This window comes from Lontra canadensis, unplaced genomic scaffold, assembly GCF_010015895.1.
Source record: "Lontra canadensis isolate GAN:19392208 unplaced genomic scaffold, GSC_riverotter_1.0 scaffold61, whole genome shotgun sequence".
Taxonomy (NCBI): domain Eukaryota; kingdom Metazoa; phylum Chordata; class Mammalia; order Carnivora; family Mustelidae; genus Lontra; species Lontra canadensis.
Window position 1 is genome coordinate 10234116 of NW_022631055.1, and position 141231 is coordinate 10375346.

General features: G+C 46.2%; 3 protein-coding genes across 19 annotated transcripts in view; 2 read left to right on the top strand and 1 right to left on the bottom strand.

Annotated features, from left to right (window-relative positions):
* The first annotated feature begins 15780 nt into the window (after positions 1 to 15780).
* LMAN2L (lectin, mannose binding 2 like) lies at positions 15781 to 40545 on the top strand. 5 transcript variants are annotated; one of them, XM_032877918.1, is made up of 9 exons: positions 15781 to 16009; positions 17212 to 17330; positions 20354 to 20471; positions 21272 to 21354; positions 35081 to 35113; positions 36184 to 36345; positions 36435 to 36549; positions 39000 to 39119; positions 39935 to 40545. In XM_032877918.1, the coding sequence occupies exons 1-9, from the start codon at positions 15799 to 15801 to the stop codon at positions 40108 to 40110; spliced, it is 1137 nt and encodes a 378-aa protein (XP_032733809.1). In that variant the 5' UTR covers positions 15781 to 15798; the 3' UTR covers positions 40111 to 40545. The 5 variants fall into 5 exon arrangements, with proteins under 5 accessions (XP_032733809.1, XP_032733811.1, XP_032733813.1 ...); XM_032877919.1 differs by having other exon boundaries at positions 15784 to 16009; positions 39420 to 40049; XM_032877920.1 differs by lacking the exon at positions 35081 to 35113 and having other exon boundaries at positions 15782 to 16009.
* A 1541-nt stretch (positions 40546 to 42086) lies between these two features.
* FER1L5 (fer-1 like family member 5) lies at positions 42087 to 95957 on the bottom strand. The gene is made up of 53 exons (XM_032877941.1): positions 95789 to 95957; positions 93841 to 93893; positions 93342 to 93433; positions 92493 to 92601; positions 90899 to 90953; positions 90354 to 90463; positions 87793 to 87921; positions 86679 to 86741; positions 85888 to 85938; positions 81811 to 81841; positions 81091 to 81206; positions 80736 to 80859; positions 80028 to 80080; positions 78673 to 78741; positions 75637 to 75680; positions 75463 to 75545; positions 75292 to 75386; positions 74204 to 74332; positions 72225 to 72402; positions 61274 to 61398; positions 60347 to 60447; positions 59639 to 59816; positions 59406 to 59561; positions 58085 to 58213; positions 56767 to 56930; positions 56336 to 56450; positions 54626 to 54728; positions 53892 to 54055; positions 53636 to 53809; positions 53250 to 53394; positions 53051 to 53128; positions 51933 to 52114; positions 51564 to 51725; positions 51184 to 51285; positions 49983 to 50129; positions 49735 to 49897; positions 49560 to 49585; positions 48868 to 48918; positions 48632 to 48733; positions 48155 to 48274; positions 47485 to 47646; positions 47154 to 47245; positions 46584 to 46754; positions 46224 to 46372; positions 45886 to 46025; positions 44660 to 44748; positions 44369 to 44458; positions 44023 to 44164; positions 43718 to 43817; positions 43451 to 43644; positions 43117 to 43226; positions 42660 to 42804; positions 42087 to 42548 (listed from the first exon to the last, which is right to left on the bottom strand). Exons 1-53 carry the CDS (start codon positions 95871 to 95873, stop codon positions 42321 to 42323), a joined length of 6168 nt encoding a protein of 2055 aa, XP_032733832.1. The 5' UTR covers positions 95874 to 95957; the 3' UTR covers positions 42087 to 42320.
* A 10602-nt stretch (positions 95958 to 106559) lies between these two features.
* Positions 106560 to 141231, top strand: part of KANSL3 (KAT8 regulatory NSL complex subunit 3) — a 43809-nt gene continuing 9137 nt past the window's right edge. For 2 of the 13 annotated variants that reach the window (XR_004385052.1, XM_032877923.1), the window contains exons 1-21: positions 106560 to 106639; positions 107674 to 107938; positions 110864 to 111034; positions 121019 to 121109; positions 121252 to 121437; positions 128358 to 128489; positions 128734 to 128850; positions 129095 to 129196; positions 129299 to 129370; positions 130842 to 130916; positions 131095 to 131252; positions 133319 to 133382; positions 133791 to 133991; positions 134214 to 134370; positions 135899 to 135976; positions 137387 to 137578; positions 138156 to 138240; positions 138644 to 138771; positions 139639 to 139748; positions 140167 to 140389; positions 140723 to 140856. Coding sequence is in view for 12 of the 13 variants with exons in the window: in XM_032877923.1 (XP_032733814.1) it covers positions 107724 to 107938; positions 110864 to 111034; positions 121019 to 121109; positions 121252 to 121437; positions 128358 to 128489; positions 128734 to 128850; positions 129095 to 129196; positions 129299 to 129370; positions 130842 to 130916; positions 131095 to 131252; positions 133319 to 133382; positions 133791 to 133991; positions 134214 to 134370; positions 135899 to 135976; positions 137387 to 137578; positions 138156 to 138240; positions 138644 to 138771; positions 139639 to 139748; positions 140167 to 140389; positions 140723 to 140856 (2691 nt within the window). In the remaining variant the exon portion in view is untranslated. Of the gene's footprint in view, positions 106640 to 107673; positions 107939 to 108283; positions 108303 to 110549; positions 110554 to 110795; positions 111035 to 111195; positions 111283 to 113781; positions 113844 to 121018; positions 121110 to 121251; positions 121438 to 121696; positions 121723 to 124314; positions 124400 to 128357; positions 128490 to 128733; positions 128851 to 129094; positions 129197 to 129298; positions 129371 to 130841; positions 130917 to 131094; positions 131253 to 133318; positions 133383 to 133790; positions 133992 to 134213; positions 134371 to 135898; positions 135977 to 137386; positions 137579 to 138155; positions 138241 to 138643; positions 138772 to 139638; positions 139749 to 140166; positions 140390 to 140722; positions 140857 to 141231 lie in introns of those variants that run through there. The other 11 variants (XM_032877927.1, XM_032877926.1, XM_032877925.1 and 8 more) reach the window with 11 other exon arrangements.

A 141231-nucleotide genomic window follows, 5' to 3' on the forward strand; every position in this document is an offset into this window, starting at 1 on the left:
CCAGCCAGGGCAGATGCCTGTGAAAATGAGCTGAGAGGTGTGGCGCCAGGCCTAGCCCTGAAATGACTGCTTCCTGGAAGGCCCCATGTTGGTGTCAGTTAGCAACTATGAATTGAGCCCCAAGCACTCAGGAGGTGTGGGGAAGACCGCAGCCACCTTGCCCTCAGGAGGAAGGAGACAGACAGACAAGACAAACGTCCTTACAATAATTGCAGGGGTGCCCTGAGGGGAGAATCAGGTACCCGGTTGACCACTGGGTCTCAGAGCAAGTTTTCTGCCAGCCCTGGAGACACAGAATCCATTTTACTCTCCCTGCACAAGCACTTGTGCTTTATTTTTATCGTGGTGTGTTGTTTGCCAATAAAAGCAACGATCAATACCAGCCAGAAAGAGCCTAAGCAGAGAGGAACAATTACGTACAGTGTCATGGGGGGAGATGTGAAGGTAAAGAGGCCTGGTTTAGCTGAGCACTGTTAGCAGGGGTGGAGGTTCTGCCTACTAGGCCAGACTGAAGCAATCCCTTGCAGGTAGGTGCCTCACTCCCTCTTGCACAGCAGTATCTAGCCAGCCAATTTGGTAAGGAATGGGAGCCTTGGGATGGGCGCTGGCTAAGACAGAACAAAAGCAGAAAGCAGAACCTTTGACTGTCTGTTCCCTCCCATCCCCCACCAGGAGCAGTCTCCTGCATCACCTCAGAGCAAGCCAAGCTCTCAGAGAGGTTTCTGCCCACCCCATATCATCTCTTCCCAGCCAGCTTTAAGACTAATGCCCTCCCCTGTGGTACTTAGAGACTTTACCGTTCTATTATCGACCAATCGGCTATTCTTATTTTGCTCTTTTCAAACTGTCTGTGCTCAGAAGCTCTCTCTCTATGCACTGAGTCCAGTGACAGAAGCCAACAAAGGGGAGGAAGAAGCTTTTGAGATACTTGGATTAAAGTGGGAAGGGTGGTGAGGGTCTGGTAGGAAGAATTAGTCTCTGCTAAAATTCATTTAATTCCACCCATCCACCATTGCATTCACATCCACACTTAGGGAATAGAACAGATTCAAGGGGAGCGCCTGGCTGGCTCAGTAGGTTAAGCGTCTGCATTCAGCTCAGGTCATGATCCCAGGGTCCTGGGGTCCAGCCTCACATTGGGCTCCCTGCTCAGGGGGGAACCTGCTTTTCCCTCTCCCTCTGCTCCTCCCCACTGCTTGTGCTGTCTCTCTCTGTCAAATAAATAAAATCTTGTTTAAAAAAAAAAGAAAGGGGCACCTGGGTGGCTCAGTGGGTTAAAGCCTCTGCCTTCGGCTCAGGTCATGATCCCAGGGTCCTGGGATGGAGCCCTGGATCCGGCTCTCCGCTCAGCAGGGAGCCTGCTTCCTCCTCTCTCTCTGCCTGCCTCTGCCTACTTGTGATCTCTGTCAAATAAATAAATAAAATATTTAAAAAAAGAAAAAAGAAAGAAAGAAGGGAAGAAAGAAAGAAGGAGAACAGACTCAACGAAGTGAAGAAATGAAATCCTTTATTGCCCACCCAGAACCTTTAATCCAGCAGAGGGGACAAAGAATCTTTCCACCAAAGTTAAAAGCACTGTAACTTGGAAAATGTCTGAGGAGGTATTTGAGGTCCAGACTAGTGTCCAGGTTCTTTCTCTGCTGGGCTTTTATCCCTGAGGAGGGCATTTAACCTTTCCTCATCTGCAGAGTTGAAAAACCCTTTTCCAAACATGGAGATGGAAGTCTATGTGTGTGAAGAGCCGGGAAGCCTGAACAAGTGTGTGGCTTCCATGAAACAGGTGATGAGAACAGTAGAAAGTGATGTGCAAATGAGAAGTCTGTCTCCTTTGGGGGTCAGACCTGTTTCTCTGCCTCTGGGTGGAAGCTGTTTACTAACCTGAGTTGGCTCCATTTGCAAGGAAGGACTTTGGTGAAGGTCATTCTCAGTGGCGTCTGATACCTGACTCCTGAGAAGCTCAAAGCACTCCTTTCATGACTTTGGGACCTGACAGTGTCTTCCTGGGGTTTATGGCAGCCTGTACACACTCCACAGGGTTGAGCCCACTCCTTTTGGGTCCTGTGCAGGGAGACAACCTTAAAAGTCTGTTGCCCCTTCTTTTGCACCTGGCGTGGTGTGATGCAGAGATTCCCATGGTGCATGAAGTCCTGAATTAGTAACCTGGGATTTCCAGTGCCCTCCCCAGGCTGTGATCCTCCCAGGCTGCTTTCTTAGTCCTCTTCAATCTCTGGGTGTCCAAGAAGGGGAGCTGCTGCTGGAGAGGTTGCCCTTCTGTTCGCCTGTGGCCACCATGGCCCCACAAGTCTTTCAGAGGCTGCCCAGGTCCTGGGGTTCAAGAGCCTGGTTGGGAGCAATGCAGTGGCCTATTCCCCAATGGTAAGTCTGCAGTAACACTGAGCATTTGCAGGTTATATCTGTGCTATTACGTTGTCTTGGGAGAGGAGGGGCCATCATCCCTCCACAGAGGGACAGCACTTTTAAGCATGGGATTAGCTGAGATGGTACCTTGGCTCAAATCCCAACTCAGGTCACCCCAACAGGTGGGGCATGAAGACCTGGTGTCATTTTCTACATGAGACAGGGGAGACACTTCTTTAGAGAGTGTCATCAGATCAGGGGATCCAAGACCATCCAAGCATGTGCCTGTGACAGGAAGTGGAATGCCAGAGTAGGAAAGGGGAGGAAGCATTTGTATTAATTGGGTAGGCTCTATCAACTGGGAAGGCTCCATGGCCAGAGGACAAATTGTTCTCCTTTGGAACAGGACCATAGGAGGCAGGATGCTCCACCGTGGGGGTTCAGGCACAGCCAGGGAGGCTCCCTGTGCGGCCAGCTTGGCCAAGGATTGCCTGTGTGACCTGTGACCTGGGATGCTGGGACATTCTGGAATGCTAAATGAGATGATGCCTAGCTCATGGTGAGAGCTCAATCAACATGATCAGTAACCATGATGGTGATGGACATGACACGGCTCCGATTTTTAGAGGACACTCAGATTTCTTTAGTTCTACTGTGTCTCCAACCAGCTTGAGCCACTGTCTTCTTGTTCTTTCCCTTTCCTTGGCTGCAGAGAGACAAAATCTGTAGAGGATTGTAGGGAAGGAGAGACCAAACAAGACCATATCCTGGACTCTTTGGGCTTCTGTGCTGAGGGAAGCAAGAAGGTACAGGTAGAATGGCTGGAGGTAAGACGGGGTTGTCACAGTGCCTGTGGGCTCTGGGGGCTCAGGCTGCAAAGGCTGGAGTTGGAGAGAGGGAAGCTGGCTCAGATCTAAGAGACCTGATGACCCACGAGGCAAGGGCTGCTGGGAAATCCCCACTTGCAGCAGGGTCCCCGTTGAGGAGGGCCAGGCAGCACCGGCACTGTGCTGGGAGAGGCCCGGTGGGCCCAGGACTCTGCCTGCCTGTTTCTCTTTCTGCTTCCCTCCACCTCTCTTGCACCGGAGCCCCGCCACCCCCACCCCTTTGGCCACCCTCCCCCTTTCCCTGGACTGGCTACTCCAGCAAGCTTTTCCTTCACCTCCCAAAACACAAAGACCCTTTTTTATGTTAAGAGATTAACTGTTAACCACTGAAGAAAAAATAAGGAAGAACAAGATAACAGACACCTGAGTATTTACAAAAGCTTAAGAATAAAGTTCTTGGGAGTCATTGTCCCTAGTTTCTGACCCTTTTTCTTAGTTGGCATATGGAAACAGACTGTAGCAGAAATGCTCCGGGCTCTGTCCCTTACCAGCTGGTGAATTGGGGCAAAGTGCTTCACCTCTTAGGGTCTCGATATCTCCCATTTTTAAGATGGGGATCAAGGAACCCTGCTGTGTACTAAAAGGACAAAATGAGCCCAAGTTTGGTGGCACTGCTCCTAAATTCCTTCCCCCAGGCCAGGACTTTCACATTACATTTCATTCATTTATTCATTACTGTATCTTTATCTTTTTTTTTTTTTTTAAAGATTTTATATATTGACTTGACAGACAGAGATCACAAGTAGGCAGAGAGGCAGGCGCAGGGTGGGGGGGGTTGCGGAGAAGCAGGCTCACCGCTGAGCAGGGATCCTGATGCAGGGCTCGATCCCAGACCCTGGGGATCATGACCTGAGCCAAAGCCAGAGGTTTTAACCCACTGAGCCACCCAGGCGCCCCTGTATCTTTATTTTTTAACTGGGCTTTTAAAATGACCAAAACGATACATGTTCATTGCAACAAATTCAAAATACAGAATAGAAAACTCAAGTTCCCCCTCCTCCCCTATGCCACTGCCCAGAGATTGTTTTTCTGTAATCTGTCACCCTCTGCCTCTTCATTTTCTCCTTGTCTCCACTATGCCCTGGAGGCTATTTCCCACTGGGTTGAGAATCTCTCAAGGACAAAAACTGTGTCATAGTCTTCTCTGTATCCGGCATGCTTGGCATTCCATATGCGTTTGTGGAATGAATTGGATTTCCCTTAAAAAGGGGATAGGAATAATACTGTTGGGGGCCAGGAATGGGAAGTGGGGAGGAAACATTGAGCCAGTAGCTTTAAATATAAAATTGCGACTGAGTAAACTGTCTCATGAAATTACATTTACCCCATTCTAGCCTATGTCTTAAAAAAAAAAAAAAAAAAAGTCTGCTTTTCACCCAACTGGACTGATTTCTTGACTGATCTTCAATTTGAAAAAATACTCTCAGGCACAGCTCACGGGCATCCACTGGAATTCTCTTTGGAGGAACCTTAGGAGGGCTGCGGGGAGTTAGAATGTTCTCTGGGTAAATGACCCCCATGCCCATAGTGCCTGGCATAATCCGCATGAGGCAATAAATCTCCCCAGGCAGATCAGTGAGTCAAGTTCCTGATTACTGAATCTTATTGTCTTCCAACCCTACCCAGAAAGGAAGAGAGCCTCTGAGATTTTCATTCCCGGGTGTCCAAATTTCTCCAGGTTTGTCCAAAACAATTGCCGAGACACCAAATACCTGTAGAGCCTTTAGCAACTGGCTCATGCCACTGGGCCTTTATCTCCAACATGAGGGGACTCAGTCACATAATCAGGTTCTATTTTCATTTATGTTCTCTGATGTATTCATTTTCCTAGGCAACCAAGAGAGGAAGGTAAAGGTGAAATCAACAAGATCAGTTGTAGGGGGCATCTGTTGCTCTGAGCTGTCCAGCTTCCTGTCCCCTTTCAGGGAATATTACCTCCCTATTCTCTGGACACCTGTCCCACCTCCATTCATATGGGTTTTAGTGGAGACAGACAATGGACCAAGCCGGGACAAAAGTACCTCAGGCCATAACAGTTGACTGGGGGTGGACAGGACACCAAGAAGGGCCAATCAGGAGTCTGGTGTGGGCTTTTATATGGGGAGAGGGCCCCTAACGAGATCACAGAGGCTTGAGCAGTCTGCTGCTATGTCTCCTTTCCCTGTTAACTGCAGTTTTTCTTAGCTTCACCATAGCCCTGTGAGAGGGGGTACCATTGCTCTTCTTCAGAGATCAGGAAAGAGAGATTTGGAAGCTTAAGAAACCTGTTCAGGATCACACAAAAATGGATTTCGATACTGTTCAAACCTGTCTTGACTCCAAACCTTCTTAACCCATCCATTGTGCTGCCCCTCTAAGAACTTGGGTTAGAGGAATAGAATTGTAGTCGGTTGATTGAGAAATCTCCACTCAGCGGGGCCTTAACATGACAATCTTGTACCAACTTCTATCAGATTTCCCTTTTCCCTTCCATCTTAAGACCCTAGATGAATCTCATAGCTTTAGTGAGACTTTTTGTATTAGAAGTCCACTCAGGGGGCACCTGGGTGTCTCAGTGGGTTGAGCCTCTGCCTTTGGCTCAGGTCATGATCTCAGGGTACTGGGATCAAGCCCCACATGGGGCTCTCTGCTCATCGAGGAGCCTGCTTCCCCGCCCACCCCCCACCCCCCCCACCCCCCCACCTCTGCCTGCCTAGTTGTGATCTCTGTCTCTCTCTCCATGTCAAATTAATAAATAAAATCTTTAAAAAAAAAAATAAAAGAAGAAGAAGTCCACTCTGGCTCATTAAGAACTCCCATCTCATTTCTGGTTTACATCACTTACACCCCTTTCCTATCATCCAGGCTTGGGATTCAGTTTCTGCTCTGGGGATTTGGAGGGGGGAAGGGCCTCAATCACCCTTCAATCCTCCAATCACTGCAGCCAGTTTCAGGGTGGGGAGGTGTTTGTGTGTGTGTGGATGTGTCTGGTGTCCAGGGAAGGGAGTCATGTGTTGGGTCTAGGAGACTTCCCTCTTCCTTTTCAAGGTCAAACTTCTCTAGTATTCGGGCGTGGTAGGGCAAGAGGGGAATAAGGGTAATTGGTCTTTACTGAATATCCTATGGTTTGAACCCCTCTTTGTGGTTGTTGACACTTGACTGAGTGTGGTTTGTGTCCAGTTACTGGTTTCTGATAGTAGGAAGTTCAGCTCAGCCCTTGTTGGAACTCCTTGCCTCCAGCTATTGGGGTACACTTTGCCTGTCAGGCAGCCCCTCCTGAAAAAGTCTTCCCAATGGTTGCAGTATAGACTGCCCATGGCAGAACAGTGAGACTACTTATTGCCTGAACAGAGGTTAATTGTGGAATAAGACGCCTGTCTCTTTTCTCTCAGGGCCCTCCAAATTTTCTTAGAGCATCTGCTTCACTTGACTTTGAGAAGTATGTTAGTTACTTACTGCTGCATAACAAATTACCCTAGAACTTAGTGGCTTAAAATAATAAACCTTTATTACATCATAGTTTCTGTGGGCCAGGAATTAGGAAGCAGTTTAGCTGGGTGGTTCTGGTTCAGAGTTTCTTACAAACAGAAGTCAAGATGTTGGCTGGAGCTGAAGTCATCTGAAGGTCTGGTTGGAGCTGGAAGACCCACTTCCAAGCTCACTCACGTGGATATTTGCAGAAGGACTCAGTTCTTTGTCCCATGGACCTTTCATGGGGCTACTTACAACATGGTAGCGTGCTTTGCCTATAATAAGTGATCCAAGATGGAAACCAGAATGTCTTTTATGACCTAGTCTTAGAGATGATATACCACCATGTCTTCCATATTCTGTTGGTCATATGGACCAAAACTGATGCACTGTGGGAGGGGACTATTCAGGATCCCATGATAGAGGTCAGTGCGAGCCATTTGGAGTCTGGCTATCACAGCAGCTAAGGGAAAATCCTCTCTACTGAACGCTACTCAATTGATAAACTTCCTCCAACCCTGACCCCCAACTGCTTTTCTTAAATATTGGGAATTTGGTCTTACTGGGATGCTGGTAGGGGTAATAGGGTCTGTTCTCTGCTTAGATGTCTGATAGACACATAAACCTGGTATCACTAAGAATAAAATATTGATCTTTCCTCCAAAACATGTATCTCCCACAGTTTCACTTCTATCAGTATATGGCAACTCCATCTTTCCAGTTGCTGTGGCCAGAAAATCTTGGAGTCCTCCTTTATTCCTCTGTTTCTCTTCTACCTCTGTCAGATCCATCAGCAAATCCTGTTAATTGCACCTTGAAAATATATGTAAATTCCAGCTGCCTCTCCCTACTTCTACTACCACCAATCAGGCCCCAGGCACCTTCCTTTATTACTTGGGTTACCAATATGCTTGGTCTCCTTGCTTCTACACTTTCCTCCCTCCGGTTTTCTTCTTTTCTTTTTTTAAAAGATTTTATTTATTTATTTGAGAGAGAATGAGAGAGAGCACATGAGAGGGGGGAGGGTCAGAGCAAAAAGCAGATTTCCTGCTGAGCAGGGAGCCGTTATGGGACTCATTCCGGGGACTCCAGAATCATGGCCTGAGTCGAAGGCAGCCACTTAACTGACTGAGCCACCCATGCGCCCCAGTCTAGTTGTTTAAAGAAATACCAAGTGGAATATGATTTAAAGAAAAACAATCAGGGGTACTTGGGTGGCTCATTGGGCTAAAGCCTCTGCCTTTGTGCTCAGGTCATGATCTCAAGGTCCTGGGATAGAGCCCCCATCAGGCTTCCCCGCCCCCCACCCCACCCCACCCCACACCTGCCTCTCTGCCTACTTGTGATCTCTATCAAATAAAAAAATAAAATCTTAATAAAAAAAAAAGAAAGAAAAACAATCATATTTTTACAATTGGGCTCCTTATGCATTAATCTTCAGTTTTTATTCATCAGCATTTAGTCTAATCTCGACTTCTTGGCTTCCCCACCAGAGCCAGAGCCAATAACCTTCAGTCAGACTTTTGGAAGTAGCCATGATCAGGTTGGCTCAGGACTTCAGGCCAGGTTAACTGCCAAAACTGCAGGATGACTTCCCTCATCCCCATGGCCTCTGCTCGAACAGAAGAGCCTGACATTTCTTAGACCCTGCTGCACAGCATGGAAATTTCCAGCCTCATTCACCCCCTCCCTTGGCTTCTATCATAGCTATAGCTCAGCTATCCCCATCCACTTCTTCCCTCATCCAGCATCTGGAGAGCTCAGGGCTCCTCCATCTATTCATCCCCATAAGCAGGAGGTGAATGAGGAATATTATACCCACGAAGCCTTTTTTTTAAGTTGCTTGACCTTCCAAGATAGGGCTTATCCTATTTCTAATTATAAACCCCAGTGATAGGATTTGCACATTCTACACTTCTACTCTGCACCCCAGGTCCCTGAGCAATATTCTCAAATCAGTCAGTGGTTTCTATTCCATTTATAAACCAACTTCCAACACATGTACTTTCTCCTAAAGGGACCAAATCCACTTTCCCAGAATACATTTCAGAACACAAGAAGACAAACCATAACAAAGCTTTACAAACAATGGTAATTTGGGTACTTTCAGAACTCTTGAGTCTACAATGTGCCTAAGCATCCTTTATACATTATTTTGTTTAATGCTGTCAATAATTCAGTGTGGTAGGTTTCATTACCCTACAGATGGAGAATTTGAGGCTCAGAGAGGTTACTTAATTTGCCCCAGGTCAGGAGGTAGAGGTGGATCTCAAAAGAGCCCATGTTCTCATTCCACCTCCAAATGCCGGAGTGCTCCTCCCTCCTTCCCAACTTCATCCTGCAATTCTTAGTGAACCTTATGTCTGTCCCAATTTCCCTATGATAAGCAGGCCTCTGGAGGCTTAGAGGTGGGCCCTAATTTCTTGGTGCCTTCACAGAGCCACCACAGATCTGAGAGCTGGTCCTCAGGGTACTGATTTTTATCAATTCACTGATGGATAAACACATTGGGAAGCATAAGTCACACAATAATGAAGTGATAAAGCCAAATACTAATTTCTTAATTAACATACAAATACACTCATACTAGCAATATGATAGTATACTAATACCTCAATATACTCAGAAATTAAATATTAATACACAGAAATTTTTTAAAGATTGCATTTATTTTATTTTTTTAAAAGATTTCATTTATTTATTTGATAGAGATCACAAGTAGGCAGAGAGGCAGGCAGAGAGAAGGGGAAGCAGGCTCCCCACTGAGCAGAGAGCACGATGCAGGGCTTGATCCCAGAACCCTGAGATCATAATCTGAGCTGAAGGCAGAGGCTTTAACCCACTGAGCCACCCAGTTGCCTCTCATTTATTTTTTTGACAAGAGATCACAAGTAGGCAGAGAGGCCGGCAGAGAGAGAGGGGGAAGCAGGCTCCCTGCTGAGGAGAGAGGCCAGTGTTGGCCTGGATCCTAGGACCTGGAGATCATGACCTGAGTCAAAGGCAGAGGCTTAACTCACTGAGCCACCCAGGCAGCCCTGCACTGAGAAATTCTAAGAGAGCTAGAATGTTAAGTGGGAAGTCATAATGAATATGTTAGGAGAGCAAGCTTAACTTAATAACCAACACAGGATACTTAGAAATACTGTCTTGGGTGCGGGTGGCTCAGTCCTTAAGTGTCTACCTTTGGCTCAGGTCATGATCCCAGAGTCCTGGGATTGATTCCCAGATCAGGCTCCCTGCTCAGTGGGAAGCCTGCTTCTACCTCTCCTAATCCCTCTGCTTGTGTTCCCTCTCGCTGTGTCTCACTCTGTCAAATAAATAAAATCTTACAAAAAAAAAAAAAAAAGAAAGAAAGAAAGAAAGAAAGAAAGAAAGAAAGAAAGAAAGACATATTGTCCCTCTGGACAGAACTGATACACTCGGACATGTTTTCTTTCTTTCTTTTTTGAAAAATTTTATTTATTTATTTAAGAGAGAGAGCATGGGGGGAGGGGCAGAGGGAGAAGGAGAAGCAGACTCCCCCTGAGCACCGAACCAGATGTGGGGCTCAATCCCAAGACCCTGAGATCATGACCTGAGCCAGAGGCAGACGCTTAACCAACTGAGCCACCCAGGCGCCCCAACTTGGACATATTTTCATCTGTTGACTGTTCTTGTTCTAGACTGCAGACTCCTCTCTTTTTAGTTATGACTTTATATTGGATGGGTCACAATGAACTTTACAGATTACAGTTAATTACAGTTTTCGTTCCCTGGAGGAAATTTAGAAAACACCACAAATGCATACCCGGCACATTTCGTAACGATCTCCAAGGGAGATTTTAAAAAAGTTTTTTATTATGGCAACTCTCAAACACATAAACCTAGAGGGAATCCCTATATCCCCATAATCATGGGGCTTCATCATTTTATCAAGGTCTTGCTGCCTTTCTTTCTTTCTTTTTTTCTTTTTTCTCATTTATCCTACTCTCTCCCTAACACACATGATTTTCCTCCTTAGCATTCCCCCCTCTTTTTATAAGGAATCCCTAAGGCCAACATGGGGCTCATACTCATATCACAGAAGTCAAGAGTCACAGGTTCTACCAGCTGAGCCAGCCAGACACCCCTCCTCCAGAGTATTTTAAAACAAATCTCGAAATCTTACCTCTAAATTCAGGTGCGATACACTGTTTGAAATTTACTCTATGAACTGAATACAGATGTCCTAATGTTCAACTGTGGTCATGCCTCCTCTGCCCACCACACTGGGTCCATGTGAGGTCAAAATAAGATGCTGGATATGAAAGCATGTGGTTCTGGAAGTTGGCTGCATATCCCATTCTCTGGGGAGAGATTTTCAAAACCAAATCCCTGGGCGCTGCCCCAGACTTATCAATCAGGTGTTTGCGCATGGAAGCCAGGCATATGTGGGCCCCAAGCCTTCCAGACTATTCAACTGCGGCTCGTTGGGAGGCCAGAATCTGTAAGTTGCCACTGGAAAGTAGTTGGCTACTTAGTGTTAGAGCTCCCGTCCCCTTCTGTGCTCTAGGGTCTGCTTGGAGAACTGGGGTGCAGGGGAGTCGTGGGGTGGGGAGCGTGTTGGGAAGGAATGGGGCAGGGGCTGGGGTAGGGCTGGCTTAACTGCCACTCTAAGGCTGGTGCTGGATTAATCCCAAGTCCTAACCCAGACCTCTGAGGAGGGACAAATGGTCTACTTGGCTTTAGCAGGGCTGATGTTAGGCCTTGCTTTGGGGTGGTTTTATTTTTTTTATTTTTTTTATTTTTTTAAGATTTTATTTATTTATTTGACAGACAGAGATCACAAGTAGGCAGAGAAGCAGGCAGAGAGAGGAAGGGAAGCAGGCTCCCTGCTGAGCAGAGAGCCCGATGTGGGACTCGATCCCAGGATCCTGGGATCATGACCCGAGCCGAAGGCAGAGGCTTTAACCCACTGAGCCACCCAGGCACCCGCTTTGGGGTGGTTTTAAATGGAATGGCAAGGTTTAGTAGAGAAGGGCAGGAGACGGAGGAAAGGATGGGGCCGAGAGGCTGACCTGGAGCCTCTGGCATCGGGTGGGGTAGAGGCATCAGGCTTCAAGTTGCTCCTAGGTGGAGGCACCTGCTTGGCTTTGAAGATAAAAACCAGAGGAATCATTTGGAACTGCTGGAATGCACAACTCACATTGTCTATCCATCCTCCCACCCTGGGGGTGTATAGCCATAGATCATGGGAGATGATTCTCTGGAGAAAAAGAGAATATTAAGCAGCTGAAAGATGGTGGGTCAAGACCTGCCCCAACTATCAGAAGATGCTTCTACGTGTGTGTAGGGTGGTGTGGGAAGAGGACATGGCTCCTTTTTCTCTTTCCTTGAACACCCTCAAGACCTAACTGTGTCGAACTGTATATGAACCCTGTACTTCTGGAAAGCAGCTACAGTCAAGAAATCCCCTCACCATTTTGTGTCCCCTCTCACCCCATTTTGAGTTCAGAGAAATGGCTAACTTCAAAAGACTATCCTGCTCTAGAATATTCTGAGATAAGACCCACTTTTGCCCTTCCTCAGTGACTCAGATAAAACCATCTCCATCCTTCTTCATGATGACTCCCTTGTTTACCTGTCTATGTAACTAACCTGGCCCCCTTCCTTTTTTTTTTCTTCTCTTTTTTAAATTTAAGATTTTATTTATTTATTTGAGAAAGAGAGAGAACATGGGGGAAGGGCAAAGAGAGAGAGAGAAGCAGGCTCCCTGCTAAGCAGGAAGTCCGATGTGAGGCTCAATCCCAGGACCCTGAGATCATGACTTGAGCTGAAGGCAGATGCTTAACCCACTGAGCCACCCTGGTGCCCCCCTACTTCCTTCTCTTTGATATGTTCCTCACTAATTAGCATTCTCCCTATTGCAATAATCTGAACAAAATCATCTGCTTTATTGTCCTGTGTATTTTGTCACACCTTCTCCTTTATTCCCCTTTTCTTCATCACAGTGAATTTTACAATGAGGTCTGCTAAGACACTCTATCCAAAATCCAGTAACACAGCAAACTGAATGTATTTAATGCCTCTGAACTGTCTACTTAAAAATGGTTAAAAAGGTAAGTTTGATTTTTTTTTTTGGTAAGTTTGATTTTATGTATATCATACCACAATGAAACAATTCCAGCTGACAGGGAAACATAATGAAGATAATTTTATTCAAAACAATTGGAACTCCTACTATGTGCTGGGTGATGGGTTAGGGAATGGGGAAGTGGGTGAGGCCTGGGATAGGAAATGAGTAAGATCTGCTTCCTGTGGTCCAGGAGCTTCCAACCTTGCCAGGGAAACAAACACATAATCTGTTAATTGAGCTACATAATTCAGGTTGACACACATTGTAATAGACATGTGTACAGCTGATTTGAGTCAGGTTGAAGGGCTTTGAATGCTAAACTAAGACGTTTGGATTTTACCTTATGGTAATTGGGATCCACGAATTGTTTTAAAGCTACGGTATGATATGAATAGATTCATTGCAATTTCTTTCTTTCTTTTTTTTTTTTTAAAAGATTTTATTTATTTATTTGACAGAGATCACAAGTAGGCAGATAGGCAGGCAGGGGATGGGGGGAAGCAGGCATCCTGCTGAGCAGAGAGCCAGACTCGGGGCTCTATCCCAGGACCCTGAGACCACGACCCGAACTGAAGGCAGAGGCTTAACCCACTGAGCCACCCAGGTGCCTGATTCATTGCAATTTCTTATGTCATATCACTAAACATCTACTTTATGCAGAGTGTGTAAATTGATAGGTGGTTGTGACAATTAATTAGTAAATTAATTAATTAATTTAAACTGTATTTTTTTTAGATTTTATTTATTTGTTTGACAGAGAGAGACACAGCTTGAGAGGGAGCACAAGCAAGGGGAGTGGGAGAGAGAGAGGGAGAAGCAGGCTTCCTGCTGAGCAGGGAGCCCCATGTGGGGCTTGATCCCAGGATCCTGGGATCATGACCCAAGCTAAAGGCAGAGGCTTAAGGACTGAGCCACCCAGGCACCCCAAACTGTATTTTTAAGTAACCTCTACATCCAATGTGGGGGGCTTGAACTCAGAACCCTGATATCAAGAGTCACATACTCCCTCCCACTGAGCCAGGTGCCTGGATGGTTGTGAGAGTTTTCATTTCCTAGTTATTTATTTATTAATTTTTAAGATTTTAATTTATTTATTTGACAGCAAGAGTGGGAGCACCACCAGGGGGAGTGTGAGAGGGAGAAGCAGGCTTCACACCCAGCAGGGAGCCAGATTTGGGACCTGATCCCAGGATTCTGGGATCATGACTTGAGCCTAAGGCAGAAGCTTAATGACTGAGCCACCCAGGCCCTCCTATTTATTTATTTTAAAGATTTTATTTATTTACTTGAGAGAGAGAGAGGAAGCAAGAGAGAGCGTGAGGTGGGCAGGAAGAAACAGACTCCCCACTGAGCAGACAACCCAAAGGGACTCCAGGATCATGACCCGAGCCAAAGGCAGAGACACTCAATTGACTGAGCCAGTCAGGTGCCCCGACAGTTTTCATTTTAAAATGTTGATGACTCATAAAACAGACTTACATTTGTGTTTTTCTTATTAAATATATTTATGTTCAGAAAAGAGAGAATTAAGCTTGGTTAAGTCTGTTGGGAAGACAGACACAGACCTGGCAAGTGCTCTGAAAGAAAGATGCTTGGGCAACATTGAGAGCTCAGAGTGGGGCAACTGCTGCTGCCTGAGGAGGTCAGAGAAAGCTTCCAGGAGGAGGTGGCCTGGGGAAAAGTAGAGGGGAAGAGGAAAAGTTGGAGGTATAGGTGAAGAAAGGAAGCGGGAGGCAATAAAGGCAGAGAATGACAGAGCCAAGTGGCAGGGGGTTTTGTTTGCCAAGTTGAGGGGCTTGAATCTCTTCCCCACAGGTGATGGTAACCATCAAGGACTCGGTTAACACTAATAATGGTGATGATACAGTGCTTACTACATGCTGGCAGCTGTTTAAGAGCTTTACCCGTGTCAACACATTTACCCCTGACACTCAGGTAATGGCATGGTTAGACCCTTTAGGTCTAACCCTTTAGGTCTAAGTGACCCTTTAGGTCACTTGGGTGGCCGTGTGGATGATGGTGATCAGAGTAAAATCTGGGACACGTGTTGTGGTTTGGGAGAAAGACAAAGCAACAGATGGAAAGGATGTGATGGTGTTGAGAGGTGATTAGGAATAACATCATCTGGACTTATTTATTGATTGGGTGATGGAACTGGTGAGGAAAAGGTGGGAAGCTGGGATGACTCTTAACTCTTCTGGTTTCATACTCTTTAGTGTGTATTACTGTGCCACCCAGGTAAAGGATTGATAACCCTGTTCCATTTTTTAGAAAACTTGCTGCAATCGTTCAGCAGTTCTACTCCCTTATGGGTTATTTAGAAGTGAGTTGTTTAATTTCCAAATATTTGAGGATTTCTCAGAAGTTTTTCAGTTACCTATTTCTAGTCTAATTCCGTCACGATAGGAGAACGTCTTTTGTGTGCTTTCATTTCCTTTGAATTTGTGGAGGTGGTTTTTTGGTTTGTCTTACCCGGGCTATCTTGGCAAATCTTTCTTTTGCACTTGAAGAGAATGTGTCTTCTGCTGTTGGCGTGTGGAGTTTCTATAAATGTCATCAGGTCAAATTCTTTGTTCTGTTCAAGTCTTTTAGAGATTTGGTAATTTTCCTGAAAATTGTCCAGCTACAGTAATTGTGGACTATTTCTCCGTTCAGTTCTACATCCGATGGATAGCTCTCGACAGACAGGAGGGTACTATGGGAGAGAGGATAGAACATTTGCGTGAAACTGCGAGAAACATTTTATTTCTTTAAATTTACTCTAGAACGCAGAGACAAAATAGAAATCACTACGTCTCCCAGCAGGCCTAGTGGAGCTCAGGACAAATGCAAATAAGGGAGGCCAGGCATTAGGCCACGCCCTTTTCCTGGGTTGGCAAGGCAACTGATACCCAAGCCAGCCAATCGGTGAGATGCTCACCTGCGGGGGCGGGGGCTCGAGGAGAACCAATGGGACCCGGGGCAGATGGTTCCCTGGGCTAATGGCTTGGGCTACGGGGCGGGCTTTTAATGAAGGGATGGGCGGTGGGAAAGATGGCGGCGACTCTAGAACTCTCTGGGTGGTGGCAGCGGTGGCGGCAGCGTTTGTCGGCTCGGAATGGGTCCAGGATGTTGCTCCTTCTTCTTTTGATGGGGTCTGGGCAGGGACCACGGCAAGTCGGGGCGGGTCAAACGTTCGAGTACTTGAAACGGGAGCATTCGCTGTCGAAGCCCTACCAGGGTGAGGCGCCCGGGGCGAGGTGGTCGTGCACGGGGAGGGCTTCGGGATCTGAGCTCAGCGGTAGTGACCGGGGGTGGCTAAGGGCTCGTGGCCCCAAAGGAAACCGCGTGGGGCACGGGGACTCGCGCAGCGTTTGGGAGCCTCGGGTCCAAAGGGCAGGGGTCAGCTCTCCCCGCCCCCCGTTTTGGAAGTTTCTAGCAGGTCGAAGCCGGGCTCGGATGCCGCTAGCGCTAGGCCTGGACAAAGGGGAGCTCGGAGTTGGACAGCAGGAATGTAGGAAGGGATAGAACTGCAAATGGTGGGTAGTGACTGAAGGCCACTAGCAAAGAGTCGGTCTCCCGGTGGAGCTGTGGATGTGCTAGAAATGAAGCAGGAGGCAGAGCCGGGATAGAACTTGGCCGGACTGAGAAAGAGGAAATTCTGTTGCCGGTTAAAACACCTGCTCTCCAGTCTAGGAGCCCTGTTGATGAAAGAGGCTAGTTAGCTTTGCTCTGTTTAGGGTTCTTAGGCTCTTAGACACAGCTTTATCGACCAGAAAATTTATGTAGTTAGCTACAGAGAGGACCAAATCAATGCAGATGGCTTAACTCACACAAGTCTGTTTCCCCACTGGAGTGTGGGACAGCAGACAAATCACTCAAAGTGCAAGAGTGTATATACACAGCTGCTAAGGGTGATCATTTATTCTACTCATCAGATGCCCTGAGTGCCTAATCTGCCGTCTCTGGTAGCACAATGGACTATTACAGACACAGAGTTCTCACTTGGCAAGAGGCATGAAGCCTGAGGTATTGGGAGAAGTACCTTCACCCTTGCATCGTTTACAGAAAGAATGTGATTAAGCCCTAGAAACCTGAGAGTCAAGCTCTTTTTGGTAGAACTGGGGAGGGTTTTTTTTCTTTTTTTCTTTTATGGTGCTAAAATTTACATATAAAATGGGAGGAATGGATCTGAGCTGTGGTTATTGAGGCAGGAATAAAGTGCTAGCTCTGATGTGCTCTGGGGTGTTCATCTGAGAAGGCCTTTGTCAAAGGAAGCTGTGGAGATGGTAAGGATTTGAGATTTATGAAAGACAGAAGGTAGGAGATCGAGTGTCACGAAAGGGAGAAGATGATGACGACTCCAGTTTTAGGAGGGATCCGTGGTGGTTTCAGGGTGGGTTGGTATTGAAGAGTGTGAACTGATCTACTTCGTCCCTGTAGGTGTGGGCACGGGCAGTTCCTCACTGTGGAATCTGATGGGCAACGCCATGGTGATGACCCAGTATATCCGCCTTACCCCAGATATGCAAAGTAAACAGGGTGCCCTGTGGAACCGGGTGGTAAGAATCTTTCTCCCTCCTGTGTTGGTGGTCCAGAAAGCCTGAAAAAGTTAAGCAGTGGCATATTGACTTAATTTTACTGTTTATCCCCAGTGCTCTGTCTTCTGTGGATGTCATGGATTTTCATTTCAGAGAATATGATGACCTTCACAGTGCAATCAGATATGTAGAGACATGCTCTCAATTGTTCCAGTTACAGCAAATAATCCATTTTGATTGTTTTCTGAAAAGTCTTTTTTTTTTTTTTTTTAAGATTTTACTTATTTATTTGATAGAGAACAAGAGAGCATAACCTGGGGATCGACAGTGGGAGAGGGAGAAGCAGGCTCTCTGCTGAGCAGGGAGCCCAATGAGGGACTTGATCTGAGAACCCTGGGATCGCGACCCGAGCTGAAGGCAGATGCTTAACCAACTGAGCCACCCAGGCTCCGTGTTTTCTGAAATGTCTTAATTCCTGATTGACCTGATACTGTTACTTCTTGGAGGTTAACAACTTAACTCATATTTAATTACTTCGTAAAGTAGAAGACTGCTCTTTTAAATTTAACCTAAACTTCATCCCAGTATCTACCCTTGTTATTTCACTTTAAAGTGTCTAATTTTAAATTTTATTTTCATGTGAAAGCCACTTTGAGCCCCTTGGTCATTTTATTTGTCCTTCTCTGGACCTTTTCTAGCTACATTGTCTTCCTTGAGGTATGGCGGCAAGAAGTGAATGCAGTATTCCTGGTGTGGCTGCACTGTGATTTTGTACAAGTGTAAGACGATGCTTTCATTTTGGTTTCTAGGGCTCTTTCTAAATCTTTTACAACCACTTTACTTTTGGGAATGACCTTGGCATTCTTTAATACTTTTTCTTGGGTTCTCATAAGCTAAGAACTTACTTGTTCATGATTTTCGATTTACAACTTTTCATGGTCATTGATAAGTGAACCTCAGCAAAGAGAACAATTTCTTTTCTCTGATCATTTTGTATGACAGAGAATTCTAACAGAACAGAGGGATAAGAGAAGTTTCTACATAAGCTATTTGCACAAGCTGGCCTCTTAACCCAGATTGTAGTGTTGAACTCATTCTTGGACAGAGTACAGAGCGGTGTGTTCTGGTAGAAGAGACTAAGGGCTGGCAGTTGAAAGACTTGGGTTCCAGATCTCGCCGTATTACACACCCACTGTGAGCCCTCCGCTGTTACTTAATTCTCTCATTGCTCCCTTTCTCCGTCTGCCAAATGTGCTTTGTAATACCTTCTCCGTGCCCACTAGGGTTATTGTGAAAATAAGACAATAGACATGAAAAACTTTGGAAAGTTAAAATGGTTACAGAAATGTGTGTTACATTATGCGTCTGTTATAAGCTTCATTGATGGAGGTCTCTGGTTACTAAATGATTATGTCCAGGGCTAGATGCTTTGCTGCTGACTTGCTAGCTGCCCCTACATAACTCTTAGCATCAGTTCTAGTTTAGGATCTAGTTATCCTGCCCATCTTCAGATTGTCTGATGCTGTATTTTTGTTGTTGTTGTTGTTACCTATCAGAATAGGCTTTGGAGTTGTTTCTGAGTTATTTGAATAGGATGTATTTGTTTGAATAGTGGTTCTCAAATTGGCTGTCCAGGTGAGTTGATACCTGTGGTTACTTTGATTTTTTAAAAACTCCCTAGGTGAATCTAATGTACAGCCAAGTCTCAGAAGCTATATGAGGTATAGCCCTGAGCAAAGGCATATGGCACTATGGTAGAGGAGGCCAAGGATAAGTGGCAGGCACCTCTTGGCTCAGTGTGAACCTCTCCAACCCTGGTCTCATCCCAGGGGGAGTAATACCTACCCACTGGCTCTGGGGCAGCTTCTTGCCACTGAATTTCACTCTTGTCCTGAAATCTAAGTGAAACAGCAGAAAGAGAACCCAGAACAACAATGCAGGGACTGGGCTCTTCAAGGTAGGGTAAGCTATCAGATATTGTGGGTTTTTTAAATGAATTCAGAAGTAACTTCACCCCTTTCATTTGACTGTGTGCTCCTGATACTAACACTTTTGGAAGATTTCCCAGAAATTAAAAATGAAAACTAAAAACGATCCAGCAATATCTCGCTCAAGAGCCAGAACAATCTGTATAAAGATTCCGGGTGAATCCTGTTGGCCTATCTGCTCCTCATTCCCTTCTTTGTTCATAGTGACTGTTAATCAGGAGCCTGTCTAAGCCAGATAGCTACTCTGCTCTCTCCGTGAAAAAGTGTTCAGCTCTTTAGAGCACTTAACCATCCACTTATCTCCTTCTCCATTTTTCCAAGCTTTTGATACACAGTTAAAGAAGAAAACTCCAAAGAACAAACATAGGAGTCTGTTAGTACCCACCTCCATAACGTTTTCCAATCAGAAGCTGTCCCTGTGATGGGGATGGTGGTGTTCTGCTTTGGTACATTTATGCTTCTTGGCCACGGGCATGAGGTTTTGGGGAACTGTAACTTACCCCTCTTAGGGAATTCTGGCTTGCCCCTCAGCTTGACATAGGGCCAAGTCTAGCTAATTAGAGTTGTTTACATGTCTGCTAATTATTCCTGGAAACCTTTGCATAATGACTTAGCCTTTTTTTTTTTTAATTAAAAAAAATTCTTTTGTAATGAATGAGACTTTGACCTTTCTTGAAATCCAGAGTTTTTAGAATCTGTCAGGAGTGATCTGAAGTTGCAAATAGCCACCTGTGCTTTAAAGGCTGAGATGCTTTGCTCTGCTGCCTTAGCAGTCCCTTGTCTTTTCCAACTTTGGAGTACTGTCCTGTTCCTATGGGAGATACTGAAGATAACTGGGAGGCTTATTCACTTTTCATAGTGAATATCATACGCAGTTGGACGGCCTAACCTGTTTGATTTTATGACGCAAACACTTAGCAAGTCATAGATTTCAGTTTCAACCCTTTGCCTCATGTTGCCTGAACTTAGGTTTTCCAAGTCTCTAGACCGCTCTGAGGGCTTGAGGGCTTTCACATTTTGTGCCCTTCATTGATTCCGGTGTCTTTTTCACTCTAGCCGTGCTTCCTGAGAGACTGGGAGTTGCAGGTGCACTTCAAAATCCACGGACAAGGGAAGAAGAATCTGCATGGGGATGGCTTGGCAATCTGGTACACGAAGGATCGGATGCAGCCAGGTATTGGGACCCTGGGTGCCCTTGTGTGGGGTGCGACAGGTCTGCTTTGTCATGTGCCCTCTCTTTGAGAAGCATATGTCCTCCCCTCCCCGCCCCCCCAGTGCCAGCAGTTTTCCCACTCCCTTGATGTCTGCGGATGAAGACCAGCCTGTCCAGTCTCTAGAATGGGGTCTGGGTCCTAATAGAGCAGCAGAACTTGACTCATCCTGGGGCGAGATTGTGCTAATTAGTTCCTTCTGGTTTCCCTTGGAGGCCACATGGCCAGTTGGGTGGGTGAAAGCCCCGGCTTTCCCAAACACAGGTGACTGGGTGAGCTGACTTCTTTGTAGCATGCGGAGTGAGTGGTCTCAGAACTCCTTGAGTTAGGAGTTGCATGGGAGCCGTTGCTCCAAGGATGCGGCAAACTGAACCTGATTTGACCTGATCTCTTTTTTGCAACAAGAACCGGGACTTGGGAATTCAGCTCTCTCTCAGGGGCATAGTTGTCACCAAGCATTCGTGAAGCAGAATTCTTTAGGGGCACCTTAGCAACTGGTGTGGACCAGGGAGCAGCTATAGTGCTAAACAGTGTTGCAGTGGCCTTTCTTCCCCCTGCCTTCAGTAACAAACAGCTACCGACTTTACTGGGTGCTTGGTACAGGCCCTGCCCTTTGCCAGGTGCTTTTACATATGTTTTCTCATCTTAAAGAGAGGCCTGGGAGTCACTTGAATTTTACTTTTTCGTCCATCATAGTGATATGTTTTTCCTTTATCAACTCTTGGCTTTATTTCATTGTTCATCATCTGTTCTCTCTCTCTAGGGCCTGTGTTTGGAAACATGGACAAATTTGTGGGGCTGGGAGTATTTGTAGACACGTACCCCAATGAGGAGAAGCAGCAAGAGGTAATGGCAAGTGTCAGAGCTTAGGTCAGCTGCACTGATATCACAGTCCTTTGCCTCAGGAACATTCATGAGGGAACAGGGGCTAGAAAGTGAGGGTTTTCGTTCTATTTTTTTCATCTGTTGAACTTGAAAAGTTAATATCCTTGTCACAGTGTTCTAGAGAGAACGGTTTATGGTGCACAGTTCTTTGGGAATGGCTCTTGTGATTGGGGACTTTTTCTTTAGTGTTCAGAGTGTTCTTCTGTGCACATTAGGTAGCTGCTGGAATTGAGCATGCTTGGCCGGTTGGTGAATTGGCTCCTAGGCCTGCACCAGAGCAAGCTGAATTTATATAACTCAGCTCCCCTGACTTAATAGATCACCGCTGTGCTCTCTTCTGTAGCTTGCTCACTCTTTTGAGTCTCCTTTTCTTCTTCCTGTTTTTAGACCCGAACAGCAATTCTATTGTCCCGGAGGAAACGTATTGTTCCAGTCCCGTTTCTGGCTGTTGGCAGAAGCTTCTTGCTTTTTGTTGGCTGACCCTAGGGTTCTTTAGTACTTTCTTATACTGCCAACAGGTTTAGATTCTTTGCCTGATGGCCATGACATCAGGTGGTGGGAAAGCGATTATGACAGGTTGTTGATGGGTATCCTGTAGCTAAATAATAGCAAGAAAGACAGTATTGAGGATAGACACAGAACTCACTTTATTTTTTTCCTTAAAGTTTTTTTGAAAGTTTTTTATGAAAAACTGAAGGCTCATTAAAAGAAATGGGAAGAATACATGATCGTATGTGCAACACCCAGATTCAGCAGATCTAGCAGTTTCAGCATTGCACACGGAGTTCACCGTAGGAGGTGGAAATAGAGACCCAAGTTAGGAGAATGACTTTTTTTGTTGTGAGGCAGTTCACAGTAGCTTCTCCGTGTTGCTTGTGTTCCTCCTCCCTCCACCATACAGCAGGTACTTAATGGTTGCGAGACTTAGTGAGAAGACCAGCAGGATCCTTGCACTCAGGAGCACTGAGGTGTGAGGATGTTCCTGGGGAAAATGTGGGGTGCTGTAGAAGACACAGAGGTGTGTCGAGCCGGGAGCGGGACAGTGTGGTGGTGGTGGGGAAGACTTCCTCCAGGAAGTGACATTTACACTGATGTCTGCAGAATTAGGAACCAGTGTGCCATGCAGAGGGAAAAGCATGTGTTAAGGTGATAAATAAAGTGAGAGAAGGGATCAGAGAGAGATGATGCTAGAAAGAAAAACAGAGCCCCAGTCTTGCCATGTTGCTCAATTTCAGGGGCCACCATTCCTGTGGCATTCTTTAGTTTAACACTGTTGCCTATTGGGCAAGTTGACTGGCCCCTGAGATTGAGTGGTGTCGGCTTGGGTGGGTGGTGGTTTGGCTCTTTGGACCAGTGCCAGAGCCATCCGAATGTACGTGGCTCGTCCTCACTGTGCGCACTGGGGCCAGATTCTGGAGTGAGGTGTTCCTGGCAAGGAGTCTGGGCTTTATCCTAAGGGGGTAAGTGTTATAAAGGATTTTAATGAGGAGACTGTCATGACTAGGTTTACGGTCATGCTGAGGAAATAGTGGTAGTTAGAGATGCATCTGAGTAGGGGTATGGGCTTTAGGGCTTGACTAGACTTCTAAATGTGGCTCTCTGCTTCTTCCAGAAATAAAGTGTGGAGATTCTCTTAGCTTCCATTTCACCATCGGATAATAGTAGTTCTCATTTGGCAGATATGATGGGCTTATTTTGTAAGAAGTGTCATGTTAATCAATAAAATTAGTTTTGGTTAGTAAAAATCGGCACTTTTTCTGGCTATTCAGGTTCTCACTCCCAGCTATACATTGAGATTGCCTGGAGTGCTTTTAAAAATACTGACGTCCAGGGGCACCTGGGTGGCTCAGTTAATTAAGCACCTGACTCTTGATTTTGGCTCAGATCATGGTATCAGGGTCGTGGGATTGAGCTCTGCATTGGGCTCAGTGTGGGGTCTGCTGAAGATTCTCTCCCTTCCCCGTGCCTCTCCCCCACTGCTTACGTGTGCATGTATAGAGTCTGTCTCTCTAAAATAAATAAAATATTTTATTTTATTTTATTTTTTAAAAATATTTTATTTATTTATTTGACAGACAGAGATCACAATCAGTCAGAGAGGCAGGCAGAGAGAGAGGAGGAAGCAGGCTCTCCGCTGAGCAGAGATCCCGACGTGGGGCTCGATCCCAGGACCCCGGGACCATGACCTGAGCCGAAGGCAGAGGCTTTAACCCACTGAGCTACCCAGGTGCCCCATAAAATAAATAAAATATTTTAAAAAGTGAAATAAAATAAAAAAATTAAAATATGGATGTCCAGGCCCCAGGCTCAGAGTATAATTCTGTTTGTCTTAGGTGCAGCATAGGCAACCTTTCTTTTTCAAAGCACTCCAGGTGAGTCACATGTATAGTCAGGATTGGGAACCCCTGGACCAACATGAGGTCCTTGTTTCCATATTAGTTGTTTACCTGTTAAACACATGTGTTTATTAAAACGACATTTAAGAAAACTAATCAAAGTGGTTTATGTTTATTTGGTGGCTCTTATGTGCCAGGTACTTTACAAATACTGTCTTAATCCTCATCAAAACTCCTTAGAGTTAGTATTATTTTTCCCCATTTATGAATGAGTACAGAAGTTTAGAGAAAGGTCTTGTTCAAGGTAACAGCCAATATAAATGGAGTCAGATTTTGAACATAGGTCTACCAGATTCCAGAGGCTGTGCTTTTTTTTTTTTCTCTTTAAAGGTTTTATTTATTTATTTGACACAGAGAGAGACAGTGAGAGAGGGAACACCAGCAGGTGGAGTGGGAGAGGGAGAAGCAGGCTTCTGGCTGAGCAGGGAGCCCAATGTGGGGCTTGATCCTGGACTCTGGGATCATGACCTGAACCAAAGGCAGATGCTTAATGCCTGAGCCACCCAGGTGCCCCAGAGGCTGTGGTTTTAATTATGATGCTCTACCCCCTCCCATTCATTGTTCTGGCAGGTTGATTTCCTTGAGAATGGAGACATTTATTATTCTCATATCATCTCCTATGTAATTTCAGTTCTTAGAGCTTATATTCAGTGCAACAACCTGAAACTATTTTAGAGGGTAAAATCAAGTGTGTTTTGTTGGCGGCATGGTTTACTTTGATATCCTACATAAAGGTGCCAGGCCTTGTTTCCAACACTCGTACATGTTACCTACTTGTAACTACTCTTTGGGGGTAGATATTATTGTTATCTCTACATTATGGGTAAGAAACTGAAGTACAGAAAGGTTAAAAAAATTTGTCAGTGGGGACCTAGGTGGCTTGGTCAGTTAAGTGGCTGCCTTCGGCTCAAGTCATGATCTCAGGGCCCTGGGATGGAGTCCCACATCGGGCTCCCTGCTCAGCAGAGAGTCTACATCTCCCTCTCCCTCTGCCTGCTGCTCCCTCTGTGTCAAATAAATAAATCTTTAAAATCTTGTCAGTGACAGAGAGAGTGTTTGCTTCCAGCCTACAATCTCATTATTTTGCTTTATTATTTTTAAGTACATCAGAAGAGGGTGACAAATACGGTACCTTTTGAAAACTTGCAAATGTCACATAGAAGATGTGTGGGACGAGAACAGGAGCTGGCAGGAGGGAGTGTGGAACAATTCACCAAATCCCTCAAGGTGGTGGTAAAAATGTTTCTCTGGTTTCTTGTTTCCTTGTCACCAGAGCACATGACCTTGTTGCTCAGCTTACTTGCAGCCACATTTGTTCATGAGGAAATACAGGGAAAATATTAGCAACCAGTAATGCATCTGAGAACGGGAGTTCAGTTTAGGCTTGGCTCTCTGAAATCAGGACAGATTGGTAAACATAACATGTTTATGTTCATGATATCAGGGTCGTGGGATCGAGCCCTGCATTTGGGCTGTTAAACTTAACATAAACATGTTATGTTTAACAGATATGTTTAACATGGTAACCTCAATTTCCCCGTCAGCAATAAAGGAATTGTAGTTTAGGTGAGTGAGTCAAGAGTTGAACTATTTTGGGAGTGCAAGGTATTGCCTGTGCCATGGTGAGATTGCGAGATCATAAGTGGTTGTTAAAAATGATAGTGGAAGAAATAGGAAATCTGGATAGATCTGTAACAGGAAGGGATTGAATTAGTAATAAAAAATGACTCACAATGAAAAGCCTGGGTCCAGACGGCTTCACTATTTCTGTCAAACAAAGAAAGTAGAGTTAATACCAGTTCTTCTAAAAAATTCCTTTTAATTTTTTTTTTAAAGATTTTATTTATTTATTTCACAGACAGAGATCACAAACAGGCAGAGAGGCAGGCAGAGAGAGAGACGGAAGCAGGCTATCCGCCGAGCAGAGAGCCCGATGCGGGGCTCGATCCCAGGACCCTGGGATCATGACCTGAGCTGAAGGCAGAGGCTTTAACCCACTGAGCCACCCAGGCGCCCCTTCTAAAAAATTCTTAACAAAAAAATAAGAGAGGACACTAACCAGCTTATTCTTTGAGGCCAGTATTATTCTGATGCCAACACCACACGAAGATATCACAAGAAAACTACAGACCAATATCTCTTATAAATATAGATGTAAAAGTCATCAACAAAATACTAACAAACCAAATCCAGCAACATAAAAAGGGTTATATACCACAACCATGTGTATTTATCCTAGGAATTCAATTTGCTTTTTTTTTTTTCCTTAAGATTTTATTCATTTATTTGACAGAAAGAGGGAGAGCACATGCAGGCAGAATGGCAGACAGAGGGAGAGGGAGAAGCAGCTTCCCACCAAGCAGGGAGCCTGACACGCCCTTGATCCCAGGGCTCTGGAACCATGACCTGAGCAGACGCAGACACTTAACCAGCTGAGCCACCCAGTCACCCCTCAGGTTGCTGTAAAAATCTGAAAATTAAAGAGTGCCTGGCTGGCACAGTTGGAAGAGCATGTGACTCTTAATCCCAGTGTCCTGAATTTGAGCCCCACGTTGGTGTAGAGATTACTTAAATAAATAAAGACTTTTAAAATCTGAAAATTAACATGATAGACCATATTTTTTTTTTTTTAAAGATTTTATTTATTTATTTGAGAGAGAGGCAGTGAGAGAGAGCATGAGCGAGGAGAAGGTCAGAGGGAGAAGCGGACTCCACATGGAGCTGGGAGCCCGATGCGGGACTCGATCCCGGGACTCCGGGATCATGACCTGAGCCGAAGGCAGTCGTCGAACCAACTGAGCCACCCAGGCGTCCCACATGATAGACCATATTAATAGAATAAAGGATAGCATCTGACTCCCTCAGTCAGTAGAGGGTTAACTCTTGATCTCAGGGTCATGAATTCAAGTGCCATGTTGGGTGTTGAGCCTACTTAAAAAAAATAGAATAAAGGACAAAAACCATATGATCATATCAATAGATGTAAAAAAAAAATACTTGAGAGGGGCGCCTGGGTGACTCAGTGGGTTAAAGCCTCTGCCTTCAGCTCAGGTCATGATCCCAGGGTCCTGGGATCTAGCCCCACATCGGACTCTCTGCTTAGCATGGAGCCTGCTTCCTCCTCTCTCTCTGCCTGCCGCTCTGCCTACTTGTGATTTTTGTCAAATAAATAAAATCTTTAAAAAAAAACAAAAACAAAAATCCTTGAGAAAATGTAGTATCTTTATGTTAATAAAAACATTCAACAAATTAGGAATAGAAGGGAACTTTTTCAACCTAATAAAGGGCATCTATGAAAACCCTCAGGTAACATCATACTTAACTGTGAAATACTGAATGCTTTCACTCTAAGATCAGGAATAAGATGGGGACATCCGTTCCTGTTACTTTTTTTTTTTTTTAAGACTTATTTATTAAGAGAAAAAAAAGACTTGTTTATTTTAGAGAGAGAGAAAGAGAGCAAGAGCATGAGTGGGAGGAGCAGAGGGAGAGGGCTAGAGAATCCCAAGCACACTCTGAAGTGAGTGCGGAGCCTGACTTAGAGCCTGATCCCAGGACCCTGAGAGAATGACCTGAGCTGAAACCAAGAGTCAGATGTTCAACTGACTGAGCCACCCAGGTGCCCCATTCTTGTTACTTCTATTTAGCATTGTACTGGAGGTTCTAGTTAGGGCAGTTGTGTAAGAAAAGAAAATAAACATCCGGATTGCAAAGGAAAAAGTAGAACTGTAGATGACATGATGTTGTATGTAGAAAATCTTAAAGAATCCGCAAGAATACTGCTACAACTAATAAATGAATTCAGTAAAGTTGCAGGATACCTGATCAATATGCAAAAATCAATTATACATCTGTATGCTGGCACTGGACAGTCAGAAAATGAAGGTAAGAAAACAGTTCCAGTGGCGCCTGGGTGGCTCAGTCATTTGAGTGCCTTCAGCTCAGGTCATGATCCTAGGGTCCTGGGATCGAGCTCCGTGTTGGGCTCCCTGCCCAGCAAGGAGTCTGCTTCTCCTCCCTCTTTCTCTCTCCCTGGCTTGTGTGTGCACACATGCTCTCTCTCTCAAATAAATAAATAAAAAATCTTTAAAAAAATTCCATTTATACTATCATGAAGAATAAAATACTTACAAATAATTAAAAATAAAAGTACACTCTGAAAACTATAAAATACTGTTGAAAGAAAGTTAAGTCCTAAATAAATGGAAAGATATCCTATGGCATGAATCAGAAAACTTAGTATAGTTGATCCTGGAACAGTGGGAGGTGGTTAGGGGCACCGACAACCCCACCCCTAACACACTGTTGACAAGCCACACATAACTTTTGACTCCCCTGGAACTTAACTACTAATAGCCTACTGTTGACCAGATGCCTTACAGATAATATAAACAGTTGATTAACACATTTTGTATGTTATATGTATTGTATACTGTATTTTTACAATAAAATGGGCTAAAGAAAAGGCAATGTTATTAAAATCATAAGAGAAAATACATTTATAGTACTGTCTTTGTATTAAAAAAAATTTGACATGGAAGTGGACCTGTGCAGTTCAAACCCATGTTGTCGAAGAACAGCTATATTATTAAGATGATGATGCTCCCCACGTTGGTCTCCAGATTTGACACATTCGGTGTCTATCAGAAACCTAGCTGGCTTCTTTGTAGAAATTGACAAGGTGATCGGAAAATCAGTATGGAAATGCAAGAGAGCTAAAATAGCCAAAATAATACTGATAAAGAAGAGCAAAGTTGTAGGAGTCGTATTTCCTTATTTCAAAACTTAATACAAGGCTGCAGTAATAAAGACAGCATGGTACTGGCATAAGGATAGACCTGTAGATCAATGGAATAGAATTGAAAGTCCTAGAAGTAAGTCCTCATGTTTATGATCAGTTGATTTTTGATAAAGTTGTCAAGATAATTCAATGGGGAGAGAACCATTTTCTTTTTTTTCCCTTTTTTTTTTTCTTTTCTTAAGATTTTACTTATTTGACAGAGAGAGATCACAAGTAGGCAGAGAGGGGGAAGCAGGCTCCCTGCTGAGTAGAGAGCCTGACTCGGGGCTCAATCCCAGGACTCTGAGATCATGACCCGAGCCAAAGGCAGAGGCTTTAACCCCCTGAGCCACTTGGGCTCCCGAAAGAACCATTTCAACAAAAAGTGCTGACTCAACTGGATGTCCACATGCAGAGTAATGAAATTGTCCCCACCATACAAAAAATTTAACTCGAAGTGAACTGGAAAACTAAGTGTAAAAGCTAAAACTACAACTCTCAGAAGAAAACATAGGGTTAATGCTTCATTACCTTGGATTAAGCAAAGGTTTTTAAGATACGACACCAAAAACAAAAGCCACACACACAAAAACAGATGATTTGGGGGAAAAAAAAAAGATTATACTTCTTTATTTATTTATTTATTTTTAAAGATTTTATTTATTTATTTATTTGAGAGAATGACTGACAACATGAGCAGGGTGGAAGGGGAGAGGGAGAGGGAGAAGTAGGCTCCTTACTGAGCAGGGAGCCTGATGTGGGGCTGATCCCAGGACCATGGGATTATGATGCAAGCTGAAGGCAGATGCTTTTTTTTTTAAGTTTTTATTTATTTATTTGACACCGAGAGATCACGAGTAGGCAGAGAGGCAGGCAGAAGCAGGCTCCCTGCTGAGCAGAGAGCCCAGCTCCGGGTTCGATCTCAGGACCCTGAGATCATGACCCAAGCCGAAGGCAGAGGCTTAACCCACTGAGCCATCCAGGTGCCCCATGAAGGCAGATGCTTAACTGACCGAGCCACCCAGGCACCCTTTCTTTTCTTCATTTTTACTCTTTTTTTTTTTTTTTCAGGGGCAGGCACCTGGGTGGCTCAGTCAATTAAGCATCTGATTCTTGATCTCAGCTCAGGTTTTGATCTCAGGGTCATGAGTTCAAGCCCCACATTTGCTCCACATTGGGCATGGAGTCTACTTTAAAACAAAACAAAACAAAAAAACATCCCACAAAGCAACAACTTATGCTTTGGAGGATACCATCAAGAACATAAGAATGGGAGAAAATCAATGAAAATTGTATATATGATAAGGGACTTGTTTTTACTTATCCTAGATATAGTTCAATAGTAAAAAAGACAACTCATCTAAAAATGGCCGGGTCAGTTGGTGGAGCATGTGACACTTGATCTTGGTGTTGTGGGTTTGAGCCCCATGTTGGGTGTAAAGGTTACTTGGAAAATAGTTTTTATCTTAAAAAAAAAAAAAATAACCAAAGGATCTGAATAAGTATTTCCCCAAAGAAGATACACAAAGGATGGAGAAACATGAAAAGATGTTCAGCATCATTAGCCAACAGGGCCATATAGATCAAAACCACAATGAGATGCTACTTAATACCCACTTGTGGCTATTTAGTCATAGCTAAAATAAAAAAGACAAATCCTAGCAAGTGTTGGTAAGGGTGTGGAGTAATTGGAACTCTCATACACTGCTGGTTGGGAATGTGAAATGGGCAGTCGTTTTGGAGAACAGTTGGTCAGTGCTTCAAATGTCTAAATATGGAGTTGATATCATCCATCAATTCCACTCCTAGGTGTATATACCCAAGAGAAATTGAAATCATGTCTACACAGAAAGTTGCATAAATGTTCATAGCACTGTTCATAAGCACACGTTCATAGCCACAAAATGGATATAACTCAGTGTCCTATCAACTGATGAGTAAACAAAAAAATATACATATTAAAGATTTTATTTATTTATTTAAGAGAGAAAGTGTGTGTGCACACACGAGAAGAGGAGAGGGAGAGAGAATTTCAAGCAGACTACCTGCTGAGTGGGGAGCTCAATGCATGATCTCATGACCCTTCGATCATGACCTGAGCTAAAATCAAGGGTTGGATGCTTCACCATCTGAGCCACCCAGGTGCCCCTCTTTCCTTTTTTTTTTTTTTTTTTTTTAATTTAAGATGTCATTTTTTTTTGTTAGAGAGAGACACACACACACAAGCTAGAGGAGGAGCAGAGGGAGAGGGACAAGTGGACTGCACTGAGCACAGATCCCAGCATGGGCTCAGTCCTACAACCCTGAGATCACAATCTGAGCTGAAATGAAGAGTCAGTTGTTCAAGAGACTGAGCCATCCAGGCACCTCCCCTTTCCTTTTTTAGAATCTGGAGCCATTCTCCAATATTTCTGTGTTTCAGGTTATATTAGAGACCTATGGCTTTTGTTTTATTTGTTTCTAACAGTATATACTAATCACTTTTCCATAATGATTTGAGAACAGTGAAGCATGGAGATTGAGTCAGGGCTGTGGGGCCAGACCACTTGGCTTCCAATCCTGGTTTTACTGCTTAAACAAGCTTTCTTACCAGTGCAGTGGGGATACTGATATCACCGCTTACAGTTGTGAGAAGTAAATGAATGGGTATGTGCACATTACTCACTACAGTACCTGGCACAGCATAAGTGCTCTGAAAATGCCCATTATTCTCATTCACACCACTAAATGCCATTCCCAGGGGATACTTTGCAGACATCTTGGCAGTAGCTTTTGTGGCTCTGTTCTTTCCCTCTCCTCTCCCACTCTCCTTTTCTTCATATCTAGGTTCCAGAGAGCAAACTTGGCCAGCTTACTGCACGGCACTATGCCTTAGGTTGGAAAAAATGACTCTAAGAAGAGTGGCTCCTAAATGCTGGTTCATGAACTCATATTGGTTGGTAACAAGTTTCACTGATCTTTTTTTTTTTTTTTAAGATCTTATTTATTTATTTGACAAAGAGCATGAGTAGGGAGCTGCAGGGAGAGGGAGAAGCAAGCTTCCTGGTGAGCAGAGAGCCAGCGGTGGGACTTGATCCCAGGACCTCCCAGGACCCCAGGATCATGATATGAGCCGAAGATGGATGATTAACTGACTGACCCACCCAAGCGCCCCAGTTTCACTGGTCTTAACAATGGGAGTAGTAGGGGTGCTTGGGTGGCTCAGTTGTTAAGCGTCTGCCTTTGGCTCAGGTCATGATTCCAGGGTCCTGGGATTGAGCCCCACATTGGTCTCCTGGCTCGGCGGGAAGCCTGCCTCTCCCTCTCCCACTCCCCCTGCTTGTATTCCCTCTCTCAACGTCTCTCTCTGTCAAATAAATAAAATCTTAAAAAAAAAAAAAAAGAATAGAAATAGTAAAGTGAATTCATGAATGCTAAATTGTTTATCATGAAATTCTGTTATTTTTTTGGTATTAAAATTTTCTTTTAAAAATGTTTATTATAGATGGTTCTGTCATTATTGTAATTTAATGTTTATAGGTCAAAAATGGCAAACCCATTAATCTCCAACATATTTTTGGAGATTTTACCAGTCTGTGACAGCCAATGGTCCAGGAATTACTGCTCTAAAAGATGAGTATTTGCCTTGATGCTCATATATGCACAGCTGGGAGTAGTATTTGTATTTAGAATGAATGAACATTTATTGACTCCCAGACACCATACTAAAGGACTTGTATCTCATTTCATCTTCATGATCAGCCCTGTGAGCTAGCTCTGTATTATCCTCTGTGCTTACAGGGAGGAAATGGAATGTCTCAAGGAGCTATGGTAATCCACCCAAGGTTATACAGCTCTGAGCGTATACCTGCTGTTAGAACCCAGTCTCCCTGATTACAGAGGCTGGTGGGCTCCTTTTTCTGTCTAGTAGTTTACAGTTACTTGTGTGCTTGGAATCTGTGGGATTTTAGCATAGGATACATAAGTCCGCAAGTTCACAGGTCTCCCTTCAGTCAAGATAGGCTAAGGGTACAATTACCACATAGAGGGCTTTTTTTTTTTTTTTTTAAGTGGCTTTGTAGTAGAAAAATTTGGAAACATTTCTTCATCCTACAGGCAATAATCATTTGGACGATAGGTAGGAGTGACTCTAATTTTTAGTGACTCTTAAATTAGGAATGAAACTACCACCTTGACTGAGTCTGAGGGATTCTTCAGCCTTTGGTTCTGGCTATATATAGGCTGCTTTCCAAGGAAAGAAAATGAGCTGCTGTGTGAAATTAGTGGCTTCCCAAGGAACACTTAACTCCTGCCTGGGCATGGAAAATAAGAGGGCATTTAAAGACTTACTACTAGTGTGAGGTGAAAAGTTGAAGGCCAAGTCACAAGTTGCTGAAGTAGACAGATTCTGTCTCCAAAGTTGTGGGGTGCTGTGTCTGGTGCAGTGGTTCTTAGATTTGGCCACACATTACAACTGTCTGTGGTGCTTTTTGAAAAATATATGGGAGCGCCTAGGTGGCTCAGTGGGTTAAGCGTCTACCTTTGGCTTGGGTCATGATCTCAGGGTCCTAGGGTCAAGCCCCGCATCAGGCTCTCTGCTCAGCGGGGAGCCTGTTTCTCCCTCTCTCTCTCTGCCTGCCTCTCTACCTACTTCTGATCTCTCTCTGTCTAATAAATAAATAAAATATTAAAAAAAAAAGAAAAATAGATGATCCTGTGCCCCGCCCCTCCCAGGCCTATTGAATGAGACTGAGTGAGGGACCCACATGGGATTGCAGCTGGAAGGCTCTCCCAGAGGATGCTGGGGGCCAGCTTACCTCTGGCTCTTACTGGATAATCAGATGCCTCACCAGCCTTGGGAAGAGGAAGGCTCTGATGGCTTAAGGAGAGTTTTCCCAGGCACTTTCTTGAAAGGTGCAATGTAAACTTCTGATCATGCGTGCTGGGGTTGATAAATGAGCTACCCAGGGCATTTTTAATCCCTTCTTTTCCCTGATTGTTCACTGAAGTTAGGAGCATTCTTTTCAGAAGCCCATTCCTGTACGTTGTTTGACAGCATACTATGAATTCCCTTGTTCTACACGATCGCTGTAGGAGAGGAGTATTGGGAACTGGACCATCTACTGATGCATTCCGTACCCTTCTGTAGACCTGTGCATAGTCCCCCAGCAGCATGGAAGCAGAGCAGTGGGGGTCTGCTCTGAGACTTGCCCTGCGCTCCTTCCTCCCTGTGGCTTCTGAGGCCCAGTGTGATCTGGCTTGTGTCTCAGCTCACACCCACCTCTCCCTCACTGGCTGTGTGTCAGACACTGCTGTCTCCTCCTGGTCCTCGAAGAGGTCAATCTCATGCTTCTTATGCCCGCAGATCTTTTGGTGGCTCTCTCCAAAGATGAGGCCTCAACTCCTCAGAGAGCTTGTTCCCTTAGCAGTTTATCATGTTGCCTGTTTTATTCTCATCATAGCATTAGTACTCTCTGAAATGCTTTTTTGTGAGTTGTATTTCTTTAAGTAGTCCCTATACCTAAAGTAGGGCTCGAACTCATGACCCTGAGATCAGAAATTGCTAGCTTTTCCGACTGAACCAGCTGGGCACCTCTCTCTCTGAAGTAGTTTTATTTATTTGTTGTTTGTCTCTTCCATTCTGATGTCAGCTCTATGAGCCCCTGGCATCTGGAACAGTGCCCAGTTCCTAATAGGTGCTCAGTGATAGAAGGAGGAATGCTTCGGGCTTTATACCCTCACACATCCTTCCCGTAGGGCAGGGCTGGGCTGAGCTTGTGTAGGTATCTCCTGTCGCTAGTAGCTTAGAACTGTAGCAGTTTTCTGGACCAAAGCTAAATATTGTCGAGCCTCTTGATTTTTCTAAATCTGCCATGCAGCAATGCTCCCACGGAACTTTTTCCCTTGTAGGTTAGAATGACAACAGTTGTTTGGAAATGTATGTCCATAAGGTTCAATTAGAGGGTAAATGATCCCTCTGGATTAGAGTTAACTCCATTGTCTCTCAAGTGGTGGGATTTTTATCCTTTGGGTAAGATCTTAGGCTGAGATCCTGGGCAGTAAATGGCATTTTGAATTTGGAAGAAATTGGCCTTCTTTGTCACTCCTGTGTCTCCCCTTGCTACAGAAATACTGTTGCCTGGGTACAGACAAAAACACGTGGCTTGGCCTTCTGACTCAGAGACATAAGCGACGTGGGGCCTTCTTGGACAGTGTAACGCCGTGTGTTTTATGAAGTCTCTGAAAGCCTTAGAGAGGTTTTCCTAGTGGGCCCCTTCAAGAATCGGATAGTAACAGACCCTCTCCTTAGAAAACATACAAGCATCTGTGCACATAGTTTTGCCTGTAATTTTGAGGGGTTGTAAGGACTTGCTAAATGCCCTCCACAGATCTGGCAGCTCTGGGGATTTAGATCGGTTTGCTCATCCACCACGGCTGGGTCAAAGCTCTTCCATGGCTGTTTCTTTCTGACCTGGTCTCCTGTCTTCTGTGTCCTCTCTCATTTTTATAAAAACCTGCTGGACCCTCTCAGGCCCAGAAGAGGCGATATTCTCCAGGAGTCCAGGTACTCAGTCTTGACACGCCATGGCCATGCCTTACTCCCTCTGTGTCCATTCAGCATTTGCTCCTGTTCACACCCATGTGGCTGTTGTCTTGAGAGTCACGAGTCTCTGATTTTGACTGCATCTCCACCTTGCATGTTGACTATTGAGGACAATGAGGAAGTCACCAGAGAAGGGGCATGTGTCATGTTTCCTCTCCTTTCATCACCCTGCCTCCGCACTGCCTCAGCACTGGGCTGGTTCTTAAATGGTTAGCCCATCATTTCTGAGGACGAATTCGTTCCTCCAACTCTGTTGGAGAGACGGGGCCTCTGAAGTAGGTGGGAAGATTGGTAGCTTATGGGGAAGCTCGCAGTAGGAGAACTTGCCCAGGGTATTATGGGGAGAAGTTATGTGTAGGTGGAGCTTAAGTAGGCTGGAAGGTCTTTCGACTAAGAACAGTCCTTGTGGCTGGAGAACACCAGCTGGCAGTGCTGGTTCTGAGTCCTGATCCATTTAGCATCCATCATGTGCTTACAGGATTTGAGGATTTGAAAGGAATTATTTGGAATGGAAAGATTTCCCTGATCAAACAGGTATTTTCAGAGTACCTGCTATGTGCAAAATGCTCACCTGGGAGGGTGGGGGTGGGAGGTTGTGGGGGATGGAAGGAAGGGACATACAAGTATAGTGATTTTTTTTCCCTTCGAGGGGTTTACATGGCAAATTGGGGAGAAGGTATATATATGTATCAAAAGGAGACCACCGGTCCTGGGCCATGTATGTATGTGAGTGCCAAAGAGTGATCTCTGGAAGGATTTGAGTCAGACTCCAGAGGGGCCATTTCAGGCTCACCCGGGTTGGTAGCAAGGAGGATTCGTGAAGGCAGGTGGAGAGTTCAGTTGCTTCCTGGGCCATAGCCTTTGATCATCTGAGTGTGCATTCTCAGGGGCTGCTAACGATGAGGTAGAGTGGTTGTCTGGTCTGCCGGAGGGGCTCAGCTTGTATGTGCAAAATTCCCATTGCTGTTTGTACAGGCATTCCTAAGCATGCTTCCTTACTGTCCTCTGTTCTTCCTTTCCTGCTTTCCCAGCGGGTCTTCCCCTATATCTCAGCCATGGTGAACAATGGCTCACTCAGCTATGATCATGAGCGGGATGGGCGGCCTACAGAGCTGGGGGGCTGTACAGCCATTGTCCGCAATCTGCACTATGACACCTTCCTTGTGATTCGCTATGTCAAGAGACATTTGACGGTGAGTCCTTGCTTTCTCGACCAGTTGGTGGTATGGGCTGCCTTGCACCTGCTTTTGTAGCCCTGATGTATCTTTTCTTTTTATTCTAGATAATGATGGACATCGATGGCAAGCATGAGTGGAGGGACTGCATCGAGGTGCCTGGGGTCCGTCTGCCCCGGGGCTACTACTTTGGCACCTCCTCCATCACTGGGGATCTCTCGGGTACTGCCATGAGCTCTCTTTATTTGTCCTGACCGAGGTCATGTCTTGAGAGCCGGGCCTTAGTGAGGCTTCTGAGGGGAGAGGCAGACAACAGAGCTGTGGGAAGTACCTGGACAGTGCTTCTCTTCTGGTGTTCTGGTACCCTTAAACACCCCTGCCCCAGGCCTAGGCTGTCCTAGTGCAGTTGGCTCTAGGAGACGGTTGGTGCTAATGGAAAGCAGGGTCTGCCTCTTCAGGCCAGCTCTTCCAGCCCGTGTTTGGAGTTCTGTGCTTCATGATGTCTGGTGCCCTTTCTGCAGTTTGGTTCCTTCCCATCCACATCCTGGTGTGCTGAGCTCCCCTTCTCTTAAGCTTTTCCTTGAACTCTCTGACTCTGTTGTCCCTCTTCTGACTGCCCCCAGCTTGGTGTTCGAATGTGTTGTGTGTTCAGGGGCTTCTGTGTCCAGGCCATCCCCCACTCTAGCCTGCTGCACTCAGGCCTCCTGGGCATCTCAGCCAGACCGTTAGCACTGTTCTCATCCAAACTACTTCTCTTTCCTCAGCACGCATGGTACTCTCTTCTCAGCCCTTGCTCTGTCCTCTCTTTAGCTGGTTTGACCAGTTACTCTGAAACTCCTGCTTGATTTATGTGGCATTAACAGTACCTAGTTCTTTTACTTTTCTATCTCTGGATTTTATTCTTACTTATTTCCAACTTGTAGCTTCCCCTTCCGTGTTTATTCTGTCCCTTGGCTTGAGCTTTAATCATAACCTCTTTGGAGAAGAGGTAAGGCACTGAACTTTTGGGCTTTTTGACTAGTATAATTCATTATGAATAAAGCTAGTACGAAATAGAATAATTTTTATCTGAAAAAGTCCTTTGCTCTAGATGTTTAGTGATACTGTCTACATTAGTAAGTGTCTGTTCTCTGGCTGTAGGATAGCTTTAAATACAAATTAGGTCTTTCTCTTAAGAAATCCAGTCTCTGGTGACCATGCTGGTAGCCATGAGCACCCCTAGCATTCAGCTTTGTGGTTTTTTTTTTTTTTTTTAGATTTTATTTATTTACTTATTTGACAGAGAGACCACAAGCAGGCAGAGAGGCAGGCAGAGAGAGAGAGGAGGAAGCAGGCTCCCCGCCGAGCAGAGAGCCCGATGCAGGGCTCGAACCCAGGACTCCGAGATCATGACCCGAGCCGAAGGCAGCGGCTCAACCCACTGAGCCACCCGGGCGCCCCAGCTTTGTGGTCTTTTAATACCAGTTCCTGCTAAAGGAAACAAGAGCTTCTTGGAGAAACGACTGATGCCAGGTCTGAGGCAGGAAATGGGAAAGCTGGGAACTTCCCAGGAAAGCAAGGAAGATAATAAAAAACTTCTAGGTTCATGTAAAAGAGCTCAAGAGCCAACTTGAATGGGCTCCCACTGGAGGAAGATGGGTCGTGTTGAGCATCTATAAGATGTACAAGTTCAGTGTCTTGAAACACATCAAATATGTTTGAATCAGATTATAACAACTTTAAAAAGAGAAAAAGCGCACCTGGGTGGGTCAGTCAGTCAAGCGTCTTTCTTCCATTCAAGTCATGATCCCAGAGGTTCTGGGCTGGAGCCTTGTGTTGGGCTCCCCGCTCAGTGGAGAGTCTGCTTGTCCCTCTGCCCCTCCCAAATTCACGCACGTGCATGCATGCATGCTCTCAAATAAAATGTTAAAAAATAGAGGAAAAAAATGGGAGTCCCTAATTCCTTGATCCTTTCTCTAGTAATTATTAGTGAGATACTCAGGGTGATAGTTATAAGAAGCTGCAGAGAATTAATCATTGTCCAGATGGGAAGTGTGCCATGCCAATAGCTATGCCCTGCTCAAGGCCTATTAATCAGCTGGCATGAGGCCCTTTCCTATCTTGCTTGGGCGTATTGTCTACACAGACAGGAAGCTTGGTGCTGTGTCTTCTCTCACTGTGTTCCAAGGTTTTATATACGAGGTGGGCTTTATTGCTTGCATTATGTCTAAGTTTTTTTAAAACTATATAGGTAATGCATGCCTATTGATAAAAACTTTAAATCCTCAGTAATATAGATTATTCTCTATTCCCCATCCTTATTTTTACATGAAAGGAAACAGAGGTTTCAATTATTTTTTTCAGTCACTGCTAGCGGGGCACTTGGCTGGCTCAGTTGGCACAGCATCTGACTCTAGATTTTGGTGTCACGAGTTTGAGCCTCACGCAGGATGGAGAGATTACTTAAAAATAAATGTTTCTAGATTCACAGACCTGTACCCCTGGGGAAAAATATATGTTTATAAAAAATAAAATAAAATAAAATAAAATAAATCTTTAAGAAAAAGAAAGAAAAAATAAATAAATGTTTCTAAAAAAAAATCCAGGGTCACTGCTAATGAGCTGTAGCGTGAAACTCCCAAGATACCTCTTTTTGAGGTGGTTTGGGTCCTCCCTGTGCTTTTTTCCTTTAGATAATCACGACGTCATCTCCCTGAAGTTGTTTGAACTTACGGTGGAGAGAACCCCAGAAGAGGAGAAGCTGCATCGAGATGTGTTCCTGCCCTCGGTGGACAACATGAAGCTGCCTGAAGGTGAGCGCAGGGGATCTGGGAAATGGCCCTGTGCTTAGAGAGGAGGTCCCTGTGCCTGGGAGGTCTGGGGTGACTTGCACCCGCAGCTCGCTGGGCCATGTTCATGGAGCACGCGCTCCTGCCATTCTGCTGGTCTCCATGTTACAGATAAGCAGGGCTGCTCAGTTTTTAAATTGAGTCCCCTGGAAAGGGAGTGTCTTTCTGCCCTCTGGCTCCCAGAAATGTAAGAAACTGGAGACTTGATATTTCCCCAACTGGGTGGGCTCCTGATTCTGACTTGCTTCCCTCTTGTTTCCTCAGTGACTGCCCCATTGCCCCCACTGAGTGGCCTGGCCCTCTTCCTCATCGTCTTTTTCTCGCTGGTGTTTTCCGTATTTGCCATTGTCATTGGTATCATACTGTACAACAAATGGCAGGAACAGAGCCGGAAGCGTTTCTACTGAGCTATCCCACTACTGCCGTGCCTGCGGCTGTCACCGTGAGCCAGCGCTGGCCCGAGTGTCGAGCCAGCTGGGTCTTCTCCAGTCTCCAGCAGCTGGTCAGGGACTCTGTTCTCTCACTGGAGCTTTGAATGCAGGGATACTGCATTGCCATGGTGATCCATGGGGACATTTAGCTGGTTCAGGAAGCCCACCTACCCCAGGGCAGCTCTGCTGTGATGTGCCTTTCCCTGCAGTCCTTCCACTTGGGAGCTAAGAGGGACAGAGAGAATATATACGGTTCTGATGCCAAAAATCAGAGAAAAGAATTTCATAGCTCAGGCTGCCTTGTTGTTGGACTCAGAGGATCGTTGTGTTTCATTTTTAAATCCATAGAGAACACAACACGGATAACTCCTCATACCTTCCAGGCATACATTTGGTGGTTTTTTTCTTTTCGTCCAAGCCTCTGTCCACCTGAGGAATCCTCCCTGGAAATCCGGATGGAAACTTCTTCCCTGTGTTGCCTTCTCCCTCCACTCATTGCTCTCTCCACATGCAGCCTGAGCTAGAAGAGACATCTGGATGCCTCTCTTTTGGAGCCTGGGGCTGCAGAACAGACTGATGTTTCACTGACCCTCAGTAGGTGGCCACAAGTGGAGGGCTCTTTGGCTCACTGCTCAAGCTGTTGTTCTTTAGCGTGCATCTTGGTTATGTTGGTTTGTTTGTGACCTTCCCAGTTGGTTCCTTTAGGCCCTCAGTCAGGTTTGGCCAGAAGTTGGGTATGCAAGTCAAGAGAAGCTTGTATGACTTCATGGTTGTCAGGGGAGTAACTAGGATACTGGCCAGCTCCATATTTCTATACCAGAAGCAACATTTGCCTTGTGATCTGGCCATGTGGAGATGTTTCTGGACTCTGGAGCCTGATGAACTGCATGTTTGGTGTTTATCATGACTTTTGAAATCCGACTCAGAGTGTTGAAAATGTAAAGAAACTTCCTTTTTATGGTCTCAGCTTGGATACTCTCCAAAGAGGAAATTTGGCTTCTGTTTCTTAATGGTTAAGAAACAGTTGCTATTCTCCTGTTGCAAATCTGGGAGCAATGGACCCTCGTCCTCTGTGCCTGGAAGAGTTCATTGTCATTGAACAACAGAGCCTGAGTGTCCTCCTCTGTGGGTCAATCCTTATTCCACTGCCTTATCTGACAAGGGGTCATGTGCTGCTCACCTGTCTGCCCTGTGATTAAAATGGCCAATAGGCCAGTCTCCCTGGAGGGACTGGAGCTCTGAGCTCTCCTAGCCATGTACTTCTGTAGCCTAAGGGAAATTCTTAAAATGGCTGATGAAAACCAAACATGAGCTTCTAATTCAGTGTCCTTCCTTTTAGGGGTGGTTTGGGTGGGGCTTTCTTACTGAGCCCTAAGCCTGAGAACCCTCACCTTGCCTTCTTCTCAGTTGGGAAAGAAGCCCTCAGCTCAGCCAGAAGGAAAGGGGGTCATGTTGGCTGGGTATAGATTTCTGTCATGTTGGGCTTTCTTCTGTCCCTCGCATGTGCTTAAGTGAGCATCACAGGCTGTAGTGCTCTCCTGAAGTGCCACTAAAGTGGGATCCTCCCAAACCTTCCCCACAGAAGCAGAGCAGCTCCGGGGTACCAGAGCACAAGCTGGGACCTGGAGCTTGGCCTCAGCACCACTTAGAACTGACAAAGCAGAGGGCTGTTTTGTCTTTTTTTGAGGGCAGGGCGAGATTGGCTAGACCCCTGTGGTGGGGGGACCTCGGTGGGCTCTTGAGATGACCCAGGCAGTGGTGCAGGAGGAAGGGGTCTCATGATGGGTGAGGGTGTATGTGTGCGTGATGATTGAGTTGATGAGTTCTGTGGGATTCAAGCTCATGGGCTCCTTGTGGCTTTTGAAAGAGGATGGGGATGGGACGCCTGGGTGGCTCAGTTGGTTAAGCGGCTGCCTTCGGCTCAGGTCATGATCCCGGCATCCTGGGATCGAGTCCCACATCGGGCTCCTTGCTCGGCAGGGAGCCTGCTTCTCCCTCTGCCTCTGCCTGCCTCTCTGTCTGCCTGTGCTCGCTCGCCCTCTCTCCCTCTGTCTCTGACAAATAAATAAATAAAATCTTTAAAAAAAAAAAAAGAGGATGGGGAAGACATGAAGTACAGTCCCCACCCAGCCCGGGGCCAGCCTTTGAGAAATGTGTGATGCAAAGAAACCTAGTGTGGTCGGTCCTGCCATAGTGCTTGCTTTTTGTTCTTAGAAACAAGTATTTCCCATTGTGAATGGGACCAAATACTGTTCTGGGCGCTCGAATCCCAGGAGTGCCCTAGAGGAGGGAGAGGCTTTGTACATGCACAGTAGGGGTCAGAGCAGAGGCCTTGGCAAGCTTACCCCACGTGAGCCATTGCTCTCCTCACAGTCCCCCATTCCTTTGGTTTCCCTCTTTCTTCAGAGCCTCTTAGAGAAGAAGAGACCCTTAGGACTAGAGGTGTTATATAAAAATGATGTTGTTTCCTGTCCTTGTGAGTCTTGCTTTCATGGTTTCTTCAACTCCCTTAAATTACAGGGTAGCTCTCTGTGACAAAATGTGTTTACTTCAGTGGGAAAATGACAACAACTCTGTTCTTGTTGGAAGTGGTTTCCGAACAGAACATGCCCCTCATTGCATATGTCCCAGAAGCCCCCTGTCTATGTCCTAGAAGATAGAAATGAGAACTAGTAGGAAGCGAAAGGGTAGGGCCAATGATGGGCTGGAGAAAAGCCAGGCAGACATGGACTAATTAGTCTTGTGGGGCTGGAAGTTCTGGAAAAATGTCTTGCAGGCGATTCATAGGTCCCTGGAGGAGTTTCAGCTCATGGTCTATTGTAGAATTTAGGTTCTGATGCTGGCTGGTGAGGATGGAAGAGTGGGCGTTGCTGCTGCTTGGCGGATTCATGATATTGGTGGGTGTTTTAATGGGAGCATTCAGCCGAAGTTCAGGTTTGATCCAGCTCATGGCCAAGTAGTTCTAGAGAGAACAGGTGACAGTTAGCCTGAGGGAGCGACTTGAGGCTGTCTCTTCAGAGTCCTACCAAGAGCAACTAGTGCCTTTGTCCCTCTCCCCAAGGTGGTCACTCACCGGGGCAGAGTAGATAAAGTTGAACAGCATAAGTGCCATAATGAATATGATTGCACCGATGATGATTTTGAAGCGGTAGCGTTTCCAGAAAATGCGACAGAATATTGTCACAGGTGACCGCAATATGAGCAAGGTGTTGGGGCGTCTGTGCATGAGCAGAGGAGATGTCAGAGGATGGAGGCACAGAGGGAACCTTCAGGTCAAGTAATCCGCAGCAAAGAGCTTTCTTTTTTAAAAAGCAACTTTTGCTTGCTTGTGTGTCCCCCCCCCCGCCTGCCGACCCCTTTCCCCCAGGCTGTTCTCTCCTCCTCATAACTGAGGTGGGATGTTGGGGAGTAATGATCCCTCTCCACTTGTAGGCCCACTGCTCACCACCCCATACAAATTTCTGGGCCCAGCAGCTCAGCTCTGGGAATGAGGAGGAAAGATTTGGTGCCTTTGTCCCGCAGGCTCTTACAGGGGAGGATGAAGTGTAGGGTATTGATTGGGTTCTGATTGGCCTCGCCCTGCTGGCTTGATTAAGGCTTCCTTCTCTGACAGAATCTCCAGCGTCATCTTCACTTTACCCTAGAAACACCATAGGCGATGGGAGGCTGAGTTCATTATAGCAGATGTGAGGATAGTTTTGTGTGTGTGTGTGTGTGTGTGTGTGTGTGTGTGTGTGTGGTTTTAAGGCCCCTTCCAAGGGCCCAGAAAGGAAAAGGAATTTAGCTAAGGTCCCCAGAAGTCTGTTAGAGCCAAGTTATGTGGCAGAGCAGTCCTATGCAACAGATACCCTCCCCAGCTCTTACCGACATGTGCCATTTGCCACCATCGAGGACCTGGGCAGGCCACCAGCCCGTTATGGTCTTCTTCTTAAAGAGGGAGAAGTGCTTATACTGGAGGAAGTAGGGCCGCTTGGAGTCAGTCTCCATCATCCTGATGGAGCACAGGTTGGCGTGCCGGGTCGGGAGGGGCATGTCAAACAGATCCAGCTCCAGGACCCCTGAGCCAAAGAAATGGTGTCAGCAAGGAGGAGCTCCCTGCCCTGTGGTCGCGGGCCCTGGGCCGGATCCCACCTAGGAAGTCATCTGTGGAGAAGGTGTTATTGTCCCAGATCTGGATGATAAGCCGGGCTGGGAACTTCATCACGGTGGGGTCCAGGCTCCATATGTAGTCCTGGGGGATGACAGAAACCATGTGACTGACCTGTCTCCTTTGAGATTTCCCTCTGCCACCTCAGTAGCCCACCACCTAGTGGTGATGGACTGTCAAGGAAGGAGCTTTCTCCTTGAGGCCACATTCCAAGGGTTCTGGGGTGGATTGCGGTTCGAGAGAGCCGAAGGGGGAGCGCGCCCCGCCCTCCCACCACATGGCCTGTTACCTTCTGACTCTGGACACACATACGCTCAGCTGCCAGGTAGTCCATGGTGAAGATGAACCGCCAGTTGAAGTTGCTCTCCCCAGTCAGAGAGTGGTAGTGGATATCCGTCTTCTGCATGTCCTTCTCGAGCCCAGCTAACCACCTGGGGCCAGAGTCCTTTCACCTGGGCTTCACGTGTATTGTCCCTGTCCCTGAGTTGGAGCCCTGTGGGAGGGGCTCCCTGGCACACCACCAGGCACAGGTGGGGGTGGAGAGATGACGCCCCAGGATCGTGGGCAGAGGAACAGGGATGAGACAACTGGGGACCTCAGAGGGAATGCTGCTGGAGCCCTGCTCTCTTCCTCACCCTTTGACATAGATGTCGCTCATCCCGGTGGTTAAACTTCTCCTCAGGTCCACTTGGGCAGTTTTCCAGACAATGCAGCGCAGCTCATACCTGCAGCCGGTGGGCTCTGAGGCTTTGCTGAGGAGTAGCTCCCCAGCTGAGGCCGTGGTGCCCTCCATGCCCAATCGAGGCATGCCAGTTTGGGGGAATGCGGGGGAAGGAAGCTCCCGGGATTCCCGGGAGAGGAAAAGAATTGCACACCCGTTGCCAGTGCCTGGGGAAGTGCAGCGATGGATGTGGTGGGTCACTCACCTTTTAGGCTTTCTGGGCCTGATGTTGACTGGGGGGCCAGGAGGCCCAAGCTTCTTGGGGAAGATGTCCACCCACATTTGCACCTTTCCCTAGAGTGGAAATGGATTGGCCAGCTAGGAGTTGCTAACCTCTGTTCTCAGCACACTGGCCTCAGAGCCCCGTCCCAGGTTTTGAGATCTCTTGAGGCTGGGTCCCCCCGACTGGAGGGTGGAGTGAGGAGTTATCGGTGAGATGGAGTGGATTTCGGATAGGAAGTCTATTAACTGCCCACCAGCTTCCCATTTTTCTCGTGTTGGCTGGAAGAAGGGCACAGGGTGAGAGGGACAGTGTATGATGGATTCAAAACAGATGGCATGGCGATGGGATGTCCCTTGTGACCGGGGTCTGGAGGGTGAATACCCTTTATCAGGCCATGCTAGACAGCCTCTCTGGCCAGGGCTCCACGGGGGGCTTGGGGCTTCACTTCTTAACCAGCTTAGTGGCCCTGAGTAAGAGCAAACTAGATGACCAAATGTCCAGCCTAAGGATATTAAGCTGCCCATCAAGCACAGTGGTCTAAGAAAGGAGGGATAAAAAATGGTGAGAAACAAAAGAAAAGAGTAGACTACCAAAATTGGAAGGTAGATACATCTGTTTCTTCAAACTGTCTGACATCATTTTATCCTTTTGAAGTTGACCCCACATAGGAAAACAGGTTTAATGAGAATGGTTTAAAAAGTGCTCAGCGGAGAACTCAAGTGTCTGGAATGTGGTATCAGCTTGAGAAATTTGGAGAATGAGATGAGCCCTTCTGGTGACTGGAGGGTAGATAATTAGGGTGCCCATGGGGATTTTTATTCCTTCTGTTTGGGGTTCCTTGCCATGGAGAAAACACAGCCTGCAATTAACAGGCTAACCAGAGCTGTAATGTCTGCACATCTGACCCAGGTGCTACTTCCCCTGCCCTCCCTCAGGAGAGACTAAGGCAGTGTTGGTGCTGGCTGGTAGGACACCTTGGCCTTTCCACTAACGGATGTGGGGGGCCCAGGTTTCTTGTAGATGACTTTTACAGTTCTGAATTTCTCCATTCTAAGGGACATCATTAGACTGTCTCACTTTGAACATGTGTAGAACATGCTGGGGTTCCGTGCATGTACGGCTGTGAATGCATGGTCTTCTCGTCCTGGGCTGCGTCTTGGATGGCTGGGCTCCCTTGTCTCCTAATCTAGCCCCCTCTGGTCTCCTACCTGGTCGATGCCTGGCTGGCTATTGCTGTACAATGTGCGGGTCTCCACATGCTCAGGCACCAGCCCCTGGGTGTGCAGGAGGTACAGGGCAAGGCGTTCTTTCTTAGGTCCCAAGTAATGAACAGGAGGGGGTGTGGGCTCTAGATGGAAGGAAGTGGAAGGAGGTAGTCACAACATCATGAGCCTTCCCATCTCCCAGCTGCCCTCCTCTCCCCTACCCCGAGCCTGGACAGTGGACCTGGTTGCCCTCTATAGGAAGTAAGGGCAAAATGGGGCAGGTGCCCTCTGGTTTCAGAGGCCTGGATCTGTGCCTTCTGACAGTGTGCTGTACTTCTCACCGAAGCTTTGCAGTTTGAATTTTTTCCCATTGTAAAAAACAGCGTCCTCTTCAGGACTGAACAAAGGCGGAGGCAACCCTTTCTGTTTGGCATGACGTTCCAGGAGGAAGCTTGGGGTCATCTGATCCCGCCACCTAAAGGGCCCTGCGCTGTGGAATTAAGGGAGGGGAAAAGGTGGGAAGGTTTGCATCCCAGAGAACATTCCGCTTTGAGCTGCAGATGAGCAGTGTGGGGGGGAGGGGCATGAGTGGAGCCAGGTTCAGGCCCTGGTTTCCCAGATGCAAGTCTCCTCCTAAGGGAGCTGGGGCCTCCCTCCTCCACCCCTCCCCTACTCTCTTGCCCGGCTTCAGGTCCACTCACTAGCAGTAGGATTTGGAGAGCCCACAACGGGCACCAAAGCCAGACAGGAGTCGGTTTTCGAGGTCAATGACTGTGGTTCCAATCTTTTCATCAGGTGAGAACAGGTCAAAGTCATATAGCTGGATCTCTAGGTCCTTCTCCAGGGGGATGGTGCAGCTCAGTTCAAACATACTGGGGGTGAGGGTGTTGGAGACTGCGGACTGTGCTGTCCGCAGGCCTCCCTGTCCAGCTTCATGGCCCCTTGTTTGGTCATGGTGAATATGGAAAACAGAGCCTGGGGTGGCTGTTGCCTGCCAAGAACTATCCCCCAGGGTTGGCTAGAAATAACTTTTGACAGGCCTGGCTTATGGGACCCTGAACTCCTTTCCCAGGTGAAGCATTTGAGAGGGAGAATAAAACTGACCACCCTTCCATCTGTCCAGCCCCGAGTGTGTGTATGACCCCATGTTAGGAACTCAGAGGTTAGAGAGAAATGGAAGAAGTCTTCGCCTTCTGGAGCTTACTCCTACCCAGCGTGGGAGGGTGTGAGGGTGTGGTGAAGTGGGATCGGGTAAAGTTGGGGCAGCTCACATGCCGAAGATGGGATTCAGAGTGTTGGGGTAGTACTTGTCCCGGTTGCCCATCGTTGTCTGTCCCAGTTTCAGGATCACATAAGGGTCACACTGGGGTTCAGTCATAGTGAGGGAAAGGCAACAGGAAATGGAGAGTCAGTCCACGTTGGTTGGGGAGGGTGGGGAGTGGACTGGAAATGAGTCCCCGTCAACAGGGGGAGCCTGTGGGGAAGTGACCATCTGGGTATCAGCCTGAGGCAGCCCTAGAACCTTGACGCAAGGTTTGGGAGGCACCCGGGTTGGGTGGTCCTGGAGATGAGGGACACCACAGGGCTGGGGCTGCTGATTACCAGGCCATTGGAATCTTGGGGCTGCAGGTTGATGGCTCGAACCATGTACACGCGCACCAAGCACTCCTGAGGGAAGTCCTCTTTGTTGCGCCAAACCAAGAACTGGCGGGGGGGCTTGGGGGCTTTTGGATCCTCAGGAAAGGGGTAGACGCGGAAAAGGCCCTGTGTATGTGTTGGGGAGGGAAGGTGTTGAGTGCAGGCCTGGCCCTGCAGTGCCCCTGGCCAAAGCTCCCAAGAGAGTGTGCTGCACCGAGGATGGGAGAGAGGAGCGCAGCAGAGACGTTCTGTGAGAACAGCAGGTTTGGGGGGTTATGTTGGGCTGACAACTATGGTGGTTAGGTGGGTTTCCAGTTTCTGCTGACGCAGACTCTTATTCCACCCCCCGTCCATCCCTTCAGGCTGGAACTTGTTCTCTAAGGCTCTTGGGCCTTGGGAGACCTGCGTAGGTCCGAGCTGGATTGAGAAGGGCCCTGCCTAGCCTGTGTAAAGGGGGAGGTCACTCCGAACCCCTGCATTGGTCAGCCTTTTATCCCCTGCTCCCCAAACTGTTTTTCAAGCCTTTCCTACCCCATGCCCACCATGAGCATAGAGAGCCAGGGCTTTGATTAGAATCTTCTGGGGGACGGAAGGGGCATGGGAGACGGGTAGCTCCATGGGAGTAAACACGCACCTTGAACTCCCCTACCACAGGGCTGTCCAACTTGGGCTCTTCTTGGTAGAGTCTGAAGGTCTGGCAGAAGTCCTGCAGGCCTTCAAAGGCGGGCACGGCTTCCAGCTCACAGTCATACACCTGCAGGGGGTGTGTGGGGTCCAGGCCAGTGGGGAGAGCAGGCCTGGGCTCAGCCGAGGGAGGACCATTCCTGCCTTCAGGGGGTTGAGGGATCACCAGTTCCTGGGTCTCGCTTTGAAGCGTTTACCCAGTCAGTGGCCTGAGAGTCAGCACTGACTGCTGTAGATGGGGCAGCTCTGGTTCCCCAAAGGGCATGTCTGATGGAGGTGTGGCCTGTAGTCTTGGGGAGACAAGGAGGAAACTACCCCCCACCCCTGACCCTATCATTCCTAGAGGCATCAGGGCAAGGTCTGCTGGTATCCCCCAGCAGATTTCATTCTGTGTCTCAGCAGTCTCCCCTCCCAGAGATCTCCAAACCTTCAGGGTGTGATAGTCTTTGTACTTGTACTGCAAGGCCTTCGAATCCCCTGTGGCCCAGAACAGCTTGCTCCACCAGTCCACGTCATGCTGGTACTGATCCTGACAGGGAAGGTCATTCTGGTCCTTGGGGAGAAGGCACCAGAGCCCTCCCCTGCCCAGGGTCCTGCTGCACCCACCGCCTCCCTGAGCTGCCCATAGTGGTTCCTTGTTCCCTGGGGCTGAGCCTGCATCACCTGAGCTTTGCTGGGACTGATCCAGAACTTTTCATAGAAGTAATCTAGGAGCTGAAAAATGAGAGCAGGAGAGCAAGGTGAGGCACCACATGCCGACCTAGTCTGCTCACTGTCTCTGATCCCCCAGGAGAAAGGGGTGGAAGGCAGGGCTTCCTTTCCTGGCTCCCTGGCTCTTCACAGAGCCCTTTCAATTCAGGGATTGGCACACATGGAACCAGGAGGAGGATAAACTTAGTTCTTACCCTCATGGGTCTCAGCTACAGACAGAACTCTGGAAGGGCCCGAAATGCAGAACCCCAGTCTTACTAAATCAGAACCTGCTTTTGCTCAAGATGTCCCCAGGATTCCTGTGCATTCAGTTTGACAAGTGCTGCTCTCGAGGGGTAGTTCTGAACCTTGGAAACACTGGAATCACCGGGGAGGAGGTGGGGCCCTTGGAGACACTGCTGATGCCTGGGGCTTTCCCCAGCAATCCTGATGGGACAGGTCAGTGGCCTGGCCATCAGGATTTCTTTAAACTCTCAGACGGTTCTAATGTACAGTCCAGGTGGAGAATCACAGCTTTAGGGTTCTCATGTACACCAGGAGCACACATATCAGAGCTCTGTTTTATCTCCACCCCTGCTTGGGGACAAGGGTTGTCCCCTGTAGATGGCATGGGAGAAGGTGGAGACCCTGAGCCCTTAACTCACCTTCTGGTACTTGTTCACAGACAGCACTGTGTGGAGAGAGAGCAATCATGAGTCTCAGGAGAGAGAGAAGAGTGAGGGGGAGGAACACCAGCCCAGAGGGCAGCCAGGTCCACCCCCACTCCCAGTGCCAGCTTGAAGGTGAGGGCTGGGGAAGGGCAGGGTGAAAGGACCGTACTTGGGAGCTGTGGAGGCACGTAGTCCTCAGCCCAGGGGTCGCAGAAGTAGGGTTGTAGGGAGTGGATGTTGGCCTGACCCACCACGGTCTGCTGGCCGAAGTCCTGATTGTCCACCACCTTCAGTGTGAGGGGTGGCGCATAGGCCTCCTCTGTGGGGATGAACTACAGCCCCAAGGCGAGGCAGAGCATGAGGCCTCCTGGAAGGAAAGGGCTGCCCCAGCCCCTGCTCTGCCCAAGGCCACCTTACCAGCGTGAGGAAGAGGACTGACTGCATGAAGTTAGGGTTGGTCTGGAAGTCCTTGATGGGCTCTGTCTGCAGGGACTCGTCCCAGCATTCTACCAGGAGCTGGGGGGAACGCACCTGCTTCATGTTCCGAAGGCCCCAGACCAGAATCTGCTGGAACAGAGGAGGGGCAGGGCAAGCGGCAGCTGGGGCCTCTAATGGGGTCCTGGCCAGAGAGGGGGCTGTCCTGGGCGTGATGGTGCATCAGGTAACATCTGGGGCAAGGAAATGAGCTGGATGAAGTCAGAGTCTGAAGGCTAGCACAGGTGTCCTGTCCCATGAGGTATCAGTGCTTGTCCTCAAGGCCGTGAGGGAGTGCCCTCTGGCTACTGTGACTATCCTTCACTGGCCTCCAGGGCCCTTGAGGTATTGCCCTTCCTCCCCTGCTGCTTTGTTTGGCTTGCGGTCTTCAGGAGGGAGTTCCTGAGGCTGGCTGCCTTGAGGGCCCACAGAAGTAGGGGGTACCCCAGATTCCTTGGGTATCCTTGTTGCCATTTAGCTCATTGCCGACTTGGATCCCATAGAACTCCATGGTCGTTCAGTGCGCTCAACAGACAGACACTGGGCACCCCAGCAAATGTCCATGCTGTTACTCACGGAAGCCTGTTCAGGGGACCAGAGTGGGGTTGCCTGATCTTAGGGGGCATCTCCAGGGCCAGGAGGACCTGACCATCTTTTGCTCTTCGCCAGATTCATGGCAGAGCACAAAAGTTCCGTGTGGGGACCTCCAGGCGACTGTCAAAAGATAGGTGAGAAACATACTGGCATTTGGAGGCAGGCAGGGCCAGGCCCAGATTCTGGCTCTGCCACTTACCCCTGTGTCACGGTGCCTGGGCTAGTTTGTTTCTCAGAGCCTCAGTTTTCTTGTCTGAAAGTGGCCCCTACTGCAGAGGGGCAGGAAGGGCTCAAGTGAGATGGTGAACACGAAAGCCTTTTGTCTATGACCCACCATAGAGCTCTGCATTAAGACAGTTTAAGGTACTCTAGCAGAGCTTCTGCTCTTCATAGCTCTCCTGTCTCCCTCCATCTCTCAGACAGTGTCTTTTTGGGGTCCGAGCTTTGCCTCAGATAGTCAGGAGGGCCCAAGGAGAGTCTGCAGGGAGAGCCCCACGGTGCCCGACTGCTCTGGGGGGTGCCCGCCCTCTCCTCCCCATACCCTCATCACCTCCACAGCCATTTTCTTTAGTGTCGGCTGGATGCTCTTGGGGAGTGTGTAGACTCCGTTCTTCCAGGGAACACTTAAGATTGGCGGCCTCTCTTTGACACTCTGAAGGGGTGAGGTGGGAAAGCAAGGTGTGTGAGGCCGTAGTTGGCCCATCCTCCTAAACCCCCACCCCCAGTTCAAGTCCCTAGTAGGGCTCCAGGGAGGCGGCTCTGGAGCCCGGTGGCAGCAGCAGGCAGGCATCGCCAAGCCCATTGTGCTGGCTCCAGGCCCCAGGCCTTCCCTCAGTGGGTTGAGCTGGGGACTTGCTGGTTGTGGGAACTTGAGGCAGGGGAGTGGGGCAGGGTGGGGGCCCCCGAGCACCTCAACCCCCCAGCCCATACCTCAGTCTCAAGGATCAGCTCACAGGACACCAGGATCTCGCCCTCTTTCTCCCCTAGCAGTTTTACAAGGGGGTGCCACCTCAGAGGGGGCAGGGTCCGTTTTTGGACATCCAGCCAGACCACCGGGGACCACATGCTCCGGGCCCACAAGCTCTCCTTTCCCTGTAGGGAAGGGGAAGTTCACCAAACACGGAGGCCAAGCTGGCAGGGTTCCGGCCCCTCCCCCAGGGTGCCAAGAACTCTTGGTTAAGGGCTGGCATTTCTGTTGACGTGATGCTCTCCACGAATCAGGCTCCCCCCGTGATACATTTGGTATATTCTCCTCTAAAATAAAAACTCAGCCACTCTGTCCAGTCTAGACCACCTTACCTGGGCGTTCTGCTGCCACAGTTCCAAGACCACGAGTGGAGGGCTTGCTTTGGTGTCTTCAGGGTTCTCGTACAGAAGAAGGTGCTGGAAAATGAGTGTCTGGGCCCACGTTGGGGCTGCAGAGCTCTTCAGGGTTTGGGTGCACTGGCTATGGTTCAAGAAGACCAACCGAATGAAGGGCACTGGGGGGTGGGTAGAAGGAGAGGAGAGGGTCCTGCCACTGAGCCCTCAAGTGAGGTGCTCCTCTCTGGCAGCTGCCACCACTGGACTAGAGATCCAGGGAAGCCCAGGCTGGGTGGCCACAGCCCCGGACAGCTGCCCAGAAGGCCACCACAGTGCAAGCTGCAGTGTGAACAGTGGGGACCATTTGGTTCCAGCCCCATCTCTCTACACCGCCTGGTCGAGGTCTGGGTGTCACAAGGGTAGAAGCCCCACGGCTCCTCTGGAGGAGATCTGAGGAGCAGCTTCATGTGGCTGTCCTTCCACAGCAACAGCGTGTCCTTTCACAGCATCGGCTGTGGCGTCAGGGGGATGTCCTGTGGCCTTCTCTATGTGGATGCTGATGCCCAGTGGACACAGCTCCCGGCAGACACCCACAGCCCCAGCCCAGAGCCTCACCTGGCAACCTGCTTCTCACAAACAGTGCTACGGATAGGAGCACATGACTCTCCTGAAAGCTTCACTGGGTCCTCGTGCCCAGGGCTGCAAATCGCCACATCTCCTCCCCAACCCCTTCTGTCAGCTTCTGAGATAGGTACATGCAGTCCCACCGTGGGTCACCCTTTCTTTTGTCTTCCCGTCTCATTAGTCCTCTGCCACAAAACTCCTCTTCCCTCTTCAAGGCCTAGCTAAGTGGTCCCCACCAGGGTGAAGCCTCCCCACCAGGGTGAAGCCTCCCCAGCACCTCCTTCTTGATTGCACAGTTTTGGGCACACCTCTCAAGAACAGCCCCAGTTATACTCCTTGTTTTTATCTTTTCTCCAAGCCGGGGCCCTCAGTTGCTGGGGAGGGGGGTCTGCATGAGTGTCATCCCCTTCCTTGTCATATTTTTTATGCTGCTAGGTGTCTACCTCAGGGGTCCCCAGGAGCTTGGGGAGAAAAGGGTGCCTGTAGCCTACCCTGGAATGTCTGCATCTGGTTGGACATTAGGTTCCGGGCCTGGTAGATGTAGCAGAAAAGCTGGTAGTAGTGGGGCTCTGGGTAAGAGAGGAGCCTTGTCCATCACCTGCCCCCAGGATCCCCGCCCCGGCCCCTCCCCACTGCCTGTCCTTGGATGCAGGGTCCCTGGGGCCACCTGAGCAGACTCTCAAAGCTCACTGTTGAAGATGCAGTAGATGAAGGGTAGGGCATGTAGCTGGATGTCCTCTGGGGCAGGCCTCCAGGAGCTCCTGACCGTTTTGTCTGTAGCAGGTGTCAGCCTCTTGTTCTCTTCCTTCCTTCCCTTCTCTTTCAGATCCATACCCTGTGCCCAGGACATTCTCCCTGAGGTTCTTGGGTGCTTTTCTTGTCTCCTCTAGTGCAGGCCCAGGCCACCCTTCCCTTCTAGCCCAAGGGTGTGGACCTGGGGCACACTCTCTCCCATCCCTCAGCTGTCAGTGCCCCAATCATGGTTTCTCCTCTGCTGTCTGCCACACCCAAGGCTGGGCCCCAGCTCTGGGAGGTGGGGTTGCAAGGAGGAGTCACCTAGACCACAGAGGCTTTACCAAGGATCGCTCCAGGAGGAATATGGGTGCAGTGCCCTTGTCCTTGTTCGGGACCATCCTGCGGTGCCAGCAGCGGCGGCGGAACTGGCTCTGGGGCTGAGGGTTCAGGTGGAACTTGGAGCCGAAGGTGCCATACTCCCAGCCCTCCTCATCCTTGGCTGGGATGGGGTGGTGCTGCGGGGAGGGGAGCAGAATGTCACCTTCCCGCCATGGCATGGGGTGTGGGCGACGGCACCCACCCAGGCAGCCCTCTCACCAGCTGCAGGAAGGAGAGGGTCTCCTCCTCCAGGCTCAGCTTCCCGTGGTTCCGGCAGCGCACACGTACCCAGCGCCGCCGGCGGCACGAGTAGTAGGTCTTTTCCACTGAGTTCCAGACCCGAGGTTGGCCCGACGGCTCAATCCCCACTCCGTATTCCCAGCCTGCAGGGGCAGGGCCACAGCCTGTGGGTGCCCAGGTGCCCATGGGCTGGGAGGTATGGACATACCTGAAAAATGGGCCCCAGAAGGCAGGCTAACGGGGAAAGGCTTTCCCTCCTGTTTAGGTGTCTCGGGCCCTGAGGTGTGAGAAAGGATGGTATACTTGGGCCCAACCACCCATCTTACAAATGAGGAAGGCAGGGCTCAGAGACGTCCTGTGACCCACACAAGGTCACCCAGCCCAAATGTAGCAGAGTCAACGTCTTGAGCCCAGGACTTTGGACTTCCAGCCCATCACTCCTTGCCTGGAGCTACTACAGCAGGTGAACCCAGGCTCCCTGACCATTTTCCCCTTTCTAGAACTTGCTCAGGAGGCACTTACAACCTGCCCTGCCTGAAAGCTGGGGCCCATGTCTATAGAAAGGGTGGAGACCCCACTGTCCAGAGGTTGGGCGACCCCTGGAAATTTAGGCCCATCCCACCTGAGAGCTCGGTTGCTTTGAGGCTCTGGGAAGTGTCAGTCCCTGGCAGCTCCAGGGCCTCCTTCCCTCCGCCTGCGCCCAGAGGACTGACCCTCACTGTCCACCGCGTGGTTCAGCTCCACAATCCAGCTCTCCTTAACATGCCAGCCTCGGGGACACTGCACATTCTCCCGGGCCTCCACGGGCTCTCCGTTCTGAGGGTGGATAGGGCAGGCTGGGGGCATCTGAGCTGGGAGGCCATCTTCACTCCCTCAGCCACCGTGGTGTGGTGCCTCCTGCCCACTGGAGCAGACAGTGCTTGCTACTTCTGATGCCACCCACCTATCCACTCAGCGTGCTGTACTGACTTGCCTTTTCAAATGGTAAATATATATATTTTTAAAGATTTTATTTTATTTGACAGAGAGGGAGGGCATGCACACAAGCAGGGGGAGTGGGAGAGGGAGAAGCAGGCTCCCCACTGAGCAGGGAGACCAACTGAGCCACCCAGGCACCCTTAGTAAATTTTTTTAAAATTTTATTTATTTGTCAGAGGGAGAGAGAGAGAGCGCGCACAAGCAGGGGGACCAGAAGAGGGAGAAGCAGACCTCTCGCTGAGCAGGGAGCCCGATGTGGGGCTCAATCCCAGGACCCTAGGATCATGACCTGAGCCGAAGGCAGATGCCTAATGACTGAGCTGCCCAGGCGCCCCAGTAAACGTATTTTTATTTATTTTATTTTATTTTTTTTTTAAATATTTTATTTATTTATTGGACAGAGAGATCACAAGTAGGCAGAGAGGCAGGCAGAGAGAGATGGGGAAGCAGGCTCCCTGCTGAGCAGAGAGCCCGATGCGGGGCTCGATCCCAACACCCTGGGATCATGACCTGAGCCGAAGCAGAGGCTTAACCCACTGAGCCACCCAGGCGCCCCCCAGTAAACGTATTTTTAAAAGGAAACTTAACTATAGCCACAACCAGTGGCAAATCAGTACCATAAATAGGAAATACCCGTACTAATGATTGTGAAAGGGGAACAGTGTGACTGATCTCAGCTAGACGCTGCCACCTGCCCAAACCCACTCTGTCCTTGTTGAGGAGGGGAGGATAGTATGCCCGAGAGATGGGTTTGACCCGCACTGTCCGACACACAGTAGCCACCAACCTCCTGGGGCCACTTCAGTATAAGCTAATTAAAATGAAACAAAATTGGGCGCCTGGGTGGCTCAGTGGGTTAAGCATCTGCCTTTGGCTCAGGCCATGATCCCAGGGTCCTGGGATCGAGTCCCGTGTTGGGCTCCCTGCTTGGTGGGGAGTCTGCCTCCGTCCCTCCCTCCTGGTCATGCTCGCTCTCTCTCTCAAACAAATAAAATCTTTAAAAAAATAAAAAATAAATAAAATGAAATGAAAGCCAAAGTTCAGTTCCTCACTCTCACAAGTACCACATTTCAGGTACTTGCTAGCCACTGGATAGATGGACAGTGCAGACAGAGAACATTTCCATCATCATAGGAAGTTCTTTCAGATGGTGTGGGCTTAGACTAGCCCCAGACAGATTCTCTCTTGAGTAAGCACTACCTTTGGAAGAAGCCTAGGAAGGAAACACTCCTCCCTATCTTGTCCCTTATAGTCTTCTTGAAGGTACCTCTACCTGCCCCCTTGGGATACTAATGCCATCAGCGTGCACCCAGGCTCCTGCGCAGCATGTGGGGGCTCAGAGGTAACCCTTGGCCCAGTGCTCTTCCCACTCAGACAACCCAGCTTCCAAGGTGCCCACCTGCATGCACTGCTTGTCCCCCAAGACAGCTTTGGCCCCTGCTTACCACGTCCGTGTTTGGGATGGCTGCCTGCACCCAGGCCCCCGTGGTGTCACGACACTGGTTCTCATACACCTCCTCTAGCACCTGGCTCTTGTTGATGTCTACGTCCAGGAGGAGTCTGGGGGCAGCGAGACCCCAAGTTTCTAGCACATCTCCCCGAACTTTCAGGCTCCTGGGTTGTCCTCTGCTGGCCCAGTGTTCCCCTACCTGGCAGCCTGCTCTGGGCAAGGCTGGGCCGTGGGGCTTGGCCTCCAGGGTAGGGTGGTGGGCTGGGCCCTTCCTCTTGGGCATCCCAGCCTCTGGGAGCAGGCTACAATGGCCACGTGCCCACCTCCCCAAGCTGTAGCTAACTGCTCTCCCAGGTGAAAAGAACAGTCCATCCCAGGCAGCATGTCCAGGGGCACACAGGCTGTAGGCTTGCCCCATTGCCTTACCTCCTCTGAGGCTCCACTGTCCACTGCCCCTGCCAGTGCCATCCTTGGGGTGCCTGGAAATCCTCCTTGGGGAGGGCCTTGTGGCCCATGACGTCGGAGAAGTTGGGGCAGTGGTATAGCCCCTGCTGTCCCCACTGGTCTTTATACTTGGCCTGGTTCTCGTACTAGAGGAGGGGCAGCTGTCAGCAGCTTGCAGCCTCCCCAGCTCACATTGGGACATCCGGTCCCTCCTTGGACCCCTTACTCTGGGCTGCAGGGGCCTCTTAGAAGTGTGTTAGGCAGAAGGGGCCAGGGGCTTATCATCAAACCCTCCCCTGCATGCCTGAGGTTTTACATGAACTGTCCCCTGTAATCCTCACGATCCCATTTCACAAGGGGGGAGACTGAGGCTCAGAGGTCAACTCTACCCCAGGGTGCTTAACCACTGAAGGGTAGAGCTGGCGGATGCCTGTGTTAGAGCCTGGGGCAGAGGGTGCTACAGTGTGGTCCATTAGCCTTGTCGCTGCTGACCCGGGGAACCTAGTGCTGCTCTACCACTCATCACATCTTTTCTGCCTCTGAGCCCTTTTCCCCACATTCCCCTGCTGGACACACAGCCTCTGCTACCTGCACCTCATTCTAGATCCCCTCTTATCTCACATCTCCAAGCCTATGTTGGGGCTGGTTACTCATGTTAACATATCCATTCACAGTGTGCAACTTAGGAACCACAAAAATAAGTTTTTGACTCAGTAAATTAAAAAGCTGAAAATTCTTGAACTCCTTTCCCTCTGCTCTCAGAGCTTTCTCTTGTGCCATGTCCTCCCCCAGGGCAGCAAGGGTCATCTTTCCCTCCTCTGGTTCTAGAGCAGTCTCTGACTGGCTGCCCACCCACCCCAAGCATCTGTGGTTCTCCGGGAAGATGCCTCACTTCTTGCTCTGAATGTTCCAGGCCCCTCCCTCCCCAGAACCACCAGAAAAACTGACCCCAACCCTGCTGGAGTTTGCAGGGGTCCTAGGCTGCCAGGTTGGCGACAGATGAGACCTCACCTCACATGCATTGAAGTAACTGGGAGAAATTCCCAATAAAGTTCCATCAAGGAGAGGGTGACTGGCCCTAGGGGACGACCCAGCTGCCCCTTTTATCACCACATGCCCATGGGTTGTCAACATTGGAGGCTGCTCTAGTGCCACCTGTCTTTATCAAAGCCCACCTCATAATGCTCAGATTCTGCTGGTGATGGTTTTCTCCACCTTTGGTGCTGGGCTCTGGCAGCCTGGCCTCCCCACCCGCTGCCACCCCCCCTCCCCGCCCCCACTGCACCAGGGCACTGCTCACCGTCTCCGCATACACGACCACCTCGCCCTCGCGCAGCAGCTGCAGATCCTTGCTGTCCGAGACGTTGCCAAACCACATGCAGACCCGGAGGTGGACTGGCAGCATGTCCCGTCCTTCACCTTCTGGGTACTAAACCAGAAGCAGGTCGACCCCATAGGGGTGCATGTCCCCCGGGGGGCAGGGGCGTGAGTGAGGGAGGGAGGGGCACACACACCTGCTCCATCACGCTGAGCCCTGGGTGCTGGGGCTTAAAGTGAATGTTGCAGAGTTCCTGCTTTCCAGAGGGAGTTAATATGCACATGGTTATACCTGCAACCCCACGCATCACAGAGAGGCTGGTGGGGTTTGTGGGAAGAGGGGTGGCCCAGGGAGCCTGGGGAAGCTCCAAAGGGAAGTGGTGATGATGGTGACATTGACAAGTAAATGCCGAATGTGCAGGATACGCTAGGATCCTCTCACACCTCCATGGTGGGGCACGGGGAATGGGGCTGCACATCATTTTCACCAGGCCCATTTTACAGAGGAGAAGACTGAGGCCTGGACATGGTCAAGGGTTGGTCTGGGGTCAAACAGACCAGTAAGTGGTAGAGCCAGGAGGCAAGTCTCAGTGGTTCTTGCAGGATGAGAAAGACTTCTTGCAGGGTGAGAAAGCGGGCATACGAAGGGGCCTTCCACAATGGAAAGGACCCAGGACAGGCAGGCTTGGGTGTGGGGAAGCCCAGGGCAGCCTGGCTGTTGAGAATATGGGGCCCTGAGAAGGTGCCTGCAGTGGGAAGGGGCTGGGGCCAGGCCAGGGTGGTCGGCATTCTCCAGGAAGCAGTGGGGAATGAAGGACATCTCTGGGAGGAAGGGAGTGTCCCCAACCTGTCTCCTGAGTTGGGGGAAGGGTGAGAGGAGGGGCTGTGATAGTGCTGGTCAACCAGCCTTATTTATGGTCTGCATCTGATATGACGGGCCGGTGCCCAGGCCTTGTAGGCATTAAATGTTTGGAAAGCACTCAATCCTGGTCCAGGGGAGAGATGACAAGGGACTGGACCAAGTGTGGTGTGAGGATGATGGAAGAGATGAATCTGAGGAACAGTGATGAGGGATGTGGACTTGGCATCAACCACACAATGATGGCCGCTGTCCCCTGCCTTCCTCTGGAGACTGTTTCAACCCCATTTCACCCGCTAAAGGGCCCAGGAGAGACAAAGTGGGTGTGCCCTTGGGGATACCCCTGGAGTTTACCCTAAGAGTTCAGGGTTTCTCCCTTGGGGTGTTTCTGGGCCCTTTCCTCCCCTAAGGAGTGGGGTGGCCCAAGGACGCTCGGCTTCCCCACCTGCAGAACGAGGGTCTGTGTCTTCCCACAGAACCTGCCGGAGTGCAGAGCCCCTGTTGGGGAGAACAGGATGCTGTGGGTAGGCACCTGTGCATAGGCCACCCGCTGCTCCTTCGATGTCAGCCAGATCATCACGTCTGGGAGGCTCATCTGGGGCTGCCAAGGTGGGAGGGCGTCAGGCCTGCGTGGCAGGCTTCAGGTCCTCCTCCCCTGCCAGTGTGTCCGGTGCCCACCTCAGGGAGAACAGCGTTGAGGCGGTACAGCCAGTCCTCCACGGTGGCCACCATGTTCCTGGGCTTAACTTCCTTGGCCTTTTGGGACAGTTCCTGCAGGAGGCGGCTGCGGAGCTGCCACCTCTTCTTGTCCAGCTCTGTGGCTCTGGGCTGATGGGCCATGCAGGGCAGAGGGTGTCTATGGCCAGGATCGGGAAGGAGGGTGCTGGGCCTCTCCGCCTCACCTCACAGGACCTCCCACCCTGCTTTAGGCCAACGTGCACTTCCTAGACCCGAGATCCTGCCCTGCCCCTGCTGGCCTGGACCCTGGTTCTCATGCACCCCCTCTCCCACCCTCTCAACCCCATGCAGTGTGCCAGGCCTGTGCTGAGGAGCTCCTTGTGGAGTTGGGTGAGAGCCGGGAGATAGGGGCTAACCCAACCATGGGGGATGTGAGAAGTTTGGTTTGGTGGGAGCATCAGATGTGGGTACAGGGACAACTGGGACCAGGCTGGGTGGGGAGGTCAGTGCCAGTTTCCGGAAGGCCTGAACAGGGGAGGAGAAGCAACTCTGTGGTTTGGGCTTTGAGCTGGGGAGAGATTTGAGCAGAGCTCTTTTCTTGAGGAGGTGGGGGATGAGGGCTGTTCTGTAGGGTGCTGGTCTGCACCCCCACCCCATGGGAGCCTGGCCAGCTCAGCCCCAGCCCTGGTGTGCACGCTCCTCCCCTACTTGCAGTCCTCCACCAGCTCCCTCAGCAGCTTCTCCCACTGGGGGAGCAGAGCGGGGTCTCTTGGATTCCTTATGGATTTCAGGGTGTCCAGATTGGCTTTCTGTCCAGGAGGAGAGAAACAGAAAGTGAGTATATGGAGGCTCACCCAGGAGAGGTTACTGACCGGCCCGAGATGTTATCAGTCAGGACTTGGGGGCCTTTGGGGAAACCTCAGGATGTCAGTCCAAAGCTATCACATGTCCTTGCAACGCTAGGATCCCCACAACCCTCTCCACTACCCAACAGGATAAGCAGCAGGAAGGAGCCAGGACAGGGCAGGACTGTAAGGGTTACAGTCTTGACCCAGGGCTTTGCTTCTGTAGGTACACAAAGTCATATCTAAGGTGGAGGCAGCAGGGGGCTCTCCTAACTAAAAATGTTCAGTGACTTCCCTTCTTAGCAGATGCGTAAGATCTTTTGTGATCTGACCTTTTCCAGTTTCTCAGGCTTTATTTCCGAATCACCTCCATGCCCTTCCTGTCCTGGAACTTCATGTCACCATGGATTTGCCAGCTCTTCCTTTCTCTGCACCCCCACCACGGCCCCAGCAAATCATTCTTCAAGACTCTGCTCAAATGTTACCTCCTTTTCAAACACCTCCTCTGATTATCCTCTCTTCAGCAACCCTCCTCCATCCCCAATCTCGCTGCCCCTATAACTCTGGGTACTCCCTACAGTAGCTGTTTGCATATCCAAGTTCCAGATAGGGAGGCTAGGCGCTGTTCATGCAGCTTTCCATCTTCATTGTCTAGCACAGTGCCTGATGCTTCTGTGCTTCTGTCTTCCTTGGTGTGGAATGCATGAGTGACTTGAGTGACTGGCTCCCTAGGACTGTGATTTAGTTCCCCAAGCAGAACCCCCTGCCTGCACCCTTCTGTACCACTCACCAGGCGGTCCCGGGTAAAGTGGAGGAGGTTGAGGCAGTTCATGCGGAAGCTGACGTCTTCCCATTGGGAGGTCACAGCCACGACTGGCTTGGTGTTGTACCAGGGCACATAATGGTAGATGTTCCCTGAGACACAGACATGTGTGGGGGTGTTTGAGGGACTCTGGGAGGTCTCCTCTTATTGTGCCCTCTCAGAGGACCCTCCCTGAGCTACTCTATTCTTCAAGGACACCATCTGCTAATAATCCTAATTGGACCCCTCCCGCCAAGAGGGTGGGTTGCCGGCCAGTTGAGAACATGTGCACTTTGATGAACACAGCTGGCCTTCTTGAGCATTCATTGTGCCCAGGGTTTCACATAGCTTTTCAAAGTCCCCATTTTACACATGGGGAAAATCCAGGCTGGGGCAGGGGGCAGTAGTCTGCCTGAGGCATCTAGCTCCAAGGTCCCATGCCCTTAAGGTATGACCAGGCGAGATGACCCTACCCTTGAGGTAGGGTCTCCCTTTGGGGTGGTCTGTGAGGCAGAGGAGAAGTGAGGAGACCCAGGGACCTTAGGGGGAGACCCAGGGTTTGGTCGGGGTGGGCAGCATCTCACATGAAGGGCCTGCCAGGACAGAGGCACAGGGTCAGGAGAATAAGGATGGATACAAACCAGTGATGGGGTTGGCAAACTGGGCTCCCAGGCCATGTTCCTTATTGAAATGAGGGGGGAAGGGAGATGAAACATAAGTTCATTTAAAAATTTTTCTGAGTTGTAGTGCTGACTTGATGTAAGGAAAGAAATCCACAGAAGCCAAAATAAAGTAAAAGCAGAAACTCTGTGAGGCAAGCGAAAGCAAAGCTGACTTTTGCCTGCTAAGCTTCTGGTAAATCCTGGAGAACTTCTGCTTCTCTTTGGCAAGGGCCAGGGCAGGATGCTCATTGGGGAAAGCCTAGCACTGCCCACGGTGAGCAGTCTCACAGGAGATCCCATGTGTTATGGGTTGAACTTTGCTCCCTATAAAGGTATTTTGAAGTCCTAACTCTACCACCTCAGAATGTGACCTTATTTAGAAATAGGGTCATTGCAACTAGAATTAGTCTAGATGAGATCATACTGGAGTAGGTTAGAGCCTTCACACAATACAGATGAAGTGTCCCTCTCTTCATCCTAGAAGATGAAGAGAGGGACACAGAGAGAGGAGGGACACAGAAAGAAACATGTGAAGATACAGGGACACAGGGGAGCACACCACATAAAGACAGAGGCAGAGGTGGAGGGCTGTGTCTTCATGCAAAGGAGCACCGGAGATTGCAGGCAATCTCCAGAAGCTGGGAGAGAGGCACAGATCTATCAGAAGGAACCAACTCTGGGGCGCCTGGCTGGTTCAGTAGGTAGAGCATGCAACCCTTAATCTTGGGGTTGTAGGTTTGAGCCCCACAGTGGATATAAAGGTTACTTAAAAATAAAATCTTTTTTAAAATATAAAGTAAGAAAGAAGGAACCAACCCAGCCAACACCTTGACTTTCAACTTCTAGCCCCCAAAGCTGTAAGAGAATAAGTCTCTGTTGTTCTAAGCCACCAAGTTTGTGGTGCTTTGTTAGGGCAGCCCTAGGATATGAATATGCCGTGCAAAGCTGGCACTCTGAAACCGAAACCCTCAGTCAATGAGACATAATCCACTGCACAGAAGACAATAGCAAAGAAACCAGCCCATCTCCAGCATGGCTCTGGGTAGAGAGAGCAGGAAAATTCCCCCAACATTTGTTACTGCAAATGAGGCCTCATGCAGGTTGTATTCTGCATTCATATCACCTGTGTAGTCTGGAGAAACTTTAAAATGGTCTTTGGTTGGTAGTGCCCCAGGGAACTGGAGGAAGCAAAGAAGGATTTCTTTAACTTTAAAGTCCCAAAGGACTGTAAATCAAGGAAGTTCAAGAAATAAAGGAAGGACATAAAGGAAGTTCAAGAAAATGAGCAGCTCAGAACCAAGACACACATTCTAGTCCTGCAGCTCTGTTTCCAGGTACACACCCAACCGAAAAGGAAAAGCTGATGGATACAGAAGAAAACCGAGGAAACCATGGTATTATCAAAAGGCGTATTGTAAAAGGTTCATGGCAGCACGATTTATAATAGTCCAAGACAGGAAATAACCAAAATCTCCCTCAGTAGTAGAAGGAAAAAATAAATTATGGTATATTTGCCCAGTGGACTACTGTGCAGCAGTGAGAACGAGCCAGAACCATGCCCAACAACATCTAAATTTTGTTTCCATTTCACAAGATGGTGGGCAAAAGAAGCCAGACACAAAAGACTGCATATTATATGATTTGTTTTATATAAAGCTAACAACCAGACAAAACAAATTGGAGTTAAGGAGGGTGGTTGTCCTTGCTGAGAGTGGGGGTAGAGGGGCTCAAGGGGCCTCTGGGATGTCAGGGCTCCATTTCATGGTCTGAATGTTGTTACGTGGGTATTTTTGCTTCACGATAATTCATTGAGTTGGACACTTGGGATTGTGTAATTTTTTATAACTATGTTATACTCGAGTCAAAAGTTTACTTAAGAATTTGGGGCAGCTGGGTGGCTTAGCAGTTATGAGTCTGACTTCAACTCAGGTCATGATCTCGGGGTCCTGGGATTGAGCGCACAGGGCTCTGCACTCAACAGGGAATCTGCTTGTCCCTCTCCTCTGCCCCTCCCCCTGCTCATGTTCTCTCTTTCAAATAAAATCGTAAAAAAAAAAAGTTTACTTAAGAATAAAAAAAAAAAAAATAGGAGCGCCTGGGTGGCTCAATCTGTTAAGCATCTGTCTTCAGCTCAGGTCATGATCCCAGGGTCCTGAGTACCGCATCGGGCTCCCTGCTCTGTGGGGAGCCTGCTTCTCTGTCTCAGGCTCCCCTTGCCTGTGCTCAATCTCTCTCTCTCTCTCTGTCAAATAAATAAAATCTTAAAGAAAAAAGAATTTAAAAAATAGTGGAGACAAGATACATAAAATACATTGTGTCAAATAGTGGAAAATACTATGGAGAAGAATAAAGTGGGGGAAAGGGATAAGGAGCTGCCAAAAATTTTTAAATAGAGTGGTTACCTAAGGCCCTTCCAAGAAGATTAGAAGAAATTATGCAGAATACAGCTCAGAGAGATGACAAATAGGGAAGAGAGATTTAAAAATATGAAGAATAGGATGAGGAGTCCCATAGAGGATAGAGTGAGTTTGAGGAGGAGCCGTATAAGAGACAAGGGGAAGAAGTAACTGTCGAAGCAAAAATAACTTATAATTTTCTAGAATTGTAGGAAGACATAGTTTCAAGCTCTGGTACTGAGTGAATCATTAGAATGATAAATAAGCAGAGATCCAGGGCTGGGGTTCTCAGATATGAACGTGCAGATACAAGATGGCAATTTTCTTCTTCTACTCTTGGATAGCATACAAAAGCAATGAGGAGGAGGAAAACAGCTCAATTTTCAGCAAAACAAAGAGAGATATAATCTGTAGACTCAAAATACACATAATGACTGCCAAAAGCAACTACGATTGCGGTCCAAAGCTGAAGCAGGAAGGGGTGAGTCTAACAGAAGTCACCTGCGGGGAAGCGCAGAGCAAGGCAGACAGCTGGGAGCTCAGCTTGATGGGAGCAGAGTTCTGAAAGTGCCAGCAAAAATACGCTCCCAGAACGAACTCTGGGCGCAGATGAGGAAATGGGAGCTGGCAAAACAATGAAAAAAAGCAGAAGCAAAAACAAAAACACCCTAGAAAGGAAGATAACATAAAAAGAAGCTCAAGGGAGATTAAATCCTGCAGACATCTCAGGGAGAAGGCATAGAAATAAAGATAGAAGTAAGAAAAGTGACCCAAAATAAAAAGGAAATAGAGAGTCATGAAGGATCAGAGAAAAGCTGATGAATACAGAAGAAAAACCAAGGAAAATGGTTAAGCCCATAAATGGGGCCCCTAAAGTAGAAAACCTAAACTATGACACAGAATATTTAAAAATATAATCTAAGAGGTGCCTGGGTGGCTCAGTGGGTTGGGGCCTCTGCCTTCGGCTCAGGTCATGATCCCAGCATCCTGGGATGGAGCCCTGCAGCAGGCTCTCTGCTCAGCGGGGAGCCTGCTTCCTCCTCTCTCTCTGCCTGCTTCTCTGCCTGCTTGTGATCTCTGTCTGTCCAATAAATAAATAAAATCTTTAAAAAAATATATATATATATAATCTAAGAAAACGCACATGGGGAATGAGATAGTCTTTTAAACAAATGGTGCTTGAAAATTTGGATTATTCATATATAAATTAATTCAAAATGGATCATACAGCTAAATATAAGAAGTAAAACTGTAAAACTTATAGAAGATAGGAGAAAAGTCTTCATGACCTTGGGTTAGGCAAAGGGATCTTAGATATGACACCTTAAAAGAAAATAAAGTTGGACTTCACCCAAATTGAAAATGTTCTCACTTCAAAAAACACTGTTAAAACAATGAAAAGATGGCCACTTGCAAAGACGTGGATGGAACTAGAGGGTATTACACTGAGCAAAATAAATCAATCAGAAAAAGATAATTATCATATGATCTCCCTGATATGAGGAAGTTGAGAGGCAAAGCGGGGGATTTGGGGGGTAGGGAAGGAAAAAATGAAATAAGATGGGATCAGGAGGGAGACAAACCATATGAGACTCTTAATCTCACAAAACAAACTGAGGGTTGGGGGGGCGGCAGGGGAGTAGGGAGAGGGTGGTTGGGTTATGGACACTGGGGAGGGTATGTGCTATGGTGAGTGCTGTGAAGTGTATAAGCCTGACAATTCACAGACCTGTACCCCTGGGGCTAATAATACATTATATGTTAATAAAAAATAAATAAGAGCTTATCAGAAAAAATTTTGTATCATTTGATAGTTACTTATGTTTTATATCAAGAAAATGACATTTGTTATATTTAAAATGGCATGTTACAATGAGTGCTGGGTGTTACACGCAACTAATGAATCACTGAATACTATCTCAAAAAACTAATGATGTACTACTATATGTTGGCTAAGTGAACAAAATAAAAAAAAATAAAATGGCTTTTGAAAATGACAAATACAATAAACAGAAATTGTGCTAAAAACAAAAGAAAAGACGAGCCAGACTATTTGCAAATCATGTATCTGATAAAAGACTTGGATCCAGCGTATATAAAGAACTCTTACTGCCCCATAAGAAGAAAAACAACCCAATTTAAAAACTGTTAAAAAAATTATGCCACTAAATAAATTATTAACAAAATAAAAGAAGATTTGAACTACTCATGAAAGAGTATACCTCGTGCCAGGGACAACTGACCCCAAATGATCAACACTTCAAAATAATCTGGTGAAGTTAGTAGACTTGCAAGATACAGGATATTTGAGCAGCTGGACAGAAAGGTGAAGAGATTTATAGGGAAAAAATATCAGAAAGACAGAAGGTATTGGTTATGAAACTTTAAAAAATCATAGACTTCTAGAGCAGGACATGAGAGAATTCCTTAATATATTTGGAGTAGAAAGGACATTTGTCATTATGACTCAAAAGCCAGAAGCCATAATAGTTTGAGTATGTTAAAAAAAAAAAAGTCTTCATGGGAAAAAAAATCCCAAACACCACAGACAAAGATAGGAGACAAATAAGGGAAATATACTTACAGCTCATATCATAAGGGCCTAATCTCCCTCATATATGAAGTGTCCTAGAAATCAGTAAGAAAATGTCTAATATCTCAATAGAATAAAAGAGAAAATTACATACACAGGCAATTAAAAAAGGGAAATACAAACGACTTTGAAACATACGAAAAGATACCCAACCTTATTTATAATGAGAGAAATACAAATGAAAACTACACTGAAATCCCATTTTTCACTTACCAGACTGATAAAAATCCAGAAGTTTATACCTGATTTTGGTGAGGCTCTCAGACGTAGCTGGTGGGAGTGTTAAGTGGTACAAACCTTTGGAGGATTATCAGTCAGGATACAGCCAGAGAAAGAAAAAGACCATGGCAGGTATTTGACATGAAGGAGATTTAATAGAGAAAATGTGTTGAAAGGGCCAAGAGATCAAAAAGGGGAAATTGAGGGGCACCTGGGCGGCTCAGTCTGTTAAGCCTCTGACTCTTGATCTCAGCTCAGGTCTTGATTTCAGGGTTGTTGAGTTCAAGTCCTGCTCTGGGTTCCATGCTAAGCCTACTTAAAAAAAAAAAAAAAAAAAAAGATGGGGTGGGGAAGTGAGCTTTCCAGAGATTAGTAACAGGAGGAAGAAACTACCACTCCTAGGGCTGGGTAACAAAAGGCATGCAGTGGTGTGACCACAGACAGGCATACCACCAGAGCTGTGCCATCGAGGTAGCTGCACAAGGTGCTGGAGCCACCAAGAAGGGGACTGCAGGGGGCGCCTGGGTGGCTCAGTGGGTTAAAGCCTCTGCCTTCAGCTCAGGTCATGATCCCAGGGTCCTGGGATTGAGCCCTGCTGGCTCTCTGCTCAGCAGGGAGTCTGCTTCTCCCTCTCCCTCTGCCTTTTCCCTTGCTCTTCATGTTTTCTTTCTCTCTCTAAAAATAAATAAAATCTTAAAAAAAAAAAGAAACTGTGGTGCAAAATAGTTTGATGGTTCCTCAAAAAGTTAAACAGAATTCTTATGTGACATAATGATTCCCTCCTAGGCATATACCTCAAATAACTAAAAACAGGAACTCAAACAGGGATGTGCACACCGATGTTCATAAGCAACATTATTCACAATAGCCAAAAGGTGGAAACAACCCAAGTATCCATCAACAGATGAATGGATATACAAAATATGATACGTACATACAATAGGGATATTACTCAGACATAAAAAGTAATGCAGTTCTGACACATGCTGTAAGGTAGATGAATCTTGAAAACATTAGGCTAAGTAAAATTAGCCAGACACAAAGGGCACATATTACATGATTCCACATATATGAGGTATAGGCAAATTCAGAGAGACAAAAAGTAGAATAGAGGATTCCAGGGGACAAGGGAATTTATTGTCTAATGGATACAGTTTCTGTTTGGGATGATGAAATCACTCTAGAAAGAGAGGTAATAGTTACACAACATTGTGAATGTACTTAATTCCACTGAACTGTACATTTTATTTTATTTTATTTTTATTTATTTATTTTTAAGGATTTTATTTATTTATTTGACAGAGAGAGAGAGAGAGATCACAAGTAGGCAGAGAGGCAGGCAGAGAGAGAGGGGGAAGCAGGCTCCCTGCCGAGCAGAGAGCCTGATGCAGGGCTCAATCCGAGGACCCTGGGATCACGACCTGAGCCGAAGGCAGAGGCTTAACCTACTGAGCCACCCAGGCGCCCCTGAACTGTACATTTTAAAATAGCTAAAATGTGGGGTGCCTGGATGGTTCAGTGGGTTAAGCCTCTGCCTTCGGCTTGGGTCATGATGGCAGGTTTCTGGGATCGAGCCCCGCCTCGGGCTCTCTGCTCAGCGGGAAGCCTGCTTCTCCCTCTCTCTCTGCCTGCCTCTCCACCTACTTGTGATCTCTCTTTCTGTCAAATAAATAAATAAAATCTTAAAAAAATAGCTAAAATGTTGTTTTATGTTACATCTATTTTGCCACAATAAGAAAATTTAAAGATACTATGAATAATTTTATGTTGAAAAATGTAATAACTTCAATGAAATTTATAAATTCCTAGATAAGTTAAACCTACCAAAATTGACTTAAAAATAAATAGAAAAGCTGACTAATTAAAATAAATCCATATTTAAATTGCTGCATTAAAAAACCCACCAGGCTTATATTTAGAGGTGAGGCCTATCAAACTGTCAAGGAACAGATGATTACAGTCTTAGTCAAATGCTCATAGTGAGTAAAAAAGAGGAAATGCTCCTCAACTTCAACTATGAGGCTAGCATAACTTTGATATTAAAAACAAATGAGGAAATTACAAGAAAGAAAATATTACAGATTCATCTAATTCATATACATGCAAAAATCCTAAGCAAAATATTGATAAGCCAACTCTAGAATGTATAACAAAGGAGAAATGCAATTATACTATTATAATTGCACTTTATATTATATATAACAATTATATGTGAATATATGTAATATATTATCATATATGAAGTAGTTATAATATAAACTCAAGGAAGACTATGATAGGTTAAAGATCAATATTGCAATCCCTTGAGCAACCACTACAATTAATCCACAGATATAGAACCAGTAGAGGAGACAGAATGCGATACTAAAAACAAAATAAATAAAAAAATCTTGATAAAATACAAAAGTTCCATCAGGCTTTTTGTAGAATCAATCTAAGTTTCCATGAACAGGGGGATAGGTAAATAAACTGTCATATCCACAAATTGAAGTACTATTAGAAATCAAGAGGAACAAAACACTTATCCATGAAACAACATGGGTGAGTTCCTAAAACGCGATGCTGAGCCAAAGAAGTGGTAGAAAAAGAAAAAACCACATGTCTGATTTCATTTACATGAAGTTGTAGGAAAAGCAAAACAAATCTATAGTGATAGACAACACAACGACTGACCCCAGGGCCTGGGGAGATTGACTAAAAGGGGACATATGGCAGCTTTTTGGGATTATGGAACTTTCTTCCCATGGTGGCTACATGGATGTATTTGCCAAAATTCATCAGACTGTACACTTAAAATATGTGTGTTTTATTATTTGCAGACAAGACCTCAATAAAAAAATAAAAAGTTGTTATTAAGATGAAGATGAAAAGCCCCAAACTTAGGGAAGGTATGTATAATACACCCATCTGACAAAAGATTGTTCCCAGAAAAAGAAACATACAGTAAGCACAAGACAGCCAAAAAGAATGATGGATAAAATACATCGATAGCCTTTTTACAGACAGAAAAGACAAACGTTTGTAAATATATGAAAAGATGCCCAACCTCCATATGTAATCAGGAAAATGCAAATCAAGATCATATAAGCTACCATCTTACACCCACCATCGGCAAAAATGAAAAGGCTGGTGGACAACACAAAGTACGGGTGAGAACGAAAAGCAAAAGAAATTCTCATATTGAGCTGATGAGAGTGTAATTTGGTATAATTTCTTTTGGTTTGAATTCCTCTTTCATTCCAGGGTATATAATTTAGAGGAAGTCTTGCGCTTGAGACCAGGAGACATGTACAAGAATGTTTATAACACAATTATTATAGTAGGAAAAAAAGATAAGTCTCAAACATCTGCATATACCACATAATTGGTGCTATAATCATACAGGAGAATATATACAGAAGTGTAAATGAACTTCGACTACACATACCAACATAAAAAATACCCCTAATATTGAGCAAAAGATGGAAAACAGATGAATACAGACTGAAAAGTTCCATTTGTTTAAAATGTAAAAAAAAGTATGCTGTTTAGGGTTGCATACATAGATGGTAAAAACTGAAAAAACAAGGGAGTGATTACCACGAGGGTCAGGAGTGTGGTTATTTCTTGGATAAATGGGTCTGGGAAGAACATACAGGGAACTTCTAAGATGCTGACAATTTTCTATCTTTTAAGCTGAATGCTGAGTTTTGGGGTACTCATTTCATTCATCTTTAAATGGTATATATACATTGAACATGTTTTTTGTGTATATTTCATAATTTAAAAACAAGTAGAATGTTATGCAAAGTGAAAGAAGCCAGACACCAAGGACCACATATTGTGAATCTACGTGTATGATAAAATATCCAGAATAGGAAACTCCACAGAGACACAAAGTAGATTAATGGTTGCCTGAGGTTGGGGATGCAGGGGAGAAGTAGAGAGTGACTGCACGTGGGTACAGGGTTTCTTTTGGAGTGGTAAAAATGTTCTAGAATTGACCATGGTGATGGTTGCCCAATTCTGTGAATACATGAAAAACTACTGAATTGCATACTTTACATAGTTGAATTATATAGTGTGTGAATTCTATTTCACTCAAGAGCGGTTCTTAAAAATCCAGGGAAGTGGGATGCACAGAAAGGCTCTCAAGGGGCAAGGAAATTGCAAAGCTGTTGAAGACAAAGTTGAGAGTAGTGGTTCTCAAACTCTAGCATGCATCTAAATCACATGATAGGCTTGTTAAAACACAGATTGTGGGGCACCATCTCCAGCTTTCCTGATTCTGTAAGGACTGAGGTGGGGCCAAGAATTTGCATTTTTTTAAGAGAGAGAGAGTACACATGAGTGGGGTGGGGGGAGAAGGAGGAGAGGGAGAGAGAGAATTTTAAGCAGACTTCATCTCAGCACAGAACCCAATGTGGGGCTCCATCTCACAACCCTGAGATAATGACCTGAGCTGAATTCAAGAGTCAGGTGCTTAACCAACTGAGTCAGCCAGGCGCCCCTAGAATCTGCATTTCTAAAAGTTCCCAGGTGATCCCGGTGTCCTGCCCAGGGATTGTACTTTGAGAAATGCTACACCATAGAGCCTGGTATAGGTGTTTAATAAGTATATATTGGATTAATGGGTGAATGGATGGATGGGAGTTTGGCTGAGTGTTTGAGTCGGTGGATGGTTAGGAGTTGAATGGATGAGTAGATTAATGGCTGTTGGTGGGTGAGTAGATTCATGGATGGATAGCAGGTGGGAAGAGGAGTAGCAGAAAATGGTTGCATGAATGGGTCAGGGCTGGTTCAGAGTAGAAGGGAAGAAGCTGGGGTTGGGGAAGTTGTAGTGTGAAATGTAGTGTAGAGAAGAACTTGGAGTGAATGCCTACTTTCAACTCTTGTCATGGGCTCACCATCCGCTCGCTGTGCAATGTTTGGCAGGTGACTTCACCTCTCTGAAGCTCATTTTCCTTATGTGAGACATGTGGGTTAAAAATGCCTATGAATTTCTATGAGCTAATACCCCTAAAAAGGCCAAGTGCAGAGCCTGGGAGGCAGGGGATGCTCTCTACTCTTGGGTTGGATCTGACTATTACCATCATATATCACTGGGCTGTACTGTGTGGTTGAGACACAAGGCTTGTAATTCAGGTCCATCTTGTTTCCATAGTGGCCAATGCTGACCTCGAACTGGATCAGGTCCTTAAAGTTGGGCATCATGGTACAGGAAAGGAAGATGACACACAGCCCATACTTCTGGCGGTGATGGTGTCTCTAAAACAATAACCCCCCCACATCCCTGTACATAAACCAAGGAATGAACAAGGCTATAGAGACAGGCAAGGAGGCAAAGATGAGGTGCCTTTTTTTTTTTAAGCCATTTTGCTTCTCTTCAAGGTGAGCCATCTTTGAACCCACGCCCCCTCAAAATCCTGTGTAGACTCCTGCTCAAGGGCAGTTCCACCCAGGTCCTCCATCACCTGGTCCCCTCCTCCCAGCCAGCTGTGGTTCCTTTCTTTCCTTGGAGGGAGTCTTCTCCTTCCAAGGCCCTGAGGGTCAGGCTGGGGCTCTGACTTGGGCTACCCCATCCTTCTCCTTTTTTGCCTCAATGCCCTCCCCTCGTGGAATGAGCATGGGCAGGGGTGTCGTGAGGGTGGCACATGCATGCACATCTACTCTGAGCCCTTCTCCAGTGGCTTCCTCCCACCATGCCGCCTCTCTACTGGAAGTCCTCCATCTACCACCGACTGTGTCAGCTGCTTTCATTTCAGTGGCCATCTCCCGCCCTCCTCTTGAACTCTCCCAGTCTGTTCACGAGCTCAGGTCTGCCCTGTAATTAAAAATAACCCTCCTTCTCCCCTCTGAGCCTCTGTTGAGCTCCCATCTGATTTTGTCTTCTTCCACTTTTCCAGCCAAGTTTCTATGCACTTGCCTCTATGCAGAGTCTGCAACTTCTCCCTTGCACCTGTGTGGCCTGGCAACTCTTCCCTGGGTTGGAGGGGTTGCCTCCATGCTCCTCTTTGCAGACTCCTCCCCAGTTTCTCCTGCAAGCTCCCCCTCTTCTTCTACCTGCCGTAGGCTGTGGCACCCTTTCACCCACCTACTCCTCCCAGGCATTTCCTTCACAACTCTGTGTTCAGATCCTAGTGTGCTGACGACACACCATCTGTCCACAGCCTCAAGGACTCGTTTCCATGGGTGTCTCACCAGCATATGTCAAAGGTGGGATTTGTTGTCTCTCTCCCACACCCCCCAGACCTTCTCCTCCTTCAGGGAGCATGAATGTCACCCTGACCACCTTGCCACCTGAGGCAGAAAAGAGGCATCAGCTTAGGGGAGTTAGCCTCATTTCTTATGTCTTGTTGATCTGTGGCTCTGATCATTCTGTTTCCAAAGGGTCTCTGGAACCTGCTCCCTCCTCTCTGGTTCTCCTGCCCCATGACTGTATTCCCATTTTTTAAAATGAGTGGGTGGCTATTCTTAAGGCTGTTTTTCCTTCCTGCCACTTCCTTCATCAGTGGTCTTCCCCAGGTTACAGGAAGAAGTAAAAACTCCTTGGAAGATCATTTCTCCTTACTAGATTGCATATTTCTTTCTTTTTTTTTTTTTTTAAAGATTTTATTTATTTATTTGACAGAGAGATTACAAGCAGGCAGAGAGGCAGGCAGAGAGAGAGGAGGAAGCAGGCTCCCCGCTGAGCAGAGAGCCCGATGCGGGGCTCGATCCCAGGACTCTGAGATCATGACCTGAGCCGAAGGCAGCGGCTTAACCCACTGAGCCACCCAGGCGCCCCATAGATTGCATATTTCTTAAACTGAAAGCTTATCTTGTTATTTACTGGGTCCCTGACCACCCAGGATTTGGCACAGCACAAAGCCCACATAGGGGCTTAGTAAAGACTCAGGCAGTTGAGGGGCTTAGTAAAGACCCAGGAAGTTGACCAAACATCTTCAGGCAGCCAACAGCTCGTTCAGCTTGTGGCCGGGCCTTCTGCAGTGTCAGAAACAGGACCCGCAGTAGATCTGGGGTGGGCAGGGGACTCTTTCTTCCCGGGTTCCCTGTTTCCTGTAGTTACCTCTATACTGGTCACTTCGGAGGAGAGATCTTTCCTCTTAAGGTCTTGATGGGAAGTGACGTGGGTGGATAACTCCAGGAAGACTCGGCCTCGATAAGTCAGACCATCCTTAAGAGAGTCGGGAATATTCTAGGGCAACAGGAAGGAAAATGGTGAGAAAAGGAACGAGAGAAGAGCAGATAAATGTCCTCTGACACCTATGCCGCGAAGACAGAGATGTCCAATGACTTCCTGCCTACGGCTGACCACAGTCCTGGGGCAGAATTCCATACACCCCAGGCATGACTGCGCCCAGAAACCTCTGGGCCTTGACCCCTCTTCCATATCCCCAGGCCCATTCCTCCTCTTCATGCATTGGACCCACCTATTAACCCGAAGCACGTGTTCCCCGAAAATGCTTCCCGCTTGGAGGCGGCTGTGATAAGCTCCCAGCCTGGCCAATCAGAGGATGCCCCTCCTCCTTGGCAACAGTGATTGGTCCAAGGGGAGTACACATGACCTAAGGCAGCCAATTAGAATCTTCCCCTGGCCTTCCGTATTGGAGGCTCTGATTGTCACTGCCTGCTGGGAGCTTCACTGCAGTGAGAAAGAAAGCAGCCCAGGCGGAAGAGTGGCAGTGGCAGAGCTGAAAGATGGTGTGAATGAGAGAGTCTCTTGATGGCATGGAGGTCCCGGTGCCTGCAACTTGTCCTCATTCAGAGTTCTTCTCAGCCCATTTCCCGTCTTTTAAGCGAACTGGAGTTGGCTTCCTGGCCGTTATCATCAGTCTTTAACAGTCCAATACTTTCTACATTTACCTATGCTGTCTTTTTGTCTCCTATGTCCTTTCCACATGCTGGAAATCTTACCCGACGTTTCAACTCAATGCTCCTTCCTCAGGGAACGCCCCGAGCTCTCCATCTATTTCTTTCTCATGCCACACTCGTCCCATATAGACATAGCCATTAACCCATAGCTTACATGTTCTCTACTAGCGTGGTGGACAGAAACCAGGATCAGGCCCTCCCCCAGCACCTCCGAGGCCCCAGAGGCTTTCATTCGGTTGGTATTACCTCCACTATTCCCTAGAGCTGTCATGAGAAGCTTACAGTGTTTTCTTCCTGGATCCTGAAAGGGGCCTTTTTACCCCCTCGGAGAGTCAGGAAGCTGGGGCCAAAACAGGGTAGGAAGCCAGAGTACATTCCTGCAAGGAGAGAGAGTGAGGGGGGCGGGGGCGGGTGGGAGAGGGACAGGAGGCAGGGGCCAGGGGGATTGCTTGCCTTCTATTTCTGCTCCAGTAGATGAGATCTGGTTGAGGAACAGGCTGACGGTCCCAATCTCATCCTGGCAACTGTTCTTGGGACTGGAGAAAAACACATCCCGCAGGCTGAACTGCTTGCCTAGCTCTGATTGTCTCCTCCCTGGCATGTTTTTCAGCCTCCACCCTGGCTCACCAGTCCAGGACTCTGAACTTGATGTAGCTGGAGAGGCAGGGCAGCTGCAAGGGAAAGCAAGAGCCACTGCGGGTGCATGCTCCGAGGTTCTGGTCCTCACAGAGACTGAGTGTAGCTGGGAAGTGCTGGGTCTGGGTCCAAGGCCTGGCTCAGTCACCAGTAAGCCATGTCACCACAGCCAAGATGGATTTACCATGGGAGCATATAGGCTTGTGGCTGTGGGCCTCCCCACTCACATGGGCCCCTTGCAAAGCCCTGGAAAAGGCCTATGACTGTGTCCCCTGGTCATTTTGTATTCTTATTCTTGAAATGGTCCCCTAATCGCATGAGCTTCAGGACTGAGACCTGAGTCCACCCTGACCATGGGCTCAACGACTGCAGTCCTCACACAGCTCTTCACTGTCTGAAGGCATGCTCGTCAATAGTCTTGCACAGAGGTTGTGGCTTAGAACGTCTTCTTCACGGTTAGCAGTTAACTTTTAAACAGCAGGACATCTATCCCTTCCAGAATAAATAATAGTACTTGCTGTTGTGGGAAGGGTTTCCTTTGTCCCCAGGCCTGGGCTGAATGATCTACATGGATCACCTGAGTGACTCCTCCCAACAACCCCATAAGCCCGGTGCTGCTATTCCCATCTCTAGACAGGAAAACTGAGGCACAGAGAAACTGAGTTCCTCAAGTTCTCTTTAGAAGCTCTCTTTAGAGCTCTTAACAACTCTGCCACAACCCAGTGAGGGCTGCGATTGTCCCTATTTACAGATGGGGAATGAGGCCCAGACAGTCAGAGGGACTTGTTCACGGCCACACAGTCAGGGTCGCAGTCAGGACCGGAACCCAAGCTTCAGATTCTTGTTTCCACTCTGCCACAGGGTCCCCTCAAATAGGAAAACAAAAAACAATCTGTGTGTAAAACAGAGCTGCTAGGGCCCAAAGGGTACCTAAATCCTCTCAGTTGGGGTCTCTTCTCACTGCACTTCCTGAGGCATGGCTGAGGGTACTTGCCATTGTCCTTTCTACTTGTCTGTTCTCCCCTTGCCAGGGAGCTGGGGGCTGGGGTGGAGAAGGGGAAGGTCTTTCCAGTTGAGCAAGTGGTTAAGAAGAAATGAGGAAAGGCTCCCTAGAAGTGGAGAGATAGGCACTGGAGGGCATCCTTGTCTTCCAATATTACAAATCCTCCACATTCAAATTTATGCTGAACCATCTTTTCATCCACGCTGTTGAGCACTCTCATCCCCTTTCCCGGTCCCTTATATTGACTGTCCTTGTTCTGGGGCCCTTGGATTGTAAGCCAGCATACACCCATTTTCAGTAGAGCTTCCCCTGTAGCCTGCCTTGCTGGGGTGCTGACAGGCCGGCCCCAGATGCTACTGTCTCTGTGGTCATCCTGCCATTCAGAGTGAGGGTCACATCTGCATTTCCACAGTGTAGTCACAATCTTCCAAACAGCTCCAGCCTAGGAGACTGTGTTACTTGGGAAATGCATGAGGGTCCAAGGGGTGTTTGGACATCTTTAAATGTTGGAAGGCCTCTTTAGGGATGAAGGAGGGCCCAACCTGTGCCACTGGTTTCTGAACCTAAAGGCAGCGGAACATCGAGGAAGACTTGCAAGGCTCTGAGCAGCCACAGAGCATCTGAGGATCCCGGCCACAAACCTCATCACAGCTGGAGACAGGTGGGAGGAAACAAAGGTGGGGGATAAACTAGGCTCCTTTTAAAATCTCTTCCTACTTTAAGAGTCTATAAAATCACTCAGGAAGGTAGGGATTATGAAGAATGGGTTAAAGATGATGCCTCATCAGGAGGCAGACCAGGGAAGTTTCTAGCAAGGAGGAGGGTCCCAGGAGAGTAGAGGGGAACTCATGAGCTGGTTTTATGTCACACAAATGTAAGGTATAAGGAAAGCAAACACTCTCTGTGTAGCCAAATAGAAGCCACACAAAGTTTTATGCCCTAATACTTAATGACAGTGCTCAAGCTATCTCTCAGAATTGTGTACTCTTTCTACATGCAGTTCTTAGAAGCCTGACATGTAGTCAAAAGGCAATCAAGGCTCTTCCAGGGCTTTAAGAAGACTGGCATCCACATTACTGATAGGTGACTGAGAAGGACTGGAAAGCTATAAAAATCAGACTACAGAATCCCACAAAGAGCAGCAACTTGGACCCATTTAGTATAGGAACAAAAAGCCATACTCCATGTAGCCCATATACTATGTTTCCACAATACCTCTAGGCCATTAACAAAGAGCTATAATTATGTCCAGGGCACTTCGCCTAGAAGATAAGAAAATGCATAATACAATGTAGATTTAAATGATTTTTTTGGTGGGCGCCTGGGTGGCTCAGTGGGTTAAAGCCTCTGCCTTCAGCTCAGGTCATGATCCCAGGGTCCTGGGATCGAGCCCTGCATCGGGTTCTCTGCTCCGCAGGGAGCCTGCTTCCCCCTCTCTCTCTGCCTGCCTCTCTGCCTACTTGTGATTTCTCTCTGTCAAATAAATAAAATATTTTAAAAAAATGATTTTTTTTTTGGTTTTGTTTTATAATGTAGGTAAAAGACACATTCAGGTTTTGGGGAAAGTTCAGTTGTATGGCCCACTCATTTCTTAATACTGGACAAAAAGTACATTTTCTGAAATCTGTTCTGAGCTTCTTCATGTTCCCTATCAGGCAGATCTCACCCCCACTCCCTGGTGCCCCCCACTGTCCCCACCCCATGCTTCTTGGCCCCTACCTTCCCTCCACACCCCTCCACACCCAAACTTCCCTTTCATTTGTGGGCCAGGAGGAGGAGAGTGGTCAAGGTGGAACAGGACTGGGCGCCTGGGGGGCTCAGTCGGTTAAGCATCCGACTCTTGATTTCAGCTCAGGTCACGATCTCAGGGTCGTAAGATCGAACTCTGCGTTAGGCTCCAGGCTCCACACTGAGAGTGGAGACCACGTGGGATTCTCTCTCTCTCCCTTCTTCTCCCTCTACCCCTCCCCCAGCTCTCTCTCTCTCTGAGAAGAAAAGAAAAAAAGAAGATAGAACAGCAATACCTGAATCTGGAAGGTCAGGATCTGGTTCCATATCGGGTTCTCGGTTTGAGTCAGCACATTTGTCTTGAGCTGGGAATATCCCAGAACAGTGTGTCAGCCTGTCCCCTCCTCCCTCCACAGACCTCACCTTCAACCCCTTCCAGCCCTGCCCAGGGATGGACGCTGTCTTGGCACAGGGCTGATCATGGGAATGATCTAAAGACTCTTTGACAACCTCTCCTCAGGTACAACGTCAGTCTTTTGTATATCTGTCCAGATCCAGATTCCCTATTACTTATCTTCAGATCATGTTTCAGTTGACTTTGTTATTAAATAGTCATAAGGTTACTAACTTTATATATGAGTGCATACACATAGATTTTGTTAGATAAACTCTATGATCCCAACAGAAAAGTGAGCAAAAACCATGCTGACTGTGATAGTACACAATGGCATACCCCTTTCCAAAGCATCACTTGACTTCATTTTTAAACCTGGCGCTATTCTAAGCAATCATGTCAGTGAAATCAAGGGTTGGTTGGGCTGGTTAATACATACTGGTTAATACATTTTTGTATTTGTATTACAAAATACAAATTTGTATTTGTAAACATACTGGTTAATGCATTTTTAATACATACTAGAAAAATCAGAGATATTAACATTTTTTGAAAATTGTGAAATTGTGTGCCAGCTACTGCCCAAGAGCATCTCACCTAGACCTGAGCACGCAAACCACATTCAGTGTGGTGGTTTTAAAATATGTCCACAAATCTTTTGGAAAACCTTCCTTGGAAAGGTAGACATTAATTTCCCTCCCTTTATATATGGGCTGGATTTAATGATGCTTCTAATAGGTAGAATATGGTGGAAACAATGGTTTATGAATTCTGAGACAAACCTACTTAACTTAACCCAGCATTCCCCAAATTTGAACATAGAATCCTTGTTTTACACGACCATCCATCAGCACACTTTGGAAAATACTACTCTCTATTCACAGAGGATCATGGGATGTCAACAACTCTTTTGCCCAGAACCTTCAATTTCTAGATGAAGAAACCCAGCCCCAAAGAAGACAGTGACCGTTTTAGTGTTGTTTGTGGACATGTTGTTTCATTCACTCATTCGTGCCCTTCATGTACATTAGGCGTGCAGTGGGCATCTGCTCCTGCAGGGCTCTGTGCCCAGCTCGAAGACACAGGGTGACTCAGCCATGGCCTCCATCTTCAAAGACTTCCTGGTCCAGTGGGGATTAAGCCCACTGATGGGGGACCTGAGATCAGAATCCAGGGGTCGAGCCCACCAACTCCATCTTTCCTCACACACTATCCAGGTGACAATTTCTCAAAATCTCAGACCCTTTCTACACTTACCTTTTCCCCAATTAGTTCCACCTCCAACACAGGACTCACTAAGTGCTGTTTCTCTGTGAACAAGAAGTTATAAGATTTCTAAGACAGCAGCATTTTTTTTTAAGGGGAGGACACATAGAGCTGACAGAACAACTCACACCCCTTCACCATCCGCACTACACCCCTACCCAGGAAGACCTCTCCCATGTCCACTCTATCTCTATGTGTCACGGCACATAATGGCAGTGAGGGTGGGCACTGCCATAGAGAACTGGGAGTCTGCATCGAGGCATCAAAGACAGGTCAGAAGCATTTGATCCATTTTAAAGAGTATCTATGGGGTCTTGATGAAACAAATCTTGGTGGATTTCAGTCTCATCCTCTCCCCCACTCCCTGAATCTTAGGTTCGCATCAAAATGGAACAGGGAGGGGCGTCTGGGTGGCTCAGCAGGTTAAAGCCTCTGCCTTTGGCTCGGGTCATGATCCCAGGGTCCTGGGATCGAGCCCCTCATCGGGCTCTCTGCTCGGCGGGAGGCCTGCTTCTTCCTCTCTCTCTCTCTGCCTGCCTCTCTGCTTACTTGTGATCTCTGTCAAGTAAATAAATAAAATCTTAAAAAAATTTTTTTTAAATTAAAAAAAAAATGACACAGGGAAGCCCCATGAGAATCTAGGGTGCCACTGTGTAGGGAACCTCAGGGTCAGTCCCACCCTGCCACCCTGACTCTAACTGAGATGAAGGTCCTCTGCGCAGTAGATGAAGAACTGTAAGTAGGCTACGTTGGTCGGGACCACCGTTGACTTGAAGATCTCAGTAGTGGTGTCATCAGCCCCATAGGGCATCTCTTGATCTACCTGCAGAGACCAGAGAGCTGAAAGGGTAGAGTCATAGGATGGTCATGACCATATCCACTAGATTTGACTTCCCCGGCTTTCCACTTGGTACAGGGGAGGGATGGACAACCCTCAAGTGACACGCAGGCAAATAAAAGCATGTGAAGATCAGTGGCCACTCTGAGGGCCCAGGGGCACCCTATGGAAGCAGCCACAGTAGGAAATGTCACTGGGGTGTCAGGGCAGCCTCACCAGAACCTGGTCTCCCACACCGAGGACACAGATGGTGACTTTCAGGTAGCCTCTCACACCACTGTTGGGTTCATTCGGCTGGCAGAGGCCTAACCATTTCCTCATGAGTGTGTGACCTGAAGGGGCAGAGGGCCCATGGGAGACCAGCCTCCAGTCTCCATCCTTCTTCCCTGAAACCAGTCTTTGTTTCTGTGGGAGAGGGGTGTAGAAATGGGTCTCATATATTCTGGGTCCCATATAGTAGCAGAGGAAATTGGGAGTCACTCCTACCCATAGGCAAATCTAGTGCACTCACCATGCTGCCAGCCATTGCCTTTAGGAAACAGAGAACCCTCTTCTCCATCCTGGGAACCTACAGTTGTTGTCACTATCCTGGTCTGAGAGAGGCAAGCAGTTTCCCCAACCCTAAGCTCCAAACTTTACCTACTATGTATGTTATGGCCAGATTGTATGCTATGGTTACAGCAGAAACCTCTACTCAAATGCCAGTCTCTGAATACTGCCCTCAAAAATTAGAAATGGAAACGAAGGCAGCAATAAAAGTTGAGCATTTGACCCAAAGGAATGCCTTGAGTTTTAAAGATATTAATATACAGAAAATAATTCATACCCTCTAATACTTTCCTCTCATGTGCTGAACGTACAGGGATTTTGAAATGTTTGGACAACTGGCCTGCTTTTTCTTAGAAGGCACACATACTTGCAACAGCTGATACCTACCTGGAGAATAGTAGATAAACCCAATATCTGTCTGAAAAGACAAGAGTAGAGTAAGGATTAGTTAGGGCCTCTAGCCAAGATTTGCGATATCAACAAATAGCAGTACTGTACTGACAGTATTAGCCACCAATGCTTGAGAACTCGCCCTGCCCAAACTCCTTTACTCTTTACAACAGCCTACACTCTGGTCCTTTGTCACCTCCACTCTGCAGAGGATACTCAGTGTGAGACAAGGGCCTGAAGTCTTACAACTATTACTTGAGAAGGTCTAGACTGAAAGGGTTCTAAATCACCACACAGCACTACCTGGCCCACGCAGCGCTGACTCTTCCCTGGGTTGGGAAGGGTGTCTCCCATCCTGGGGAAGAGGCTGGTCAAAGGAGGAGCTGGCAAAGAGACTATGGGCTTTCCCTTTTCCTCTGGGAGAAGGTTTCTGCCTGAGGCCCGAGGGATGTGGTACAGGATTGAAGTACTTGTATCCTGAATATATAAGAAAATCTCAAAACTAAGTAGTAAGAAAATGACCCAATGAAAATGAGCAGAAGATTTGAAGATTTGTTTATTTAATTTTGAGAGAGAGAGAGAGAGAGTAGGGGAAAGGGCAGAGGGAGGCAATCTTTCAAGTAGACTCCCAGCTGAGCAAGGCGCTCAATGCAGGGCTAGATCCCACGACCCGTGAGATCATGACCTGAGTCCAAAGAGTCAGATGCTTAACGGACTGAGCCACCCAGGTGCCCCAAACGAACAAAAGATCTGAACACACAATTCAACCAAGAAAATATGTAGATGACGAAGAAGGACACGGGAAATGCTCAACACCACTAGTCATTAGGGAAGTGTAAATTAAAATCATAGTGAGATAGCTCTACATATAATTAGAATGGCTAAAGTAAAAAAGATGGACTACATGAAGTGTTGATGAGAATGGGGGGCAATGGGAACTCTAGCACACACTGGTGGTGGGAATATAAAATGATAAAGGCTGGAATTGTTGGGATAATTGTTAGGAAGTTTCTCTAAAAGTTAAACACACACCTAATGTATGAGCTACTCAATCCATTTCTACATATTTATCCAAGAGAAATTAAATCAAGATTCGTACATCCCTGTTATAGCAGTTTTACTGTAACAGTCAAAAATTGAAAATGAGCTAATGTTCATCAACAGACAAGTGGTTAAACATACTGGGATAAATCTGTAAATGGACTCCTCAGTGATGCGAAGGAATGAATTATTGACATGTGCAATGAACATGGATGAATCTCAGAATAATTATGCGGAATGAAAGAAGCCAAACAAAAAAGGGTACATGCTGTATTGCCCCATTTATATAAAATTCTGGGAAATGCAAATGAAGCTATAGTTATAGAAAGCAGACCAGTGGCTGCCTGGGGGTGGGAGGGAGTAGGATAGGGATGAGAGATGAGGGTGAGAATAACAAAGGGGCATGAGGAAACTTTTGGGGATGATAGATGTGGCAGATACAATTGTTATCTTGATTGTGATGATGGTTTCCAGGAATACACACATTTTAAAATGTATCAAATTATACATCTTAAATCATGTGTAATTAATTCCATGTCAATTGTACCAAACCAAACCCAACCAAACCCAGGCACCCCTAATGAAGCAACAGATCCAGGCAGTGATCGTCAGTGGCTGTTAATAACATAAAAAGAGGGGCGCCTGGGTGGCTCAGTGGGTTAAGCCTCTGCCTTCGGCTCAGGTCATGATCTCAGGGTCCTGGGATCGAGCCCCGCATGGGGCTCTCTGCTCAGCAGGGAGCCTGCTTCCCCCTCTCTCTCTGCCTGCCTCTCTGCTTACTTGTAATCTCTCTCTCTGTCAAATAAATAAATAAAATCTTTAAAAAAAAAAAATAACATAAAAAGAGAGACCAACAGACATTCTGTGCCTCCCACTGAAGTCATTTTGCCACATAATGGACCCAAATCTGACAAGCCTCTAGACAGCAAATAGCTAGGCAGAGTGACGTGTGAAATGATCCTTTGGAGATGCAGTCCGCAAAATCCAGACTGGAGGAAAACTCTACACGACAAACTATCCAGTTTCTTTAACAAATTACGAAGGAGAAAAAATGGGCAGGACCCACAGAATCAGAGAGACCTAAAAATACATTTTAACCAGATGCAATGTATGTGCCTGGTCTGCATCTTAACTTGAACAAACTGTGGAGGGAATTCATAAGATAATTAGGGGAATTTGAACATTGACTAGTATTTAATGTTATCCAGGAATTGGAAAGGTTTTAAAATGTGATAATTACATTTGGTTATGCTTAATAAAAATCTTTACATTCTAGAAATATATACTGAAGCATTTAAAAATAAAATGATATCTGAGATTGGATTCAAAATAACCCAGCGGGTGGTGTAGACAAAACAACACTGGCAATGAATTAGTGAAGTTGAGTGACTGGGATGTGGGAACTCAGGATACTATTCTCTCTGCTTTTGTGTATTTTTGAAATTTTCCAAAGAAGTAGTTGTTTAAAAAGGTTTACTTTCTGTCATGTCTATGACTTATTTTTAAAAATATTTTATTTATTTATTTATTTGAGAGACAGAGACGGGGGCCAGAGAGGGGCAGAGGGAGAGGGAGAGAAAGAATCTCAAGCAAGAATCTCCCTGCTGAGCACAGAACCCAATGTGGGCCTTGATCTCACAACACTTGAGATCATGACCTGAGCTGAGATCAAGAGTCTGATACTTAACAGACTGAGCCACCCAGGTGCCCCTCATGTCTGTAACTTATTTAACAGTTCATACCACTGGTCACTTCTGGAAATTGTGCAGTGGTCTCTGAAAGCACAACAATTTTAACCTCCTGCTACCTAACCTCTCTGGAATCTCACAATCTCTAAGCACCCCCCCCTTTTTAAAAAAGATTTTCTTTATTTAATTGAGAGAGAGACAGAGAGTACAGAGGGAGAGGGAGAGGGAGAAGCAGGCTCCCCGCTGAGCAGAGAGACCCATGTGGGGCTCAATCCCAAGACTCTGAGATCCTGACCTGAGCTGAAGGCAAATGCTTAACCCACTGAGCCACCAAGGTGCCCTGCCTATGCTGCTTCTTTAAGGGACAGGTCATGACTCTCCATGTGCTTATTACAAGTTGTGAGAAAGAAACCTTACTTTGATTTGTCCTAAATGTGCCTTTCCCAAGGTGGAAGCCTTTTTCAGGGATTGCCAGATTTGGCAAATAAAAATATAGATGCCCACTTAAGTAAGAACTGCAGATAAATGACGACTTAATTTTTAGTATATGTAGGTTTCCTGCAATATTTTGTGAGAAGCCATGCAATATTTGGGGCATCCTTATATTTAAAAAGTATCTATTGGAGCGTCCTGTGTTTAATCTGACAACCCTACCTTTTCCCAATCTTCCTGGATCTGGAGAATCTTTTTTAGCCCTTCATGACTGTGTCAACTTTCCTCCTCTCTCAGCCTGTGTCTTTCCAAAGCAAACATTTTTTTTTAAAGATTTTATTTATTTATTTGACAGACAGAGATCACAAGTAGGCAGAGAGGCAGGCAGAGAGAGAGGAGGAAGCAGGCTCCCCGCTGAGAAGAGAGCCTGATGCGGGACTCGATCCCAGGACCCTGGGATCACGACCTGAGCGGAAGGCAGAGGTTTTATCCCACTGATCCACCCAGGAGCCCCCAAAGCAAACATTTTTATTCTATTCTCATAGGCGGCAATTTTCTCTGTGTTTCTCTGCCTTTTTAGACTTTCTGCTTCCATTTCCTGGAGGCAGAGACTTGAAGTGTGCCGATAGTATTTAGTGTGGGGAATTCAACATGGCACCCAGCTCTTCCATAAATGGTACACACTTTCATCCTTACAAGGACTCTGTACTTTGAGAATATCATCAATTCCATTGTAAAGATGAGGAAGTAGAGGTTCTGAATAACTTGTTTAAATCAACCCATTTCGTAGGTGGATCCAAATCCAGATATTTCTGCCTGAAAATTCAAGTTTTTGCCCCTAAAATTGGGCATGGAGCCCATGGTGGGTCTCTATAACTGTTTCACCAAACCTCCTCCTTCATCCAGGGCTCACTTGGAATCTCCCGATCTCTGAGTTGAATCTCATCAGTGTGGAATTCATCACCTGCAGAAAGATCTCAGTTATTCACCTCCCCCATTCCTCCCACCCCTGTGGGAGGACTTGTAGGGATTCTCTAGGATTTGCTCAATACTTCCTAGTGACTCATGCTTCCACAAAGGTTTTCCCTTCTAATTCTCATTGATTTCTTAATACCCTGTGAGATTCAGAATTTTAGTTCCATTCTACTGATGAGGAGATTGATCAGAGGGTCCAATTCATTTGATGAACCCGAAGGTCAGCCCAAAGCAAAGTGTTGCACTCAATTTTCTCCACTACCCACTGTCCTGATAGTTTACCATGTACCTGTGTTCCCAAGACCATGCATACTCTTCAAGGGGGAGAACTTCTTGTTCTCCTTAGCCCTGTGCTGGGCACACAGAAGGCACCTGATAAACATGTTCATCACTGTTACCGGGGTCCCACTGGTTGGGGAATGGAATGTACCATGTTGAGGGGACATTTGAGGGTTCTTTGGTGGCATGGGAATCCTGGCACATGGGAAGGGCTATTTTCTTCCCTTCAGGCCCAGCTTAGGGTCTAACAATTGGGATTCCATAAGATTTGTTAAATGGATGAATGGGGAGTCTGGGCTGCCAGGGAGTGATGAAGGAGATAGAGGCTGTGCCTTGGGGTCAGAAGGACCATGTGAAGTGACTGGCTCTAACGGTGGGGAGGGGAGGCTGAAGTCCTTTCCAGAATTGAGATGGGATAAGAAGGTGGGCCTACCTTATTTGGCTCCTCACCTGGATTAAGATGGTCTCATCAAATAACTTAGCAGGTACCTCATAAAAATTCTGGAAGAAGATCTGAAGCAGAGGGAAAGGAGGTAGTAGGGGTTGGATGATATTCCTTCCACCACTTCACCCAGGGACTCGGTTAGTCTGAAGGCTCAAACTAGAATGCTTCTTCTCCAGTTCTTGCCCATTTCATGCTCATGCTCCTCCTCCAGAAGCAGGGGCCTGCCAGGCTCCTGGAGGGGGTTCTGCTAGGGTAAAGCGCAGGGGCAGGGGATTCCAGGAGCATCTGTCAAGAGCGGCTCAAGGTCCAGCTAGCTGCCTGGGATATAGACCCGAGCCTCTGCCTCCTTCTAGATTGCCCTGTCAGTCCACTGCACCTCCAGCCTCTGCTGAGCCAGAACCATCTTTTCTAAATGCAAACCTGGCCCCATCACTCTCCTCCTAAACTCCCTCCATGGCTCCCAAGTGCCATCTGTGACAGGGTCCCAGCGCATTTTGCAGCCTTCCCTCTGACCGCAGCCATATCTACTGTTCTGCCAAGTTCTGCTACTTCTTGTTTCTAGGCTTCTGAAGACACTATTGCTTTTTCCTGAATTTTCTTTCTCCATGATGTCCCTCTTTCCCTGGTAGACTCTTCCTCCAAGGTTTTGGAAGCTCTTCCTGAGTCTCCCCATTCCTCCCTACTCTCACCATGCTATTATCTATTGGCCTATTTACCAATTAATTCAGTGAGTATTTATGGACCTCCAACTGTGATCAGCCCAATGCTATAGCTTAGGGCTTCAGCAGTGGCAAGATGTAATGGTCTGGGCCTGCATTAACAGTGCCCCCAGATCTGTTAACCCCAGTTTTGCGCCATTATCATAGTCTATGTGTTCACAGGCCAATCCCCCACCACCACCCCAAAGACTACTGGCTCCTCCAATGGGAGGTTTCAAATGATTTTGTCTGTATTCTCAGTGCCAAGCAGTTCTTGGCTCTCTGTAAATGCTCAGCCAATGTTTGTGGAAGAAGCAAGCTTGCCTGATGCCTGCAGGAAATGTCCAGCCCCCAGCTAGCCCCTGGCTGCCCCCCTTGGCCCAACTGCCCCATTCAGTTCTAAAGGGCACGTGCAGCCCACCTCGTTGAAGAAAGGGTTGTTTCCCATCTTGATCCGCGTGTTGTACTGGTAGCCTCCGATGACCACATTCACCATCGGCTTGATGTTGTTGCCCATGAGCTGTCGGGCTTCAAATACCTTCACTCGGACCTATGGGGGGGATATGAGGGCACCTGAGGTAGGGGTCTGGGCCCCTTTCTTCAATAGGCACTCTCCTCTAAAAGAACAAAGTGTTCTGATAAGAGGCATCTACTGGGGTGGAAGGAGACCCACAGAGAACTGGACTCCTCCTGCTTGAAGGTAAGTTCTAGGAAGGCCATGGCTCCTCCTCTTTTCCTCTTCTGGGAACTGTCCCCTCCACTGCTTTGTTCTTTTCATCTTGTGTTACTTAGTGGTTTTCAATTGCAATGGGCTTGTTACAGAATACAGAAATGAAGTCTAATCTTTCCCAGTTTTTTTTGTTTGTTTGTTTTTAAGATTTTATTTATTTATTTGACAGAGAGAGAGATCACAAGTAGGCAGAGAGGCAGGCAGAGAGGGAGGGGGAAGCAGGCTTCCTGCTGAGCAGAGAGCCCAATGTGGGGCTCGATCCCAGGACCCTGGGATCATGACCTGAGCCGAAGGCAGAGGCTTTTACCCACTGAGCCATCCAGGCACCCTTGTTTTGTTTCTTACTTTTATCTATGATCTTTTCAGAGAATTGAGAGTTTTAAAGTTCCATGCCATTGAATCTCCAATCTGTGGTTGACTCTCTGATTTGCGGTTTCTTCTTCCCCTTTATATACTTTACTGGGCCTCAGTAAAGGGGCTATGACATCTGAGCCTCAAACTAGAAGGCAGGAGGGGGAGAGAAATGCAGAGCCCAGGAGAGACCCTGGCTGGGTGAGGCCCAGGGGGAGAAAGAACTGGAGATGGCCATGGATATGAGGGCACAGGCGTGGGAGCTTGTCATCTGACTGGGTAGTAAACAACATCCAGCTCTCCCAGCTCAAGCTGTGGCTCGGCCTTTCTCCATGAGGTGTCCTGTGTCTCTAGCAAGTCCAGCAACCCTTCAGGGATAGATATGCATGCAGCTGGACCTTCAGAGACAAGAGTGGGCCAAACCAGGCAAACAGGTCGCACGTCAGGATTTTGCCCTAACCTCTAGGACAGAGGAAAAGCAGTAATTTGGGCATGATGACCCTCTATCCTGGGCAAACTAGCCTGATGAAAAGGGATGGGGTCCAGAGGAGAGGAAAGGAAGGTACTCCAAAGGAGGAAGAGCATGTGCAAAGACCTAGCAGCTAGAGAGAAAGGCTTGAGAATGGGGACTGCAAGATGTCCAGGATGCTAGAGCAGGGTGGGGAAGGGCAGAGGCAGGAGACAGAGTGGCTTGCAGAGGTAGGCTTGTGTTATCAAGGGCCTGGGAAGCCATTGTAACAAGTTTGGGTTTTGTCCGGAGGACATTAAGAGCATCTTCATTTAAAAAAATTTTCATTGTATTTTATATTTTAAAATTAAAGTATAGTTGACATACAATATTACATTTGCTTCAGGACTATAACATAGTGATTTGACAACTAGTTGTTATACTATGCTTACCACATGTGTAGCTACCATCTGTCATGGATATCCTCATTTTTTTTAAGTTTTTTTTTTTTTAAGATTTTATTTATTTATTTGGCAGACAGAGATCACAAGTAGGCAGAGAGGCAGGCAGAGAGAGAGAGAGGAAGAAGCAGGCTCCCTCCTAAGCAGAGAGCCCGATGCAGGGCTCGATCCCAGGACACTGGGATCCTGACCTGAGCCGAAGGCAGAGGCTTTAACCCACTGAGCCACCCAGGCGCCCCGGGTATCCTCATTTTTAAGGACATTTTTAAGCAGGTGCAAGGCATGGTAAGAACGACATCTTTGAAAGATCCCATTGGCTGAAGGATGGACAGGAGAGAGCTGGAGGCTGGGAGTTCAGGAAGAACTTATGAGTGGTCAGGGGACACGATGGTGGTGGCTCAGGTCAAGGAAGTGAAGTGGTGATGGAGAGGTGGGGACAGTTGGGTGATATTAAGAGCTAGGACTTGGCCATTGACTGGCTGCAGGGGATAGGGTGAGGAAGAAGGCAGTCAAGAATAACACCCAGTTTCCTTGGCAGGTGGCAGGCTGGAGAGCAGGTGAAGGTATAGCAGAAATATTGGGTTACAAGTTACAGATCAGAGGGAAGTTGCTGAGCCATGGGATGAGGGTTCCAGAAGTCATAGCAGGAACTCTCCTCAGCCCTTCCCATATAGCTCATTTTGCCCTGCACATGGCTAGCCTTGTGTTGCCAACAATCCTGAGGACTCTTCCAGGTCTTTCATTCTGCCTCCCCAGCACTTGCCAGGGCCTATTGGTATACATACAGCCAACAGTGCCTCCTGTGGCCACCCCAGAGCTGTCTCTAGCTTCTGTTTCCTGCAGAAGTGGCTCAGAACTGCCCGGGAGGAGCAGGGGAAATAGTGAGGCTCTGAGGACCTGTAGCTCTGGCCCTCTGCCACGACCTTGCAGGGAGACGGGGACAGCTTGGGATCACAATGAGAGTGTCAGGTAAATCAGCCCAGAATCCTCACCTGAAAGTGCTGAGGCTTCGAGGACAGAGCCATGGGCATGCCGGAGCCAGGGACCATCAGTTTCTGCCTGGCCACCTCTTGGGCACTTGGGCCCAGGAGGTCGTCATCACCTGGGGAAACACAATCTGGGTGGGCCCTCAGAGGCTGCGTTAGGGAGGCTTTGAGGCATTATGCCCATTTCATTGTTCTATCCCCATTGACTAGCTTCTGACTAAAACCATGGCCTAGAAGTCCTGAAATGGGCACATATCCTCCCCAGAACATTCCCATGGGCCCCTTCTTACCCTCAGTAACCCTGGGCCCCACAATCTACACATGAGGGCTCTTGGAAATGGCCATCTTTGCTTCCCTCTGCAGCACACTGGAGGCTTGGCCTTATGTCTAGAGACGACAAGTGGAAAACTCAGCCAGGTATCTGGAGATTGGCCTCTAGACTTTAACCTGGTCACAGTCCTTCTGTAGGCCTCAAGGGATAGGTCCCAAAGGTCCCAAAGAGCCTATCCAGCTATGTTTGGTGACGAACAGGGTAAGTCCCAAGGACATACCTAATTTTGATGTATACTGTTTTCTCTCAAGGGTCACATGTAGGGTGACGGTGCACTGCAAGGCAAAGGCAAGGGGGCTGTAAGCCAGATCTTGCAATCCTTGGTCAAGTCCTAACACTGGAAACTTGCCCAGCCTGGATGGGTTTAGAGACATGAAGCAGTGGTGGTGACAAGGAGGTACAGCAGAGTAGGGAGGAGAGGGAGAGGGGCCTTGGGACCAGCCCAGAACCACTGATGCCAACAGCTCTTCTGCTAGCTCAACATCTCCCGACCTCAGGAGAGGATTCCTGCAAATACCTCTTAATTGACCTCCTTCCTCCAAGCGTCTGACTACACACTCATCCTACTTCTAGACCATTGCCAGAATTGCCCCCTAAAAAGTGCCCTAACCGATCAGAGTAAAATCACAACTCACCAGCATAGACCATAAAGCCCTTTACCTCTGGCCCCTGGTCTCAGCTAGCCTCAGCAATCCCACCACCACCTTCACATTCTCCCAACCCCTGTGTCCCAGCAGTACAGCAACCTACCCTCCCCGAACCAACAGCCTTCCTCTCTCTCCCTCCAGTCTTCACCCATGTACCTCACACCCTTGTCTGGGATTCTCTTCCTTTCCTGTCTGTGTTGCAACCTCATGCCCCTTGAGAAACTGAATAAACAAATGGACAATGACCAGACCTTATATAAAAATGGAACTCTGACCCACAGTCTGCAGCCATCAATTCAGGAAACCAACAAATCTGCAATAACCCACCCAGGAAGCCAGCCTGTTCTCTCTAAGTCAGCTTATAGAAGTCAGAGTATGCCTCAAACAACGGCCTCTGTCACAATTGGCTCCAATTGTGTGGCCCCAACTGATAGAGGACTTGATTCACAACTGACAGCTTCCCTAATTTTTGTCCCTTCTTCCCACTCAGGACCAGCCAGAGAAAGCCAAATACACACCCCTAAGCAATCACATGGGATGCCTGGCTTCTAATTGGTCCACTTACAGCTTCCCCTGACCAACAGCTTCCCATCAGGGCACACTGGGAGCCTTCCCTGCTTCCATTGTACAGCTTCTCCCCTCCTCTATCTGCCTTTGAGTCTCTGCCAAAATGCGAGTGATGGTGGCTCATACTGCTGCTCTAGCCAGTTCTGCATAAATAGCTTTTGCTTCTCCTCCACTGGTTGGTCTTTGCTTGTTTCCATTTACCTTAATCATGCCCTCTATGAAGCCTTCTGTGACCTCCCACACGGAATTATTCACTTCCTCCTGTCCCCAGTGACCTAGCCTTCCTGACCCTTGTGCTGGAGCACTGTCACTGAGAGTGTGCTTACTCTGATGGACCATGGTCTTCATTCAGTTTTGTATCCCAGGCCTAACACATGTGCTGTCATCCAATGGACAATTGACTAATCAATCTAAAAGGATGGATATGGGATGGGAGGGTGAGTAGGTGGATGGATGGTGGGATAGGGGGGTCAGGGAGATGCTGGCAGTGTGATGAGGCCTCCTAGGAAAGGAAGTGCTCTCTGGTGGGGTCACTGGGCCTCTGCTAACGTGCAGTCACCTAGCTTCACTGGCTGCCCCCGCTCTGCCAGCCCAACTCACATCTGTGGACAGCATGAGATGGTTAAGCAGGTTCAAGTCCTTCAAAGAAAGGACCTCACTCGGTTTTTTCACCAAGGGCTGGAGCAGTATTGTGGCCAGCCCAATGAATCTGGGGAGAAGAGGAACATGTATGAGATCCAAAGTCAGGGGACAGGGTGTCTTCTGTCCCAGGCATGACTTTATCTAGAGAGGGTTTTCTCTGCTACGGGCTGTGCTGCCCACGGAGAGAGGCTGCAGGAAGGACACAATGATGTAGAGAACCCACCAGAAGATGTAGGGCTCTCACATCTCTGAGAATGACTTTGGGGCTCTGAGAAGTGTGTGCCCCAGTTACTGGCTCTGCCCTGCTCAGCCCCTTCCCAGGAGTTCTTCTCCCACACTGCTCTTGAATGGAAACAGTCCCAAGTAACCACCACTTGGACCAGGGATGGGACATCTGATAGAAGCTGGGCCAATCAGATTCCCCGTCCTAGGAATTTTGACTTGGGATGCTATAGATTCAGTCTCAGCTGGGTGTTGGTCTCTGCTGGGCACTAGAATGGGGCCATGACAGGAAGCCAGGATTGGGCAGAGAGATGCAGAGATTTAAGAGCCTGTGGCTTCAGAAGAGGCAGAACTGCCCCTGGCTTCCTAGGTTCCTGATTCTGGTTGCTCTGCCCTCCCAGCCCCACCACCCTCCCATACACCCTCACTCCCCAGCACTTTTTTTTTTTTTTTTTTGGTCCCATTAGCTGGCTGGAGTGGATTCTTGTCCATGCCACCCGAGTAAGTTATGGATTCGAGCCAGGAATTGCATCAAGTGCTGTAGCTTTGGTCAGAGAGACAACCTCCTGCCTTTCTCTGCCTCACCTGTCTTTCTTTGCTGCGCCCACGTCCCGAAGGATGATTTGCAGAAAAGAGTCATTTTGTAGGGGGCAGTCCCAGAGGTACCAGATCAGGGTCTGTGGGAGACACAGAGAGGTCAGCATCCATCCTCCACCTTCCCCTTCCCAACCTAGAAAATAAGGAAAGATGCAGGGAATGGGCTGTGTTTCTCTTGAACTGGAGAACCTCCCTCAAGAGAGACCTGTCCCTACTTCAGGTTTCTGGGAACATCAGGACTACCAGGTTGGACAAGATGGGCCCTATCATGGTCCATCCCCAGGATAGAGGAGAAGGGCCAAGAACAGCTATGGGCCCTCAGGCCCGCACAGCCATATAGCTCGGGGGCTACTCTCAGGCCCAGACACCCTTGGGGAAAGCTTATGCCACTCCCTGGCCTCTCTCTAGAATTCTGAGCATGGCCAGGATCCAACCTCACTCTTGGGGTAGTCATTGCTTCTTTTGCGTTTGTCCTGATGGGTTTTACCTCATTCCATATGGGGTGATTCCCTTCTGCTTCATGAGTTCTCCTCTTGATATCTGCAAAGATACCAAGGGGCTGTCACTGGTGGTAGGAAATGTTTCAAAGTCTAGGTTTAAGTGTGGTAAAGAGAGGGAGGACTCCAGGAACACTTTAAGTCCATGTTGGCAGATGTGGTATGACATGGATTCTTACTCTGGGGATTTCAGAATTTTCACTTTTTGTAAGGGTAACATCATCTGACATGACAGATAATGCGTTCACTTCATTTTCTTCCCTGGAATGTAGTTCCTAGCCATATTGCAGCCAGGTGGTACCTGGAGACTCGCTCTGGCCAATGCAACGTGGGAGTGATTTTCACCACTGCCACGACTAGCTCCTAAAAATCTCCCATGACACTTTTCCTCTCCCTGCTCCACACAACCATCCTCACCATCTGTGGGCAGGGTGGTGCCAGGATGACTTTGCAGCCACGAGCAGTGAGCAGTTGGTCCCTAAACCACTGCTTGGGGGGAGCCACCCGAGATGACTGCCCCCCTGATGCAGGATTTGGTGTAGGAAGTAAACTTTCACTGTGTTAAGGCATTGAGATCTCAAGATTTATTTGTTACCAGAGCACAAAGCCTAGTGGATCCTAAAACATGCCAAAACATCTCTAATGGGTTGTAAGTTCCTCATCCACAAATACCTTTCACAAAATAGCCCTGCAAAGAACCTCTAAATTGCTCAACTACTTAGCGATTCTTCCCAAGGAAAGAATGTGGAAGAGGGAGAGACAGAGTGTGTGCAAGCATGCACCTGTGAGGAAGTCAGGAGGGGTGCAGGGTAGTGGTTGGTATATGAGGGAAAAGGGGTTCGGAAAGGTGAAAAGGGAATAAAAAATATGATTCAATTATAAGAATTTATAGGTAAATCTCTGGGCAAACCCAAGAGTCAGGGACTTAGGCATCTTTGTAAGAGGTATTTCTAGGAGGAGAAAGATCACATCCATGGGATGGTAGGAAAGAAGGCTCAGACTCAGCCTGTTCCCTGGCTCACGGCAGACACATGGAACGTCCACTGTGCCTCTCTAAATCTGGGGACATAAACACATATCGATTGTCCTGTGAGCCTAGAGTCCCAAATGTCCATTCTCCAAGGGGTGTTGTCACACTCAGTGAGTACAGAAAAAAATTAAGGAACTTCATTCTTTACTCCATATCTTTTACAGAAACAACTGTGCCTTCTTTCTCTCGGCCCCAATTTTCTCAGTCCCTGCACATGCTGGGAAACCTCATTTGCCATTATCCACCTCCCTCTGCTTGCCACCAGCAGACTGTCAATTTTCTTACCCTTCCTCCATTCCCACTCCCAGCTCTGTGTTCTGGAGACACCCTTGATTTCTTTTCGTGTTTTCTCCTAAATCCTTTCACCACCCCCCGCCCCCGCCAACCTTCTTGGACATTTTTTCCCTTACCTATAAAAAATGGAGACAGTAAATTTTGCCTCATTTGCCTCATGGGATTGTTGTGAGGAGCAAAAATTGCTATGTTCATGAAAAGACTTTGATGGCTGTAAAGGTCACTTAGGAACCAACAGTTACTATAGGAGGTTATATAAGAGCTGTACATACATTATCTTTTTTAAAATCCTCACATCAAGCCTGTGAAGCAGGTACTTTTTCTTTCTTTTTTTTAAACCTCAACGTGTGGCACAGCCCTAGTTCACAGAAGCAGCTCGGAAAGTATTTATCTTCTCTTTTTCCCATAGCCATTCCCCTGGAAAAAATGAGAAGCAGATATGTCCTCACTGGAGAAATAATGGCAATAAAGCTAAGTTTCAAAAGAACTGGATGATATCTACCCTGCCTTTCTGTCATACAGGGCATCTTTTAGGCCCCAGGAAGTCTATTTTTTCACCGAATGCATGTTACTTCTTGGGGCTCGTCTCTCCCATCCCGGAGTCTGGCTCTCACCTCGGAAGTAGGCGGTCACACAGGGTCTGGGTGGGGGGCTGAGGGGCGGGTTAATCGTAGCTGAATCCACGACCAGCCGCAGCATGCCTGTCCTCCCCCTCTTTCCCTCTGTAGCAGAGCCTCCTTCTTGGAGCACCTTGGGTTAACGTTCTCCTAGGGCTCACAGAGTGAGGAGAACCCTAGACCTGTTGCTTAGCAGTAGAAGTGATGTCACAAAGGTGGCTGGTTCTTGGTTCTGGAAAGGAAAGGAGGAGAACGACAGGAGAAAGTCAGGAGTATGAAGCAAGTGGCTTGAGGTGACCAGGCCTGTACAAACAAAATAATTTGGCTGCTTTGCGTTTCCTCTTTCTTATTCTCACCGTCCCTCTGATCTCACGATCAGGTATAAGGGTAGTCTTTCCTCTTTATATAAATAAGCAAGTTATCTGGAGTGAATCATTGCCAAAGTTCCACAATTTAGATAAAAAAAATAAGAGAGGTGAGGTGATGTGAGGAAAGGAATACGGAAATCAAAGTCCATTTCAAGGACAATTCAGGAAAAGCCCTTCCTAATGTATAAGCAAACATGTAGGCCTCCTTTTTTTTTTTGAAGATTTATTTATTTACGTGAGAGAGAGAGAGAGAGAGAGAGCAGGGGTTTGGGGCAGAGGGGGAGAGAGAGAGTCTTAAGCAGACTTCATGCTGAGCATGGAGCCTGACCCAGGGCTCGATCTCATGACCCTGAGATCACGACATGAGCTGAAACCCAGAGTTGGACACTAATACCACTGAGCACTGAGCTCCCCAGGACCCCCAGGCCTCCTTTTTCCTAAAGGAAGCCTAAGTCCAAATATGAGTCTGTCTTTAACAAAGGGAAATGAATTTTTAATTAATGAGCTTTTATGCCAGCTAATTTTAAGGTTTAATGTCTTTTTTTTTTTTTAAGATTTTATTTATTTGACAGAGAGAGACACACAGAGAGGGAACACAAGCAGGGGGAGTAGGAGAGGGAGAAGCAGGCTTCCCGCAGAGCAGGGAGCCGGATATGGGCCTCTATCCCAGAACCTGGGATCATGACCTGAGCCGAAGGCAGCTGCTTAACAGCTGAGCCACCCAGGCGCCCTAATTTTAAGGTTTAAAAAAAAATCTCAAGGTCAATACAATTTTGCTGTGGCATCTTGATAGCTCTCAAGGCCCCTCATCAGGGGGATGGAGCTGGGTCACTTGTTTTTGTCTCATCTACACTAAGGGTTTTTTTTTTTTTTTTGCTTCAGTTTTGAATATTGTATAAATTACATCTTATCCAATAGCAGGAAGATTAGTGGATGTTTTAAAAATGTATATTAGTTAAAAAAAATGTATATTAGTTGATGAAACAACAGAACAGTAAGCTTACTCTGCCTTTTTTCTTTTTTTTAAGATTTTATTTATTTGAGAGGGAGAGAGACAGAGTGAGAGCACAAGCAGAGTGAGGGGCAGGGAGAGAAGCAGACTCCCCACTGAGCAGGGAGCCCAATCCAAGGTCTGATGCAGGGCCCCAACCCAGGATCCCAGGATTATGACCTTAGCTGAAGGTAGACGCTTAACTGACTGAGCCACCTAGGTGCTCCGCTTATTATGCCTTCTAAAAGAAACATGGTCTTTAAAGAGCAAAAAGCCGTCTTGGGATCTTGGTGCTATAGTTGCTTTCTGATGCGGCAGATATACAAGAAAATGCTCTTTAAAACAGTTTTTCTCAAAATCTAAACACAACACAAAGTTTTTGCTTTTGTTCATGATTTTCCAAACTAAGCATTATGACATAAAAAGCAAACTCTGGAAAGGGAATGGCTGATAGATTTGACTGCAGAATATTTAAAATTTCTGTGCAGAAAAATATACCTTTAAAGATAATACCAAAGTAGGGAACATATACCACATACCTAATGTCCAGAATATTAGCATTTTTAAAGTGAGAATTTTTTAAATAGAAACTTTAAAAGCTTTTATCTATCATCTATCTATCTACCTTTTTTGGGAAGATAGATTTTATTTTTTTAAAGTAATCTCTATATCCAACGCGGGGCTCGAATTCACAACCCCGAGATCAAGAGTTGCATGTTCCACCGACTGAGCCAGCAAGGTGCCCCAACCATGAGCTTTTATAATTTAGAAAGGAAAAGATTAATACTCCCAAGGAAGATGAGGGAAAGTTTATAACAGGTGAATGCTCAAATGGACAAACAAAAAAAATCAGTTTCTTTAATAAAGAAACTTAGTGAGATACTATTTATCACTTTGCCAAAATGGATTCAAAATGAAAAAAAGAAAAAAAAAAGTTAGAGAGGGGCACCTGGGTGGCTCAGTGGGTTAAAGCCTCTGCCTTTGGCTCAGGTCAAGACCTCAGGGTCCTCGGATCGAGCTCCATGTCGGGCTCTCTGCTCAGCGGGGAGCCTGCTCCCCACCCCCCCGCCTGACTTTCCACCTACTTGTGATCTCTGTTTGTCAAATAAATAAATAAAATCTTTTAAAAAAGAGAGAGAGAGATTAAAAAAAAATCAAGCCCATTAATAAAGAAATGGGGGCGCCTGGGTGGCTCAGTGGGTTAAAGCCTCTGCCTTTGGCTCAGGTCATAGTTCCAGGGTCCTGGGATTGAGCCCCACATTGGGGCTCTCTGCTCAGCGAAGAGCCTGCTTCTCGCTCTCCCACTCCCCCTCCTTGTGTTCCCTCTTTGGCTGTCTCTCTCTGTCAAATAAATAAATAAAATTTTAAAAAACATAATCAAAGAAATGCAAGAAGATATCATTTATCCCCTCCCAAATAGAGAAGAATGAAAAATGGTAAGAGTGATGTGCTAAGGAAGGAACGGGGCAGAGGGAAATTATGAATTCTTACAAAGCACTGATGGGAGAATAAGTAGAAAAAGAGCAGAAGCTTGGCCCGGGATATGTGCCAGAGAGAGAATAAATGCTGGGATACATGTGGCAGGCACTCCTCATTCTGGGTCATTTCTTCTGGTATTAACCTTAGTGTTTCTAAACAGCATCCCTTGAATTTTGCAACTTGAGACACTGGCTCTTAAGTCAGCTCTTACCCCATCCCTCACTCCTTCCTGCCCCCCAGATTCCCTCTCCAAATTCCCAATTCATCACTTTCAGACATTGCTACTGCTGTTTATTATGCACATGGGAAGTTTAGCTTTCTCACACTCTGCCTTTGCCGCATCCTCTTCTCCCAATACAATTACCCCTCATCTGGGGACTAAAGCTACACTCAGTCTTTTCATTATGATGATGATATATATTGTTTCACTGCAGATCAAGGAATATACAGTTGACTTCTGAGCAACAGGGGTTTCTTTTTTTCCCCCCATGAAAACAGTATTGTTCTTGTTCATACATGTCAAATTTCAACTTTCAATAATAAAATTCAATAAATCTGATTCCTCAATCATACTGTAAGGGCCTGCCCCTCCCAGAGGAATTAGCTTGTGGACCCCGGAAGTAGGGGCGGGGCAGGCCGGGTGAAGACGTCCAATTGGTGTGGCGTGGGTATATCCACTGGGTGAATTAAGATTCAATTGGCTACCTGTGTAGGGGCGGGGCTCAACCACCCCCATAAAGGTTGGTCTGCGAGGCTGGCGAAAAGGAGAAGAAGGAGAGCTTTCAGAAGAAGAAGAAGGAAGAAGAAGCAGGAGAAGAGTCGGTGGGATTAGCAGAGAGAAGAGTCAGTGGGAGGAGAAGAAGAGCTGTAACAGCTCTTGTAAGAGCTGTAAGTGCCGCCAGCGGCCCCGAGCCACCAGCGGTCCTGACGCCAGCGGTCCTGATGCCAGCGGTCCCAGCACGCCAGCGGACCCGAGCCTCCAGCAGTCCCGAGCCGCCGCCACCCCAACGCCAGCAGCCCCGCCCACACACTGCGACCCTCGGCAGCGGCACCGCAGGGAACGGCCTAGACAGCAGCAACCTCACCGGGAACCCTGAGCCGCTGTCTCACCGGAGCTGTGTCATTCCAGGGAGCGGCTTCGTCTGGGAAGAGGCCTCCTTGGTGAGCGGCCCTGCGGAAGCAGCATCGTCAGGAAAGAGGCTTCCTCCAGAGCGGCCTCGCCGGAGCAGCCTTGTCTGGGGAGCAGCCTCGCCAGAGCAGCCTTGTCAGAGTGGCGTCTTGGGGAGCACAATCTGTGTCATCGGTGTTGTCCTCCCTGTAATCATCGCTGTCGTCATCGCCTCTTCTTGGGAGCGGCCCTGCCCGGGGAGCGACCTCACCAGCAGTGGCCTTCTTGGGAGTGGCTTCTTCTTGGGAGCGGCTCCAACCAGGGAGCAGCCTCATCTGCGGAGCAGCCTCGTCCGGAGCGGCCTTCTTGGGAGTGACCTTGTTGGAATCATCATCGTTGTCTTTTCGTAAGAGACAGCCCTGACCGGTCAGTTTGATTTTTGATGCTTGGCGTGAAATAAAGCTTTGTTTGATTTTCGCTTTATATCAGTCTCGTGCCTTTGATCACGGACCCTAACAATACAAACTTGCTTTACACATTTTTTTACATGTTGCCAAAGTCTGTAGCCACACAAAACATCACAAGGATTTGACTCTATGCATGGTACCATCACACAGAAGGGAGCTGATCAAACAACATACATTCAAAGATTAAACTGTAGGTATGCACAGTGTATTTGGCACTTTTCTTTAACATTATAACACTTTCCTCTGAGAGACAGGTATTCTTTTTCCTTTATATTTTAAGAGAGAGAGAGAGAGAGTGGAGGTAGAGGGATAGAACGAGAGAGAGAGAGAATCATAAACAGGTTCCATGCTATGGAGCCTGTTGTAGGGCTTGATCTCACAGCCCTGAATCAGGACCTGAGCTGAAATCAAGAACTGAGCCACCCAGGCACACTGAGGTAGGTACTCTTAAGCCACAGTATATAAGAATTTTGCTATTCACATCATAAGCAGCTTTCAAACTTTGTGGTAACAGTGATCAGTTTAAAGAAACAAGACACAACCAGAGTTGGGAATGGAATTAAAACACTCCAACTTTTTGCTGTGCTCCAGGCTGCCACTCCTTTATTTTTTTTTTTTAAAGATTTTATTTGTTTATTTGACAGAGAGAAAGAGATCACCAGTAGGCAGAGAGGCAGGCAGAGAGAAAGGGGGATGCGGGCTCCCCTCCAAGCAGAGAGCCCGATGTGGGACTCGATTCCAGGACCCTGAGATCATGACCTGAGCCGAAGGCAGAGGCTCAACCCACTAAGCCACCCAGGCGCCCCCAGGCTGCCATTCTTAAAGTCAGTTTAGTTGTATAATTTTTCCCTTGTGAACAACATGGGTTTGAACTGCATGGGTCCACCTGTATGTAGATTTTTTCAATAAATACAGTGCAGTACTGTAAACTTATTTTCTCTTCATTATTTTCTTTTCTTTTTTAAAGATTTCTTTATTTGGGAGAGAGAAAGCGTGCACAAGAGAGCATGAGCGGGGCAGGAGGAGCAGAGGGAAAGGGAGAAGCAGACTCCCCACCAAGCAGGGAGCCTGAAGCAGGACTCTATCCCAGGACCCTGAGATTATGACCTGAGCTGAAGGCAGACGCTTAACTAACTGAGCCACCCAGGTGTCCCAATCCTATGATTTTTTTTAACACCTTCTTTTCTCTAGTTTACTTTATTGTTAGACTATAGTTTTATAACACATATACAAAGTAAGGGTTAATTGACCATTTATGTTATTGGTAAGGCTTCTGGTCAACAGTAGACTCTTAGTAGGTAAGTTTTGGGGGAAGTAAAAAATTATACATGGATTTTCTGACTGTGCAAAGTGGGGTGGTCGACGTCCCTAACCCCCGTGTTTTTCAAGGGTCAACTATACTCTAATTCCATATCCTTTCTCTCTCTCTCTCTCTCTAATTTATTTATTTTAGAGAGAGAGAGAGAAAGCAAACGTGTGAGTGTGGGGAGGGGCAGAGGGAGAGAATCTTCAAGTGGATTCCTCACTGAGCATGGAGCCCAACCTGGGGCTCCATCTCACCACCCATGAGATCACAATGTGAGCTGAAACCAAGAGTCTGATGTTTAACCAACTGAGCCACCTGGGAGCCCCCATATCCTTTTTTCTATAACTTTTGTGTTTTCCTCTAAGTTAAGATATGCTTTGCTTTTTCATTTGCTTGCATATCTTGGAAGTCTGACCAAGTCTTCTGTCATCCTTCAGTAGCTCTGTGGTATACCTGTTGTTTTTTTTAAGGTTTATTTCTTTATTTTTTTAGTAATCTCTAACCCAACATGGGGCTCAATTTATAATCCCAAGATCAAGAGTCGCATGCTCTTCTGACTGAGCCAGCCAGGGTCTCTTACCATGTTTTTGGTGTCACCACTGAGTTTTTAGCCATCCTAGTGGATGTGAAGTGGTAAAGATTTATTTTTCATCTTGAACCATGTCTCTTGCTTTGGTGTCCTGCTATCAGTCAACCAATCCATCAGTCATCAATCAGTCAATACAGAAACTACCCCCTATATCCTGGGCTATGTTCTCTGAAGGATACAAAGAAGTTGTTAATGCCCCTGACTTTGAGGATCCACTCTTTACCAAATATAGGAAAGTTAAAATAAGCAATCTATGGTCAGTACCAAAATTCTTACTGGGACATCTAGGGCCCTACAGGCTCTGGCTTATGTCTCTTTCTCAACTTCATTTCTTTCAACTTGCTGACCCACTGTTTCCTAATTACACTATTTTCACTTTTTTTCTTTTAATGTTATCAAGCTCCCTTCTGTCTCTCAGAACATCCCCCCCACCCCACCCGCCAATTCCTTCTCCTAGAGATCTTCTCTCCCAGGGTCTACCATGTTACTTCTTTCTCCTCTTGGTTTTAGTTTCAAATGTCACCTTCACAGGCACATCTACTCCATCACCTAAGCCAAAGCTGGCTCACTGTTCTGTATGCTCATCAACTCGCCGTTTAACTAATCACAGTAGGTATAGTGGGGAGTAGAGTTGTGAGCAGTCAAATGCCTAGGTTCTGGAGCCAGACTGGTTTCCAGTTCTGCCTTTGATACTTACTAGCTATGTAACCTTGGGCAAAATACTTTACCTCTCTGGATATAATAAAACCTACCATGTAAAGCCATTCAGAGTGTTAAATGAAGTAGGTCATTTATGTCATTTAGAACTTGTTTGGCATTCTCTAAATGCTAGCCCTTATTTTCACAATTATAAATTAAACAATTATTTACATAGATCAAAAAGAAGCGAGCCTCATCAGTGCTGTATCCTCAGGACCTAGGACAGTATTTATCACATAGTAGGAATTGAAGAAATATTTGTGAATGAATGAATACCAGGTGTACCTCCAGGATATCAGAGGAAGGAAAGGGATTTTAGAGAGGAGATGGCCAAATCTAATCAATTGGTGGTGACAGCGTGGAGTCCTGTGTGGAGAAAATGATTTTGAAGTTGCATCTGGGGTTAGTGGACTGTGATTGATTAATCACATCTGCCAAGGCCTGGAAAAACCCCTGCAAAGCAAGCACTAAGGGTTTGACATCTCTGCTATAGAAAAGGCTCACTATCCTGTTGGAAGCAGTCCAGAATTGTGAAATGATCACAGTTTACCTCCTTTCTCTCTCCTGCCTCCCCACACCCCAACCTCCCATCTTTCTTCTGGGCACCGGGGGGCTCTGTGTTGCATTGCACAGGCCCTCTGAAGTATTGTGTTTGTTTCTTTGGGCTAGTCTCTGCACCTACTTCTATCAGCATTATTTCAGTTGTCTCACTCCTGCCCTGAGAGGCAACCAAAATGAGTTGAACCAATTGACTCATCACCCTAGAATGACTGGACTTGACTCTTGATTTTGTTTTCCACCCCAGGAACACCTACGGTTACATCTAGCCAGGGGGTGGGGTGCGTGTGCGTGTTTGTGATATAGGGCTGGGTAATGAATCAAATGCCGGGGGGGGGGCAAGGTTGCCTAGTGAAGGTGGCCAGAGTAAGGGGATAGGCAGCCCCCATGCCTACCACGCTGGAAGTCATACGCTGCCACAGCCTCCAACTTCTTAAGAGCGTCCAGAAATCTGGGTTTTTACATGAAATCACCCTAGCTTAAAAATGTTTGCAGGGATGCCTGGGTGGCTCAGTCGGTTAGGCCGCTGCCTTGGGCTCAGGTCATGAACCCAGGGTCCTGGAATTCAGTCCTGGATCGGGCTCCTTGCTCGACTGGGAGCCTGCCTCTCTCTCCACCTCTGCCTGCCACTCTGCCTGGTTGTGCACGTGCTCTTTCTCTCTCTCTGACAAATAAATAAATAAATAAATAAAATCTTTTAAAAAAATGTTTGCAATTAGGGGAACCTTGATGGCTCAGTCTGTTAAGTACCCAATTCTTGATTTTGGCTCAGGTCACGCCCTCAGGGTCTTGAGATCAAGCCCTGCCTGGGCTCTGCGCCCAGCTGTGAGTCTGTTTAAGATTCTCTCTCCCTACAAATAATCCTAAAATCTATATGGAATCAGAAAAGACCCTGAAGAGCCAGAGGAATGTTGAAAAATAAAACAAAAGTTGGTGGCATCACAATTTCAGACTTCAGGCTCTATTACAAAGCTGTCATCATCAAGACAGTATGGTACTGGCACAAAAACAGACACATAGATCAATGGAACAGAATAGAGAGCCCAGAAATGGAGCCTCAACTCTATGGTCAACTAATCTTTGACAAAGTAAGAAAGAATGTCCAATGGAAAAAAGATAGTTTCTTCAACAAATGGTGTTGGGAAAATTGGACAGCCACATGCAGAAGAATGAAACTGGACAATTTACTTACATTACATACAAAAATAGACTCAAAATGGATGAAAGAACTCAATGCGAGATAGGAATCCATCAAAATCCTTGAGGAGAACACAGGCAGCAAACTTTTCAACCTCAGCCGCAGCAACATCTTCCTAGAAACACCACCAAAGGCAAGGGAAGCAAGGGCAAAAATGAACTATTGAGACTTCATCAAGATCAAAAACTTTTGCACAGCTAAGGAACCAAAAGACAACTGATGGAATGGGAGAAGATAATTGCAAAGGACATATCAGATAAAGGGTTAGCATCCAAAATCTATAAAGAATTTATCAAACTCAACACCCAAAGAACAAAGAATCCAATCAAGAAATGGGCAGAGGACATGAACAGACATTTCTCCAAAGAAGACATCCAGATGGCCAACAGACACATGAAAAAGTGCTCCACATCACTTGGCATCAGGGAAATACAAATCAAAACCACAATGAGATACCACCTTACACCAGTCAGAATGGCTAAAATTAACAAGTCAGGAAACAACAGGTGCTGGTAAGGATGCGGAGAAAGGGGAACCCTCCTACACTGTTGGTGGGAATGCAAGCTGGTACAGCCACTGTGGAAAACACTATGGCAATTCCTCAAAAAGTTGAAAATAGAGCTACCCTACAACCCAGCAATCGCACTACTGGGTATTTACGCTAAAGATACAAATGTAGTGATCCGAAGGGGCATGTGAACTGGAATGTTTTTAGCAGCAATGTCCACGATAGCCAAACTATGGAAAGAACTTAGATGTCCATCAACAGATGAATGGATAAAGAAGAAGTGGTATATATATGTGTGTGTATGTACACACACACACACACACATATAAATATACATACACACATATACATGGAATACACATATATACAATGGAATACTATGCAGCCATCAAAATAAATGAAATCTTGCCATTTGCAACCACATGGATGGAACTAGAGGGTATTATGCTGAGTGAAATAAGTCAATCAGAGAAAGACAATTATCATATGATCTCTCTGACATGAGGAATTTGAGAGGCAGGGCAGGGACTTTGTGGGGTATGGAGGGAAAAAATGAAACAAGATGGGATTGGAGGGAGACAAACCATGAGAGACTCTTAATCTCAGGAAACAAACTGAGCGTTGCTGGGGGCTGGGGGAGTAGGGATAGTGTGGTTGGGTGATGGACATTGGGGAGGATATGTGATATGGTGAGTGCTGTGAAATGTATAAGACGGAGGATTCACGGACCTGTACCCCTGGGGCTAATAATACATTATATGTTAGTTAAAAAAAAAAAATTCTGTCCCTCTCCCTCTGCCTCCCCCCCCACCCCGCGCTCGATTGTGTGAGCGCGCGCTCTCTCTCTCAAAAAAAAAAAAAAAAAAAAAAAAAAAAAAAAAGTTTGTAATTAAAATTTTAAGAAAGCAGTGGGTAGACCAAATAAAATGGTGTTGGGTTGTACTCGGCCTATTGGCTATCCCTATCTGGGTCCTTACTAACCTTTCCAATCCCTCTGTAATGACCTGGTCCTTCAGAGACCAACCTTAGGTGACTTCCCCTTCATGACAGCAACTCAGTCCCTTTGTGGTACATCTTTCTTCTTGTAGGACACTCTGGGGGTCCCTCATGGTAATGACCATCCTGAGATCTGTTCGTGCTCCTATCAGGTCCCAGAATTATCCATTTCATTCTCTCAGCCGCCCGGTGAAGTATTGGCACATTTAGAGATGAGGGGTGACGCTGAGATCTCGCTGGGGTCATAAAGCCGTGGAGTTATGGGTTGGAGCTGAGACTCCAACCCGCCAAGTCTGATCTCTACCTTGAGCTGCGCTGCCTCCTTAAACTCCTCAGCAGCAGGACGGTGGTCTCAACTCTGGACTTAATGCTGACTTTCTACTCGGGAGACCCACGCGCCTCCTGTCGCTCCTCCTCCTGCCTTTGTGGTCGCAGCCACACCGTTTCCGGGTTTTGCCGCTCACCGCCCTCCACAGGAGATAATCCGCTTCCGCGTTTTGCGGGGCACCGGGCGTGGAGGCGGTAACGCGCACGCGCGCAGGGATCCGGCCCGGGCCGAGCGCGCGGCCGGGTGATTGCGGGTGAGGGAAGGCCGGCCCCGGCGGGGTGGCGGGTCCGACGGGTCGTGGCCCGGGTCGGGGCGAGCGGGGGTCTCGGGGAGGGATTCAGGACTCCCGGGGCATGCGGGGATCCGGGGCTGGAGTCCGGGACCAGGGCAACTGGGGTCGGACGGGCGCGTTGGGCTGGGGACGGACCTGGGCCGCCGTGACGCGGGAGCCCGGTCGGGCCCGGGCCCGTGACGCGGGCGGGAGCCGGGTGCGAGGCGGCTCCTCCTCGTCACGAACTCTCGGTGACCTTGGCCAAGTCACTTCATCTCCCCCTGAGCTGGCGCCTCAGTCCGAACAGTGCGAATTATGAGCCCTGCTACTAGATGGGCGTTTCGAGGCTCAGTGGCGAGACCCCCAGAGGGGTACGTGGAGGACGGGGCGGTTTGCGGGGACTGCCCACCCTGGGGCGGGGAGAGGGGGCTTCCTGGAACAGCATTTTGCTGCAGCCTTTGGACTGGAGCTCTCATTTGGATATTTTAAGGACTCCAGAGTATTAAGAAGTAGTTGCAAAACTTTTAACGTAAGAGAAGAGTCTTGAAGGGCTTCCCGGAGGCCCACGTTGCCCTGTTACTGGGGTGCTCCCGCTCTTAGGGAATGGTGTGAAGCAATGGAGCGAGGGACCCCTTTAGCTTTGGAAGAATGAATGTTTGTCATTGCTGTTTGCCAAAACCCTTCCTTGCCTGTATAGGAATTTGTGGTGCTGGCCAGGCAAGTTTTGTATGTGTCCATGTGAGGCCTTTGTGAAGAAGAGTGGAATCAATCAGCTGTCCAGGAAACAACTTTTGTAGGGCTTGAGTATGGAGGATTCTTTGGTGTCAGTAGCCTTTTTTGGGGGTGGTGTGGGATCTCAGGAGCCCTTCCTATGGTGGGCAAGGGTCTGCGGTGTAATGGATACTCAATTATGAATGATAGAACGTCACAAAAGTAAGAAGCGTATTAGATATTATTCTAGGTTGGAAGAAATTAAGCATCTCTGAACTGACTTAAACCGAAACTTTTTACTGCAGGTGACTAGCATGCAGATACCCATTCTCTGACTTGCTGGCCCTCTACTGACATGGCCCACCGGGGTGGGGAGAGGGACTTCCAGACTTCAGCGCGGCGCATGGGCACCTCGCTGCTCTTTCAGCTTTCAGTGCACGAGCGGGAGCTGGACCTGGTTTTTCTGGATCATAGCTATGCCAAGCCATGGAGTGCCCACCCAGATGCCAGTAGTGCTCGCCCCACACGCATGCTCTTTGTTACTCCCCGGAGGCAACACGAAAGTACCATGTGAGTTTGGGCTTCTCTCCTAAGGGTTGCCCTTGCCCTCTAACTGGACAGTAATCAAGTGTGGGGATTAGAAAGGATTTTATTGAGGGAGATTGTATGGGGGCCTGGGATATTTACTTTTGGCATCTCTGTTAAGCAATGTGAGGTTATCCCGCCTATATGTTGACATCTGCATTCAAGACATCTAACAAGTTAGGAAAGCAGACAACATACTCCACATAGTTAATAGGACTTGTGTGGAAAGAGGATTCTTTAGCTGGTGATGAAAAAAGAAGAGTTGATTTTTAAAAATTGATTCTCAGCGTTAGACTCATTTCCTTTACTCTGGTGCTCTGGCTTGCTCCAACACTGGCGATGATTTGAGGTAATGTGATTTCCTATTCCTGGCTTCATGCAGTAATGTTTTGAAGCATATTGCAAGACATATTCTACCTTGCTTTCTCTCTTAGTTTGTCACCCATGGGTTGATGTAAACCATTCCTAGGTCTAATTGTATTTTCAACTGGCCTACATTATAGGGGAAGGAATTTTTTTTATAAACTTACTATGTAATATGTGATACAATTACATTTGGCCTAAATAAACTTGTTTAGTAGTTCTTTTGAGCTTTAAGGTATGCTAATTTTGTATCAGGATTGGTTGATATATTCTATTTTGATGATCAAATCATACCCTTAATTTTGTAGACTTTTTTTAGGGAGGGAAGAGATTTTGTTTGTTTTAATCTAATCAAATGTCTGATCTTTCCTCTAGGACAGGTTTTAGGTTTGTTGAATAGAGATCTTGTATTTTGCTTCTTTACATCTCTCATCGAGCCTTAATGAGCTAGAGGTACCATGATGTGTGTTTAAACATGAATATAATAGGCGGTTTTATTTCCTTTCCCAGTCAGGGCAGCATTTTGTTGGATGTTTTAGTTGTAACAGGGTGGGGATCTGTGACCTTTAAGGACAATCTTGATACCTCTGGCCTGGGGCATAACTCCTAAGGGCGCCGTTAAAGCTTCTTGCTAACTGTTTTTTTTTTTTTTTTTTAAGATTTTATTTATTTATTTGACAGAGATCACAAGTAGGCAGAGAGGCAGGCAGTGAAAGAGGAAGGGAAGCAGGCTCCCTGCTGAGTAGAGAGCCTAAAGCTGGCTGATCCCAGGACTCCCGGAATTATGACCCGAGCTGAAGGCAGAGGCCACAACCCACTGAGCCACCCAGGCGCCCCAGCTTCTTGCTAACTTTGAAACTCCCGTGTTCAGATCTTACGGTATTTTCTTAAAGTGAGATTCTGTGGACTTGCTCATTTCAGCACTTAGAAAATCATTTCCTTTTATACATTGTCACATATAGGTCCTAAAAGTGGGGATTAGCATGTTCTAGGGACTCTCTGTAGGTCATTGTGTCAGGAATATTATTGTAGTGAGGGTGGTAGTGGGAGCTAGGGAAGAAGTTGGTGGAGGCTGCCTTATGTAGGAATTTGATGCTAAGAGTGGTTAGAAGTCATTGAAGGATTTTAAACTAGAGATTGAGTTTATATTTTTAAATGATCACTTTGAATTTTTGTTGAATAGATAGAGTTCAGGAGTGGAAATAGAAGACCTGCTAGGAGACCATTATAGTAGTGGGGGCCAGAGATCACGATAGGTTGAGTAGAGGCGGGAATAGTACAGATGAAGAAAAAGGATGACCTTGAGATATATTTCATAGGTAGAGCCAACGGCACCTTCTGTGATGAATTGGAAACACAGGCCAGGGTTAAAGCGAAAGGTGAAATTAGGATGAGTCAGATTATTGGCACCTTCTGTGATGAATTGGAAACACAGGCCAGGGTTAAAGGGAAAAGGTGAAATTAGGATGAGTCAGATTATTGGCTTGAGTAGTTTAGTGGTACCATGGGTTGAGGAAGACTGGGGATGGGGCGGTAGGGAATAGGTTAGGAATGGTGAAATCTGGCGTTCTCTTTTAGGCATGTAAGTCCAAATGCTGAGCCCAGTGTCTGGTCCAGAGAAGATAATTAGCTCTTTCACCCACCACCAAATCTAGCCGCACATATTTCACTTCATTTCATAATGATGTAATTATTCCAGCCATTAGGAATAGATGCAATAAGATCATCATTGGGGTCAAAAAGTTAAAGCAATGTTTGATAGACAGCCAGTAGACCATTTTGATTGGCATAGTATTTTGAGTAACTAATTTGGTGCAGTGAAGAACCCTTATGGCAGTAGGATTTCATTAATAACATTTTAAAATATGAAAGATCCATCACATATCCATTTCTGTTTGTTTCTGTTCTAGGCTTCTTATACAGTGAGTTAAATAACTAAGGTGTCTACATTCCAGGTGATCTGTCTTAGACAATCATAGGCTTTTATAGCATATAATTAGCTACCAGTTGACTTGCTAATGAAAGGGAAAGTTTGTGTGAATAATTTAAAACTAGCACTGTCCCAACAGAACTCTTTGCAATAGGAAAAACGTACTGTATCTGTGCTGTCTAATATGGTAGCTGCTAGCCCCATGTCTGTTGAGCACTTAAAATGTGGCTGAATTTTTAATTCTGCTTAATTTTTATGAATTCTAGCAGTTGCATGTGGCTTATAGTTACTGTATTGGAAAGTACATGTAGGCAGTCAGCTGTTTTCTTATGGAATATTTTTATTTTTGAAGAAAAATAGCTGTCATTTTTTATATGGACACATTTTAAAATGACTTTGTGTTCCCCCGGCACATAACAGCATGTTAGAGGGCAGAGATCTAGACAAGTGTGGGAAAGATGACTTTGGATCTTAATTTTCTTGTGGGTATAATGTGCTTATGCATACTTTCAAGCTGATTATATTAAAGAGTCCTTTTTTGGCAACCAGATGATCATTAAACACCTGTGTTGTGTGAAGTACGTGTGGCCTGGTCCTATTTCCTCACCTGTTTACAGTGAATCAGACGTCCCAATAGATGTGGAGACAGTCACATCAACCCCTGTGCCGCTCTATGACAATCAGAAGGCACGCAGCGTGATGAATGAGTGTGAACGGCATGTCATCTTCGCCAGGACCGATGCAGATGCCCCTCCTCCACCAGAGGACTGGGAGGAGCATGTCAACAGGTAGGCCGCTGCTCAGGAGGACTGGTCACTATAGGGTTAATGGTCATTGCATTGTAAATATTTTGTATCATCATCTTCATTGAAACACGTTTGTTAGGAGTTTATTTCATTTGCAGCCATAGGAGTCAGAATGTTTTCTTAACCCTGTTAATAACTCTCAGCCCAGGATGCAGTGAGGTGCTTGAGAGGAGGGCATGTGTCTCAGCCATCTTTGCATCCCTGACACCTAGGACACTGCCTGGCACATAGTAGGCATATAATAAATGTTTATTGAATAAGTAAATGAATTAAATATGATAGGTATGACTAGTTCTGTATCTTATATATTCCAGGCTGTGCTATCAGAGTTACTCAGACTACAAACAAACAAGCCATTAAATAAGAGTACATTTGTAAGATACTGTGTTTATATAGTCTATAACTAGAGTAATGAAAATGTTTTGGAGTCACTTGGAAAGCTAACAGATGTTTGATTTGAGTGGCTTTTAAAAATAGATGTGCAGTCTCTGGGTTTTGAGGAAGTTTTCATGACTTTGTTGGCTGATTTTATTCCCATGTTTCCTATTAACCCAGGGGACTCCACTCCTCTCCTCTCTGGTGCATTTGTCATTGTTGCTTTAGCATACATTTATTTATCTTTTACTTACTGCATAGCAACTCCATGAAGATAAACTTTACATACCATGCAATTCACCTGTTTAATGTGTTCAGTCGGTGGTTTTTAGTATATGCACCACCACAATCAATTTAATGAGCATTTTTGTCCTCCACAAAAGAAACTCCGTACCCATTAGCAGTCACTTCTCATTTCCTGCTAACCCCTTCATCCCCTGGCAACCACCAGTCTACTTTCTGTCTCTCTAAATTAGCTTATTCTGGACATTTCATTTAAATGGAATCATAAAAATATGTGGCCTTTTGTGTCTGGCTTTTTTTCACCTAGCATAATGTTTTCAAAGTTCATTCATGCTGTAGCATGAGTCAGTACTTCATTCCCTTTTATTACTGAAATTCCATTGTGTGGATATACCACATTTTGTGTATCCATTCATCCATTAATGGATATTGGGGTTGCTAACACTCTTTGGCTATTTTGGATAATGTTGCTATGAACATTCATGTACTAATTTTTTTGTGGACATGTGTTTTCAGTTCTCTTGCATATATACCTAGGAGTGGAATTGCTGGGTCATATGGTAACTTTAACTTTTGAGGAATTTCCAGTTGCTTTCTATAAGGGCTTCGCCATTCTACATTCCCAGTAGCAGTGTATGAGAGTTCCAGTTTTTCCACATCTTTGCCAACACTTGTTATTGTCTGCCTCTTTTTAAATTATTACCATTCTAGTCGATGCAGAGTGACTTCTAATTGTGGCTTTAATTTGCATTTCCCTGATGGCTCTCTCTCTCTCTATCTGTTGTGCATAAGGGAATGATAAAATCTTCACATCAGGAGTGTGTAGGTGATAAACTTGCCATACTTTTGGAGAGCTCTTGTTTTATAATAATGGAAGAGGTAATTAGATATAAAGAAGTGTAGGAAGGTTTGAGGTAGTTGGCCTGGTTTCTGAGTCTGGTCAGAAGCAGGGAATGAGATTGAGCAGGTCTGCTTGTGTGAATAAGGTAGTAGCTATGGAAGGAGGAGCAGTTCTGCAGCTGGGTCAAGAGCTTGTGAAGAAGTTGTTTGGGGGTCTTGAGTTGGAATTGCTCTTGTGCCCTAAGAAGGGGAAATGCTTTCCAGAGTTTCAGCTAAAGAGGGAAACTTCTGCTGTGAGTGAGGATCAACTAACTACTAGAGTAGTCCTGGTGTCAGTGAATGCAGCAAAAATGGTTTCCTGCCATTGTAGCAGTTAGTAATAATAAAAAATTGTGACAGTGCTAGTACCAAAAAAGAACTACCATTTGTTGAGTGCTTTCTAGGTGCCAGGCACTGTGCCACACGCTTCATATGCATTTTTTCTTTTAATCCTCACAATAACTCTCTGAGTTACATCCTTGCTTCGTCTCTGTTTTGTAAGATGAAGAAGCTGAGTTCGGGGAGATTTAAGAAACCTTAGTTTAGCAAGTGATGGAACAGGAATTTGTTCAAAGCAAGCTGTCTGACTCCCAGATCTCAGTGTTCTTGGCTATGTACCCTCTCTTGAAGGGCACATCTCTCAAAGAGGGACCAGCTAGTGGTGGCAGAACAAGGCGGCCTCACACCGTTATGTGTCCCTTTGTGGTGTTACCAGTTGCCTTGCCGTCAGTTTGCAATTTCTGAAACTGCGTAGGAGAACTACATGAAGTTCTTTTTACCTGTTCACCCATGGTCACGATCAGGAGGTTTTTAGGGGCTCTTCATACTTACCAAAGTCACCGGAGACTTAATGCATATGCATAGCTGATTCTTAATTTATGAGAAGGAAAATAACCTGTAAGGCAGATGAGACACTGGGGTGGCCTGGCCAGAGCATCAGTTATCAGTAAGAGAGTCTGGGAAGCTGTTCTGTTCCAGAAGTGGGTGGTGAGTGGACAGTCTGCCCTGGAGGCACCCTCCTTCAACAAGGCAGCTTGCTTCCTCAAAGCAAGATGGGCCCACAGAGTAGGCTGGGCACACCATCACCTGCCCAGTCCTACAGAGAAACACCGACAGAGTCTTATCTTTGGCTTGTCTTTCTCCATGTGGACCTCCATCCTTCTGTTATGACATTGCCACAGATTGATATGATTAATTAGCGCTCAGTTTATCTCAGATTATTTGTTTTTTAGTGTCTGATGAGATTTTGGCGGAGTCCTCTCATTAGCAACAGGCTTACAAACCATCTCTTCAGGTAGGTCACGTTTGCACACAGCTAATTTCATTATTTGATGATACTTACTGGCTTCAATTTCAGAGGTCACCATTTTATGACCTTGTCCCTGAATTCTGGATGTGTAGCCTGTGTAGAGCTTGCAGTTAGTTCCCTATGCTCTGATTATAATCATCTTGTTGCCGTTCTTTCCCTTGACTTGATTGTTAAATTGCTGCTTCTTTTCTTCCTGTATAAAATCCTGTAAAATTACAGTTTCCCACATCAAGAGCTCATGGGCTATAGGACAGTGCCCTAGAAATCTGCTTTTCCTCAGAGCTTACTGATCTGTCAGTACAGTCAGAAACTTAATTTTCTTTGTTAGAACCCTTTCCCCCCTTCTTGAATTATTTCAGTAGAAACTGCCTTTAGGTAGCTTTCTGTGTATAGATAATGAAGGCCCCCTCCTAACCCTAACTGACTGACTTTCTCTGGTAATGCCTGATATTTTGTGAAACAGTTTAAATATCCCTCTCTGCCTGATTTAATTGCCTAGATCAGGGGTTGGCAAACTATGGCCAATGTGCCAGCTTTGACCCATTGCTTGTTTTTGTATGGCCCATGAGCTAAGAAATGTTTTTACATTTTACTAGGTTGAAAAAAAGTCAAAAGACATGAAATCAGATTTCACTGTCCATAATTGTAGTTTCTTTGGAACACAGCCATGCACATTACTTAGGTATTGTCCATGTCTGCTTTTGCACTGTACGCATAGAGTTGAGTAGTTGTGACCCAGACCATGAAGCCCACAAACTGAAATATTTGCTATCCAGACTATGAAAGGAATAGTTTGCTGACCTCTGGTTTAGATCATGCTCTTGTGTCTGCATGTCAAAGTCGTATGTCTTGTAGAGCCTTTGAAAATAATTTACATTTGCTGGTATGCACTGTTGTCCTGAGGAAGTTGGACCGGCTCCCCTGCCCCCAACCGATGTTTTATCAAATGCCAAGTTTAATTAGGTACACAGCTTTTGAAAGAGATTTAACAAAATACTCCTGGCACGTGGTATTTCTCAGCATGGTCAAATGGATTTTAGGGTACTTCCAACGTTTCAGTGAAAGAATCTAGTGTCTTTAAGCAGGTTGTCTTATCTTGAAATTCAGAACTTCTGAATTCAGCCAAAAGAAGATTATTCTCCATTTAAAAATTTGCTCTAATTATACCTCAGTATTATATGTATTTATCTGTGTATTAATCTTAGTTTGGATGTTTGAAATTTTGATCCCAAGATCTTTGAATTATTTTTCCCTCCCCACCCCCTCTCCTTCTCTTTCCTCTTCTTTCTTCCTTTCTCTTAGTGTCTAAGCAAAGAATTTTTATAATCTGAAAAAAAATAAGTGTGGCCTATTCAGTCTCTGTGATGTTCTTTATCTCTCCCTGTCAGACTTCCAGTTAAAAAAATCCTTTAGACATTTTAATATTGAATTAGTCTCCCTTAAAACAGTATCAGAGAAAGTATAATTACCTTTGAAAACATGAGGCTTTTCTGGGACCAGTGTGACTTTGGCTGCTTTGGATAAGATGAGCCAGAGGTCAGACATCAGTTAGGTTCTATCAAAGCATGGGGAATACGAGATTATCTGATTTCATCAAAGAAATGAAGAAAAGGCACTTTTGCACTCATGAAAATTGAATTGGTTTAGGTAGGAGGAGCACATTGACTCACCACAGTTCCCATCAGCTATTTGACTGTTTAGACTTGTATTTAAAATTCTGTCTCCTGTTTTTAAAATTTTCCTTAATTATATCTTTTGCATGCTCTTTATCTTAATCTCGGGTTAGATCATTTTTTTTCTGCCCACTTAATTTTCCAGCCTCCCACGAAGCTGACAAAATATAGGGAACATGTTTTAGTTCTTGGAATCGTTACCTATCCAGCAACAATCCTAAGAACTTTTTCTGGGATTTTAGACTCTCAACATTGTGGTTTTTCAGTTTAATTTCAGCTGTCGTTGGTGTATGGTAGTAATTTCTAAGTAGCTTTCTCGTCCCCTCCTCCCCTCCCATTTTGTTCACATCATTTTTTCTTGCTTCCATCATTTTGGGTTTCAGAATAAATACAGAGTAAGAAAAATAAATAGAGAAAACATCCTGTTACATAATAAAGAACAGGATAATTTTGGAAATGCTGTTGGTGCCTCGTAAATAAATTATACCTCATTCTCTGTCTTTGGAATTAAAGTTTGCAACATGACTGATAGACTTTGAGAAAGCACAAGAGATTGTTGAACATGAAGAAATTGTATTCATTGCTTACCCTGTTTGATTAAAAGTGAGCAATATTGCCTGGGATGAGGCTACAGTGTAATTCCACTTTCGATGTTTTGCAGTTTTTTTTATAGATAATACTTTCACAGAACTGGAAGTTTGAAATTTTTGACAGAGAAAGCTTTTGATCTTTCATTTCCACTTGAAGAAATTTATCTTACAGAGATGTTTACATTCCTGTATAAAGATGTAGACAGATGTGTGTATTGGTAGGGAAAGGAAGGGTGGTCACTGCAGCTGTTCGTAATAGCAATAAAAGAGACACAACCTGAATGTCCGCCAGTAGGATAGAACCAGCCACTAAAAACAAAGAGATGTAGGGCGCCTGGGTGGCTCAGGTGATGATCCCAGGGATCGGCCCTGCATCGAGCTCCTTGCTTGATGGGAAGCCTGCTTCTCCCTCTCCCACTCCCCCTGCTTGTGTTCTCTCTCTCGCTGTGTCTCTTTCTGTCAAATAATTGAATAAAATCTTTAAAAAATAAAATAAAACCAAAGAGGTATGTTGATCCAAGTCCACCCAAGAATTGCTATACATGAAAAAGCGACTTCTCATGTGAATGTACTTTGCATTTAAATAATGTGGAGAAAAATGAGATTGTGAACCAATGGGATGGAGCTGCTTTCCCACAAGCCTTCCTGGTCCCAAGGTATCCTAAGTTCCAATGTTGAGTTGAAGTCTCTCCCCACCTCCCAAGTCAAAAATTTCTGAAATATCAAACCACAACAAAAACTGACTGGATCCTGATGAAGTAGCAGGAATTAAGCCAAAAGAACTAGGGGGAAATAAAGGACAATTCCACAAAACCCAAGCCGTCTTTTAGTACCCCACAAGGCGGTTATGGAGGAGTGGGAGGCTTGGGAAGTTAAGGGATTCAGCTGTAGCAAGGATAGCTGCTGAAGATAGGGTGCTTCTGAATTCCCCATCATGGACGTCAGCTGTTATCTTACAACTTGTGTTTCCATCAGTAATTATAGCTGAGTTTTGGTTGCTACAAGCAACCTTGGAGGCTGAGTAGTCCCCATCTATTTTATTGTCAAGGAGACTCAGGACACACAGCCAGCTCTGTATTGTGGAGCTGGTTAGAGTCCTCACTCCTAGGTAGTGTTCTCTTGGACTGTGTGTACCTGTAGTCAGTTGTGAAACTGGAGATGTGGTAGGTGGAGATTTTATTTCACAGAAGAAATGAAGACCCATAATTTTCTCCCTTTCTAGAAGGTATTTAAGGATAGTAGGATCATTGTAGAAAGCCAGTAACAAAGGGCAATTTGTCCTCCATCTGCATATTTACTGGGCCTTGTTATAGTATTCTTAGATGACCTGTAGAAAATAGGGTGTCTTGCTGGTGGTATATGATGGAAAAGGTACTAGTTTGTTATAAAGTGAAAGAAATTGAGATTGTTGGAGTCGTTTCAAGCAGCTTCCCTCTGTTTGCCCACCCAGGTATGACTACCCACTCAGTTTACAGTTGAGCCTGAATCATGTCTCAGCGTTCCTCTCCTGCTCAGTGCTCAGTGTGGTGGGGAGTGTAGGGGTTGGTATTTGCACAGTGTGGTGGGGAGTGTAGCGGTTGGTATTTGCACTTAGCTGTTTACAGGACTTGGAATGTAGTATGCCTACAGTTCATCCATTTATTTATTCAGCAGATGTTCCAGTAGCTCTTGTGTGTCAGACACTGTTTTACATGCGGGGATATAACACTTAAGCAAAACCGACCAAAATTCCTGCCATGTTGCCCTTTACAGTCTAGCTGAGGGAGACCCATTACACAAAGAAGTAAAATGGGTAGAGCACAAGGTGGAGATATGGCTGGAAAGGGAACTAGGGAATCTGGGTATTGGTAGTTTTAAATAAGGGTGAGTCAGGGGAAGCCTCAGTAGAACATAATGTTTGAGCAATGACCTGACGGATATTGGAGAGGGAGCCGTTGTGTCCTGTGTCCGGTAGACGGAAGGGATGACCAGGGCCCAGTCTGTGATGTGGGAACATGGAGGGTGTGTGTGTCAGGTGGGCCGGGGCAATGTGGTGAAGCCCAGTAAGTCAGGAGCAGTCATGGATGAATAGGTGGGACAGGCAGTGGGGTCCAGATAGTCCATTAAGGAGGTGGCTGCTTTTGACTGATTGAAATGGGACCACAAAGGGCCTTTGAGCAGAGTGACATGATTTGACTTGGAGTTTTTGATTGATATTTTTCCTCTGTAATTGATTTTCCAAATGACTTTCCAAAAGGTTATACTAAATTTATATTTCCATCAACTAAATATGGAGGGACCTATTTTCTTACATTCTTATTAAGTTTCTTAATTTTCACCCATTTGATAGGTGAAAATAATTTGATTTTCATTTGAATGTGTGATTTTGGAGGGAGTTGACTCCTTTTTTTGCATGAACTGCCTTTTCATGTTCTTTGCCCATTGTTTTTGTTTTGAGTATTTTATCATTTTCTCGCTAATTTTCTGGAGGTTTTTTTTATTTTAATGAAATGACAGTTATTTTTCCATTGTGTTTTGACTTTAGGATAGTTTAGTTTTTTCCTTTATAGAAGTTTGAAATTTTTATCTTTATATCTTTTTTTTTTTTAAGATTTTATTTATTTATTTGACAGAGAGAGCTTACAAGTAGACGGAGAGGAAGGCAGAGAGAGAGGGAAGCAGGCTCCCCACCGAGCAGAGAGCCCGATGCGGGACTCGATCCCAGGACCCCGAGATCATGACCTGAGCCGAAGGCAGCGGCTTAACCCACTGAGCCACCCAGGCGCCCCTTATCTTTATATCTTTAATATTTATTTCTTTTGTAGCTTCTAGGTCTTAGGTCTTACTTAGTTATTTATTTTTAAGATTTTATTTATTTATTTTTTTTTGACAGAGAGAGACACAGTGAGAGAGGGAATACAGCAGGGGGATTGGGAGAAGGAGAAGCAGGCTTCCTGCAGAGCAAGGAGACCAATGCGGGGCTCAATCCCAGAACTCTGGGATCATGACCAGAGCCGAAGGCAGATGCTCAAGGACTGAGCCACCCAGGTGCCCCTTAGGCCATATTTAGAAAGGTCCTATATATAAATACATATATATATATATATATGCGCACACACATACCGCTTTTTCTATTTCTTTAGTAACTTTATTTTTTAATATTTAACTTTTCTATTTAAAATTTATTTTGGTGTTAAAGAATGATGTGTAGGGATCCAGATTTTCTTTTTCCAATTGGCTAGTGGTTGTCTCAGCCCTATTTACTTTAACCCTACTGATTGAAATGCTACTATGATCTCATTCCAGGTTCTCATTTGGGTCTGGCATCCACTAAAATTGTTTTTTTTTTTAACAGTAACTTAATTACCAGTTTTGTGTGTGTGTGCCAGGGAGAGTTGATAAATACTAATTGGGCATCGTCTGTTACCTTTCTCTTAGTCTCTTTAGGAAGGTTACAGGCCAGTTGGAGTATCAGAATCATTAAGATTGCCAGGAATGGACTGAGGGGGGACTTAAATAAGCTCCTGGCCACTGTGCTGGGTATGATGAGGTGGGAACAGGAGCAGTAGGACTAGTTTCTAATTGTAGGAGTTTACTGCCGAGTTGGAGGAGGACACACTAAGCCTTCCTTAATCAAAGTAAACATGTGTATACCAGTGTCATATGGGGATGGTACAGCATTAACTCATATGGAACAGACCATTCAGAAGTAAACTTGCTAATTGTGTAGTATACAAAAAAGTGTACATGGAAAAGGGAGAGCGAGAGTGTGGGATGCAATATTGGGGAAAATTCATTTGTTATATTCCTGTTATAATCCTAAAGGTAATTTAAATAGGTCTCTTACCTTAGTCCGAGGTTTTAGTATACTGAAACACTTGCTCATCCTGTCTTTTTTTTTTGTTTCTTTTTTTAAGATTTTATTTATTTGACAGAGATCACAAGTAGGCAGAGAGGCAGGTAGATAGAGGAAGGGAAGCAGGCTTCCCACAGAGCAGAGAGCCCGATGTGGGGCTCGCTCCCAGGACCCCAAGATCATGACCTGAGCCGAAGGCAGAGGCTTTATTTAATCCACTGAGCCACCCAGGCGCCCCTCATCCTGTCTTTTTGTGTGAAATATTAAACTTGTGAAATTCAAATATATTTGCGCAGCGGTACCATCATTTTATTTATTAATGGATTATTTTAGCCTCTGGATAAATAGCTTTGCTAGCACTGGAAAAAAACTTCATAACTGGTTTTGACTTGTAGTATATATATATATTTTTTTTTAATTAAAAAAATTTTTAGAAGATTTTATTTATTTATTTGACAGAGATCACAAGTAGGGAGGGAGAGAGAGAGAGAGAGAGGAGGAAGCAGTTTCTCCGCTGAGCAGAGAGCCTGACGTGGGACTTAATCCCAGGACCCTGAGATCATGACCTGAGCTGAAGGCAGAGGCTTAACCACTGAGCCACCCCAGGTGCCCAACTTGTAGTGTGTGTATATATATATATATATATATTTTTTTTTTTTTTTAAGATTTTATTTATTTATTTGACAGAGATCACAAGTAGGCAGAGAGGCAGGCAGAGAGAGGAGGAAGCAGGCTCCCCGCCGAGCAGAGAGCCCGATGCGGGGCTCGATCCCAGGACTCCGGGATCATGACCTGAGCTGAAGGCCGAGGCTTTAACCCACTGAGCCACCCAGGCGCCCAACTTGTAGTATATATATTAATATAAATGTCTGCTGAGGTGACTTATGGGCAGGATTGGAACCAGAATCTAGGTCTTGTGCTTTAGCTCAGTGGTCTTTAAACTGCTTTGAGTTATATTGTTTCATAGGGTGGACAAAAAACATGGCATAATCTTTGTACAGTGTATGTGCATGAGGAATGTCCCCAGCGTTTGACTTTAATTCCTTGGAGTTTCTCTTATAGGACTGGCTGGACAATGGCCCAGAACAAGCTATTTAACAAGATCCTCAAAGCCTTGCAGTCTGACCGGCTTGCCCGTTTGGCCAATGAAGGGGTAAGACTCTAGAAATTGGCCCATTGATATTCTCTTCCTAGTTCAGCCTTACTAGCTGACTAACTTGTTGGTCCCCGTCCTACCTGCCCCACTTGCTAACATGGTGGCCCTCTTATGTTATCACTTCACTTATATCTTCCAGGCTTGCAATGAGCCAGTGTTGCGCCGTGTTGCTGTGGACAAGTGTGCGAGGAGAGTGCGCCAGGCTCTGGCAAGTGTGAGCTGGGACACCAAGCTGATCCAGTGGCTGCATACCACCCTGGTGGAGACCTTGAGTCTGCCCATGCTGGCTGCCTACCTGGATGCTTTGCAGACACTGAAAGGGAAGGTGAGGCTATGACTGGCATCTCCCCTGTCCTGGGTTGGCCAGCCTCTGCTGTGGGTTTAGGAAGTAGGGTTGGGCAAGGTCACTGCCTGGTCAGCCTGGAGGACATGACTGAAGAAAACAGGTTTGCTATTAAAAATGGGAGACATGGTATCATTTCACATTTTGTCTGGTATCAACATCTTTATCCCTGCTATCTCCAGGATGAACTGTGAGGCCTGAAAACCAGAATGTACTTTTAGCCTCTCCAGCCCTGCAGGTTGTGGTTTGAGTCACCTCTGAGGTGAGGTGAGAAAAGAATTACCATGGGGAAGACGAAGGGTTTATCAGGGAGGTGTGCTGAGGAGGCAAGAAGCAGATTCGGGCATGTGGAGTGTGGGGCTATGGAGCGGGGAAGAGTGCTGTCCATTCTAGGCTGTGCTCTTTAGCAGTGGTTTTTCTACTGACAGACTCTTATTTTCTTAGACTATCAGGATCACAGTGTATACTTTGGTTGTTTATCTCTAAAACTTTTTGAATTTATTTTAAATTTTTATTATTTAAGAGTAGTCGAGATACAGTGTTATGTTACTTTCCGTATACGACGTAGTGATTTAACAAGTCTGTACATTACTCAGTGCTCACCACAGTAAGTGTAGTCACCATCTGTCACCAGAGAATTTTATTGCAATAATACTGACTGCTCCCTATTCTGTGCTTTTCATCTGTGACTTACTTATTTTATAATTAGAAGTTTGTATCTCTTTACTCCTCTTTACTTATTTCACCCATCCCCCAACCCTCTTTCTTCTGGTAACCACCAGTTTTTTCTCTGAATTTATGGGTCTCTTTCTGTTTTTTAGTTTGTTCATTTATTTTATTTTTTAGATTCCTCATATAAGTGGAATCATGGTTATTTGTTTTTCTCTGACTTCATTCACTTAGCATAATATCCTCTATCCTCTAGGTTCATCTGTTTTGTTGCAAATGGTAGGATCTCATTCTTTTTTGTGGCTGAGTAATATTCCTTTTTTTTTTTTTTTTTAAAGATTTTGTTTATTTATTTGACAGAGACAGTGAAAGAGGGAACACAAGCAGGGGGAGTGGGAGAGGGAGAAGAAGGCTTCCTGCTGAGCAGGGAACACAATGCAAGTCTCAATCCCAAGACCCCAGCCAGGATCATGACCTGAGCTGAAGGCAGACGCTTAACGACTGAGCCATCCATGTGCCCTATTGAGTAATATTCTGATTCTAATATTCACTAGTATTCTAATTCACTGTTCTATTCTAATTCACTAGTATTCACTAGTATTCTAATATTCACTAGTAATATTCTGTGTATATATACCACATCATCTTTATCCATTCATCTATGGATGGACACTTAGTTACTTCTGTATTTTAGCTATTATAAATAATGCTGCAAAGAACATAGGGTGCATATATCTTTTCAGATTTTTTTGGGTAAATGTTCTGTAGTGAGTTACTGGATCATATGGTAATTCTATTTTTAGTTTTTTGAGGAACCTCCATACTTTTTCCCCAGTGGTTGCATTACCTTCCCACCAAGAGCGTACAAGGGTTCCCTTATCTCCGTGTCCTCTCTGGCGCTTGATATTTCTTGTCTTTTTGATTTTAGCCATTCTGACTGGTATAAGGTGGTAACTCCTTGTGGTTTTGATTTGCATTTCCCTGATGGTTAGTGATGTCAAGCGTCTTATCGTGTGTCTATTGACCATCTGTATGCCCTCTTGGGAAAAGTGTCTTTTCAGGTCCTCTGCACATTTTTTAAATTGGATTATTAATTTTTTGGTGTTGAGTGGCATAAGTTCTTTATATATTTTAGATATTAACTCCTTATCAGATATATCATTTGCAAATATTTTCTCCCATTCAGGAGGTTGCCTTTTCATTTTGCTAATGGTTTCCTTTGCTGTGCAAAAGCTTTTTGTTTTGGTGTAGTCCTAATAGTTTATTTTTGCTTTTGTTTCCCTTGCCCTAGGGGACAGATCCATAAACATGTTGCCTAAGGCCAATGTCCAGGAGGTTACTGCATATGTTTTCTCTTAGGAGTTTTATGGTTTCAGATACCACATTTAGGTCTTTAATCCATTTTAAATTTATTTTTGTGTATGGTATAAGAAAGTGGTCCAGTTTTATTCTGTTGCATGTGGCTGTCCAGTTTTCCCAACACCCATTTTTTAAAGAGACTGTCTTTTCCCTGTTGTTTATTCTTGCCTCCTTTGTCATGGATTAATTGACCATGTAAATGTAGGTTTATTTCTGGGTTTTCTGTTCTGTTCCATTGATTTATGTGTCTGTTTTTATGTTAGTACCATACTATTGGGATAACTGTAGCTTTGTAGTATATCTTGAAGTCTGAGATTGTGATACGTCCAGCTTTGTTGTTCTTTCTTAAGATTGCTTTGGCTATTTGGGGTCTTTTGTGGTTCCATACAAATTTTAGGATTACTTGTTCTAGTTCTCTGAAAAATAGTATTGTAATTTTGATAGGGATTGCATTGAATCTGTAGATTGCTTTTGGTAGTATGGACATTTTAACAATATTAATTTTTCTAATCCATAAGCATGGAATATTTTTCTTTTTTTTTTTTTTTTAAAGATTTTATTTATTTATTTGACATACAGAGATCACAAGTAGGCAGAGAGGCAAGCAGAGACAGAGAGAGGGGGAAGCAGGCTCCCCGATGAGCAGAGAGCCTGATGCGGGGCTTGATCCCAGGATCCTGGGATCATGACCTGAGCCGAAGGCAGAGGCTTTAACCCACTGAGCCACTGAACCACCCTGGAATATCTATTTCTTTGTGTCATCTTCAATTCCTTTCATTAATGCCTAACAGTTTTTAAAGTAAAGGTCTTTTACCTCCTTTTAGTGTACCTTTTGGATGGAAATACAGGTGAATGGGATCATGCTCTTGGCCCAGCTACTTTCAGCATTAGAGCCATTGTGAAGAGAGCAGAGAAGGTATACACCCTAGTCCCTGAATTTTCTGTTGAGAGTGATGCAGTGTTGGAAAGACCGGCTAGGCTTGGTTGGCAGAGAAGTTGGTTATTGATTAATTATTTCTAAGTCTATATTGACAGAAAGTGATTTTCAAGGCTTTGTTGTTTCAGAGTTGTACTCTATTGCCAGATAAAACCTTTTATTTATTTTTTTAAATTAAATTTAAATTTTTTTCAAAGATTTTATTTATTTATTTAACAGAGAGAGAGATAGAGAGCACAAGTAGGGGGAGAGGCAGAGGGAGAGGAAGAAGCAGGCTCCCTGCAAAGCAGGGGAAGCCAGATGTGAGACTCTATCCCAGGACTCGGGGATCATGACCTGAGGTAAAGGCTGTGGTTTACCCAACTGAGCCACCCAGGCATCCCCAGATAAAAGCTTTCAGAATTTTTTCAGATCAGATCCTCTGCCTCAAGGTGTTGAGTGGCTTGTAGTTACAGAGTAAGTTACAAAGAAATGGCCGGTTTGTAGTGAAGATCTTTTGCCTTTGTTACTGTCCTTATGTCCTCCCTGCTTCCATACTCAAATCCCTGACTCAGGTCATCTGTCTCTAGAATAGGCCCTACAGAGTCTTGCTTCTGTCTGGTGTCACTGATTGGTAAGCATTTTTCCCACGTTCTGTTGGAATTCTGCAGAACACATCTCACTTCACCTGCTATATCTTCAGATGAAAATTGCCTCGACTTCCTTCTCTGTTGGATGATTTGAATCAGTAGTGTTGGGTTTCTTTATTTTTCTAGCAGTTATAAATAGCCTCTTTTGTTATTTGTGTGTTGTCTTCCGTACCCCTTGTAGGTGCCTTGTAACCAACTGCAGCTGTGGCATAAACATTTGTTTCCTGAGTTAAACTGATACAGTCTCATGGTATATTCCCCCTAATTTCTCAGGCAGAAATCTTTTTAGTCTTGCTTTTTTAAAATTAGTGATACTGTCCATGCTTGTCATTGCCTGATGCAGCTTATTTTCTTGTGTTGTCTTTGAACTTTGTGACTTATTTTATTAGTTTCAGCTGTACAGCATGATTTGATAATTTGTATATAATGCAAAATGATCACAGTAAGTTAACATGTGTTATCATGCACAGTTATAAAATTCTATCTCTTGTGATGAGAACTTACAAGATCTACTCCCAACAACTTTCAAATAGGCAGTGCAGTATTAACTATAGTCACCATGCTGAACATCATATCCCCATGACTTACTTATTTTAGAACTATAAGATTGTACTTTTTGATCCCCTTCACCTATTTTGTCCAAACCCAGTCCCCTGCCTCTGGCACCCACCAATCTATTATCTATATCTATGAACTTATTTTTTTGTTTTTATTGTTTTGGTTTTTGCTTTAGATTCTACACATAAGTGAGATCATACAGTGTTTGTCTTTCTCTTATTCATTTCACTTAGCATAATGCTCTCAGGGTCCATCCTTGTTGTGCCAAATGGCAAGATTTCCTTCCTTCTTTATGACTGATTTTGAGTTAGTGTTTTTATTTTCTTTGGGTAAATACCCATAAGTAGAATTGCTGGATCATATAGTAGTTCTATTTTTAATTTTTTGAGGAACCTCCATACTGTTTTCCATAGTGGCTGCACCAGTTTATATTCCCACCAGTGGTGCACACTGTTCCGTTATCTCATCCTTGCCAACACTTGGTATTTGTCTTTTTCCTAATAGCCATTCTAACAGAAGTGAGATGGTTTCTCACTGTCGTTTTGGTTTGCATTTACCTAATGGTGAGTGATATTGAGCATCTTTTCATGTGTCTGTTGGCTGTCAGTATGTCTTCTTTGGAAAAATGTCTATTATTCCTTGGAAAAATGTCTACAGTTTAATTGGATTATTTTTTGCTATTGAGTTGTAAGAGTTCTTTATATATTTTAGGTATTAACCCCTTATTGGATATATCATTTGTAGATATGTTCTGTTCAGTAGGTTACCTTTTCATTTTGTTATGGTTTCCTTTGAAAAGACCCTGGGATTATGACCTGGGCCAAAGGCAGACACTTAACCCACTGAGCCACCCAGGCGTTCCTTCCCAAGGGATTCTCCTGAGAACTGGAATATGTCATCTGCAAATAGTGTCAGTTTTACTTGTTTTTAATTTGGATTCCTTTTATTTTCTTATCTAACTGCTCTAGCTAGGTCTAATAGTAGTAATACAGTGTTGAATAGAAGTGGTAAGAGGGGCCATCCTTATCTTGTTTCTGAACTCAGAGGAAAAGCTCTTAGCTTTCCACTCTTGGGTATGGTGTTAGTTGTGGGCTGACTTTACAACCTGCATCACCATCGTACTTCTCATTCTCTGGTTTTTCAGAATGTTTCTGTTCTTGTTTTAAAGATTTTTCTTTCTCCGAGAGAGAGAAGTCACGAGCAAGGGGGCAGGGTAGAGGGAGAAGCAGACTCTCTGCTGAAGAGGGAGCCCAGGTTCTATCCTAGGACCCTGCTATCACAACCTGAGCTGAAGGCAGATGCTTAACCAGTTGAGTCACCCAGGTGCTCTGTGTTTTTTTTTTCTGAAGAGTACCTTTAACATTCAAAAATCTTTCCTTTCCCCTAGGTCATTTTGACCTTTTGCGGGTAAGGTGGAATTCACAGAGATACTTCTCAGTGTGAGCAATAGCATGTCCCAAACCTATACTTACACATCTGAGACGTCACATTTTCTGGTGAATAGTGAAAAATAGGATATAGTATAAATCACAATATACACAACACATGTGTTATATTATTTTGGGCACAATAATGATTTCTTTTAACATGCCAAAGCTTAAAGGCAGTACTCTAGAAGAAAATGCAGATTTTTTTTTTTTTTAATTTATAAAGTCAACTGATGTTCATTGAGGAAGTTAGAACAAACAGAAATTTAAGGAAAAAATCTAAGGAAAAAGCTGTCCATAACTCCATAAAGATAACTGTTAATATTTTGGCATATTTTCTAATAGCATTTTTCTGAGTAGAGGTAATTTTTTATGTTTTCTATTTTTTCTTTAACATTTTAGTAAAGTTACTTCCTTATTACAAATTCTTTTAAAATTTTTTTTAAGATTTTTTTATTTATTCATTTGATAGAGATCACAAGCAGGCAGAGAGGCAGGCAGAGAGAGTGGGGAAGCAGGCTCCTTGCTGAGCAGAGAGCCCGATGCGGGGGCTCGATCCCAGGACCCTGGGACCATGACCTGAGCCGAAGGCAGAGGCCTTAACCCACTGAGCCACCCAGGCACCCCAAATTCTTTTAAATATTTTAAATTAACCCTTAATATCTAGTTATGTGGATAATTTGCTTAATCATTCTCTTATAGACATATTTAGGTTATTTCTTCTTTTTTAATCATTATCGAGAATGAATTTGTCTTTTATACATACCCCCCGCCCCCACAAACACCATGTGTGTATTTGTGTTTTTGATACATTTTGTTAGGAGAAGTTCTCAGAAGTAGAATCCTTTGGGAAGGAACACCTGGGTGGCTTGGTGGGTTAAGTGTCTGCCTTCGGCTCAGGTATGATCCCAGGGTCCTGGGATCAAGTCCCACACCGGGCTCCTGGCTCAGCAGGGAGCCTACTTCTGCCTCTCCCTCTGCCTGCTGCTCCCTGTGCTTGTGCTCGTTCACTGTCTCTGTCAATAAATTAAAAAACCTTAAAAAAAAAAAATCCTTTGGGAAGTGGATAAGAATAAATTTAAGTCTCTTAATGCATTTAAAATCCAAGTTGTTTCCAAAGGATCGTACTTATTTACCTTTAATGATGGGAGGCATACTTTTCAGCCATCCTTTTATTTTTGCTTTTGCCCGAGTAAAGTTTGAGAGGCTTAATTCAAGTCTGCCTGTGGCTCGGAGGGGCGGGGGGTCTTTCTTCCCACCTGAATCCTGCTAGTGTGCAGGTCTCCTGCTTCACACTGGAGGGATCTTTGCTTTTGCTTCTAGATCCCTACTTTGATCGACCGGATGCTTGTGTCATCTAACACGAAGACTGGGGCTGCAGGAGCTGAGGCCTTGTCCCTCCTGCTGAAGAGGCCCTGGGATCCTGCTGTGGGGGTACTTTCTCATAACAAACCAGTAAGTCAGAGCAGCTCAAGACTTAAGTATGACCCACAAAATTTTTAGAATCCACTCTCAGAACCTTAGCAAGAGGGTAATAAATGACTTAACTTTCCCATTAATAACTGGTTGTGTATAGTGCTTAGCAGAGTTTCATAAGGAAATTGGCAGTGGCGGGGATAAAAAAGGTATTGGGATACTTGAGATTCTGTGGAGTAACATCTCACCCTCACTGGTTCTCTCTGGGGTTCTTCCTCCTTAGAGCAAGCTCCCCGGCTCTCCTCTCATTCTCATTGCCTCCTCTGGGCCTTCTAGCTCTGTGTTCCCCACGTCACGCCGCCACCGCTTCTGGCAGTCTCAGCTCTCCTGCTTAGGCAAGGTATGTGTGGGGATAAGAGGAACTGTCTCCTGGATTGGAATAGTCTTGGAAGACTGAGCAGACAGAATGTGGGAGGGAGTCAAAATAGAGGACTTAAATGTTTGGCATTCCCCCACTGTCTTTTTGTTTTTAATTCTAATGGTGCTTACCCAAGGTTGAAGGGATTTAGGGTAGGTTAAGCAGAATTGAGAGAAGATTTGAAACTTAATCTCTGCTGGCATGACTGCCACTTTCTTTCCTTCAGGTCATCCCTGTAGCAACCCATCTGCTGAACAACGGTAGTGGGGTAGGAGTTCTGCAGTGTCTGGAGCATATGATTGGGGCAGTGAGAAGCAAAGTACTGGAGGTAAGAGTGCCCTTGTTTCAGGTCGCCGTGGCACCCCCAGCATGCTGGGCTTGCTTTTGGCCCAGCCTCCTGTCTTACTGTCTTCTTTCTCCTCCCACAAAGATTCACAGCCATTTCCCCCACAAACCCATTATCCTGATTGGCTGGAATACAGGAGCGCTGGTGGCCTGTCACGTAAGTAATTGCCATCTCATTTGGACGCTGTCTTGGGGTAGAATACTGATGCTGTTACTGCTGATTGCTACCACTGAGTCCTTTTTTTATGTTCTAGACACTGTGCTAGGTGATCTGCCTACATATATGCATTTTAAGGTATAGAAGACTAACTTTATTGTGGAAATTTTAAACAGAAAATTAAAGGGAGAACAGACCGATGATAAATCCTGTGGGCTCCTCACAGTGATTTACCAGTGATTTACTCATGGTCAGACTTTTTTCATCTTACCCCTGTCCACTTTCTGTCTCCTCCAGTTATCTTGAAGAAAATCCCAAATATCATTTATCATTTGTGATATATATATATATGTAATGTGTATGTATGTGTATATATCACTTATATATATATGTGTGTGTGTGTGTGTATGCGAGTGTGTGTATATATATATGCATATGTATACACATATACATATATATATCAGTATGTATTTCTGAAAAAAAAATTCCTCCCCCACCCCCAAATGTAAGTACTGTTCTCCCACCTTAAAAAAAATACTAGCAGGCATAAATTTTAATAGCTTTGGAATTTGATGTTGTGTTGTGTTGATGTTGTGTTCATATTCTGTCCCTTTGTAAACATTAAGGAATCTTCTATTTATTATTTTACATACATTTGTGTGTACATTAGTTTGTGTAAGTGTCCCTGACCTGCCCAAAGCCCCAGTTCTCAAGTGGATCAAATAAGTTGAGTCTCTGCTGCTTCGTGTGGTCTGGTCAGGTATGACATCTAGGGCTGATAGAGGAAGGAGGCTGTCTCCTGACACTCCCTGCTCCTGGGAATGACAGAATTCAGTCAGCAGCTGCTCAAACAAGTTTGAAGTGCCTGAGAGCTAACCATTAGATTCAAAAGGGAGAGATTTTCTTTGCTTATGGATGAAGAGCAACATTTGTGTCTTTTCTTTCTTTTTTTTTTTTAATTTTATTTATTTATTTGAGAGAGAGAGAGACGGTGAGAGAGAGCATGAGCGAGGAGAAGGTCAGAGGGAGAAGCAGACTCCCCATGGAGGTGGGATCCTGATGCGGGACTCGATCCCGGGACTCCAGGATCATGACCCAAGCTGAAGGCAGTCGCCTAACCAACTGAGCCACCCAGGCGCCCCATTTGTGTCTTTCTGATTGTATTTGCTGTTTGTGGAGGAAGCAGTGAATAGGAAAAGTCAAGTCTGGGGACTTAATAGGATGAAAGGACTGAGCTTCCCATCCCGTGGTTCAGCCCTCTGCTGCAGTTCTCTCAGGGCTCCATTTTGTGTCCTGGGATGTTGGGTCTTATGATCTTACTGCCGCCACTACAGCTGGTACTCCTATGCATTAGAACTGGGGAGATAGAGATGGGACAAGCTGGTAGATCTGGACCACCTCTAGACTCTGGGTAGGGTGTAGCTGCAGTAAAGTCAGTTGACCTTGAGACAAACTGTTGTATTATTTCCAGGTGTCAGTGATGGAGTACGTCACTGCAGTTGTCTGCCTTGGGTTTCCTTTACTTACCGTGGATGGTCCCAGAGGGGTAAGCATGGGGTGCAGCTGATTGCTGGGTCACAGGCTGGTGAGAATAAGGGGGTGCATGCGTTACCCAAACTGGCACTCAGCGACTAGTTGCCCAGTTGACTCTGCTCAGCGGACTTGACAGGTCAGTCCTCAGTGAGTAGTAACTGGCTGATTATAAAACCTGTTCATGTTTTTAGGATGTGGATGATCCCCTCTTGGATATGAAGACTCCAGTCCTCTTTGTCATTGGGCAGAATTCCTTGCAGTGTCATCCCGAAGCCATGGAAGATTTCCGGGAAAAGATTCGGGCTGAGAACAGCTTGGTGGTGGTTGGGGGAGCTGACGATAATCTCAGGTGTGTGTGTGGCTTCTCCCAGAGCTGTGTGAGTCATGTTGTAGTGTTGGAGAGAAGCCTGTGAGGTGGTGATATAACTACAGACTAAATCTGCTTCTGTGAAAGAGGGAACCATTTTACATTTTAAACTAGTTCAGATTTATAAAAAGTTGCAAAAATAGTACAGAAATTTCTTAAAGACTCTGAACTCAGATTTCCCAAATGTGAACATCTTAAATAACCAGAGTATGATTATCAAAATGAGGACGTTAACATTGTATGATACTATTTTCTAATGTACAGATACTGTCAGTTGGCTCACTAATGTCCTTTTCCTGTCCGGTGTCCGGTCCTAAATCACATGTTATTAGTTGCCTATCTCCTCAGTCTCCTTGAGTTTGATAGTATTCTTTAGTCTTTCATGACCTTGACATTTTGAAGACTTCGGGCCACTTATTTTGTAGGCTGTCCCTCAATTTAGGTTTTTAACATTTTTTGTGATTAGGTTGAGCATATGCATTTTTGGCAGGACTGCCAGTTGATTAGCTCTCAGTACATCCTCCCTGGGCCTACATGATGATATTGATGTGTCTTATCACTGGTGACATTAACCTTGACCATGTGGTGAAGGTGGCATCTTCCAGGTTTCTCTACTGGGAAGTTACTCTGTTTCCCTTTGCCATTAGTAGTTACCCAGTGGGAGGGAGATAATTTGAGACTCGGTGAATGCAGTCTTGGTCATTGTGCTTTGACTGGGGTAGACACTTCTTTATATTTTGTTTCTTACTGAGGATGTACGTGAATGTAGATTTTACTTGTATTAACATCCTTTAATATATTTTGGAGTAAAAACAGCTGGAGTTTGGAAGGGGCACCTTAGGTCGTTGAGATGGCCACTTCTCCCTTAAAAGACTGGCTGCCTGTAGGGCCTTTAATTAGGCTTTCATGAAATGTCCTGAAAAAGAGGTGTGTCATTTGTTGGGCTTCCTTTTTTTTTTAATGTTCAGTTTTAGAGATTAATTTCATTTGTGTGCCTTAGCTAGTGAGTTTAAAACAAGTACCTGCTCCCACTGGTCTTGTCAGTTTCTTACCCAGTGATGTTTTAGAGAGGTCTTTCTGGTCTTTGTCATTTGGCTGTTTCTTGTGGGTCTAGAATCTAATCCTTTGGTGCTCAAAGCAATATTTTCTTGTAAATACATTTTGTTTGTTGGTTATTCACACATTCTTATCTATAGGAGGGTAGCGTGTATGTGGGGCTATGTGTGTGTGTTGAGTAGCAGTGAGGGAACACAAGAGATAGGAAAACTTCAGTGGGAGTTAAGTTGTGAGGCTGCTTATGAGATGTGTTTGCAAGGTCCTCAAATGTTGGCCTGAGAATCAGGAGACTCAGTTCAGTCTTGGTTGCTTTGCTAAGAACCTTGGGTTAACTGCTTAACTTCGGGGACCCGCTGTCCTCATATGTAAGATGAGGGTGCTACATAGGGTCAGAGGTCAATAGCCAGTAAATTGGGGTTCTCAGAATTTGGAAGTCCAGAATATTGTTCTCCACCCTGTCATTCGGAGTCCTGTTTTTCTCTCTGCTGAGACCCTCAGTCAGAAGCCAGGGGTTTTAAAACTGGCTTCCAAAGAGGGGAATGTAGCCAGGTACCTATTTTCTCTTACCTTTATAGAAGTAACCTATGACCACCTTTTGTCTACTACTAATCTCATGCAACAGCATCCAGTAATCTCAGGGTTTGGGCCTTTATTGGGGGACTTCTAGATGAGGTCATAGAAGTCAGAGTTTATCTGGGAAGCCATAAGTATGGGACTTTAGGAATGTACAGTCCTAGGCAATTTTCATATGTTCTCTGATTCTCTACATATATTATTTTTGTAATCCTCACAAGTCCATGAGCGAGGTGTTATGATTCCATTTTGCAGATGTGGAACATGAGGTCAGAGAAGTGGTGATACCTGCCTGAGGGCTAACATGGTCCTCCTTCCTGGGCTCAGAAAATAGCCAACACAAAAGAGAAATCCATTCTCGCTTCTATATGATGCCATGGAATGTTTAAAATAAACATTTCCTCCTCTCTGTCTTTTAGAATAAGCAAAGCAAAGAAGAAATCAGAGGGGCTAACTCAGAGCATGGTGGACAGATGCATTCAGGTATGCAGTTGCTTCATGTGTTTTTCTCAGTGAGGCTTGTCTTTCTATAAGCTTTTAGGCTTGATCTTATTGGCAGTAGTGTCTTTGGCTCTGAAGGGTGAAGGAGTATCCAGTGGGGCCTCTGATAGAACTAAATCGTAAGGCAAGGGGAAGAGAGAGGGGAGGAAGCGGACATGTGTATGGAGGAGTGTGGGAGCACAACCACCCCAGAGTGCCACCCTACAGAGGCGTCGGGGAGCAGGCTTCTGCTGGTCTTTGGCTGAGGCTGGGGTTTGTGCTCGGCTCATAGTGCATGGAGAAGGACACATCCGATGCCAAAGCCGAGTTAGTTGAATTGAGTTGAACCTGCCAGGGAGGTTCCTGTTCCCTAGACTGAGGACTGAGTGGCCTGGGCCCTCTTCACACTAGGATGAGATTGTGGACTTTCTGACTGGAGTGCTCACTCGTGCTGATGGGCACCTGGGCTCTGAGCCTCGGGATCAGGATGCTGAGAAGAAGAAGAAGCCTCGGGACGCAGCCCGAAGAGACCTGGCCTTTGAGGTCCCCGAGCGGGGCAGTCGGCCTGCCTCACCAGCTGCCAAGCTGCCTGCCTCACCCTCAGGCTCGGAGGTAACGCAGGAAGGCGGGGAGCAGAGGGAGCATTTCGGTTGGGTACGTAGGACTGTGGAGTTGGTTCCTTCACTTCTGGGGGTGCTTGTCTGCCTTGCCAGTGCTGTAGACCATTGAGTTCCTATGAGGAGAATTCCTGGGCAGGGAATTCCAGGGGGACATGATAATTGGTGATCAGATCCAAGCAGCTGGCTCAGCTCTTACCCTTTTTGCCCTGCTCAGGATCTTTCCAGTGTGTCTAGCAGCCCCACTTCCAGTCCCAAGACCAAAGTGACGACAGTGACCTCTGCCCAGAAGTCCAGTCAGATCGGGAGCGCTCAGCTCCTGAAGAGACACGTGCAGCGGACGGAAGCTGTGCTGACCCACAAACAAGCCCAAGGTATCGGCTTCTTGGCCCAGTGGCCTCTTGATTTATCTTTTGGAGTGAGGTCATGTGGGATTTGAGAAGTATTGGTATCTGTAGCTTCCTCTGGGGCATGCGCGAGGCACCCTTTCCCACATTTCTGTCCAGACAGAATTAGGTTGAAATGAATACCAGAGATTGTTTTCAAGGGTGAGCCATCACAAAAGGTCGTGCATTAGTGGAGCTGTATAGTTCCAGTAATTACAGCTTTGCTCTGGTGTTCTGGGGAGGTTAGGTTTTATGAGCTGACTATGTGTATTTGCCTCAGAATTTTTTCTGATTCCCAGTTGGAGAAGCTACTTGTTCTGTTCTTCGCGCTGCCCAGCCCCTCCTCCAGTCAGGGCACTCTGCATATCCTGTGGACGAGGTGATGCGCTTTTTTCCTCAGATTCCAGGGCAATGCAGCTGGCATCATGCCCTTTCTTTGTTTTGCCCTTGAAGAGTGAAGGTTCCCACACTGGGACCTTTCCGTGAGGTTTATTGGGGTTTCTGCAGATAGGCTTTGGATTAGGCTGGGAAATGTTTGTATGTACAGTCTGGAGAACAGTGAGTGCTATCGTAGCTTATAGAAAAGGGACAGCGTTTTGGGTAGGGAGAAAAGAAACAGTGGCTTGCCCCCTGCCCCCACTTCAATCTGGTTGGGCAGCCCCAAGGTAATGCCTTTTGCGCCTTGTGTTTGATGACGTATCCGGGAACATGTATTATCTGAAGTCTTGGATACTTGGGAGGAGGCAGCACCAGAGCTGACTGTCAAGTGGAGAGACACAGAGGTGACAGTAGGCTGATCTGCTCACTTCCCCTGTGTTTCTTTTAGTGGAGCCAAAGGGTCAGGACTTAAACTCAGGCCTCTTATGAGGGTGCCCTTAAGAGTGGGGCTAACAAGGAGCATGTGTGAGTGATTGGTGAAGGCAAAAAGACAAAAAAGAAAAAACAAGCCAGGCCCCCTGGGGCCACATGGATGGTCTGTAACCTTATCTTAAGTGGTGGCCAGAGCCAGATTCTGGGTTGGTGGTGTTTGCTTAGGCTTTTGATGAAGAGAGAACCAGTGGTCGGCTGTGCTTCTGGAGGGGATAATTAGTTGAGAGTCTAGGAAGTTCTAGAAGGCTGATTGGTGATCTGGGTTTGAAATGGGCCCCAGAATATCATGGCGTCGAGCAGCAGCCATCGCACCCTGACTTTGGCAGGGCCTCATAGGCAAGAGGGAATGATTATAGATAAATTTTATGGAACGCTGACTATGTGTCATGCTGTTTTCCTGGCATTTGACTTGCTGTTGCTCACTGAATCTTGGCAATGGCCCATGAGGCAGGTACATTTATTATTTTCAGTTTATAGATGATTCCAGGGAGCTGCTAGGAGTCAGGTGTCAAACCCATGCAGTAATTCTGGAAAAAGCCCTTATCGACCATTTTCTAGAACATTTTCATATCTTTTTCTTACTCCCTCTCCTTTTCTCCTTTCTCTGGCTGGCTGTGATTCTGTAATTCTTTCTGATTCATTCCAGCACAGTTTGCTGCTTTTCTGAAACAAAATATGCTGGTGAGGAAAGCTCTTCCTCCCGGCACCTCCTCCTGTCTCTTTGGTGAGTATTGCTCTTCCTCTCACCTTTTCACGCTCTGCTCTCTGCTTCTCTCCATGTCTCCCTTGTTTTATTCCCGACCCTGCCTCTCTCTTTTGTCTCTGGTTTCCTGCTGTTCTTTTCTCTCTTCTTTTTTCTGTCTCCTGATTCTTTTCTTGGTTGACTCCTTTCGCTTACTCCTCCATAGTATAGTGTTGGCTTTTTCTCCATACTTTCTGTTTGCCTCTCATGGTTTTTCCTTTTTTGTCTCTTGTGATTCTTGGCTCTGCTTCTCCTATGTGTGCCTGTGGCCCATTGCCTGTGAACCTGAGTTTCCTTGTGTGTTTTTCTCCCTGCTTCTGGATTCCTGCTTCCATCCTGCCCGCTACAAGCACACCAGCCACTATCAGCATAAAACCTGTGTCTCCTTTCCCTTTTACCATCCTTCCTATTCTGATTTTAGTCAATGCATTTATCCCCTCAGCAATCCTTCTAGCTGGTTATGCCCTGTGGCCCAGGCCAGCACCCCCATTCCTGCCTGCCTTCCTCATATGACTACTGCTTTCCTCCCCATCCTGCCCCTGATTACCTATGCAGAAGAGGACCTGGGGTGGGCTTCTGGTTTTAAAGAGAAGGGAATCTCTGAGGAAGTGTCAAGGATAACTTCAGAGTCCAAGAGGTTTGGCCATGTGTAGGATGAGTCTGTTTGATTCAGCAGAGGGGGAATCCCATGTGTGAACAGGTGGCCTTTCTCTGTACCTAGTACAAAGGACGTGGGGACTAGTTGTGACATGGGCTACTATTGCCCTTTTGCTCTTGGGCAGGAGCAGTTAAGTTGTCTTGGCTGAAATGCTTCCTTGCCTAGTAGCTACTCAAAGCCAGCCTTGATTCCTGGCAATAATCCTTCTTGTTGCCTTCATTTGGCAAGTAAACCTTCAACCCTGGGCTCTTAGGAGAGTAGGATGCTCAGAGCCTTGTGAAATTCTCCGTTTTAGAGAGAACTGCGTAGTGTGGTCCTTTACTGCTTCTTTGTGGAATGTTTACTGTCCCCCAGCTGTGTGATGTGAGGGTGGGCTTGAGACAGGAAAATTATGACATTGAGTGCAGGAAGCACTGCTTAGTGAGTCCTCTGTTTTTTTGGTTGGCCTTTGCTAGGCAGGGTCAGGGTGTCATCTTTGTTTTTATTCCCACCAACTCAGAGCCCCCTTCCTTCTAACTCCAGAACAGGGTAAGGGCTGGGGATGGACCCATCCTCTGAGAGGGCAGGATGGCCTTCTACCACAGGTGGGACCTGAGTGAGATGGGACTGAAGCACTAGCAGTTGCCTTTGAGGTGTGACTTTGTGTGTGACACAGTCATGCCTGAGCTGGTGCTGTCAGTGTCTCTCGGGCCGTTTTGGATTATGGAAGACCTTACCTCCACTCCATCTCTTAGTTCCCATTTCATCAGAACAAACGGAAGAGGCAGAGAAAGAGGATCTTAGGGTCCAGCTGAAGCGCCACCATCCTTCCAGTCCTCTTCCTGGCAGTAAGACCTCCAAGCGACCAAAAATTAAGGTGTCCCTTATTTCCCAAGGGGACCCAGCTGGAGGGCCTTGTACTCCTTCCCAAGGAGGAGCTCCAGAAGGTGAGTTTTTCTTAGCCTGTTTAAATTAAAGCTGAGCTCTCTCAGACCACATAACATTGCTGTCTTGGTGACTACTTGCTGTACAGCTCAGTCTCTAATGCAAGGCGTGCCTGGCACAAAGAGGGCACACGGTAGCACATGGGGCAGAAGTGGGCCATGACCTGATCTGTACCAGGAGCAGGGAGGCAGGATGAGGATCTGAGGGAGCTGTGGGGGTCACTCAAAGCATCATCACATTTTGTTCTTTAATTTCAATTAAAGATAAGAAATATTCCAGGGATGCCTGGCTGGCTCAGTCAGTAGAGCATGACTCTTGGTCTCAGGATTATGAGTGTGAACCCCATGTTGGATATAGAGACTACTTAAAAATAAAACCTTAAAAAAAAAGGTAAAATATTCCAGAAAGTTTAAAAAATAGAAGAAAAGAATAATTCCCTGTTCTGCTATACTTACTCTTTGTTTTTCTTCTTCGTCCGGTCTTTGTCCATAATATTTTGCATTTAGCCTGGGCTGTAAAACCCTGAAAAGTATGGCCAGGCAGGACTAACCATTGGCCTTGGCGTTTTCTGTTTTGCAGCTGCAGGAGGGAAGCCCATCACCATGACACTGGGGCAGGCTTCAGCAGGGGCCAAGGAACTCACAGGGCTTCTCACCACTACCAAGTGAGTCTTTTTCTTGGCCTTTTTGGCTCTGCTCCTTTCTTTCTCTTTACTTTTTCTCTGGTCCATTTAGTGCTTTGGAAAGATAGTCTAGATTCTGTCAGTTTTGTGAATATGACTTCTTTCTGAGCAGGATCTTTGTCTTTTTTGGGGTGGGGGTGGGTCAGTTCAGAGTTCTTTTTTAAAGCTTGCAAAGCATCCTGTAGCTCTTGCTTCAGGGTTTGAAGTCTATTTTAGGACTGACTTTCAGAAGGACTAGAGGCCAGATTCAGAAGATGAGACAAACTCTAGATTCTAGTATCCATTGCTGAAAGCATTGCTGGGCCCCACCGCGGACCCTTCCTGTGTTGCCAGGGTCTGCTGCCCTCTGACATTTGGATAATAGAGCTCCTATCTTTGTCTCCAGGTCAAATGCTTCTGAAGGGGGTGTCTCGGCCAGCCCAGTGTCCTCAGCGTCCAGCAGCACCACTCCCAGTGCCTTGCACACACTCCAGAGCCGTCTGGTGGCCACCTCTCCTGGCAGCTCCCTCCCAGGTATCTGTAGCCCAGCATTCCCCACCTCCCAGCAAAGTCTCTTTTGGGCTGCTGCTGGAGGGTGGTCCCAGGAAAGCAGCTGAATCTGGGGAATGCTCCTCTGAGTTGCAGGCTTTCATTGAGGCTTGATGGGAAGCTGGAATTAGCTTTGAGGTAGGGGAGTTTCTGGTCTCAGTATCTACAGTGAGTAAATATCCCAGTCTGCAGGTAGTGTCTCTTGTAGTAGAGGGAGGAGAAATAGCTGGTGGAAGATGTGGGTATTGTGTTCATTGTGTTTTTGAACACATCTGATTGTAGGAAACTGGAGATTTGCTGTACATACTAGCATTAGCAAAACGAGGCACCTTTCTGCTTCTGCTTATCTCTTCACTTTGGCCACCCCACCCTGCATGGGAGGGGTGGTTGCCTGAGCCCAGCAGGCAAGGCTCTGCAGGTGTCCTCCTTCAGGAGGACCTCCCTCTTTGCTTTGTGGCCAAATATAAATCAGGTATTTGGAATTCTTTTTGCTTAATAAACTATCCTTTTCCCTGGAAAGGATGGAATTTAGATTTCTGAAAAGTGGGTGGGATTGAAGCTCTCTTTGGTTTTCCTAAAACTTCAAAATGTAAGGTAGGTGGTTCGGAGCAGGTTGGGATATGTGGAACAAATCCAAGACAGTGTGTCTAGCAGAGTACCTTCCTCGCGTGAGCATGCAGTGTGCATGCTCGGGGAGCCCTTCCTGGCGTCTTTCCAAGAGCATTGGGAATATTTCAGGGAAAGAACATTGGCATTTTAGCATTTGTTGGCATTTGTTGAGGGTGGATGGATTTGGCTGCTCTTGGGATAAGGGATTGGGCCTGTGCTGACATCTGTTCTACCCTCTCCTAGGGGCCACATCAGCCAGCAGCCTCCTTCAAGGCCTCAGCTTCAGCTTGCAGGATATCAGCAGCAAGAACTCTGGCCTCCCAGCAAATCCTTCCCCAGGGCCAGCCCCACAGGTGTACATCTGCCTTCCACTGGGCTGGGCAGCTGTGGGGAGGAGGCCCTCTCAGTTTAGTTGGTTTTGGCGGGGAAATTGGGTCTGGAGTCTGGGTCATGACAGACTGCTTTCTGACTTCATGCCTAGGAGCTACCAGAGGTTAAAGCTCCATAACTTAGTGTGTGGCCTTGGGCAAGTTTTTTGACCTCTCTGTATCTTTGTTTCCTTGTCTGTAAAATTAGGATAATGATAGTATTTCTCTTAAAGGGTTGTTTTAGTAGTAAATAAGATAGTATATAGAAAATGCGTGGAAGAGTACCTTGCATGTAGTGGCTGTGCAGTACATGGTAGCCTTTAATGCTCTGGGTCCTCCATACTTGAACATTGCTTGCTGTTGGGCAGTAGCTTCTGATCACCTGGTCTTGTGTGTCCCACAGGCCACCAGTGTGAAGTTACCCACCCCCATGCAGAGCCTGGGTGCCATCACCACAGGCACCAGCACCATTGTCCGTACCATTCCTGTGGCCACCACTCTCTCCTCCTTGGGTGCCACTCCTGGTGGGAAACCCACAGCCATCCACCAGCTGCTGACCAATGGGGGCCTTGCTAAGTTGGCAAGCAGCCTCCCTGGCCTGGCTCAGATCTCTAACCAAGCATCAGGTGAGTCTCTCATGACAGCTGTGGGGACTCTTAGATAGGGGATCTTTCCCCAGGACCTTCCCCTCTCACATGGACAAGGCATGTAGTTGAACCCAACTCAACAGGGTCCTGGTATTGACCCTCAAGGATTCAGCTGTGTGGGTCCATCCACTGGAGAGGTCAGAAGAGCACAGCTGTTTTCCTGTTTCTTGTAGAATGACTGATAGGGTGAGCTGACCCAGTTGGGGAGGGTACTGAGGTGGGAGGCTAAGGGGCTGGTGTGTGATGTGAAGAAACTTTCTGGGAGGAGAAAGTGGAGGCTGTGACAAACAACCCTCTTTCTTCCTCTGTCAGGCTTGAAGGTCCCTACCACCATTACTCTGACACTGCGTGGCCAACCAAGCCGAATCACGACACTGAGCCCCATGGGCTCGGGAGCAGCCCCATCAGAGGAGCCCAGTTGCCAGCCTCTGCCGTCCAGCTCACAGGTGAGTACTGCCCGGGAAGACCAAGGACACAGGCTCTGATAGTGGGAAGTTTGGGGCTGGCCCACTGGCCGATTGGAGGAGCTGCCAGTGCGCTGGACTTTAGGCAGACTAGATTCAAATCCAGACCGGAGGCTTTGTCACTTTGTAACTTTGAGCAAGTCATGGACCTCTTTGAGTCTCCTCTTTGTAACACTCCCTGGGTTGTCATGGGAATTAAATACATAACTGTGTTTGGGTGTGTAGCGTCCTCAGTGTTCCAGGTTTTGTTTATGTTCCCTTTCCATTTGTTTTCTCTTCCCATTCTTGGCTTCAGCAATTGGAGGTTGTGGTAGAGGCTAGTTAGTTGATTAACACCCTTTCTTTGCTCAGCTTTCC

What these genes read in the sequence shown, in the direction of transcription:
- LMAN2L (XM_032877918.1), top strand. Translation starts at nt 15,799, where the DNA reads ATGAAGGGATGGGCGGTGGGAAAGATGGCGGCGACTCTAGAACTCTCT. An exon ending in GCTGTCGAAGCCCTACCAGG is followed by an intron (nt 16,010 to 17,211) that starts GTGAGGCGCCCG and finishes TCGTCCCTGTAG; the next exon opens with GTGTGGGCACGGGCAGTTCC. An exon ending in GTGCCCTGTGGAACCGGGTG is followed by an intron (nt 17,331 to 20,353) that starts GTAAGAATCTTT and finishes TTTTCACTCTAG; the next exon opens with CCGTGCTTCCTGAGAGACTG.
- FER1L5 (XM_032877941.1), bottom strand. Translation starts at nt 95,873, where the DNA reads ATGCTGCGGCTGGTCGTGGATTCAGCTACGATTAACCCGCCCCTCAGC. An exon ending in CCATCCCAAACACGGACGTG is followed by an intron (nt 54,729 to 56,335) that starts GTAAGCAGGGGC and finishes ATCCACCCTCAG; the next exon opens with AACGGAGAGCCCGTGGAGGC. An exon ending in AAGACTATCACACCCTGAAG is followed by an intron (nt 48,275 to 48,631) that starts GTTTGGAGATCT and finishes CACCCCCTGCAG; the next exon opens with GTGTATGACTGTGAGCTGGA.